At 37.9% G+C, this 144179-nt stretch overlaps 2 protein-coding genes and 1 non-coding gene across 10 annotated transcripts in view; 2 read left to right on the top strand and 1 right to left on the bottom strand.

Annotated features, from left to right (window-relative positions):
- Nucleotides 1–10379, top strand: part of MYB (MYB proto-oncogene, transcription factor) — a 29208-nt gene extending 18829 nt beyond the window's left edge. For all 5 annotated transcript variants that reach the window (XM_035321603.1, XM_035321602.1, XM_035321606.1 and 2 more), the window contains one exon: nt 8927–10379. In XM_035321603.1, coding sequence (XP_035177494.1) covers nt 8927–9043 — 117 coding nt within the window. In that variant the 3' untranslated portion in view covers nt 9044–10379. The remainder of the gene's footprint in view (nt 1–8926) is intronic.
- A 25686-nt stretch (nt 10380–36065) lies between these two features.
- Nucleotides 36066–127993, bottom strand: AHI1 (Abelson helper integration site 1). 4 transcript variants are annotated; one of them, XM_035321598.1, is made up of 28 exons: nt 127886–127993; nt 126584–126677; nt 125668–125739; nt 125150–125232; nt 125090–125114; nt 124670–124791; nt 118073–118683; nt 117369–117526; nt 116168–116381; nt 114879–115071; nt 113367–113462; nt 111580–111765; nt 110856–111011; nt 108873–109005; nt 107807–107930; nt 105443–105672; nt 103870–103973; nt 103169–103287; nt 100058–100188; nt 98983–99123; nt 96376–96578; nt 80273–80390; nt 61546–61604; nt 56278–56343; nt 53810–53972; nt 52279–52379; nt 41147–41226; nt 36066–37119 (listed from the first exon to the last, which is right to left on the bottom strand). In XM_035321598.1, exons 3-28 carry the CDS (start codon nt 125675–125677, stop codon nt 36891–36893), a joined length of 3855 nt encoding a protein of 1284 aa, XP_035177489.1. In that variant the 5' UTR covers nt 125678–125739; nt 126584–126677; nt 127886–127993; the 3' UTR covers nt 36066–36890. The 4 variants fall into 4 exon arrangements, with proteins under 4 accessions (XP_035177489.1, XP_035177490.1, XP_035177491.1 ...); XM_035321599.1 differs by having other exon boundaries at nt 52279–52376; nt 127886–127977; XM_035321600.1 differs by having other exon boundaries at nt 110856–110975; nt 127886–127977.
- Nucleotides 70302–70372, top strand: TRNAG-GCC. The gene has a single exon. It is a non-coding gene; the product is annotated as a tRNA-Gly (tRNA).
- Nucleotides 127994–144179: the final 16186 nt, after the last annotated feature.

Below are 144179 nucleotides of genomic sequence, written 5' to 3'. Positions count from 1 at the left end.
GTCTTGTTTAACCTACTCTTCTAACTCATGCTGATTTTGGCCAGGAAGTTTATACAAATAAGGTTGTGGGCTATTCTGTATCCCCTTCTTTAGTCCTTGGTCAGGAAAAACCTTTAGTTTTGCATGTGAAAAGTCAGGTATTCACATTGTTTGGATCAAGAGGACTTTTCCTTAGGTAGAACTGAGTTAAGAAGGATTTCCCAACTCATCTCAGTGTTTAAAAAGTGTGGAACTGAAAGAAAAAGCAGTTGTAAAAAGTCCCCAAATGAATACTTAGTTGCAGCTTCTTTGTGTACCAGTATGAAGGTAAAATTGTTCTACTTGCCAATGAAGAAACACTGAGTATTTCAACTGAAATGTAACCTAAACAAAAAAAAAAAATGAGGTTAGAGGCATATGTGTCTGCAGCATAGACAGGTTTTTCAGAATTAAGTACAGTCATTTCAGGACAATGCTGTATTGGGTGTCCACCGCTGCACAGTCTTAGTGCCACAGCTATGAGGGGGAATCTTCTTCCCCAGCAAAGCTTGCTTTGCCCCAAGAGGGGAATTTGGTGTCATACAGCACCAAAAAGAGCTGTGGTCTGGATCTGATTCATGTCAGAACGGGTGCACTGCTGCTGTGTCCCCATGCTTCTCCCCATCTATGACAGGGCAGCCATGTGCCTATCTTGAGGACAAGCCTGTCTAAAGGGTGCAAAGGTGCAAAGCAATTGAAAATGCTGGTATTTGCGCTTCATTTTTGACTTGTAGCATTTTGTACGTGATCAGATTTTAGCGTGTTACTGTTTTATGCTTTCCAGCTTTTTGCTGTGTTGCCCATGTATGTGTTGCCCATTCACACGCACATGCATGGATGCACACACACTGAAGTAAATCCATTGATTCCATGCAGGTAGAAATGAAACACCAGGGAACTCATCAGGGTGAAATTTAATTGTGTCTGCATATGTTTACATTGCCGCTGTTAATACTTTGGGACTGATCCAACAATTCTTACTGAGGCAAATTCTCATTGACTTCAGTCCAAGTACGAATTATAGCACTCTTTCCACGCTGGGATGTGTGCACGGAGAGGGAAGAGAGAAAGAGCACTACACTTTTTTTTTTTTTTTTTTTTTTTTTCCCCAACAGTCCTTTAATACACTTTGTTCCTAAAATTCTATTTTGTTTTAAATTTCAACTTACCAAAGAGGGAAGTAGTACGTTTACCAGGCTGCAACATTTTTCATTGCCTTAGTAACTTGCACTGCATTTACTTGAAGAAAAAGATTCTTAGCTCACCAAAGTGTTTGATTACTTACAAACGTTCAAAGCAAGCTCTTAAAGATACTTTTGATTGCATTTTGAATGCACAACTGATCATGCACAACTTGGTAAATGATAGCTGATGACCGTATCAGTTGGCATGAAGTGATTCACCATCACTTGAGAGGAACAGCGTGTGACATCATTTGGCAGGCGAGGGCAGGATGTAACGGCACAGGGAATGTGGCAGTATCAGTATTACTTGCCAGAACTAGGGGAGAAAATGTCCTTAAACCCAAGGAGTGCAGGCTTCATCCTCATTTGATCCCCTCTGTGTAAAATGCTGGGTGTAAAATCATCTGTGTTAGAACCTTTCTAGTAAGGTGTGAAGATTCAGCCTGCATTTCTGTCCTGCAGGGCAAATCTTATGGTTTGCATTGGATATTCTCTTTCTGGCAGGAACAGATGTCTTGCCATCCCCATGTGTTGCCTAAGCATGGAATTAGTCTTACACTGCATTGCATGGTTCCCAAATATTTTTGCTTTATATTGGTGGACTTAGTTATAACCAGTGTTCTATATTTTTTCACTCATACCACGTTCAGTTTCAGTGCAGGGAGATCTTGGCCTCACTAGGAATTTTTTCAAGGGTCAAGATGTTGGGGTAGCATATGAGGCAGACTGGTGATCTATGCAGAGCATTTGCTTGAATTGCACCAAATAAGTGGTTACATAAAAACTATGTTTCTGGCTGTTCCTGCCTAAAAGTTATGTTTTATTTCTCATTATGTTCTGTAGCCAGTCAAACAAGTAGAAGTACATAATTCAAACTATCCTAACATAGACATTTTAACAGTTAGAAAAGTAGGCTAAATTGTAGGCCATCCACCTAACCCTGCAGGCTATCAAAAGACACCATGAAATGGAGCCTTTTAAGAAAATAGCGCTGCTTTGATATCTTCTTCCCCCAGTAACAAAGGAAACAACACAAGGTAAAAGCCCTGCAAGCTAAAGAGAATGTTCTTAAACCCATAGCTCCTGTCACTTTCCATTTTTTAACCACAGACTGACACGTTTCAGCTCGAATTTCCTGACTTTCAGCGGTTTATGTAACCCTTTTCTTTAAAGAGTAAGTTTAAAGGATTTTAAAACAGTTACTTGCATTAACATTTTCAAGAGTGTGAGCTGTCATTAGCCTTAATTTACTCCATTTAAAAAGCAAGTTGTGGAATTTCATTTGCAGCTAGTTGGAAGACAAAGCTTATAGGCGAGGCAGCAGGCTCTCCTGCAGCAGCAGACCTCAAGAGGAGCCTTTCTCTGGCTTTCCTCCATGCTTCTTTCAGGCAAGAAGATCTCAAAGTCTCATACTCTGCTTTGTTTAATCTAGGGAAAGGGGAAAACATGCTGTGTTCAAGTCCTGGGAGTTTCAAGATTTACATAGCAAAGAAAAGTAGCTGTGAAGTTCTCCCGCACCAACGTTATCTGTTCTCTCCTGATCTGTACAGGAGCTGTGCTTTGCGCAGGTGAGGAAAGCAAAGAGAGGTTGGAAGGTACAGGTCAGTCACTGCAGGTTTTCTTCCCAGAGCAGCAGAATTTAGGCTGTGAACAGTTCAGGAGTTGTAGCTGCCCCGAGCAGGTGATGGTCTCTCAGCTTTCAGAAGCTGCGGAGCAGTTGCAGAAAAGGGAAGGCTTGGCAGTCAGCCATTTGCAGCAATGTGTTCTCATCTGTGAATAAAAATAAAATTATTTAAGGTCCAAACTAGAAAGGTACCGAAGGTCCTAATGTGAGTTGCAGGTGCTCAAACCATTTCCATCTCTCCCCCATTAGTCTTACTTAAAGCTCATACTTCTCAAACAGGAGTTTTGTCTGAGTGAGGGCTTCAGGGTTAAGCTCTTAAAAGCACCATCAAATAGCTCTGCCTAGCACTGGTATCAGGCTTTTAATAAAAGATGAAGAGTTTGGCTGTTTTTTTCTTGCACATGTAGCAAGCTGTATTTCTGAACAACTGCAGAAACCACAGAGTTTGGGGAAAGGCTGTCCCACACCCCAGAGAGAAACTAGCAGAAATAGTGCTCTGCCTTAGGAAATGGAGTGGAGTAGGAGAGTTCTTAGCTGGTCTTTGCTGTCCGCTTGCGATCAGAAGAGCTTCCCTTGTTCCTGCATTATTACAGAGTAGAAAACCAAACTGTTATACATTATATCCATCACATCCTGCTAGGAAAATCCTTTGTTTAGAGCACTGGCATTGATTGTTTCAGCACTTAGGAAGGAATACTGCGTTTCTGTTGTAAGCCTTCTTCTCTGTGGCATGTTCTGCAGATTTGGCTAACATGACACAAACGTACATAACACCAGCAACTTTGCTGGAGTTGCTGAAGACATCTGTCAGCGCACCGGGGATTTAAAATCTGTCTTTTAAAATAGTTCTTTTTAAAAAAATAGTTCTTTGCACTCGTACAGCACTTCCAGCAGTTGGCGAGCTCTGCAGGGCACTGCTTCAGCAGCGTTTGGTTTTGCTCTGCCCTCGCAGGCAAGGTGTCGTGATGCAGGAACTCTCTTACAGCGCATGAAGAGGCGGGCTCGAGTGCAGAGAGTTCGAAGAGCACCTTTCCAGAGGCTTTTCTTTCCTTACTCTTGTCTGTTTTCTCTAGATGGTCCAAGTTTTTATTTAAAGTGCTTTAACTGGATATCCCAGTTACAGCTCTGACAGCTTGTTTACTGTTCACATCTGCCCAAGGGCAGTTGAAGGCACATTACAGGATAAGTGAGGTAGTCCTGCTGCCAGGAGAAGGATGTGCTGGTAGGATTACTGAGGTTAAAAAAAAAAAAAAAAAAAAAAGAACTGGGGAGAACAACATAGCTGGACCTGTACCATGGGTCCGTAATTTTATGCTATGGGAACTCACAGTAGCATACCTTCTTCTTCCCTTACTCCCAGTTTAAACTTTAAAAACTGCTGTGCATGGAAGAGAAAAATGCAGCTATGGAAATACTGGCAGACAAGGCTTAAATTGTTTTAATTAACAGCAAAATTAAGAGTAGTGTCCTGCTCTTTGAGCCAATAGAAAACATATATGGAATGAATCATACTGCGGAAATCCCTTTCTTTCCCCACTGGCTAGGGATTTAGGTGCCAAAAGGAACACCTCACTCTTAGACGGCTGAATTTAAGTGGAATGAATCCCCTGAACTGATGAAAACATGCACATCAGTTTCAGTGGGTTTGGGGTCAGGCCTTTTGGCTTCTAATTACAAAGCTTCTGCATTTCCATCCATTGATCTTCAGAGCTGGACCTTTAAAAGTGATAGGGGAGATAAAATGAGCTTTCTCCAAAAGGAGTGTTTTAACTCTGTTTCTGTGCTGTTTTCCTGCAAGCCCCTAGCTTTTTGCCCAATTCTCTTCTCTTCTGATGAGTCTGGGAAGCGCTGCTGTCTGCAGGGCACTGACGCTTTCTGGTAGCAGAGCCCTGTCGATACTCGCTGAGACACTAACATGGAAGGAGACAACGTGTTTCTCAGCCTCCAGTTTTGCTTCTCCTTTTTACTCGGTGATCCCTAAGCTGCGGGTGTTCAGCCCCGGAACCTGGGTCGTGAGACCCAGCGCTCCCTGCCAAGAGTGGAAGCAGCGTTTCTCGCGTTCAGATGACTTTCACACATGCCTCTGGCGCTGCGCTGCAGGGCTGGCAAGGCAAAGGCATTGTGCTTTGTTATGTGCTTGCTGCTCAGAGCCAAGACTTCACACAGAATATGTTTATTAAAAATGCCTACTGTAAATGTTGCGTGAGTTCCCCGGGATAAAATTGAAAATTCTCAGTAAGTAGGCTGCTTTAGTAAATACACCACTTTGGGTCAAATTCTGCATTCGCAGTCTTCAGTGAGACTGGAAAGTTAGTTTTTTTTATATATTGCCCTAGGAGGAAAAAAAAAATGTAATGTATTTCTGGGAAAATAATACCAAGGTTGAAATTCAGTGAGGCAGACTGTCCCACACTGTCTCTGCAGCAGAATTTTGTGCAGGCAGGAGCTGGGGATCGGACTGATCCTCCCATCACTTCCCTTGCCAGCTGCACCCTGATTCCCCAGGGTGCTGGGACACCCTGGGAGAGGGCAAGGGGTTACAGCCCATGCGGCTTCTGCTTCTCTTCTGACATCAGGCTAAACGAAGACCAGGCTTTAGGTGGAATGAGTGACATGTAGCAGCCTGCTGAGATGTTGGAGATATCAGGATACTGATTTTTTTTTTCTTTCTTTTCTAAACACATGGCTGTTAATACAAAGAGCTCAGTGTAGATACTAACAATTAAGCCTATTTTATGAAATTGGGACACTACTTGCCTGAAGTTACTTCCAATCCTTAAAAATTGGGCTTTTCCTGATATGTTTTCAGTTATTTAGGGGACTGCTGATCTAACTTTTTTAGACCAGTGCTTTGAAGCTTTGGAAGATCACAGGGAAACATTGGCTGGACACGTATTTCTGTCCTTTAAAATGATGGATATTTTGGAACCACCAACTGCTTTTGAGGTGCACAGACCAAATGTGACTTCTTCAAAGTAAGACTGATGGCATTGCACCAGCCATTAGCTTGATACCTGATGCAAATGTCTCTGAGATAATATGGGGAAGTGTGTAAGTCCCACGGAGGAGCTATAGGAGGTTGCAGGTTCCTAGCTGATGTAGGCACCTTTGTAAAAGCTACGCTGGAAGCTGTTTAAGCAAAACATAAGAGAAACTGTGGCATGTCCTATGCGTGTCTGCAGCACACAAAAAGTGTGTCACACCTGGTTTTGGCTGTGGTGTGTACCCGAGGCTGAGCCACAGCACAAAGTATACAGCCCACTCAGGCTGAACAACACCAGAAAGAAGTGTATCATGTTTGTTCACTTCACAGAGGTGGCTTTCCCACAAAAAGCTGCCGAAACTAATGATTTGAGGTCAGACCTTGTTCTCCTTCACACGGAGAAATCCTACTGAAACTCAGCAGGAGTTTTGCCTGCAAAAAGATGTCAGAAGCAGAGGCAACATTTGAAACATGTCTACAGAGAAGAGAAAGCCATGTCTGGGGAATCACAGAGGATTAGCTTGCTTATCCTCATCTTGGTCATGCTTGTTCATTGGTTTTGTCCTTTTTGAGCCTGCCAGCCCTCCAGAACAGGGAACCTCCATCCCTGTGTCTGTACCAGTGCCATGATTAGGGCATGTAATGAAATTTATCTACATTTTGTATGTTGCACAGCCTTTTGACTATACATATGCCCCAGATAACACTGTTTACAGTCTGAAGAGCATTCTTTGAGAGCATAGTTTAAGGATCCTCTTGCACAGCTAGCAACTAGAAGGAGCATCATAAAGAGCCATGGGCTTGTCAGGACACTTCTGCTCTTAGCAGACAGTTTACAGTCCACTAATTATGCTACACCCAGTGTCCTAGTTATTGAGAGGGCTTTGGCCATCTTGTTGAGTGATGTAGATCTTCAAATGCAAAGATGATCCTGTTGAAAGCAGACAAAAACAGATTTGTCTCCTGATTTGTCTTTGTTAGTGGATCTTGGGGCTTAGACCTTCTTAACCTTGAAGAGTAGTTTGACCCCCTTGCTGGCAGGCAACCTTCAGCTGAGGACAGCCGTGTGCTGTTTTGGAATGCAGGGCGTTCATGCAACTGCTTCTATATAACAATCTAGTTTTTATTTAGGTCTTAATGAATACCTCAATGTGAAAAACAGATAGACCGAGTAAGTGGAAGAGTTCAAGAAATAAAACAAAACGTGTGTATAAGTGTGTATGTTATACTGGTAAATTCCAGGAGCTTTGAAATTTCTTTACTGTTTATAGCTCAAGGCAATGAGAAACATCTCGCATGTGTAGTGAGTAAATAAACACACTGCACACAGCCTTCTGTGCAGATATGTTTATCTCACTTTAACATTATACTAAATGGTGTCTCTAACCTCCATAAATACCACAAGAAGTAAAATGGCTTACTCGATAATTAAAATGCTGTTTCTGCCAAGGGTCCCCCCACGTCTCTTCTCTTTTGCCAGAGGAGCTCTACTAATGGGCACGTGCTAATCGCTGCGCACAGGTGAAAGCTGCTTTGAGCGTGGGCCTGTTTGTTAGCTGTGGTCAGGCCATCGGGATCATTGGGGTGGTTCAGGGAGTGCAGAGGCATTGCAGCTGCATCGCTAGAATGAGGGCTCAGCAGTCATTTTTCTGTGGTTACTGCACCAAGCATAACTGAAGGTTTTAACCTGCCTGTGCCCTGTTGACTGTAAAGTCCACCTGCAAATAAAGTGTCTGTTTAGACCTTTAATGGAGAGGAAAGATGAAAGGTGAGCCTGTGAATGTGGACTTGTAGAGAAGAAACACGCCGAAGTGACATGCGTAGTGGATGAGGGAAAGGCTGTGGATGTGGTCTACCTTGATTTCAGTAAGGCATTTGACACTGTTCCCCACAGCATTCTCCTCAGGAAAGTGGCTGCTCATGGCTTGGACTGGCGCACACTTCGTTGGGTTAAAAACTGGCTGGATAGCCAGACCCAGAGAATTGTGGTGAATGGAGTTAAATCCACTTGGAGGGCAGACAGTGGTGGCGTCCCCCAGGGCTCAGTACTGGGGCCAGTTCTCTTTAACATCTTTATCGATGATCTGGACGAGGGGATCGAGTGCACCCTCAGTAAGTTTGCAGATGACACCAAGTTAGGTGCGTGTGTCGATCTGCTCGAGGATAGGAAGGCTCTGCAGGAGGATCTGGATAGGCTGGACCGATGGGCCGAGGCCAACGGTATGAAGTTCAACAAGGCCAAGTGCCGGGTCCTGCACCTGGGGCACAACAACCCCAAACAGAGCTACAGGCTGGGAGATGAGAGGTTAGAAAGCTTCCTGTCAGAGAAGGACCTGGGAGTATTGGTTGATAGTCGGCTGAATATGAGCCAGCAGTGTGCTCAGGCAGCCAAGAAGGCCAACAGCATCCTGGCTTGCATAAGAAACAGTGTGGCCAGCAGGTCCAGGGAAGTGATTGTCCCCCTGTACTCGGCTCTGGTGAGGCCGCACCTCGAGTACTGCGTTCAGTTTTGGGCCCCTCGCTACGAGAAGGACATGGAGGTGCTCAAGCGAGTCCAGAGAAGGGCTACGAAGCTGGTGAAGGGTCTGGAGAACAAGTCTTACGAGGAGTGGCTGAGGGAGCTGGGACTGTTTAGCCTGGAGAAAAGGAGGCTCAGGCTTCTTTACTGAAGGGGTTGTTTGCACTGGAATAGGCTGCCCAGGGAAGTGGTTGAGTCACCATCCCTGGAGGTCTTTAAAAGACGTTTAGATGTAGAGCTTAGGGATATGGTTTAGTGGAGGACTTAGTGTTAGGTCAGAGGTTGGACTCGGTGATCTTGGAGGTCTCTTCCAACCTAGACAATTCTGTGGTTCTGTGATTCTGTGAAACCCAGTGGGAACTTGGAAGGTTTTGAATCTTGGCTCTGCTGGTTGGTCTGGTCTGCCCGCCCCTCAGGTCGCAAGCTGGGAAGCAAGGACAACATGTTTTTGGCTCTTGTGTTGAGGCTTCACTTTCTGTGGAGATAACACAACATCCCCCTGTAGATTCACGCAACTCTTAATGGAAAGTTTGCAACTCGAGAGACTCAATTCACATGATGTTCACTCCAAATCTTCTCACTGTTTCCTTCCAACTCAGCATCTGAACAATGCTTGGGAGTCAGCGTCCTGCGGGAAGATTGAGGACCAGATGGCCCTGACCGACCAGGCGCGCAAGTACATGGCCGCGTTCCCAACCCGGACTCTGGTGATGTGAAAGGGCCGACGGACTTCTCCGGAGAAGCATTATGGTTGTCAAACACTCCACGTTCGCTGGGAAGTCCCTGTTCCTCTGCGTGAAGACTTTCATTGAATGGGAGACAAGCCTATCTTTGTTGTGGTACAACAGTTGGGAGCAGCACGAAGTGCATTTAGTCACTGAGCATATATATTCTTGTTGGATTTCACCCAACTTAAGAGGATTTTTTTTTTTTTTGAGTAAGTGATACTTGCCTAAATTATTAGGTACTAAGTTTTAATCAGTAATTAATGATCTTAAGTGCAGACTTACAATACAGGTAATTTTTTTTTGTACTTTCTGAGATCAAGCAGAACGAATGCACCAGTATTGTTATTTCAGTGATGTGCTATCCAGGGGTGGGGTTTTGTTTGTTTCTTTTTTATTTTTTTTTATAATAAAGAGCAGGTACTCAAACAGATTTATTTTAAATCACTGAACAAAATGCATTGGTGTAAAATACCGAGTGAAAAGCATTACTACACATGCTAGTCTGTGCAAAGGAAGAAAACTGATCCAAGATCCTGAATGCTCAGACATCCATGCCTCTTGAAATACTCTTTCATCCTGTTTATGGTTCTAGACCATTATACATTGTGTGTTTCTGTTGGGGGGGGTTAATTAGCTTGCTTTAAAAAAATATTACTGTATGAAACATAGATTTATGAGAAAAATTATATTTTTATTCAGTAATTTAATTTTGTAAATGCCAAATGAATACTGTGTTTTGCTGCTACAGACCTTAGTGTGTAGACATGCTGCTAGTGTAAAAGGAGCAGTAGAGCTTTATATGGAAAGAAAACAGATGTTGATGTTAGCTAATTGACTATGCACTAGCATTTCAGACCTTTTTATTTTAATTTTTTTTTTACATCATTTATATTTTTCCCTTTTTTTTTTATAAGCAATATTTTTGAACACTGTTCCTGGGAGATTTTTTTGTCTGGATGTGTTGTTTTGTTTCTCATTGGTTTATAACAGCATGCATTGCACCTTCATATGTTTGGGAGAACACTGTCTTGTTCATGTTGTCTGTTTTGTTCCATGTCTAGCTAATTGTTCCCTAACTTGGGTCTTGTGTACTGAATCAGGTTCTTAGAAATACATGGTTCTTTCTACTGCCATACCAAACCTTTATCGATATGGCAAAACACTGATTTTATTTTATTTTTTTTTTTATTTTTTATTTTTTTTTAATAACAGCCTTTGACTTTGCTGCCTTAATAGCATTTGGTGCAGCTTCATCTGCACTTAATTTTTTATACGACAATGTACTGCCTTGTAGATAAATAAAGTGTGTTCTTTTTTACTTAAACCCGCATGGTCTCCTAATCTTGTTTGTCTTTAATGTTTTGGCAGTGTTGTTACAGGCAACAATCAAGCCACAAAGGTTTTTTTCCAGCACACTTAGATAAGTGAGGAAGAGAGTTTTGCACACCATAGGTAGCCTCAACATCCTCAATTCTCATTGATTGTTAACGAAGTTGAAGGAGCACAGCACAAAACAGTAGTTGGCAGGTTGTGGGCTCAAGGTGCATCTGTAGGGACACCAAGGTCCAGGTCAGCTTCAGCTGGTAGGAGGGTAACTGCAGCTTGTGTGCAAAACTGCTGTTCTACCAAAATACTGGCTAATCTGTTTCTTCATTTAAGACCATTAAGATCAAGAATCAACTGAATAAGAGTGAAATATTCTGAAGTTCCAATACTGTGGAATAAACTTTTTCACACCTGTCTTTCTTAAGAAACTAGAACTGAGAATATACTCTGAAACCCCACTGCATTATGCTCCACAGCAAGTTACTGGGCAGACCTGAGGACATTCAGCTCCAAAAAATCTAGAAAATATAATAAATTGGCTTCTTAAAATATTAAAAAGAAAGAAGGACACAACTTGCAAGGAAGAATTTTCATTTTATTTGGGAGCCTGAAAATGCATCCTTTGCTGAAGTTTCTGCAAGTGCTACAAAGTCATTCCTGAGAGCAGACTACAGCTCTGTGAAGGAATCAACTGCTGTCAGTCCCAAAAGCTCTCTGAAGGCTGCTGGTGAGGGCTTGGGCACATCAAAGCCCCATGGCTGCTTAGGGGAGAGCTGTCCCAGTTGGGACATGTAGGAGTATTCTTTGTGGCTCTGCTGCTGCCGTGCTCGTTCAGAGCATCCCAGGGAGCATCACACTAATTTTAGAAAGGGGAACCTGAGCTTTCCTGGATCGGGAGGTTGGCAGGAGGAGTAGATGGAGAGAAGAAGGATCAGTTTCCAAGCCTATGTAGTGGGGGGACCCAGGGAGAAGCAACCCCTAGGTAGTTTAGGAGCAGTTACTGCAGGCAGGCCCCCAGAGCAGGGTATGGATTACAGAGGAGAGGAAGTCTGCGGGAGAGCTTGCATTCATGAAGGTTGTGGGCTTAAGCCATAGAAACGCTTGTGCAAGATGCACAAGGGGACTGCAGGGCTTCATGGGGTGCAACTTGGGAAGAGGGAAAGGTCTGTCTTTGAGGCATGCCACAGCTTAAGCAACGTGTTGCAGCTTAAAGGAAAAAAAAAAAAAAAGGAAAAAGAAAAAAAAAAACACCAAGCTTACAACAGGTCTTAGGTCTTAGAGGCAGAGCTCTTGCTTTGTGAGGCTCCAGCTCTAACTGCACTAGGCATGACATAGTTCAAACAGGTCATTGTCCAGCACCCTTTGCTGAGCAGTGCCAGGAAGCATGGAGGTTCACTCTGCAGGTGCCCAACGTGAGGATTTTATTCTTCCTATGCCTTCAGCTGATTTAAAACACATTTTTAACATGCAAAGTCATTGCAATAATTTCCTTGTTCATGGGCACATTTACCCCTAATATGGAGGAAAATGTTTCGTTTTCTCCTCTCTCATTTCACTGAAAAATGTAAACCACTTGCTAGATTAAGGGTGATTTGCATATGATTCTGCATGCATGTGGCACTCAGCATGAGCAAAGGAAAAGGCTTTATTTGAATGCTGTAGCCCCGGAACCTGATTATTTTTCCTCCACCAATACTCAGTAAATTTCCTTTGCAACAAAAGTGCCACCTCCTACATGTATTTCTCACACAAGTATCCCACAATGTGACTGTGTTCTGTTTACAGTCAAAATACACATCTTTCTTTCAGAGGTCCAAGAGGTGTCCTATGTATCTGTTAAAGTCGGTCTTGAGTATTGACAGGCAGGTAAGATTTATCCTGAGTCAGGTCCCTGTAAAAGGTCTTGGTGATAGTTATTTGGCCTTGCAGTGGCCCTTTGTGCAGGTGTAAAGCCATCCCAGACTCATTTAAAGCTAGAGTAACCTACCAAAACGAAGGGAAAACAGGTTCAGTCAAGTTCTCATTTAATGGAGGGTAGATATTTAGCTCAAATTCCTATTAACCTTTCTCTTCACTGTAATTATAACTTAATAACCTTGTAAGTGGGAATTCTTTTGATTTCTGAAAAGAATGTAAATTATCATTTCAGCATGTGCCATTAATTAAAAATGAAGAGGCAAAGGAGCCAGGGCAAAAATGAAGGAAAATACCAGACTGTGAGGTGTTTCCCAGCTAGACTATATAATTTTCTAGCTTTCCTCAGCACATTATTCCTCAGTAAAATATACTCTATGCAGAGTCCCAGGAGTTCAAGTCCCACAGGTCCTACCTATGTGAAAACTATCAGCCTAAACTGAAAAAGTGCCAGAGCTTGGAATATTTGGAAAAACAAACAAACAAACAAAAAAAACAACACTACAGCTTGAATGAATGAGACAGACATTGTCATTAGCAGCCAAAACAACAAGTCTGCTGAGGGTAAAGCACAGAGTGCAGCACTGAATATTCTGTAGCAGAGAGTGATCTTCAAAAAAAAGCCAGAAAAAGTTTTTTGTTGTTGTTTTGTTTTGTTGTTTGTTTTTGTTTGTTTTGTTTTTTTCTCAGTATTTGCAATCTTGATCCTCATCCACACCAGCTAAGTCAATGGCCACCAATACTCCCTCAAGCCTACACAGCCAGTCAGAGTTATAGGGTTATATATGTTGATGATATATGCTATCATCATAGTCTTCACTTCCGCTTACTCCTGCCACATTCAATTGCTTTTCTGCCTTAGACCTGATTTGGGACAGGGATGATGACAAAGGACAGAAAGAAAATCTGTTAATAGAAATTTGTTTAAAAAACCCTATCCCCCAAAGTGGAAAAGAGAATATTAAAGTACTTCAGTCTGGGAAAGAAGGAATGATTCTGAGGCACTGTTCTGCATCTTACTTGTTTCCTTTTTCCCTGGCTTGGGTGGAGTCAGTCAATAGCCCAGATGCTGCTCAGGCTCAGCTGGGTGACATTTTGCCTGAGCAGCCAAGGAAAGACAATGGGCACATCTTCCAGTTACTGGGATAATGTCTTGGTTCAAACAGAAGCTGCTGTTCCTGACCAAATGTGCTTGTTCCCTTCTTTTGATTCTTTTCTTTGAACTTGACTTGGATATTTCAGACATTTTCACTGAAGACCCCTGGTACCATTGTAAACTCGTCTATGATTTCTTTGCTCTTAGTGACTCATGCAGGTGAGATAATGAAGACAAATCATAAAGGTCCAAATTCTGCCTTCAGACGTGCTTGCAAGCTGGCACTGGATATACAGCTCATTGTTAAAGGCTGCAAAATGCAGCCACTCCACCATTATTTTTCCATAAATTATTTGTGATAATTCTTCTTTTCACAATCCTTCGTGACACCTAACATTTCTAGAAGGCATCTTTCCAATCCACTTGAGTATCATAACAACTGCTGATGTTATTTTATTTTTTAATGAGTGTCTGCTTCTCAGGCTGCATGGATTCTCATTTATGGGCTTGTTTGACTTACACCTGAGGAAATTTCATTCCATGGGGGAAGAGCTTTCCCTACCTGACCAAGTTACTGCTCATCACTACAGATGCAACAGGCACTCTTCACACACATCTGTCAGAGAAGTGTTCACCAACAGCGAAGAAGAAAGTTTCAGGAAGCTCTCCCCAAGCAGGTTTCTACCCTAACCATCGAGACCACCTCTGTATCTCCCAGTTCCTGCCAGCCCAGCTGCGAGCCCGCCGTGGCTGTCCCGATAAAGTCAGCGATGTGAGAGTCTTGAAAGGGTGCATGCAGGTGTGCTTTCCTGCAAGCCCTATCTCTGGTCGCTGCCTCTAATGTTTCATTAACACTCTCTCATCAGTGTGCATCAATATAGGAGTTATCTGAACTTGGAGGGAGGCTGTAGCTGTTTAAGCAATGGGTTTTCAGCATCTGGGTTCCTATTAGCTCTAGGCAGAGACCTCAGAGGCACCAGCTCAGCCTTCCTGTGCAGATAAAGGTGCATACTGTGCTGCTTGCATCTGCTACCTGTGGGGAGATGGAAACCTTCACAGGATTTTCAGCTTGTACCTGACCAACCAGTGCTCACCGCACATCACAATAAAATAGAGAAATGGCCATGGTTTGCTTCAGTCAGAGGCCTAAAAAATAGCAAAAAATAGCTGATTTCCATGACCTCAGTGATTTGAAGCCCATACTTTGTGTGGGTGGAAAATATGGATTACTCCCCCTCACAGCTGACAGGCCCCAGACACCTCTCACTCAGGACAGGCCCCACATGCTTAGGCCTATAGTTCTGGTACCCCCAGGGTAAGGGTTTGACCTCGCTGGACAGCAAGCTCAGGTTATAACTCCAGTACCACCTTCTGGTCAAGCGCCATCCGTGCACCACGGCCTTTCACTGGGGTGACTTTGCCTCTCATGGTAGGATCTGGCTCGTCACCTTCTCAGAAGGGCCCAGGACAGGGACGATGCCTCCCGCAGCCCAGTGAAGGTCCTGTGGTGGTTCCCCATGGGGAGACGTCCCGAGTTAACACTGATTAAGGCACGCCCTTAGCTTTTTCTGATCAAAGAAGTTAGAGTAATCCTTTCTTCACCAACCTCTGATTTGTGGCCACATCCTCTAACAGAAAACACATAACAAACGCCATTCATATGGCGATAAGCTACAGAGCCAACGTGACAGTCAGCCTGCCATCACCGCTCTAAAAAACATCTATTTCTAGCTTGGATTTTCATTGCACCTGTGGCACAGCTAGTTCGGATCTCACAACAAGCCCCCCAGTTACAAGGGAGGAGTGAGCCTGACACACACCTGCCCCACAATTTTGCCACAGGCATCATAAAGCAGCAAACTCACTTACATGATGATTAAAATAAGCTGCCAGATTTTTTTTTCCTATTGTTAAGTTGTCACTTCTAAGGCTTGCTACACGGTCTGACATACAAAAAAATAGCTGTTACCATCCTCTCTGGCACTGGATCAATGGAACAACCAGTTTTTTATATGACAGCTTGAATGGATAGAGTGTGAAATTTAAATGATACCTCGGTTTGCCTTCCTAACTGTCAGAGGGGTACAAGTTCTTCTTCCTTCCTCTTTAACACCAGTAACTTACTTTTTTTTTTTTCTTTTTTTTTTTTTTTTTTTCTCTGAAGGATTTTCAATAGCAGAAATTGGTCTATTGTTTAAGGACAGGAAGTTTTCCAGAAGGCCTTAAGAGCCCGTGGGCTCTTAAAGCTGATAATGAAGGTGTTATAACTTCAGCCTTGCTATGCCCAAGCAGGTTTTTACACCCTAATCCAAACTTTCCACTAGATCTGAGGTTTGGGAAAACAGGAAAGCCTGGTGGGTACACATATAGGTTTGGTATTACTAGTTTACTATTTGCTGTGCATGTAAGTTGGCAAAGGGCAGGTTGCCCTAGTTCTGTAGCAATGCTCCAGAAAGGTATTACAGTGATCCAGATGTTATGAGAAGCTGCATGTCAGAAAACAATGCAACAAAACATTTTGTCCTTGCATATGCTAAGCCCCTGAATCTCCTGAGGAAGTTTTCATTCAGATGAGAAGTGCTGCAAGTCAGCAAAGGAGAAGCATTGACTTGCCCCAGGAGGTGATCTTTTTCTGTTGTTAAGTGCATGAAAGTAAATTATCTCTCTATATATGCAGTTACTTATCCAACTAAAAACTGTAAAGATGTTTTACTGAGGAGTCCCAAATCATTACTGGCAGCTTGAACGTATCGTAGGTCTTATATCATGTGCTTTGGTAATGGAGACTCTTGGCCACCAGAACAGAAATCGCAGAGGATAGAATTCAGACAAACATCAGACTCATAAAAAGAGAAAACGATCCAAACAAGAGGTTGCTGTGAGAACATCTTCTGCGATGAGAACTGAAACTGCAAGTCACTGGTTTTCATTGAAAGCAATGCAACCAAGAGTCTGAAATCAGTCATGTCCCCCAACTGATGAGTCGTCTGAAATCTGCCACCTTCCAGAATATATGGATCTTGAGATCTTGCTTATTTGTGATCACAGATTTCTGTAAAAAGGTATTTCTTGTTTAAAAACAAATAAAAATAAAGATTCCAGGGGAAAAAAAATGGCTGAAGTTGTCAAAGACATTTGCTTTCACCCAGTGAATAATAGATTTTTTTTTTTTTTAATTTATGTTGCAAGTAATTTCACACAAGTCTATTTACAGAGGTTTGTCCAGATACACTGCAGCTTAGAGTGGACCATGTTTAATTTCGCAATCATGTTTTAACCTAGTTCATGCATGCTTGATGCAAGCATTTCAACTAGAGTCAATGGGAGTAATCATGTGAATAACACATGAAGGATTCGGCCTGAAAATCCCTACTACCATCATTTGTGGGTCAAGGTTGGTCTGCTTGAGGAAAAGCACAATGCAGTGACAACAGTGAATGGCCTTTACATGGTCCATTTCCGAGATATACAATGATACCACTAAACCACCAGGACTGTAGGCACATAATGAAAAGTGACAATGCAGTCATTTGTGAAGGATATAAGACAGCCACAGTAGTTAGGGCAACATTTGCATAATCACATTAACTTTAAGGACCTACTTTAAAACTGACCTAACAATGGTTGTCATTGTTTAAAGCCACAGCTGTCCATGCTGATCTGACAATATGCTTGGCCAACTTGTGTTGCAGCCATCTTCTTCAGGAGGATTGAGAAAGTTTGACTGAAAAAAATCATGGGCTCCAGGACATCATGTGAACGCTTGGCCTCCCATCATGGTTCCGGTATCTGGGAATTGAAGGGTTTCAAAAGTGTACTTTTTTCAAGCTGTTGTGTTTTCATTGGGACTGACATAATATATTGACATGGCTTTCCTTGTTTTTCAGTGTTGATCATACAAGTTGTGTGATAAAACACATGCAGACTAGCTGGTAACTGCTAAGAGTATTACAAAACATGGATGGTCTAAGCCTTGGTTATTTGAGGCATGTGTGAGTTACAGCTAAGATCTGAAAAGGTTTTACTCACGGCATGACGTTTCAGCCACATGGTCCCTGTACACATAGGAAAGAGTGTACTATTTCTGTCTTCATATGTACCTTGCACAGTCATTTTCCCCTGCAAAATTGCTGATATTTAACCAAAGATGTATCTGGGAAGGGTTCAGAAGAAAAATATTTACTTAAATCATCAATACATTTCACACTAGCTGGCCACATGCAAAGTTCTGATGAAAAAGCAGATTCTTACTACCTAAGATTTCTTTTCTTTGTTCTCATTAGAAAGGCAGCCTTGGTCCACCTTGAAAAACATGTTTATTTTAAGTATTTTCAGGATTCTCAGTCAAGCAAGGTGGTACTGGATTAGCTGCAGGGAACTTCAAGTTTCAGTTAGAGTGTGTCTTTTTGAATAATGCTAACCACAGGTAAAAGAATGACTAGAACACACACTCTAGACTGGAAAACAAATAAAGAGAAATGTCGAAGAAAAAAAAATGTTGTAGCAGAAACGGTTCAGCCCTTTCTGAGAATGAGGTTGAGGAAAACTAGTTTTTCCTTGCCCTGTTATGCCTAGTTAGCATAGCCCAGCATAAGCTCATGAACTTTAACTGACTTTTTGTTTTGCATTGCATATATCTGTGATTAAAAATCCATTTAGACTCCACACTCTCACTTGGTTTTAGACCATGATACCAAGTTGAAATTATTTTTATATCATTTAAAAGGGAGAAGCTCTCCTGCCTCCACACTCTAGATCTAGGACTTGAAATTTTACAAGGGCATATTGTTTGTGATTCCCATTCCCATGCAGATCCACACAAATTTGAACAAGTCATGACCTCTGAAGATTTAATTTGGCACACGAGTGGCAGAGGCTCTCTACAGCTTGACAGCTTACCTCCTTGCAGAGCCCCTAGGCAACGCACACCAGCCATTGGAGGCTGCAGCTGGCCATCTGTGACCGTGCTCCTCGCCCTCTGGGGCTGCTGCAGCATCACACAGCAGCTCAGCTCAACTCAGCTCAGCTCAGCTCAGCTCCTGCTGTCTCCCAAGTGGTCTCCTGCTGCCCCTCACTGAGGCTAACGGGAAAGGATGTTACCTGACACAAGTGCAGAGGGATATAGAACAAAGTAGGTACAAAGACAAGTTGGAAGCAATGGGAACTACTGGCTAGGATCCACATGTAAATGTGTGTATGAGTGTGTGCACGCACATAAATGTGACTGTGTAATGAAGATTAGTATTATCATGCACACAGAGAAAAGTGGGGAGTGAGAGGAGGGTGAATTAATTGCACAGAGAACCTCAGTTCTGACTCCCCTAACTTTGAAGTACCACACTCCCAAGCCTTAATGGTCTTTTAATTTATACTTTAAATGATAATTTTTGTTTTGATTATTCAAAAGTGGGCAACATTTTACACTAACACTTTACATTCAAGCAAAGAAAAGTAATTGAAAAGATGCAAATGCCTATAATGAAAAGATATGCAGAATGCACTTCTGTGTTAAGCACAGGTAAAGTGAATAAGCATATTAATATAGGCAAAGCTTCATTAACCACAGTGTGATTTAAATTTTAGGCACTTAGTACATTATGAGGATCAGCATTCTTTCCTCATACTCATATCTGAACATATTAAGTCTACTGGAATAGTTCAATATCATTACGTGAGAACTGCAGATACAGCAAAGATAGGGATGAAATCTATGAAACTTCTTCAGAAACACCTATACCATTTCAGCACTTTTATCCTGTTTCAATACTTCAGAAAAAAAAAATACTTTGGGTCTGAAAGAAAATACAGATTTATATCATTTAGACTCACAAACATTCATTTTCCCACACCAAGAAAAGCCTCAGAGGTGAATACGGCTGAAAAAGAAAATGCAATGGTTGTGCAGTACTCTCTTCTGACAGTCAAAATCAGCCTTTGGCAGGTTAAATGATGTAACTTCTTCATTTGATCTTATTTTAGGTGTCCCCTATAGCAGTCCCCTTATCTTAAGTTAATATCAGGATTCATTATGTAATTTTTACTTTTGGAAATCAGAAGTGTGCTACTTATACAGTCCCATGGATTTGGTTATTACCAAATGCAGTTCTATTGCAATGAGTTAACCATATATGTAATTACACAAAAAGTCTTGCATATGTTCATGCAAATCAAATAACCGAGATCAAGGACTGAATAGATATTTTTCAATGTGACAAGAATGACGTGAATAGCCCTGGGATTTCTGTCCAGTGACACTCTTAGTATTTCATAAGAAAGACTAAAATGTGCAGAGCACATAGGTATGAAGAACTTGGGAATCCATCAACATGCTGAGTAAGTGGAGTGCCGAACACCCTCCCATCATTAGATACATCTGGCACCACATGTCTATCAAGAATATTTATGCATTCACAAGACAAAACACAAGGAAACGGATGCCATTCCAGCACAGCGTCACATACAAACCCATACAACAGGGTTAAAACCTGCCTTAAAACAAAACTTTACTAAGTGAAAGGCTAACAAAAAAAACAGCATAGCTTTTAACTCAGACCTTCTCCGCTAACTTGGTTCGTTCAAAGTTTGTACATCCAAAGAGGAAGTTCTCTTCAGAAAATCACACTTGCCTTTCAGGCTAGGTCCATTTGAGGCAAAAACCTTTTCATTTGTATAAGTGATCTGCATTCACGTAGCTCAGTTATTACTATTTCCTAACAGATTAGAGTATTTCAGGTTTAGGCTTCACCAATTTTACACAGACTATGCCATTTCCACAAAATCTGTGTGTGCATTTGGAGAGCAATTTGAAATGATATCAAGTAAGAGCTCACAACAACATAAAATCACCTATTTACAAATAGCACCTATTGGAAAATAGTACAGACAATAAATGTCACAGTAAATTCAACCTGTCTGTAAGATGAGAAATAACTAATGCATCTGCACATAATATGAGGCATAGCAATAGCATTGTAACTGCTTTATGTAATTCCCCTAACAAAAGAGATATAATGAGTCATTTATCTTAATGGCATCAATATTCTGCCAAACATAAGATAACACTGAAGAGTGTGGATAGAAAGTTCGGAAACCCATTCAGATACGATGCAACATAGGATCATGTAAGTGCTCATCAGCTATCATGAAATATGACTCATTTACAACACAGTAAGACAAGGTTTATAGGGAGAGCAATATTTTTTATTAGACTACTTGATACAGCTTCTTAGACCAATAGTTGAACCAATGCAAATATACCACAGACTTTGTTTTTCTCTGTAGCAGGTAGCAGAATCTCATCTATGTCCTTAAACAACCACAGCTACAAAAGCATTCATAAATTACATGAGACACATGGGACAAAGTGGTGTCCCATGACTACATGTGAAACTAGCATTGCAAATTGAGTATTGACCAGACCCTCCTACACAAAGTTAAATGTGTCATTAACACCACAGGTGAGAAAGTCCAAATATCATCGAACACATAGGAGCGCGCTGCATAATAAACCTGATAAGATCCTTGGTTCAACTATTATTACATCTTGCCTTGCACAGCAGATGGTGGTGCCTGCTGTGGTTCAGACAGGTGAGATCCATCTACAAACCAGCTCAGTACGCAGGGTACTACAGGTCTTGACATGTGAGATTTTCTTAATCTTTCTTGATACCAAATGTTATTCTGTAGCCACCTACCCATGCTATGTACATAAAAATACACTGCTTAAAGAAAGATGAGCATGAGAAGGTCATGGTCAGCTCAAAACGAAATTAAAAAATAAAAATAACAACAAACCAACTAGAGCCCTCACATGTTTCATTGCAATACGCATGTGGGTTATTTTCAGCTGCTGTAACTTGCTGATCTCCATGTAGCAACTTCTGTATTTTTTTCCTCTTTTTAAGGCACTTTGAAGGCATAGGGCTATGCAGCAGTGATGTAAAACAGCTATCTTAGAAAACAACCTACATTAAACATCTGTTTGTATCATTCAATAACAAAGGCAAAAAATCAGATGGCTTTTGTTTCTAATTGTATTTCCAAAGCCCACACAAACAGTACATAGCTCTCTTTCCATTGGTTATCTTTTCCCTTGCTAAAGGCCCTTTCATAGAAACATAGCAAGTCTTACACTTTCCTCACATAAATACCTCCACTCTTAATATGGCTGTTAAATTATTGTTTATTTCTATCTCAAGAGCAGTTAAAATATCAAGGAAAGTATGACACAATGTAACACAACCCCAGAAAATTCCCATTGTGCCAAGCAGAATTTGCTGTTACCAGATTTATTTAAGAGCATTGTAGTCAGGAGAATAGATCCAGCATCTACAAAGGGTCTGTGTGTTGTCTGCCACTCCACTACTGGTGAAGAAGGTACCTTCACGGGCAGGTGGGACTATTTTCATCCTACACCAGCACATTCTGACATAAACCTATAGGGTCTCTGTGAGAACTTCTTTTGTGAGTACACATCAAGCCGTACAGTTAGTTCCCCCATGCAATCCTTTGCCTTGCATTGGATTAATAAAATACAACAGCACTTCTGTCAAGGAAATGCACTAATGATATGGCATGGCATGTATTATAAAGTGGCTGCTTGTCCCTTCTGCATAACGTTGCTCAGTTAGGGATTCCTTTTGGGATTGTGTCTTTTAAAACAAAGAAAGGGAAGGAAGGGAAGGGAAGGAAAGGGAAGGGAAGGGAAAAATGAAAAGAAAAATGAAAAGGAAATAAAGAGTAAAAAGAAAAAATAAAAAGAAAAGGAATAAGAAAAGAGGGAGGGAAAATTCTCAAGCTATTTCTTCTGAGTTGAGAACTCCACTCAGTGCCTAGGCACACACAGCCTGCTGCCTGTTGTGTGCTTTGCCATGCATGCTATGTGGCAATGCAATAACTTTGATCCCTGGGGAGGTGAAGCGGAAGTTGGTCTTCACCATTACATTTTTTTATAGATAGCAAAGTCCATCCTTCCACCTGCATCCAAAGCACTGAGGCAGCTGGCAGAACAAAGCGCTAGAGAAAAATAGTTGACCAGAATCTATCTGAAATTGCCAGCATACAGGTGCAGTCTTGTTTTTCATCTCAGTCGCAGCAGTCCCTAGTGACTGTCAATGTTTTACTGAGTCTAATTAACCCTTTTTTGCCTAGGGGGAACCTACTTAAAAGCCAACACCAAAACAAAACAAAACAAACAAACAAAAAAAGAAACACACCACCCAAGCTTAAAATTATATGAGTAAAGAAAGTATATCTAGTCCAAAACAGTGCCACAAACTGAAAGGTTGCTTGCTACAAGGGTGAAAAAGAAACAGCCAATGTATGAGGAAAACTTTGCATCTTGGGATTGCCGAGGCTGTTCCAAGCACCAGCATGTTGCTTCTCACACCTGAATGAGGTGGTAAAGATAAACAGAGAAATCACCCACAGCTGAAGCACAGCCAATGCTTGAGTGTAAAGGAGGAGTTGTTAGAAAGGAATAGTAAAACTAAACAATAAACTTGTTAAAGTACTGTAGACAGGAAGTCAGGAAATGTAAACAACTGAGACTAAAGATAAGAATTTGAGGATGAAGAATTCCCAAAGCTCTAGCTTGGCTGAGACGTCAATATTAAACATTCCTTTGGATCTTCAAAAAGAAGTGTCCAAGGAGCTTTCCAGTCTTTAACCTTCTTGCTCAGAGAAGCCAGGAGAAATACAAATGGTCTGTGAAAAAGATGGGGCCATTCCTTGTGATGCAGTTTCTTGTGCTCCTTCTCAGCCCGGTTGTTCAGATCCTAAACTATGGGCTTCCATTACTCCCCCAGGGAGATTATTCCACAATCCCAATGTTAGGATTTTTCCATTTACCTAAGTAAATTTTTCCATTTACCTAAGTATAGCCTAAGTGATGCTTCTCATTTTCATCTCATTCCTGCTACTTATAACTCCCCCCCAAAACAAAATGTCCATCATTACTTTTTACAAGTTTCAAATATGTACCTCATTTTCATTCACTGAAATATTTTCACTCATTTCACTCCTGGTGATGCCCAAACTCTGGTTTGAGTCCCTCCAGCCTTCCCCTGCAGCCACAAGGAGGAGAGGTTCTCGCCTCCTGCCACCATCACCTTCCACCACAGTGCAGCCATCTTGGCATGGACTAGTCTATTTTTCTTCTTCTAATCACAAGGTGACCATGTCTGACTTCACTACCAGAGAACTTTTTCCCTTGTGGAAAGCATATTTGGTCCAGGTAACTTTTTCCCCCAACACGAGTTTTTCCACTTCAGGGTTATTTATGACCCAATCACACCTTTGATTTGTCACAAATAGAAATAAACTGACAGCTTTCCATCCACCACTAAAAAAATAGCTGAGCTAGATGACAACAGAAAGGCCAAACAGGTTAGCAGCCACTGGGCTTACTTTCACCTTCTTCCTTTGGTATGACCACATTAGCAGGAGAGGCAGGATATGTAGGAAAAATAAGGGAGACGTTCGCTGCTTTGCTCTGTTTTTTCACCAAGCTTTCGTGATTTCTGTGCCTCAGTTTCCAGGGTGGAAATTACAGAAGAGTGCTCTGCAGCTGGTCTCCAGCTGTGACAAAACCCAAACTCAGACCTGCCACAGTCTCTGTAGTTGTAAATAAGGCTGTTTTGGTAAACAGAGTAATGCATAGGGCTGGGACTAAAAGGACAAAGCCTGGAAGGCAGGGCTGTGATGCAATTGCTTGGCCACCTTTGGCTGGACCGCACTCAGATGTTTGCTGCTGTGCCCATTGTGCCTTCCACGCCCCTTGCTTTGAAGGGTGCCATGCACAGACTCAGTGAAAGGAAAATCATTTTCCTTGCCAAAAACACTTCAACAGCAAGTGTTGGACATTGTATTGGTGACAAAAATAGAAAATACACTTGGAAGGCATCTCAAGAGGTCACTATGTTCATCCTCATGCTGATAGGCAGCGTGAAGCCTAAGAGACATTTCTACAATAGATTTGTTTAACCTCCTCTTACCTGTCCTCAGTGGTGGAGATGCTACAAGTTTCTTCAGGCTTCTTTGTTCTTAACAATCAAGTGTTTTATTCTGAAAGTCTTACCTGAATCTTCCTTGCTGCAGTTTAAGCCCATTCCTTCTTTTTCAACTGGCAAAACCTGTAGAGAATAGTTTCTTATTTTCTTCTTTGCAGCAATGTTAACAGAATTAACAAATAATCATACTCTAATGCAATGGAGCACGATTTGGAAATATTAGTCTTTGGGAGCCTTCAGCTGAAATACCATGCAGCTGAGTAACGCAGTGTGACAGGATGTGTTCCCTGTCTGCAAAGGGCTCCCAAGTCCAGGGCTCAGGACCTGGCTGGATTCAGTGTTAGGCTGAAATTCCTCAGCAAGTGGAATTCTGAGCTCGCAGAACGACTTCCTCCCATTCATAAATCATATCACTTTGCATATATTTGAATGGTCAAACCTCTATTTAGTCCCTGGAATGATTTGTTCTTTCATTAATGGAGACTAGATGAAAGCCCCAGATAACAGCTCATAGTGATTGAACATGAAGCACAACTCCTTTATTGTACAGGATCTGCAGCCCAAGCACCATGGCAATAATCTAATGATGCCAAAACTTGGATGCCCTTCAAATGCTTTGGAACAATAGGTGCTGTCAGCATGACCTACACGAGGTACCAGCAACTCAGCAGCTGGAGCCTGAGCTTACCTGTTCCCTCTTTCCTTGTGGTGGGTGAGTGCAGCACCTCTGGGGGCACCCCGAAGGCTGGCCGAGCACCAGCATCATGCAGACCCAGTGCACTTGTGCTCCTTGTTCTTACCCAGACCCCCTAAAACCCGTCTGCCATTGGCACCACAGCTAAAACTCATGCAGAGGTGAATCAGCTCCTTACAGAGCAGTTATGTCAAGCAGCTCCCACTGGCTTCAGTGGGACTTACCCGGCAATGAAGCATGTAAATATTTACGCTTTCAGAACTTCCACATTTTAAAGTCAACCCAAGGATCAGCGAGGGTAAGGGCTGTGGGGTGGAAGTTAATACCTAAAGCTGCTCCACTTTATAGTAGATGGTGGAGGAACCTTTTCAGGGCCACGTGCCACACACTACAGACAATAAGTCGATTGAGTGCGTTCAGCTGTGCATCAGGCCCTGTAGAAGAAATGCCCGCTTCCATTGCTTGCCACCAAACCCCAAGTTATTTAAATGGCTTGTGGGATTACTCAACACAAATGCTATAAAGTCCATATGTACTCTGTTTAACATAAAATTAAATATGTTCAGCTGGAGTGAATACATTTTACTTGCAGGCAAAATGTGATTTCTCAGCCTAATGCTCTGAGTAAATTTGGTGCTTTCAGGGTGTTTGTGGGAATTGGAAAGGGTGGGGAAAATAACCCAACCTAAACATGGTGTAGTTAATTTCCTGACTATTATTTCCCTCTTTTCCGCTAAATGGTTGCATTCACTGACTACATTATTTCCTGAATAGAAATAGTGTTAATTCTGAGCTGTGGAGAAAGATTCCTCCATTGAGAAAAAAAGTGAGATCATTACAGACCACTCACTGACTGAAATCACAAAAGAAGAAAAATGGACTTGAAAAAAGGCCCAGTTCTATAACAATGAAACATTTCCAATTGGACTGTGGTATTTATTTTAGTTTAAATGTATTGCTCCGTGAATTATTGAACTGAAGGTGCATAGGTCGGAACCCACCAGGAATCCCCTCCTTTCCTATCGTAGTAGGCTGCTTATATTCCAAAAGCCTAAGTGGTTGCAGCCCATATCAGTCCAGTTTCAACCTAAAGATACTCACACTCCTTAATGAGGGTGTGCTTACCATTGGGATGAACACCGGAATTGCAGCATGACCCTCTGATCTTTTGATGCTGCATTATTATTTCACATATTGTAAAACACACACTGTCTCCTCACTTGTTAACGTATTTGTGTTTTGTTACCAGATCAGCGCACCATCCTGTATGCTAGGCATGCATTCCTGTTTGTGGGGGACAGCAACTTGTGTCCTTTCCTTGCCAGCTTATCCACCATTTATCTTCTCTGTTTTGATGGTAATTATCACTTAAGAATGCAAGAAACCTGAGGGGAAAAGAACCTCTCTTTCCTTGCCATGGAACATACTTCAAGGCTTTGAGTTTTTCTGGCCAGACTCCCACCCCAGATTTTTGGAGCTCCAGTAGGGTTTGCTCTACAGTCTCTGATAGCTGCCAGGGGAGAGTGTGTTGTCGTAAGTAACACTCGCCAAGTACAGCTGAACAATCCTATATTACAAAGACAGGCTTTTCCCAGAGCTTTTCCATCTCATGTCTGCTATTGCCAGCCCCCCACATAAGATCAATACAATTGCCTATCCAAGCTGTAAGACTGAAAACCATGAGTTTACAAAAGTATGTTAAAAAAACCTCAAAGCTTAGTCCCATCATAAGTATGGACTCTTTGCCAACTACTTACTGAGTCATACAGGTGTGTGACAGATGAACCTGTGAGATTCTGCTAGACAAGGGCCTGAGGACTGTACGTTGTCAAGGCATCCTTACACAGATTAGCTCTCAGGCTGCCTCCAGGAGAAATGTTAGTATCTTCAGCTAAAGGCAGGGAAATTGAGGTTGAGGTTCAATTTACCCAAGGCCATGCCATAAATCATGGGAACAGCACAATTAAAACTGAATAGCCATGGGCTCATGAGTTCTGTAGAGAGATTCAGGGTCAGGATTTTTGCTCCAGTTAGAGATTTATGACAGAGGAGGTAATGAATAAAACTCGTTCACAGTCATTTTTTCTCAAAGAGCAGTTAAGCACCAGCACTGATCTAGTGGGTCTTACAGATGGTATTTTAGAGGACAAAAAAGGCAACTAATAATAGTACATGTAACACAGAGATGAAAGGAAATATATGACCATCTAATTTAATTGTTCCCAGAAACACTTCTTGCTCTGTCATACCACTGTCAGATAAAACTAATCTAGTCCACAAAAGAGAAATAATAATAGCCATGTTATGTAAAAAAAATAAAATGAAATCACATAGACATAGATCATACCAAACAGAGGGCTGCCTAACTTGTTGCTTTCTATAAAAACCTACACACATTTAAGCACCACTGTCATGCTCCCCACTGCTGGGCCCAATTTGTCTACAGGTTTCAGTATGTGTTGCCCCAAACTAGAGCAAAGTATTCCTGCTGATGTTTCACCAGCATAACTTGGAAAGAAAAAAGCATCTGATCTTACACATCTTATCCTTGCTAATATCAACACCCAGATGGCTTTTTTTTTTCTTTTTTTTTTCTTTTTTTTTTTTTTTTTTAAAAAAAAAAGACATAGCGTATTGTTGATTCACTTTGTTTGAGCCTACTGCCCCTAACATTTTTTTGTAATAAAACCAAAATACATTTCATATATTTACCTTTGGTTCCTTCTTCCTGTACTCTGCACAGACCTTACTGACTGTTATTTTAGTGATTTGCATCATTTGTTCCATTTTCCAAAATCATTTTTAATTATGATCACGCCCTACAGACAGCTTGCAAACTCCTGGTGTCACGCACAAGTTTTATAAATACTACTGCATCATCCAACTCATTAATGGAAATAGTGAATAGAAGTGACAGAGAACTGACCTCAGGGACCTCCCTTGCAATATCTCCCTGGTATGATAACTAAACTTGGGTAAGTCTTTTTTGAATACAGCTTTTCTTTTTTAATTAGTTATGCATCAACTCCTCATGATAGTTTCATCTAGACCATATTTCTCTTCTTTGTTTACTAAAAATATCATATGAGACAGCATCAAAAATCTTACCAAAATCAAAAATTTTCAGTCTTATTCTCTTAGATTAGTTATGTTACTGAAAAAGCAAAATCATTAGAGTATGTGGTGCCAGTGTTTTTCATACAAAGATTTTTCCTAAAAATGGCCTTTAAATAAGCACAGAAGTTCTCTCTGAAAAACTTTCAATACCTTTAACATTGTTAACATTACAGTGACACTGTAATTACTATTTTTTAAAAAATTACAGCAGAATCGCTGCTGATATTTTTATTAAATACTGATAAAACATAAGTTAGGATAATAAAATAGGTCATTGAATATTTAGACAACAGTTAAAGATTAATCTAAGTTAAAATATTATGAAAAAAGTCATGAAAACAGATGCAAATTAAATCCAACAAAATGGAAACAAATAATCATTTCAACGTCTTCTGTGAAACCGTTTGCTTGGTTTTCAGGTAGCACTAAGATCCCAACACCTTTAAACTCAGTTTGGCCAAGTACTTTTTACTCTACAGCAGATACTTCAGCATGTTAGGACACAGGCAGTAAAAACCAGTTCCATTCACACCTTTCCAGTCAAAGAAAATTACAAGGATAGAGGCAAACACCAGCCAACCAACCTAAACAAGAAACCCTGAGCTTCAAAAAGGCCGGTACAAAATAAGGCAGCTCTATCAATATTTGCCCACATTTTCCCAGGAGTAAAAAAGTTCTTTGAGCTACACGAGGCAGGAGCGCTTGAAGAAGTGAGTCACCCCGCGGCTGGATGGCGGGGTGTCCGTCAGAGGGCTGCGCCGTGCTCCGTGCCCGGGCGGCTGGCACGCTGCCACCCCTCCCGTTTCTCCATTTCAGCTGGAATGTTTCAGAGGAGGCGGCAGGCCAGCAGGGAGCAGAGAGCGGCTGCGAGGGAGAATGGGAGCAGCACCGCGAATCCCATGTCCTGCCCGGAGACCTTCATCTCGCATCAAGCCACCATGGAAGCTCCAAGTCAGAATGGAAGTCTGCAAGTGAGGTTAGCCACAGCTCAGTGGATGTTTCGGGTACAAATATATTCTTCAAATTTGGAATCTGTGTCAGCCCATTGTGAGGCCCTAAGAAAAGTCCTAACCTTGCCTGATTTTAGGTTTAGGAACAGATAGCAATGCTCCAGAAAAAGATACCAAGAGTTCAAACAAATTAGGAACAGGTTTCCTGGATGGTACAGAGATAAGTTTCCAATATGCATTACCAAACATTCAAAAATGGAACAAAAAAAAATAAATAAAAAAAATCAAACATTCACAGATGTTATGGAGCTACTCTCAGCATGGGAACCTGGCAGAGTTCAGATGACTCAGTGAAGCAACCTCAGCCTACAAAAAGACTAAATCTTGGCAGTGTCTGACCTGTGCGTCAACCCCAGTGTGCTACACCACTTACTCTTTCCTCTCCATGCAAAACTCGTTCCCGGAATTAGCAACCTGGGCTAAACATTAGGTTTATTATGTGTGGTGGCAGGCCCAGTCTAAAAGCACATATTGGTTAGGCTGAAAGGGATTTTAGTTTTACAGCATTTTCCTCCAAAGCTCACAGCTTTTCATAGCCTAGGAGGAATTTTCATTGTTAGTGGTATGACCATCAGCATTACTGGTCCTGTATTGCACCCTATTTTACTGGTGTGAAAATATACCACTGAATGAATGCTAAGTATTGTTGTTCACCCCCCACTCCCTCCCAAAAAAAGCTCTCCCAATAAACCAAACCGAATCAAGCTGTTGCTTGACAGTCCAAACCAATCTGGTGGGTGTTGGGAGGTGGATCTCAGCAACAGGTAGAGCAGGAGGCAGGAAACCTTAGACTATTTCTGCATGGGTCTCTGCCCTTCATCACAGCATTTGACCAACAATTAGAACCCCAGAACTATCAGAATTATTTTTCCCCCTCTTGAATTCAGGCTGTTCACAGACCTAATTTCGGGCACCAAGTCTGTATCTCTTGGCACACAAACCTGATGTCAAAAAACTGCCTCGAGTGATTCTCAGCAAACACCAGGTGCTCAAGTTTCCAAATGTGTCCTGAAAACTTATCCTATTTTGTTGCCAAAGAGTACAAAGAGCTAAATTCCAGCAGTGATGAACAAGTGAGGCACGTTAGGGTCCCAGGCAGGAGTTTCCTCCAGCAAACAGTGCCTGCACAGCAGGGCAGTGGAGGGCGACGTGCAAGCTCCACACCTTCCGCCAGCTTTTACAAGTCAATGCTGCGTCATCAAGGAAAGCCACCCCAAAATATTTATTGTCCCAGAGTATTCTTCCTCCGTTAACTGAAAGACATTTTTAGTCTGTAACCTGGGCTCGATCAGTGCAGGCCATGCTGCTGGTTCAACAGGAGGGGTGGTGGGAGCCCTGCCGGTGCCCTTGGCCACAATGCAGAGCGCATTGACTGCCCCTTCTGCCCTTTTCCTGATGTCACTTTCTCATTATGACATTATACCAAACCACAGTAGGGATTAACCACCCCCCTATAAGCTTATTATAGGCTTATGCAGGCTGTTAAGAGCTTGGCTTTACATGGCTTTCCTTTTAATGAGTCCGGGGATGATGTCACTCCGACAGCCATGACTGCATATCCCCATTAAGCACTAAAATTAATGCAGAACATAAAACTGAGTTGCTTTATACAGTGTCCATACAAAGGTGTCAAAAACCCTGATGAAATGCAGAGAAAAAAAAATGGCTGATGATGCAACGGCAAAATAAAAACTTCGAAGTGGAACTAAAAGAACACTTCCAGTCTATGAAAAATAACCACTGCCAAGTGAGTAACACGTGGCGATGACAACAATTGCATTTACTACGCCTTTACTAGTGCATTTACTCTCACCTGCAGCAGCGGATAAACCGACAAAGGCTTAATTTGTGCACATTAAAACAAGAAGTGCAAGCAAGGAAGCAAAACAACCTATTCTACTTACCAAAATTTAGGAAGGGAGAAAGAGGAATTTTCTTCTAATTATACAGATGTGCAGTGCATGGAGGACCTATTCGAATCACCGCAAGAAAGAAAATTTGATTTGTGAGGAATCTGTACTAATTCTCTTCTCAGCTCAGAGGATTTCATTGTTACCTTCTTACTATTATTAAACAAAACTGAATGTCTTCAGCATGGGCAGAGAAAGAACGATAAGGAGCGATCGAAAAATAGTTAAACCAGCACTGAGTGTTTCAGCTCCAACTCTGAATTTCATCACCAGAAAACATGGCAAGGGCCTGCACTGACTCACGAAGTGTGTGAAAAAGAGGTTCCTTAGCTGAACATGCCCACAGAACATCATTAACTGCCTTTCTGACTCCCAGAAGAGTAGGATCTAAGCCAATATATTCTGCAATGATTTCCTTTCCAGCTAGTACCTCTGCCTGCACTGACTCTGCCATGGGCACTCCATGGTGTTAGTGAATGTGGCTCTGGGAAATATTTCTAAATTCAGAAAAATCATGGTAATATGGTGTGCTCTGATGCTTTTTTATTATTATTTTTATTTCTTATTTTCCTTTCCAGCTATACCTGCATTTTATGTGACTACAGGGTTTTCAAACAGCTATATCATAACAGTCTGTCGCAAGTGTATTGGGTGTTTCAGTTTGCCAGACCTGTCATAATAAATTAATTACAGGATGTTGCAGAAATGGCTCAGTTCCAGCAGCATCTTGCACAGTTTAATATAGCCCTATTTCCCCATTTCGATGTATTTGTGGTTAGATAAATCCTCAGAAAATTTACAGCTGCTACACACTAGTTTATTATACTCCCTGCCTGTGCAGGCGATATAAGTGCAACAAGAATTTGATGTCTTCTCAGTGCATAGATTTTACTGATACTGCTTTACCGGTGTGGAAACATTTTTTTCCGCTAAAAGTGGCATCTGCAGTTTCTTCTGAGTATTAGACAGACCTTGTAAATTGTTCGCCACAACCAAACACAGTGCAAATTCATTGGCCTGACAAAGTCCTCACACACGCACACACACACACACACACCAAAGCCATCAAACAGATGGCTGGCGTTTTAGATGGAAACTCCATAGTAGAGCTATTTTCATTTATGAGTACAAGCTATTCTTGCAGTCATCCAAGTTAGTGTATGTTCATTGACAAACTACAGCCATGATGCGGCTACTGAAAGCCTTGCCAGCTTGGCTGGAACTTTGAGAAGAGGGGTTTATTTACCCTGACCAGCTTGCAGGACTGGAACTCTCAACATCTGTGTCACCGCTGGAGAACAGACCATCCTGAAGGGGAAGGCAGCAACCAACCAGCACAGAACAGACAGCATGAAGGATAAAACACTGTGAGTAAGGCACATCTATACATACAAAAAAAGATCATATATTTAATGTTCAAACCAGCAGCTCGATGTTTGGTGCGAAAATCTCATTGCTGCTCATATGCTAAAGCAGATCGAGTCTGGAGGGGAATGGATCAAGGCAGAGGTGTGCACTGCAACAGACAACAACTAGAAAGGTGCCCTCTGAAGACCTGTGCCCGAAGCAGAATTAGGGAACCGAAGCCTCAGCTACCCCAACAGCATGAGTTGGGGTATGAGCCAGATACATGGAGCTTTCTGGACTGCAGCTCGGAGATATGACAGTGCCAAGTTATGAATTGCTGGGAAGCCACAGGAGAATATTCTTCAAGGGTTCTAAGAGTCCACTCAAAAAGCTCCTGTAAATAGCACAACATTTACATGCATTAAAAGGTGAAGTGGTTAAATATCTTAATTTCTAAAGTCCAAAAAACATGACTGAAGCCACCAAAGCTCTGCTATAACACGCCTTCCCACTATCTTCTGTTCCTTCTTCTAAAGTTCCAATTTCTAATTGCCACACTCTTGCAAGTCTCCCCCACACAGTAGTTTTCTTCTTAAGTTGGTTATTTCCCTCTCTCAGACCTCTGCTTGTTTCTATTCCCTACATGCAGCAGTTTTGCTCCTAATGCACATATTTATACTTCAAGCAGTAAAAGTCCTTGAACTGATGCAATATGTTTTTATAAGTGCAGGTGTACATCCAGAAATTAGTTTGTCCAAAACATTCTGGGCAGCCATTGGACAGAATGCTAAGGAAAAACACCTCAGTACAAGCCTGTACATGAACCTTTCCAGCCTGCCTTTACTATTTAGAAAATACTCCTATCTCCTCCCACATCCACAAAATAGGCTGTACTGCACACATACTAATTTCATATGTGCTAGAAAAGGATCATTAAAACCCCCCACCACTCTTTGTGTTTACCAAACAAGTGTTTTTGCTTTAGTCTGCTCCCGCCTTAAATGAAGTATTTCCTATTCACCTTAGTAATTAGAGCAGAAGGATGTAATGAATGAAGTGCCTCATTATCAAGTTTGTATCCACAGTCTCTGCAGAATGGCTACCATGCCGGCTATTTTTCATAGCTGTCTGCTTTCGCTTGTAACGGGCCATTGTTAACCCTAAATGATCCTGACATTCAATTCTCTGTCAGACAATTGGGTCCAGCCGGCAGATTTAGTTCACTAGTCAACAGAGACTTTCAGTTGTCATGTTCCTCTGTGTTCTCATTAGCCCTTGTTTGACTGCGATCCATCCCCTACTGCCTTCTGAATTAAGTGATGCTACAAATACCATTATTGTGTTTTATGATGTCTGTTCCTCAAATTATTTTAAGGAAAAAAATAAATGCATTCTGATGGCTACCGGGAAACACAGGAAAAACGTGCCATTCCTTCTTTCCTATTTTCTTAATTTATACATCCATTCTCCACAGTACCTCTGACCAATTACAAAAATGTAATAGGAGCTGTATGTAGTAACCACACACACACAAAATCTAAAAACGCCAGAACAATGAAAGACCTACTGTGCTGTTATCACCAGGCAGTTATAAATATCTAATATTTACCCTTTTTTAAACCAGTTTTTATCTGTGTTGTTCTAGCAATGAACTAGTATTACCCTGTAAAAATTCCTCAGACAGATGTTTATAATTCTGGTACTTGAAGTCATGGTTTAGGGAGCAATTTTGCAGGGCACTCATGTTTTAGGGTACTTAATGTAGTTCTTCAGCTTTAAAAATAAAATAAAAATAAAAAATAAAAAATCAGGAGGTAATCTGAATCCTTCTTGAATTCTTTTCTTCTTCCAAATACTTGTACAGTTTTCAGCAAATGCACACAATGTTCATTTTGAAGTGATCTGAAAAATATGTAGGTTGCATTGACATAGAAACAAGAAGAATTATATGAAGTTAAATTTCAAAACTTTTTCTAAACAACCTAATCCAAACTGTTCATGTTTTATTCCTTAAAAGGAAAAAAAAAATGCTTTTTAAAAAGAAAAAAAATGAAAATGCCAACAGCAACATCTGAAGAATGACGAGTCTCTCAAGTAAGAAAAACTGTTTTTACAATGAACGTATTAGCCATATTTCTGAACAAAAGGTAAAAACTTTAATTTCTAGTGTGCCCTGTTAATAATTTGTTGAGAAGTGATAATAGTCTGAAGGTTCTAACTTAAATACTGAAAGAACACTTCAACTTTTTTTAATTGCAGGTCCTTATTTTTGTTCATTTTCTGGTAAATGAATGCAGAAAGCGCTAATACCGCAGTGATCTGGTATAAAGCAATAGAAAAATCCAGCCAACCATGTGGTAGGGAGGAAAAAACATTATAAAAACAAAACAAAAGATATTGCAATTACAAGAAAACATTATGAAAAGTTTATTTTCAACTCCCTGCATTTTCATGTTTGGCTCTTATCTGATTTCTTCTGCTTAATTGTTATTTGGAACTGTGCCTTGGAAGACACTACTGCTGCCTCTCCTCTCAATTTGGAAAGTGTGGCAGAGCAGCTCTATTCAGCTTCAGAGCAGTGAACATAATTGGAGCCCTAGTTCGCAAGCATGAAAGGAGGTGCTGTGCCTTTGATTAGAACTACCATCTCTCTGTGGTGTTTATCTGAAGTGTTATTTCTGTCTTCAGCATCCACCATGCCAAATTAACATTTTACAATGCCTTCCAATGAGCTCCCAGATCTTGGCTACCGCTCAGCTCTCCCTGACGTGGAGCCTGATGTCACACTCTGCCCTTCTTTTAAGTGCGACCCTGGACATTTTAAAGAAACCTACGATGTTGAGATTTTTCTCTTTTCTAAAATCTTTAAATCCCCTATGTCACGCAGAATTATGAATTTGAATATATTGCAAAAGCAGAGGCATAAGGAGCTAGGAGCCTTGCTGGAAGCAGGCAGTCCCTGGACTTAGATGATCTTATAAAACCTGTGACTAGGAAAGAGATGTTCACAATGTTCCGGTACACACACGTTCCATTTAGGAGAGAACTCCCTACACATGCACTAGGCAAAGCAGAGCTGGGATTGCTACCAAAGAACCATTACCAGCGAGGCCAAAAAGAGCATTTGCTGCTCCTTTTTACTCAAGAGAAACAGGTTTACAGATTTGTCTGGTTTAACATGTGCAGGGAAGGTATTAGAATATATAGCAACTAGTGTTCTGCATCTGGGTGCATTTCACACATCAGTGCCCAACATTGTTATTTTCACTTCTTTTTTTAATGGAATCAAGTGCCCTGTCTACTAAATAAGGGCTTTCTAATTTTATGTTATTTATTGCTTCAGAGGGGGAGGAGGAAGAATTTCCTAGCAGAGTAAAAATAAACTGGACATCATCAGCCAGAAAAAATACCAGCACTAACTAATAGAAAGTGTTTCATTTAATATAAAACATAAATTATTTAGAATTGCAGATAATTAGTGAAGTTATTAGTAAAAGTTCACAACATAATACTCAAGCAAAAAAAAAAAAAAAAGATTAATGATACATACAGCTGGATAAAGACTACAAGAAAAAGTATAACAAAATACAGTTTGATAATGAAATATTTCGTTCAGAAGAAAGAACACATATTTGGCAAGACTGCTGCCAAAGCAGCCAGGAACTCTGACAAAATTGCAATACACCTTTATTATACGCATAAAAATCTCATTTGAAAATATAAGTACCTGGAATTTGCAACACTTATTTGGATTGGAAAGCATGAACAGTCCCACTGAAGTCTGACTTGCTGCATACGTAGTTACTCAACAATTTGCATAAGTGCTGCACAATGTAGTCCAAGTGAATATTTCATGTCAGAAAAAAAAATAAAATTAAAAGTTCATGTTTTCAGGTACATTGTAATGTCAGCATTCCTTTGGAACTTCACCATTCTGAACACTGTTCTATTTTAAATACAAAAAAATAAATAAAATGCTAATTCAAGAACTTTTGTTGTGGTTGGGCTTGTTTTGTTCTAGATCACCCTTTTGGACTCAATTCTCTGCTCACAATAGACTTATCTGCAGTCCACAGAAATGCCTGCTTAGCCTGACTGAGGATATAACCAGATGGTTAACGTCGTACTTGTGAGTGGGATTCTCACAAAATATAAAAGTGCATTTCAGATTTTACCAGTCCAGGGAGGAGCTGGACATTCAAGTTCTGTTAATTTCAAGGAACCCTGATCAAAATTACTTTGAACAGGCTTACACCACGGTTAAGTCACAACTGCCACCATTTTGTGTATTTTAGTTCTTTGTTGTTGTTGTTTTTCTTGTCAATCTTAGAAGCAAGGTTGAAATTGCATCATTCAAATACATTTCTGTGTGTATATTGAATGTCGTATCGGTATTTGGAATTAAATTATGACTATACGTCATAGCATTCAGGCTCAAAGGCAGTATTTGTCTTTCCACTTGTGCTCAAGTTCGAGCCTCTCGCCGCCCTTTTCTTCTTCTTCAATTCCACCCCGTGGGCTGTAGGTTCATTTTCAACACCATTAGCTGTAACTGATGATACAGGAGAATCGACACCCATTAAGTTGGGCTGATTTTCTGTCTCGTTCTTCTGTATCCTTTTCTTCTTTTTCTTTACACCTCTAGGGGAAAGTGGATATAAAAAGAGTAAAAGAAACACAAAGTTAGCTCAAATTTAGAGCTTTTTCCACACACAGCTGATGCATTAGAGCAATTGTCTGTCTGTCCCCCTTGAGTACAATGCTCAAACAGCTACAAAAACTACAATTCCACTGCAGAACAAAGACAGAAAACACACGAGGACAAAATGAGACCACTCTATTAGTCTGCTTTTCAACATGTCATAGCATTGCTTTAAAAAGAACCACTCATGATATCAAAAATCAGCAAGTCTTGTTCAACAATCAACACATCATTAAAAAATACAAATTACCAGTCTCCTCCAATCATAAAAGCCATTGCACTTTTATTCTTTTCTAAGCTCAAACACCAAAATACTTGCAATTTAAGAGAAATTAATGTTTTATTTATTTAACCATTGTTTGGGAGGCAGGCAGGCAAAGTGCAAAAGGTTAGTTTTCTGATTTGAACTTACCTAAACTATGGTATGTTCATAGAAGTAGTGATTTTTCATAGAAGTAGTGATTTTTATGTCTATTCGTGCTTCTCAGACTTTGTACAGTGACAAAAGAACAAAGGCAAGCTCCTGTATTTTTACCAGTTAGTGCCTCAAACAAGGGAACCAGGCTGGTCTTGCAGATGTTGCCAGGGACTATGCAGATGTTACACCACTTCTATCATGCATCCTCATTCTTGACAGAAGCTGTAACTTTATATATACAATACTAATTTAAATGTAATCTCTCAAGGGCAGGTACTGTCTTTGTTTAAAATTTGTATTGTACATAGCATAAACTGATCTTTCTTTGTGACCAGAACTATTAATGTTGGTTGCTGCTGAAATATGTAAACAAGCAGAGGAATCAAGACTGGTGTAGTTTCCCAAAAAAACACTACTGTAAGACCATTACTAATGGTGATAGTGTGGTAATGTAATAATTTTTATAGATTAAAATGTTTACATATTGGCCTTCCTAATGGAATTAATACTATCTGCCTGTAAGTTTTATTTATTTATTTAAAGCTAAACTGCTTATTCATGAAAATGTGAATTGCTGCAGCTCTAATACCAGAACATCCTGAGGGAAAAGGTTCAGGACGTTAAGAGCCTCTGCATTAGGATTCCTAGGACAAGCTGAAAAGTACTGCCACCCAAGGAAGCCAGAGGCCAGAATCATAATTAACCAGCAAGTAAAATTTTCTACTGAACTGTGTTCAGCTGGGTTTGATGTGTAATCATTGTAAATTTATGGAGAGAGCACTACCTTGCGCAGCTCAAGAAAACTGTAAAATGGGAATATATCTAGGGAGATAAAAGTCTGTGCTGAAAGATGGTATCTAATCATTAATATTCAAAGGGTGAGGCTGCCATGCAGATTTTCAGCATAAATTTAATCTACTCAAATTTTGAGAAGAGGTATTCACCTTATTATTATTAGTACATCAAATCAGATGCAGTAAGGTAACTAATCTTGAGATACTTGGATAAAAACCTTAGTTAACATCTATTATATAGACATTTCTGTTTCTTCTAGAGTCTGCAGAAGACAGGTTAACTGCTTGGCTAAGATAAAAATCAGCTGCCATCTTGGATAATTATTTTTGTGTTGAAAATAATTGAAATAAAAAATAAATTGAATTGAAATAAATAAATTGAATAAATCGTTGAAATTTATTTTCATGTTGAAAAATGGTATTTTCCACCTCGAAATTCTGAAAGATAGGTATTCCATCAGAACTTGACCTTCAGTTTCTTTTGCAGCAGGTACTGTGGTCATAATGAATAGCGTTCTCTATTAGGCAAACCATCAAACAACCACTTGGAAGCTCAAAGAATGATACAGTGAATTGGGGAGGTGCAAAGTGTCACTTTTCCATAGAGAAACTGCATACTTGATAATCACAACTGAACTGATTGCTACAAAGTTTAGTTACTGATCAGTTCCTTTTATGTATTAGCATGTGACATGGATGTTAAGTACATTTTCACAGAAAACAAGAGGACAATGAAAACTTTTAAATCAAATATTTAATTACAGATTGGACTGGATCTCAAATCACATTGAAATCACTTTTAGATGCTACAATGGAAAACTTTTCCAGTTAGAATCTTAATGCTTGCCTGTGTCATTTTCTAGGTATTTCAACAAACCAGCTGCAGTGAACAAGAAAACTACAGTTCTGTCACAGCCCCTGTGGGTCATGGTTTCAGGTAAAGGGAAGTGACAGTTTGAATGAAAAATATGCAGCCATGTTTCTGAGATGTTTTACTATCTGATGTGTACTACATGGATAACCTCTAAACAGAAACATGTCTTTCAAAGTGCTGGCAAAGAGAAGAATATCATCTTCTTGTCCAGCTATTAAAACATAGCAAGAACTTAAGACTCTTCTGAAAAACAAACAAAAACAAACAAACAAACAAACAACAACAAAAAAAAAACATGGTGTTTGCAGTCATTGCTATAATAAAAAACAACTGATTTACATTTCATTGTGTTCTAGTTCATGGAAAAGCTTGCAGACTTTCAAGGCTGCAAATATATAACAAAGCCTAGAACGTATTGTATTTTACTTCACTTTGACCAGACAGCACCGTAGTACTGAAACTTGTACTGTTCTTCTCCCTTTCACACTAGCTCTCCCCTTATAAGGTATGGCATCAAACACTATCTCATGGCATCATTCACTCTTCCTCACCAACAATCAGGTATAAATGGCTCAGTGCCTTAAGAGTTTGTGAAAGAGGCTCTGAAACATTGCTCTTCATCCAGACGAAAGAGCAATGACATGAAGCACGACTTCAGATTGCCATCTCCGTAACATTCCTGCACCAAAGGTTCAGGAGGAGGAAGTACATTCCAGTGACAAAGGAATGCAGGCAGCTTCCCTCAACTTTTTGAAATGCAACTGAGGAAGTTTGGGCTCTATTTCTTCAGCGTGACCCTTCAGCCTGACCTCTTCTCAGGGTAGACTTAGTTTCCATTAAAATGAGTATTTCACATTTGACATGACTTGAAATTCTTGAATTTGATTTAATAATTTGTGATTCCACATTTTAAACCTGTGGTCCCCTATTCCTCACTGGTTGCCTGGGAAAAAGCACTTAAATTGTTTGCTGAAGTTCTACTAACACTGTTCAGTCATCAAATTTTTGATAATGGCTTCTGACAGACTGTATCAACTGTCACAGTAACTGTGCTTTTAAGGCATTTCCTTCCTTAAGTCCTATCAGAATAGTCATGCTCAAAATTCAGCCCTGAATTATATCAACTTATTACCAACTTATAGTTTTACAGTCCCTTTCTCATCAAACATGAGTGTTGAACTTTCCACTCACAATTTATATTCAAATTTAGATACAGATGGAGAGGTAATAAATAAATAAATAAATAGGATTTACAGAAGGTAAAATTAGATATGTAACTGCATCTGCAATGTTGAGGAAGGGTTAGGGAACCAGTCTGGAAAATAATCAGTGAAATAACTTCACTTAGATGACAGATACCTAAAGTGGTAGATAAAATACCTCAAGAAGTATTTTCAGATGTATTTTTCCAGGTACAAATGATTGCAATAGCTAAATAGATTGTAGCATCTCCTGTTCAAAATGTTGAGATCTTATCTGCTTACAGCACACAACAAATGCACACAATTTTTAAGAAATGCAAGTGTCACAATCAAAGATAGTAGCTTGCACCTTCTCAGTACGTGATCTTTTCCAATTTCTAATACTTTTTTGAAGGTGTAAAAATATTTTTAATTTGTATCAATACAGTCTAATACATAACAAAGGAAAGCCACACGACAATCCCGTGTCCCTTAGTTTTTATTCTGATGTACATTATGGTATATGTTTTTGTTTGTATATGCACATAGAAATAAATTATTTCCTTCACATTTTAAGTGTGAAGCACTCTTTTTGAATAAGTATCCTAAAGTTACCTTCTTGTTTTGCTTGCTAAGACAGTTTCCTAACCGTAGTTACAGATGTAACACTGCAAATCATTTCAAATATTTCTTGCTTACTGTGTTGCAGGTGAGTCTCTATCTGTGTCATGCCCTGAGATACATTTTAGGTCCCCCATCTTACTAATGACTGGTGACATCTGTAAAAGAAAAAAAAAGCAGGAAGGTAGAAAGAAGAAAGACAACAGAGCCAACACATGTACATTGAAAACCCACCAGCTTCCTGAATAAGGAGAGAATATACCTCGTTTGAAAAATAATGTCTATCAGCCATAAAATGTTAACTCCTATGTGGTTACAAACAAGGAAACAGTAGCCTGGTTTAAAAAAAAAAAAAAAGCTACTTGCAAATAGAAGACAGTTCAGGTATGTGTAGAAACAAGAAGTTATGAATCTGCTAAGCTTAAAATACAAACAGTCTGTGAAGAGTAAGTTACTTCTACTACTGGAGAATGCTAGAAAGCCATCTCATTGCCTAGTTTTAACAAGAGATCCCTAGCCTTTTTTTTTTTAAAACAAAAACAAACAAACAAACAAACAAACAACAACAAAAAAAACCACTCCAGGTTACTTTACTACTTGGGACTCAACAACAACAAAAAAAATGTAACTATCTCTCTGTAAACACTCTTCTAATTCCATCAGGAAGACATTGTGTACCTTTTAGATTTTTTTTCAGTTAGTATGAGACCTGAGATTATTGTCTTCAGGGACACCGTATTTTCTCTACCTTCTTCCACCCAGACCATTCACAAATGTCTTATATAAACCATGCAGCTTAATTTTCATGGAGATTCATTTTCATGGAATTCATTTTCATGGAATTCATGGATTCATTTTCATTTTCATGGAAATTCATTTCAAAATTTGCTCTTTTGGAACAGGGCATACACACACATCCAGCCATGGACATCAGGCCTCCAGAGCACCACAAACAACAAGAACTGTGGAAAGCAGGACAGCCACGCAATGCTATTGGTGAAAAACTGTTGTGGACTTCAGGTTGACAGGATTGCTACATTCTGTAAGTGTCTCGTATGGTATGCATGAAAGAAAAACAGGAGTTATATCCAGGCAGCTGCTGTGACAGTAGCAACTGGTCCCTACAAAGAAACTGGAGAAAAAGTGTCATGTAGTAGTGCCCTAGGCCAGAGAAAGGAGGGAAAGGTTAGATCCAGTACTTTCCAAAAAGTAGTATTTTTCAGGGACTAAAGAGAAGAATGGACTTGAAACTAACTTGGCCCATGCTTATGATTTTTTAGTTCAGCTTCAGATTCATAGCCCGCCTAAAGCAAAACCTACCACATTGTTTCTGAATTTCTCGGATGGCCCTGGTGTTAAAAAGATCAGCCCATTCAATTCTGCCAAGCACAGATGTACTCATCTGCTTGTAAGTAAGATGTTTAGTGTTCTGATATCAGCTTGAATTGCTCCAGGAAAGACCTGGTTATTGACATTACTGCATTGGAAAGGCTAGGTAAAATATGAGCAGTAGTAGGAAGGGAGTGCCATTCAGCAACTCTAGAGTGCCTGACAACAATACAGCATCTAAATAAGTAGCCACAAAGTCAACAACAATTTTTCTGAAGTAACTGGAAAAAAAAGACAGTTCTTGATACTTCACTCTGCCAACTGTTTATTTCATTTTGTGTAACCTCATATGCAAGGTATCACTCTAGTGATAGTCCCTCTACATAGAATGGAAACAGAAAACAATGGGTTGCTTCACAACCTTTTTTTTTTTTTTTTTAATTAAATTAAGCATTTGTTCCAGTATGTTGAAACAGAGTGAAAATACCCTGTTTTCAGACACTAAATTTATCCATCACAGATTTCAAAGCCCTAATAAAAAACACTTAAAATTCCCCTGCCAAGTGCTATTGTCCAATTTTAATTCTGGGTAAAGCGAGGCACAGATTAAAATCGTCTTGACACATAAATAAAGACTATACTAGAACCAGAACTTATTATTTCCAAAACCTCAGTTTTAGGTCTTGAAGAGTTTAATTACTTTCTTAAACTCAAAATGGAATTAATTAAAAAAAATAAATCTAGTCAACACAAGTAGTTCAATGAAATTTGAACTTTTTTTGTCTTGGTCCTGCTCCCTAGCATTATTTTGTTAGTTTAATATTATTTTACTGCTGAGTTAGAAGAAACAGGATCAAGCTCCCATTGACTTACTGAATTCATATAAAGCACACTGCCCACAACAACCATGTGCAAACATTAGTCATTAGAATTAGTCTGCTGAAATAACATAGTTTGCTAGATTAATTTAGACAAAATCAGCATACTAAAATGTACGAATGTAGCATTGGCTGGGCTAGGAAAAAAATCTGTTTCACAGACAAAATTCTTGTTAATACAGCAATAACTTTAGACTAAGTCAATGGTACAATTAAATGCAAAAGGAAGAAATAGAATGCCATTCATATGAAAACACAAGTGGCTGATGTAAAGGGAATGACTCTGAAATAACTAATACTTTCTGCATCATTCGTAACCTTGTAGCTCCTTGCCATATACAATAAGGCACTCCCTTTATTTGCAGTCAGAACCATTTTTTTCTCTGAAAATCCTACATGAACAATGCACTGAACTAGTTTTTTTTTTAAATGTTCCTTTTTAAAGCAAATATACCAATTTCTATATTGTACTAATACTATAATTAAATATGGATCTTTCCAAAGCCCCTTCTGATAGAATTCCCTTAAATGACACTCCAGAAGACTGACATCTCTTACAGTTTTAAATACTTTCAAATACCAAAACACAGAAAATTATGCTTGTTTTACAGTCAGGAGGTTAAAATACCTACTAAATTAAGCTTCTTAACTGAAAGTTCCTATGATCTGTTTTAAAAACTACTTGTTACGTGGTCTTTTATATATTCAAGCACAGCATTTCAGTACAGGTACCAAGGAAAGAAGAGCACACAATTAGACTACCTTGGAAAAGCTGTGTTCAGCTGGCACGGTAATTAATGAGAATTCCTAGGGTACGTAGGGACAGACTCCCAATTCTCCAGAATACTGTTTGAATATGATAGCTTTCTTACCTCATTCCTACAAACTTTCAAGCACGTAATGAGGCAGGAACTGCACAGATACAAGATCTTTTTGAAGCACATCTCACTGCCACTACCTTCTGTTCTTCCCTATCCCACTTATCTTTGCATCCTTCTTAGCCCAGTCCTCGACCTACATTTCCCATGCCAGTGATGTAAGCAAGCAGTAACAGTACTGAAGGAATAAGTGGGGTGGGAGCAGATGCAAGAAGGCAGCACATTAACTAGATGGTGCAACAAGAGGATGAAAGCAGCAGGAGGAGCACAGTGAATGAGGCAGTGGAGGGTAGCGGGGCAGGCAAGAGGTATGCAACTAATGAGGCCATGGTAACACTTGCGTATGGAGAACGCACCACGGGCACACTGATCTAAGGAGCAGGCAACAGAAGTCTAGAGTATGGAGGGCTGAGGAGACTGCTTATCTCCTTTCCCCATTTCTAAACCTCTTTGACCTCTTATTTTGCATGGGCAGACCTCACAGGAAGCTCTGAACACCTCTCCACTATTGTCAGTGTGTCAGTACTAAGATTCAGCAAACCCTGCGTTTGGTGTTAGCTAGTAAGTTCATCCACAGTGCAGAGCTTAAACATTCAAACCAAATTACTAGGGCTGTGTTTGTTGTAAACAAAAAATACAGTAAATGTGTCAGATAATTAATATTCATATCTTGAACTTTTCTGTTCACAAGAACAAATACTGAGCACAGTACAACATATGAGCTCCTTGTGCAGTGCCAGTGGTGTTCTTCTATTTTGCTGCCTTGTTCTAATTCTCCACCCTTTGAAAAATACAGCACACCAGAAAGGCAGGAGACCATTAGTTCATCCTGAAGTTTCTTTTGCTTTGTTTACTACCACAAAACAAAAATTGTAATAAAGCCTGACGTTACTGTATTACTTTCCTTTTCTAGAGGTCGATGATTTTACACAAGAAGTGACCAAGACAAAAATAATAATTAAAGGCTAAGTATACAAAAACACTTCAGTTCCTGATCCCTGTTGCAGAATATACAGAAGTAACTTAAGCAATAAACGCTCCCTGTGCATTCATGGAAAGAATCAGATTCATCAGAACACATTTCATAGGAAAACCTGAAGCAGAGAGCATCTAAAGGAATGATCAAGGACAAAGTCTCATCCTAACTCTAGATTTTTTTGCAGTACTTTCCTCTAGGCTGTGTAGAGTTGTTTCTATAACCGAGATCTGGAGAGGTAATCTGACAGGTTAAGAGGCAGATGGACAGGATGGAGTGGTGCAGGCAGTCTGAATTGATTTTCTTCCTCTATTTAGGTGATACAAGCCATGAAAGTAAATGCTCTTGCTCTATAGCCTACTCTGTACAAGTAAACTTTCCCAGAGAAGCTGTTTCTACAGAACCTCATCTAATTAAAGATTCATTGGATCACAGACAACAAGAACAAACATGCCTGCCTCTTTAGTCTTTAGGACATCAAACTCTTTTTGTATTAAGTCTGTATTTTGTTTTCTATTACAGTCCATGGATGAGATGATTTATACCAATAATATATATATATATATCAAGTTCTCTAATATTAAGTACCAGCCTATCTAAATCAGATCACCATATTGTCACCCCTATATCTAAAATTATTACCTCAGTTACAAGTATCCAGCAGAACTGAAGCTCTCTGTACATCACAGACATTGAAATGAATTTGTGTCTTTCCCTTGAAGAACAGCTAAACAACTGAAGTGCTCAGGTCTATGCTAACATTCACTAGCTTCCGCATCTAGGAATGCTAGAGCCACAGGCACAGAGGACTTCGCCTCGTCCAGTCTTTGATACCGGGTAATTACGGGCCTGCTCACAGCTAGGAAAGACCTACAGGAACTCTAGTGGATGAAAATCATAATTTTAAGTGTCACAGCTGAGTACTGACAAATACCATATCTCTGAAATCAAATCACTGGACAACTGTTTGAGAGACAGCAAAATAAAGAGGAGGAAGAGTGGAGACAAGATGCTTCAGACTGAAGCACTATGGTTCAGAACAGGTGTTTTCAGTCTTGAAGCCTTGGCCTCTGGGAACTCATCTGTGGTTACAGCTTTGCATTAAAATTTGCATAAAAATAGTTCAATCCTCATCAGAAAGAGGCTATGTGGACCCGAGGAGAAAACAATGGGGAAGAGAGAAGTTAGCTTTCTTTTGAGAGCTATCTTAACAATATAAATGTCGCTCAGTAGTATTTTTGGTTCTGCTTCGTCAGTTCAGTGTCTCAGCCTGATTCTTCCTATCTTTAAATAGAACCACTGTGACTTACAGCAAATGTCATATCTTTGACTTTTTTCCCAGTAGATACTATTTATTAAACAAATAACTTTTCTTTCAGTAACTCAAATAACACTACAGACACAGGCACAAACATCTATGAGACAGAACTCATGGGAAACACAGAGGTGGTTTTGGACCTGAAAAAGAAAGAGCTACCAGCTTACAAATGAAGCAGCAAAACACATGCTTAACACTATTCAATCTGAATAGTACAGACTCCATTTTAAAGGGAAAATAGAGTATCTAAAAATAACAAACTACAGAACTAAAAAGATGAAATATGTTAAGGTCAGATTTTGCTTGAGGAAAATAGTCTATTCCTAGTAAATGGTACCGTAGTAAATTTCTGTCAGAAGAAAGGTTTTTTCTAGAACAATCAAAACAGTTACCAGGATTTCCAAAGTTGCATCTATTTTATAATGCCTATTCAATGATTGCTGAGGAAGACCACACAGCAACTTTCCAGACCGATTCTAAAAATGCATGGTATCTTTCAGCCCAGAAGGTGTCAATGCCTTTAGAAGAAGAGATCTGTAATCACATTATGCAAGAACGAAGCCCAGAATTATCAGCTTCACCATTCTAATTCAACTAAATATCAGAGGTTAGTAGGTCTGCAACCTCTCTGAATCTTCAAAATAAACACACATCTGATGTGTGGAAGTCTTCAGCTCTATTGATTGAAAAAAAAATTCTACCATGCTAATTTTTATAAATGTTTCTCATAAATTCTCAGATCTTTCTTTTCCCTCCTTTTCCTAACAGTTGATCAGTCACAATTTCCCAGTAACCTGAAGAAAGGCACAATTAAAGAAGAAAACAGAATCAGAACAAACTACAAAATTAACATTTTTGATGAAATTAGCAAAGTTTCTAGCTAGTATTTTTGGAGATGTTGTTGAGTAAATTTGCTATGCCTTTTAATTTTTAGTTATAATTAATAAATTGTGAGCCCACAAAAACAACCACATTGACAGAGCTCAAGCCCAGAGGAAAAGCCTCAATAGCTTGGCAGGTTATTTTACAGATGCTAGGCTGTCTTTTAACCTACTCTGGGGAAAGAAGAGTGAGAACATGAATTATTTATGTGAACACAGTGATAATCTCAAAATTTGTTTAAATATACATAGCATCATATTTTTATGATCTCTAGTTAGATTATCCAAACCATGTAATAACAATGTACTTATAGGAAGTAAACAATTTCTCTTCATGCTTATGATGATTATTTTATACTTTGACTTAATGTTTTGAAGATAAATATACTAGGAAGAATATTTTCTTATGATTTTAATGGATATTTTAAATTACTGCTTTGTTTTGTCCATCACTCCTTCCCACTATTTCCACATAACCCAACTGAAATACTTAACATTCAGAATCTTTTTAGAGGCATTTGAAATAGGAAATGGTAGGCCACCCTAAATTATAAAACCCATCCACAAGACTTTTAGACCGCAGTACATTTCTGGGGGAAAAAAAAAGGTACTGTACTGAATTTGAAATGTCTCAGACTTGCCAAAATTTTATAAAACCCCAAATTATGATTTCTAGCACAAACCTATCTGATTTCTGTCTTCTGCATTCAGCTTAAGGAACCTGAAAACAGCAGATTTACTGGACCAGCCAGATGATAGGTCTGTCCCCATTACTTGGGATTCTTCAACAGCATAGTGAGAGCTTCACTCCATGAAATTTCTATTGGCAGTTTAAATGTATGTTGTAATTAAACATGATTATGACCTAATTTTGTGGCTCAGGAGTTAAGTAACTCATAAGGCAGGAAAATGAGGTTTGCATAAAATTATTATGTTATGAATGCAAAGCTGATGGTAGAAATCATTTTGAAAGCTCTTTGAACTACAGCAAAATGGCCTGTATTTGCAAAGATTAATATTGGACCCTAAGTATTACACACTCTTCAAATGTTAATGATTCCATTTAATTCATTCATCGTAATTTCAGATGCTTAGCTAGATAGTTAGGTACTTATAATATCTGCAGTTGAAAAACTATTTTTAATAAGATTATCTGGTATTGTCAGTGATTCAAACTACCATATTCTTCATCTGCATTTCAGACGCCCTTTTTAGGCTAGTATGGTAGCAAAATCTCATGAGGAGCTGATATGATAATTTCCACAGTAATCATATTTTTGCAGTCTTAATATTTAAATATTCCTTAAAAAAATACATAAAGAACAAGAGATGTATCAAACCTGGATATATCTAAGTATTTGGGAAAGTATGCTTGTGGAAAAAAAAAGGCAAAAAGGGAGCACAACAACAAAAAATATCGGTTATATTTTCTAGTCTGTTTTAACAACTTAAGCAACAACTTAATTATTTAATACAGTTTTTGGATTTTCAAAGAAAACATGTTTCCTTTTCTGTCGAGATAAAAATCATAGGGTATTACAGAAAAATGATTTTTCATATTTCTCATGTAAGAGAAATTGGCATTTCCTTTAAGCTCTACTAATAATAATAAAAAAAAAAAACTGAAAGGAATAGGAAGAAAAGTTGCTGTGTCACTGCTGCAACACAGGAACTGCCATAACTGATCAGACCCCCAGTGGTCCTCTGAGCAGTTTTGTCTCAGAAGTATCTGGTATTGCCTAAAGTCAAAGCACTGTAGAACTTTCCTTCACTATGACAAACAGCTCAGTGACATTTTTTTCTTCTATGCAGCACTCAGCAGTTTTTGTAAAACCATTGCACTTGAAGGCATCTCATGCTTTCCAGAGAGATTTAATTCATTTGCAGTAACTTCAGCTCAGTATCTTTTTGGTGAATTACACAGCGTATATGCAAGTATGCTAAATACTTGTGTAACCTAAAAAAACAAACAAACAAACAAAAATAACTAAAAACAGCAGCCAGATTTGTTTTTCCTACTCATTTAGATGCTTTTGGGATCTCAGCCGTTACAGCAGCCTTAAACTTTTCATTAAAAAAAATAATCCCCGAATGTCTAAGTTTTAATAGTGTCTTGTAGTAGCTAATTCACCAGATTAACTAAGCATGGCATAAACAAAAAATTCCATCTCTAAATGCTAGATGTGTTCCATTTCAGCTTAATGTTCCCTGTTCTTGTTTAACAACAGGAGAGAGGGGAAAAGAGATTGCATCCAATTCACCTCTCTACACCACGTATTATGGTGTACTCTCTTCTTCATTGCTCATTCTTTGATAGTATCTTACTTGTAACCATTATACCAATCTCTTACACCATTTTTTCCAGCACTTGAAAATGTTTCATGACTTCTCAACCCCTGGTGATTTTGTGGTGTTGATCAGTGCTACACAAGATGAAAGGCAGCAGATCTGCCTGCTTTTGGACTATTATTGTATACTTTATGCATTATACCATTTGAGTATCTGCATGGACTGTATGTGCGTTGCTACAAAATTCAAACTTACGGTTAAAGACATGGAAAATTTAATTTGAAGTGCCAGCAGAATCATAGTAAAGAAAATTTTGATGAAATATTACTAAAACTGTTACTGGAAGAGCTACTAGTAATATAAAAATGATTGTTACAATAATATGTCAACCACAGACACTTGACAAAATCTAGGACTAATCAAAAATTACTTCTAAAGTTGAATAATAAATATTGGTTGTAACTGACAAATGTGAGTTAGCGTGCACAAAAATTGTTTTGATCTAGTTAAACTAAATTTCTACTAAACTAGAACAGAAAAAAAGGGTAGGACAAAAATGATCAAGTCTTAATGACAGTAACTACCTCAGCTCTTCTCCTGTTTCTAATCTGGGTATGTGTGAAACAGGGTGAGTATAACAACATACTCCCTTTGTGATACCTTTCTTGCCTCCAGCAACATAGATAACAGATAAAAGAAATCCTCCTGCTTTCTAGTAATGAAGTTATTTTTCCTGAATTTGTTCCACTTTGTCTTTAGAAGAAATTATGTATCTGAAAGTAATGCACCCTTGCCTTTCTGGGACAATGATATTTGGCTTTTAGTTTTTCAGCCACAAAGTAGTAACAGATTCTTCAGATTAATTACTACTACTCTATGTGGTGATTAATTTCATTTTTAAAGTATAGTTAGAAACATAACACTCATAACATTCAATTTACAGCAGCTGTCTTCAACAAGACGGTTGGCTTCAACAAGACTGCCAAGTGAGTAATCTGTACTAAATAATTTAATAAATGTTACCTCCCTATTCACATATATAAAAACAAAGTTACACAAAGTAGGTTAAGAGAAGTGGCTTTGAGTGTTTTAACCTTCAACATTACAATATATTACATAGCAAAGATACACCATCTGATAAAAGAAAAAAAAAGTAACCAAGCCACTCTGCATACTTTGAGTCCTGTAAGTATTAAATTCAATTTTAGAGAAGTGTATAGAAAAAGTCAAATCACTTGAAAGGAATCTGAACAAAAATTTCCTTTAAGTTAGTTATGTTGGTAGTATTTGACTAAATGAGTAGCTGTTGAAAGCATACTTAAGAGGGCTACATACATTTTGGAATAAAAAATAATTCTTAAATTCTAACAGTTACTGAACTCATTTCTATTACTACTTTGCTGTTTTACAGTGTAAGACAATCGTAATCTTTATTTCACAGAAGGGGAACATAAGCTACACAGCAAGTTAGTAAGTTTCTGATTCTCTGTCTAGAGAAGTGAAAATTGTTCGGCCTGCTTTGAACAGCGCAGTATCTTAAAAGATTTGGTAAAAAATTACCACCTTAATATTTTTTTCCATCATGTACATTTTCTCTAACATTACTAAAAACTAGCTACTATTCCTTTGCTGTTTTGTGTGTTCCAACTTCTAACTAAAATCACAAAAATAGGAATGTTTCTGCATGGAATACAACATGGGACATGTAAACAACGACAATGCTGCAAGCCAAAATCTGTATACTATGGGAGTGGAGAGACTTTATATCTGATCAAGACAAGAGCTTTAACAGTTGGTAAAAACTCTTATTTATTTTTGTTGGTAAAAACACTTACTTAAAATGTACTTTAGGGATAAAAATAACTAACCAATGAGACAACCCCTAAAAGTACTATTTCAGTAGTACCTTAAATATTACTGCAGAAACCAATTACACCTGGAATTAAGAAAAAGTGATGAAGTCAGAAAAAACAATATACTGTTCTGTTTAAGGTTTCTTGGTACTTCTTTCCTTTATTCCTTCAAACTATAAAGTCTCCTCCTGAGCAACCTACAGGATAAGAGCAGTCATTCATATCAGAGGATCATCATCAGCTTTTAAATAGAAAGATCCATTGACAAATAAGTAGGTTTGCATGCAGGATATCGCACGGTCTGGTAATGAGGCTTTATGATCATACTGGGTATCTTAATTAGGGAAGTACTACACGGACTGGAAAATGCTTGAGAGAAAACTTCACAGCTTTTGTTCTTTTAGCAACCTGATAGATATGGAAATCTTGTAGCAGAAAATTTGAAAATTCTGTGGGCAGTACATATTCCAAGAATGACAACCAGGTGCCAGAAAATATGTCAACTTTTGACAAATCGTTGTTGTTCCTTAGTTACTTCTATCTAGTAACTCTTAGACACTTCTATCAACCTTGGATTCAATGGCAGACTAGGTACTCATTATAGTGGTTCAAGAATAGGTAGAATATTTAATTGACACAAGAAATGAACATTAGCCATCTGCTGAGAAAAAAAAATCTGCTGTACTGGAATGAGGTCTATGCATCAGATTTTTTATTTTTTATTTTTCCAAAAAGAAAGGAAAATTAATGCAGTCCACCTGGCATACAAAGGATGTACTCTACCACTAACTTTCTTCTCAGTTATTACCTTTTGTATTGTTGGAGAAGCTTCCTTTGCTTCTGTGGGTCCTTCAGGCAGAAGAGGAGCAGAATCTGATACTAATCCTGAAGGCTGTTCTTCATATTCTTCTGAAAGCAGGATTCATATTTCATCATTGTGAGAGCCATGGAAAAATTATAGAAGTATCTATTTGATATGAACAACTATGACATTATGATCTAACCAAAAATGGGATGTGAACTAATACTAGTCAAAAATGTTTGAAACTAAACTTGCTTGAATTGATCAAAGTTTGCCCATTAACTTTATGCTTAGATTTAAATTTGTAGGTAATAAAATAAAAACAATCAAACATTTACATGACTAGGAACAATGGCTATAGCGACAGAAATAAAATTCATATTTCTTTTGATTCATTATTAATATGGTCAACAACTGAAACAAATTATAAACTTCCCTCTGCTCCCAGGTTGGCCAACTACCTCAAAATACATTTGTTAAAACTTCCTCAAGAGCAACAGGACATTATTGAAGATTCTCCCTAGAGACTGCTCTCTGGCTTATTTTGCAAGGAAGAGAGCAAGGAGAAAATGCATAGGATGTGTGAGGGGAGGACAAAAGGGAAGGACAGCAGTTCAACTAATTTTAAATAGCATCATCTAGTAAGCACAGTAGTATGTCCAAGTTTTTTAAGGAATGGGCAGAAATATTAGAGTTCAGTTGGAAGACAGTGGGAGGAACTAGAAAATGGGGGGAAAACATCTTGAGAAATGTTGGGTTAAAAGATTTCTAAACACCAGTATAACTGATAGCTAGATAGTTTAGGAAAGCAAATGTATTTCCTGTAGCATGCGACCACACAATATATACATAAATTGAATACTAGCAACTGGCAGAATACTGGGCATCTTTACGTCAGTTGACTCAGTCAGATGCCTTCCTATATTATTTTTTCAGTTACGTTTAGTTTTTGCTGTATTAGTTGAGTCAAAACCATTTTAACAATGAGGGCCTGGTACCAAGTTCAATGCTGACATAAGATTTAACCATCACTGCTCTTTTATAGCTTCATAACAAAATCTACCTACTTTGGAACAGAGCAATCTGCGTTAGAGTTGGGGGGGGGATTTATTTTTATTTTTATTTTTTTTATTTTTTTTTACAAATGATAACCAGTTAAAACTAAGCAATATTGCCTATAAAAGCCTAAGATGCCAGCAAAATGCTAAGATGTGTCCTACAACATTGGCAAGGCAGGGCATGAACCAGGTGGCTATATGTAAGAAAGAATGAGGAATCAATCCAGTTAGCTGATAATCAAGCCAGTACTATATTGACAATTAAACTTTCCAGCTTATACCTTTTAAAGTCAGGTATGCCAACTTGCTAAGTGGTTAGCTAACTTTATACAATTTCTGCATCACAATAAGTCATCATTATGCCATCTGCATGCTACATAAATTCATCTATTCAGAATAATAAGCAGTACAGCATAGTAAAATCTTGGACCATCAGTTAAACCCACATTGGTATACCAGGAAGACGGCAGTAAACTTACTTTCACCAGCCACATAATTAGCTGGAAAATAGCCTTGCTGTCCATTTGCTAGGCTGCCAAACCACCAGTTATCATTATCTTTGTATAACACTTGGATAATGTCACTGCGATGGATGGTTAGCTCATCTGATCGATGCGCTGTGTAGTCATAAAGAGCCACTACCTAAAAGAGAGATAAGAGCACCACAGCTTTATCACAACCATGCCACAGAGAAAAAAGCGCAACATTCACTTCCTCTTGCAGAAAAGCAGCTGAAACCAAAGCTGCACTTTGGTAAAAGCTGAGGCTGTCTCAAGTTTTGCTAATGGGATCAGGGGTGGTGGGAAAGCAGCAGGAGAGGCAAGATAAAGGACTGTGGGATTGTAGAAATGGTTAAGAACATTCAATTCACTAAGATTAGCTTCAAAACAGCAGCTGTTAGTTTTATAAGCAATTTACTTTGTGAAGCAAAAGGAAAAAAAACACTTCATACATTCACTTTCTCAGAATTGTTACACCACCTTCAGATCCCACTTTGTGCGCATGAAGCATATGTGTTCAAACAAATACTTCACCAGAGCTACAGTTTTACCAGAAGGAAAATTTTAGTGGAAAAATGTCATTGCAAAGTTTTGCTTTGATCGGTTCCTTTTTTTTTTTTTTCTGCTTGTTTAGAAATAAGGATTTGCATATACAATTTTAAAAATATCTGCAAAAATAGGTATATATTCCATTTCATATAACAAAGCCATTTGCCACTGAAAAACACAATACTTTTCAGGATAAAAGTGGTAACAGCGGTCAACATCATGCACACTACATATAATACATTACCAGAAGTCTGCTTTCTACTCTGAATGTGAAGATATCAAGTATAATTTCTTATTTATTTCCCGTTCTATGAACAAAAATCTGCCCTGACAAATTTAGAGTCAGAAAAAAATGAAGCCAACTGAAAGAATAAGGGAATTGCTCACTTCCCCCATTATAAGTGGAAACCAAAATTATGACTTATTTTACACAAAGAACATTATTTCCCTACATATAATCCTCACCTCAGATCTCCCTACGAAATCATAAATAGACAGGTCAGAAACAGAGATTATTAGGGAGTAATAGAAAGCATAGGGGATTAAAGACAGCAAAGTCATTATGAAAATAGGGGTTTGGAGTAAACTTTCTTTTATTACCTATGAATGCATTTAAATCCTAAAACTGCTGATCTGTACAGTGCTTTTCATATTTGTATTTCTATTTTCAGTATGATCACCCACAAGTTATGGGTGTAAAAACATAACCAATGTCTTTTGTATGACATTGTATGAAAATACATGCATATCACTGATGAAACACTTAGGAATGGGAAAAGATGAAAATGTTTCTGCCATTGAAAGCTGAATTGGTAATTTGTGAGCTGGTCAGCATCAAAGCATTAATACCAGCTTAGCTGTCAGTAGACAGGAAATAGATCTAAATGTGTGTACAGTAATCATGAGTTTACATAAAGGAGATAAACAATGACCATCCTTTGTCATAATTCTCCTCCCTGCATTAACAAAACTAATACAACTACAGGTGACGTTGACAGTATAGAAATATGAACTACAAAATAGAACAGAACCAAATTAAAACATGCTACAGAGCGCCCATACAGAAGCAGTGCAGAACTAGAAGCTTAAATGATCATGTCCATCCAGTAAGGGGTGCTGTAACAGTGGCCACTTCAGCTCAATGGCAAAGGTTTCCGCAGTGATAGTACTATGGTAGTGATAGTACTATGAAAGGTTACTTAAGGTAAAAGGAATTTAGCACTAATTACCTAGCAGAACGAAACCCAATGAAAGGCAGAGTAATAAATACTTCTTTTTGCTGTGCCTTTCTGCAAGGCAGTTTTAGTGTAGATGTTTTGTTGTTTGGAAGAAATGAAAAAAATTCAGTAACATGGAAACACTGCCAGCACACAGTTCAAACCAATCAAGCAAGCCCCGCAATCTGTCTCCCGGAAATAAAAAAGTTAAATACCAATGTGTCCTGTACCATAACTGGTTTAGCAAGCCTGACAATTTAAAAGAAGTGTGGAAATTGCTGTTATATTCTCTGGAGACAAATGATCAGAAAATGAGCATGAGGGGGATACAGGAAATGCATCTCAGGACCAAAGAATAATGTAAAAGCCTCACAATTATGCCCAAAGCAATGGAATTTCTTCTGATGTGATATTCAGATGTGTTAAATGCTGTCTGGGTCCAAATCAAGCAAAAAAAAAAAAAAGTTAAAATCTATATTCATCAACATTTTACAAAATTATTTTTCAGGGGTGATATTAAAACAGCAGTAACATGGGTAATGGTGGTTATGAACATGTTGATAAGGATAATCTAGGGTGGCAAAGAAAATCATTGGGATCATGCTAAAAAAGAAGTTTTCAAAAGCACAGATACTGTGCAACAGGTAATAGAGATAATGCAAAAAATTACATAATACTTACTGTCTCTTGCCTGAGCGGGCAACTGCTTCCTCCTCTTTCCCCCAGTGCAGCTAGGCAGTCATCATTCTAGAAGAAGAAATGATTTGATAACTTTAACATCAAGGATTTTAATAAACTAGAATTTTAAGTATTTTCCATATTTGTCACATCTGCTGCTGCAGAAAAAAAATACAATAAAAATACTTTTTTAAAAAAGAAAAAAGCAGAAGTGATGTTGAGCAACCATGAGTAATATCAACTATATAGATGGTTAGAATATATTCACTAAGTTTTTCAAGTATGTACACTCTGCTAAAGACAACATGTGGGAGGACAGGATTGATGATTACACAGCCTAAGCTTGTCTGCACTGAAAAGAATTCAGTAGATGTTTAAGAAATTGTTGCAGTTAACTTCACCTCTGAACTGGTATGCAAAAGATGTCACTTTCACGTAATGGAGAATTTCAGGTTGGTCTTAATAACCAATACTTTCACATTCAGTTCTACTTGCTCCATCTTTGACGCTTACTCTTCAGACTTCCAATGAAGTCACAGGAATACCATATATAAAATGTAATAATTAGGATGTGCCAGTAGCTACAAGATTTGATTTCTGTCAAAAAACAGAGCCTTTCATTTGTGAGATATAAAACAGAAATACAGTGAAAATTAGCAGAAGAGAAATCAGAACAATGGAAGAGATTGAACTTCTTTGCTGGTTGCTTAAATTAACTTTTTTCAATGGCCTATTTTCACAACGTGGAAACCAGTTTCCCCTAGATTTTGCATGCATCAAAGGATACCAACTACACCATGGAATAGAAATATTACACAGCAATTAAAATATTTTAGAAGAATCAAATGTGAATATTGTGGAGTAAGCAACATTTCCAGCTATAACAGATTGTGCCATGTTATAAACACCATTGATATTTGAGAATTTCTATCCAATATACTTCTTTTTCATATTTTAGAGACTATTTAAATGTCTTCTGAATTAACTTTTTTTTTTAAAAAAAAAGTACTTAAATCATATTGCTCCCTTTATTATATCTTTATATTAGGATGATTCAAGAAACATCATTATTGCAACCCTCAGCAGAATAAATGGCATTCTGTAGGGCAGATTCTTGCCCTTGCATGTTGCTTTCTTAACTTAGCTATGCTTTTCCCATACAAGAAAGAAATCCCTTACACTCCTGCAAACCAAGGTTTCATCTTGCCTCCAGATTGTTTAGGCAGCGTCACAGTAGTTACATACACACACAATGCATACTGATGAACGCAGTACAAAAGTGAACAGTTGCACTCAGTTCTTATAATTTACCAGAACATCTAAGCCTACCACCTAGAGTTCTGAATAATTGTGTGTATACACAGAAGACAAAACCAAAACAAAACAAAAAAGACCCAGCAAAACAATAACAAAAAAAACAAACCCACCTGATTTAATAAGCAAATTTTGAACAAAGAATAGTGGAAGCACAGTTCAGAGTAAGAGGTTTGATCAATAGTCTACCGGTAGCTAGCATTGCCTTCCACATTTCAGCTAATTCTCATTTTTCGTTCTCAAGGTTAAGAGAACTGTGCAGGCAATGTGCTTAGCCTGTGGGATGGGAGTGCCTCCTGTTGCTCAAAAATGATTCATCAGAATTATTAGCAGTATTATTTAGGTATCTAGCTCAGGTACTCACATTGCCCCATTTATTGTGTCTCAATCTCTCTTTTTTTTTTTTTTAATAAAGTATTTATGTGCTCTCAAACACTCGATGTAAGAAGACCTCGAAGGGAGCAAGTTGTTTGGAAATAAGCTAAAATCCATGAGTCATCCTGAGACTATGCTGAATGTCCTCAGATACTGCGTTAAACTTTTAAGGCAACAACAATCCAGAGAATTTCTTCTTAAAGAGGTACATGAAACACAGCATAGGCTGCCTGTACATCCCCCTTCCAGTCCCTGTGGCAGCTGAAACATGAATTGGGGAATTGCCTGTGGTTGCTTACCACAAGCGTGCTAACCCTGTACAGTACCAGAGCCGGCTCTGCCACGCCATGTGATTTATCAAACATCCCAACTACCAGTTACTCTGGTAGTAAACCACCCAGCAAAAACAACTGGCCTTTCAGTCTAAAAACATCGATTTTTTTAATGCCATATCAAAAGATTAAGCCACATTTTCAGGATTACAAAAAAGCAACAGGTGTACTGAAGTGTATAAATACATTGTTCTTAATGTAATATTAATGTCTTCTTTTTTAATGCAAGATGGAAGCCAGTTAATCCTCTTCTTGCATCCAAACAGACATGGGGTTTATAGTTATGCTCCAAGGAGCTGGTCTTACTGTGAAGCAAACCATCTGTGAGAAAACGGAATAAAACGCTTGCTGAAAAAGCCCACCATGTCACATGGATTTGGCTCAGACAAAACTGTGAGGAGCTTTTAGCATAAGGAACATCCTCAGATGAAGACAAATGGATCCAGCAGTTGATTTAGAGCTCCACATCATGGAGCATTACATTGGTTATCCACAACAGGCCCACTTAAAGCTTTGGTTTTACTAACAAAAATGAACAAAAAATGTTTTAATAACTAATAATAGAGCACTGCAGGTAAAAGTGACCTGGTAAGTAAATTGCTGTATCAAGTGTCACTGATTGCTAGTAATAGCACTAATTAAAATATTTACGGCTTCTTCTTAACTGGGCAGTTTCAGTGATTGTGGTAACAGAGGTTTTGCTTTTATATTCAGGTGGCCAACAAGATTTGGGTATCAGAGAGCATTCACGACCTTAAGAGAAGCAACACCAGGTAAGAAGTGATACATTTTTTACCGCCTTTTCTGAAAAAAAATCAGCAGTTCATTTCCAGCACTGAACAAATATACTTCAAGTACCATGAATATCTGCCCTTTTCCTATCAGAGGGAGAGACTCGGTGACACAAAGAAGGACAAACATCTCTTTCCTCAATGCTGCACAATGACACAGCTTCTCTCTAGCTCCCTTTACCTCTCTCTGCCAGAGAGAAAGAGAAACTGGAAGCATGACTTGTGCAGACACTCCAGCAAGGACACAGGGAATGCATGTTACAGCTTCCCTTTTCTGGTCAACAGATCTGTGCCTTGGTGCTTAACACCTGAGGTTCCGAGACTGAAGTTTTTTTTGTTGGTGGTGGCTTTGCTTTTGCTTGTTTTTAAGGATAAAATATTAGAAATGAACGTACAATACTGGAAAAAAAAAAAAAAACACAACAACAACAAAAAACATGACTGGCTTAAAAATGTGATAACAGTGAAAGCATTTTTAAAATTTATGGAATCTGAGCTTCTATAGTTTCTCTGTTGTTTTCATTTTTCCTTATGAAGCCAAGTATTAGAAATTTACTTAATCCTCTCCTTCCCTAAGAACATCATGTAATCTCTTTACCCCAAGAACTGAAGTTTTAAACGAAACACAAAATAAGCTGAGAGTTAACATAAAGTAATCTAATATTGCTAGCACTATCATATCTTTGTTCTTGCTCTCTGGTCCAATTAATTGTCAACACATGCTGAGCTCAGGACACTTAACTGCACAAAGTTAGTCTACAGGAAACCAAAGTACAAGGACAGTATTAACAGCTAAATTAAAATGATTCTAAAAGCATTAGCTGCTAAGAATAATGTACTCTTCTTTGGTCTTAATTAATCTGTCTGCTATCATGAAACTAGTGTAAAGGTACTTCCTTAGGCTTCAGATGACTACAATCCTTATTTGATTACAGCCTTTCAATATTTAATGAGCATGGGAATCTATAATCTGCCTAGAGGAAATAAAACAAAAAACAAAAAAACAATAACCTGTGCCAGGCTGCACTTTATTGAAACCTACAATGTACAAACAGAAAACAGAAATGCAAACACAGCTGCTGCGTAAAGCCCACAGGGATTTAAAAAAATGAAAGAAAAAAGACAGGAAAGAAAATAAAAGAAGGGAAAAAAATCAATTCAGATGTACGTGGAATACCGTGGCTTCTAAAATTATTCAAAACCTTTTTAACTGTTTTGTCATTTGTTACTATTTTCCTTTCTTGATATGAACAGCTCAATTTACCTGCACTAGCAACATATACATATTTCAGCATATTATTATTTATATACCAGAGAATGTAAGAAAAAATATTAAAAACCTTAATCTAACACTCAGGAAAAAATATTTAGTATATATCAAAACAGCTGATTGTATAAATGCTTATAAAGCTTTCTGTGACAGAGAATACTAAGATACTCATTGAATAATTTATCATTTTTCCTAAAAATTAGACACCGATGATTTACAAGCCAAAAATGTGTAAACAGAACCAATTAGCCAGAAAAAGAAACAGCAATGGAAAATTGAACTTTCAAAAATTTTTGGTGAATCCTATGCATCTTACATGCCTACTGTTAACAGATTCTATTCAGTGATGCAGGTCCAATAAAAAAGAACCAACCCCAAACTTCAAACTGTGGAACAGCTATAAACATTCCATGTTGATTTATGTCATTTTTTAACATTTCTATGAAAAACTGCCATTACTATACAATTGACACAGAACGTTAAATACTGACAATTCTGTACATGGGGGCGCGGAGGACTAACATCTCCCATACAAGAGGCCCAGCCTCCAAGAGCCCCCCACACTTTCAATGTCCAGACCACCACTCACTCTTCCATCATCTGCTGAGTCCCTCCATGCTTAATCCAGATTTATCAAGTGTATAGTTGGAATTAATGGCATTTACAGATCCTGCTGGGTTTTTATTACAGTGATCAGGAAACAAGAAATATAATAAAGGAAAAAATAACATTACTGTATGTTTCCAATCAATACTTACATATAAGCAATTAAATTAACAGAGGATAGCTGTGATGTCACTTGTTACAGAAAGATGAAATATGAGTAAACAGTAAAAACAGGATTACATTTCTAGATACTGTCCCATTTTTCTCCCTCTATCAAAGCCCATATTCTTAATAAGAATCAATAATACTGGACTGTGATTTTGGCTTATTCACTTCTAGACAACAAAATGTAAAACTTGAAAAAAAAATAAAGCTTTAATTTGCAGATATCTGATCTCTCTACCAGCTAGCAGTGGCAGAACATTATTTGCCCTTGCAGACAATTTGCTTGAAGATACTTCTTTTTGTGAATAAAGACAGGATAAAAAAAAAAAAAAAAACTCTCTACAATAAGAACTTGTGAATAATGACATTTTATAGTTAAACATCAATTTAAAAAAAATGCAAAGATAGAATTCCTTACCTTCTGTATTCTACCCAATAGTGTTCCGCTAAGAGGATTTCCTACTGGGCTGAAACACCCTGTGAAAAGAAAAGGCTGTGAATTTTTTGCTTGTTATCCTTTTCCACCGAATAAACCATTTTATTTTAAAATCATTATGTTAGCAGGATATGTTTGACAAAATTCTAATGAAAAGCAGCAGCATCTTTCAGTCGCAACTATGCATCCTTCAGTCAGGAACAGTTGGAGGGTTTATTTAACTAACAGACCTGACACAAGGTTAACTAATCCAATATTTCCATTCAAATGATTTGGAGAAATAGCTCAAGCTATGTCCACATGCCACCTCGTGCTCAGAGCTGACACTATTATCTAGCCTGTATTGCTTTTCTCTTCATTGAATTTCCAAGTAATGCATACAAAGTTTTCCAACAGAAACGATCACAAAAACTCTCAAAGGAATTACTTCCTTATTTTATCTGAAAGAATAACTATGCCTATTCAGTAGTTCCCTTTGATCATCTATCACAACACATCTTGCTGTTTATTTTATTCATTCTCAACATAGCGCATTTGAACAAGTACTCGTAAATTCTTTTCTTTCCAAACTATTATGTTAACTACTAAGCCCAGGAAAATCCTTTCATCACTTATGGATTTATCTTTTTGTTGTTGGTCTCCTCAGCTCTATACTTAAGAAAACATCTTAAAAAGATACAAAAATCTGAAAATTGTTGAACGCGACAATGAAAAATGCTACTGCTTCGCTGGAGAATGGTTTTTATTTTCTCAAGTATGGTGATGCCAGACAACACAGAGTTAAGCTCACTGGATTTTCTCTGTGAGACACTAGATTTGAAACAAGCTTTGTTTTCAAACACGAATGAGTTCTGAAAACTCATTTTCATTTTACCACTCCAAAAGCCTACTCTTAAGGAGCCCTCTATATGAATAAATAGGATTTTTGAGATTCAGATTCCCATGTACTGGCACAGCTCCATAGGGAAGCTTGCACAATTCCACCTACAGTTTACTTTCTAAAGCCCAGTGGTTTAGACTTTCACAGGAGATTTACTCATAGATGTTTAATCATTAAGATATTTAGATATTTCTAAATATAATAAAAGATGCAAGATCAAACAATCATAATTAAGCCATGCTCCTGCAGATCATTTGTATGTCAATATTTTTTTTACTTGTGAGAAATCCTAGATAAGTACAATAATTAATATTTAAATCTAGCACATGAACTAAAAAATATGATCTTAATCATTTCAAAAAAGTTTGCATAAATTCTGAAATTCTTCAGTTTGAAAAGCTCGCTTTGAATTTTATTTCATTAGTTTCCACTCTTTGTGGAAGAGGAAAAGAGAATAGAAATTGTGTTCTGAATTCAACTGACACTCAAAGATGGTAGACCTGAAGCTTACATTTCTTCAAGTAAGTTATTTGCCAAAACATTTGTTCAGCACTAACACCAAATATCAGTGTTCCTACTAACGTTGCTATCTTTGTAGTCATACATAGATACAGTTGGCTATGCTATTGCATACAGGTGTCATATCAGCTATTTGATTAAAAACAATTCAAACTCAAGACCAGTAAAATGTCTGCATGATAAAAAAAATATTTTTCCCTTTACATAATTGTAGTGTCTATGGCAGTTCACACAAATTCCTTCTAAGGTAAGAGCTGTAAAAAAACATATGATGAAATCAATTACGTATTTGAAAAAAAATAATCTAAGCTTAATAAAAGAATGCCTTTAAAAAAAAACAAAACAAAACAAAACAAAAAACAAAAAACCACCAATTACTTTCTTGCTCTCCTGTGGCAAAAGTTGTATTACCTCTGAGTACTTCAGGACTGTATGTATGTATGTGAGTACTCCTGTGGGTCTCTATATGCAGCTGCTTGTCAAGAGAAGACTTAATTGGGGGAATATCAGTCTAACCATAAAACCTGAATAAAAGCAGTGCAGACCTGTTCTGCTGCAAACACATGAAGGAGACAGATTTGTAACTCAAAGAATTAAGGAGCACTGTACTGAATCCTAGCATCTAGCACTGGTTGTGACTTAGTATTTTCTGTCAGCAGAGCCTTCTTTCAAAGCAGGCAGGGAATTCCTATTACTTTGCTTGAGGTGAAAATGCTGACCAGAGCACAGCACACTCGGTTTCAAGTGTTCTGTGCTCCACAGAGCCAATTCTATTTGTTCATATTGATCATGATCTGGTTACCTCTGACTGTTCTTTAGTGTTACTCTTAGTTGTTTTCAGCTATCAGGCATTATTAGCCTTCACATTGATGACACTGACATTTAAAAACCACAGTTGAAACCTCCCTCATTCACAAAACAAGGTCCATTCAGCAAGCAAGGGAATCCATCCCTTCTTTCTCAAACGATGCAGTAGATTTTTAAAGCAATGCTACACAGTTATTGGCTTGACAAGGTTCCATGCTTGACGAAGCATGTAAATGACACCGAGCAGGTGTGACTAACAGCCTCAGCAGTGCTTGCTTCCATTCTCTCTGATCCAGGCTGGGCAAACTTTTCAACTACTGTACTGAGGTACTGAAATTGAGGTCAGGATTGCAGAAGGACATTTCATCCAAAAATGTTTACAGAACACCATGACTTGTGGGGGCTTTTACATAGCCTGATAAAGGTAATTAAATCTCCTGTAAGGACAAACCTAAAAAAACAAAACAAAACAAAACAACATTCCCCCAGGTTATTTTGAACTGCCTTATCTTAATGATGCTTCAGAATCACTACTAGGGAAGCATTTCTATTGACTCAGAGGATTTATTTGAACTTTCCAACAATCATCTCTCTTAACAGCTTCTGATGACACCTTCTACGCCCTGCACATATCGAGAAGCTAGTCTTTCCTGTGAAAGTATTAACATTTGAATTACTGTATTTCCTATTACTCTGCACTGATTCTTCAGAGGTCTCCTTCATAAGGAATTTTATATGGGAAGAATAAATAATTTCTAGGAGAACCTACTGTGTTCAAATGTGATGTTAGATGTCTCAAAATAATAGGTGCTATTGCTTTTTCTCATATGACCAGAATTTCCCCATTGACACAATTTAACAGCAGGACAGCTTTTATTATTTCGTGAGTCCAAGCATGCACTGAGTTTATGTAAATGACGACCACATTGATATCTTCTGAGAAACAGGATAGCTGGCTGACTTGATGGGGAGTCTCAAATTGTTTTAATTTCCTGTACAATTTGAAAAGTGAACTGCAAGTGCATCATTTGTCCCCTGCCCATTTCTGGCAATATATTCTCTGCCAGTATCATTGCAACTAAACAGAAAAGATAGAAACCAGGTATACGTCCTCCTATCCAAAAAAAGATGTCCCCATTACCAGGTTCCCGGTTTTATTGTGTGCTTTCCCTGGAAGGAAAATATTACCCCTTGCTCTAGATAAGCGCATTGCATGAACCAATAAAATTTCAAATAGTTGGGCTGAAATACACGGAAGCAGATGAGTTCAGTTCCACATACAGAAATTTAAATGAGGAATTAGCTTCTATTTCACAACAATGATAACAACAGTGCCCCCAAAATAGCACTAGCAATTAATTGAGAACACTTCCTATTAAACAGCAGCATCTTTAGTTATTGCATTTGTTCTAAAGTAATAGCAAGAGAGCCAGGACAGGGACAAAATGTCCTTCTAGGTAGTCACCTGATTACACTATTATCATATTGGAGCACCTACGACCACCTAATATGAAGTGTTTATGTGAAAAAATCCTCTTTTAACAGAGGCTGAGACAATTCTTGTTTGATTTTTTTTTTAATTACCTTTCAAAAGAGTAGTTTTTCTCCCTTCATGAAATTCTCTTGATAAACTAATTCTGTAAATCAATAAAAGTATTTTTGCATCATAAATCTCTGGTAATTCCAATCTCATGGAATCTACAGTTAGTGAAATCACCCAAAGGTTTAGCATGGAAAGTCCTCAGAAAATCAATGAACAATACCACTGAACAAGTAAAGAACTAGGAAACAGAAATAAGGTAATATTCCAGCTTATTTCTGTGATGAACCCCTCTAAAGCATACAGAGAAAAAAAGAAATCTTATTTATTCCAGTTCCACATTATTAATTTTGTCTTTAAAAAGAAGAAAAAGAAAAAAGCCCTGAAAGACATGAAAATAAATTATGCTTCTAAGAAATAGTATTTTTTATTGCAGACATACATCTTGTAATTTATATTGTGGCCTCTTTCAACATAGCATGGTTAAAATATACCCAAATAAACAACAAACACCTCAAAAAAAAAAGGCATCTGAGATATAAGATGAACGTGTGTATCAGCTCATCCCCTTATCCAATCACCTTTTGTGGCTTTACAACTATTTCTAGTAAACAATTATGTTTTCAGCAGAGTCACTTAATCAAAAGTATGAATTTTGCGACAAGATCTTTTAGTACGCAGTGTAATCTTTAATTCAGGTTTCAAGAAAAAGGTTTCTATTTGTTTTTAAAATGAAAGTTTTCAGAGCGGTATAACGCAGTTATTTCTGGGACTTTATTTTCCAAGCTAGGTATTGTATAAGAGGAAAAAAGACCATTTTGTAATGATATAAATACATATTAAACTTTCCTCAAAGGCTTTATCCGCACAACAATTATGCTTTAACAGATCAAACAGAATTCATTAAATAAAAGAATTTTTTATATATTGGATAAGAAACTGTTTTCCTTTACTTAAGCACAAGATCACAAATACTTTCAAAACCCACCACAAACATTTTCAGATGCAGTTCACATAAAACTAAAGGATGTATTCATTGAACACACGCGTACCTTTTCATTTTACCAGCAAAACAGATGTTATTACTAACATCTAACACTGTAGGTGAGCACTCACTTCAAATTCTGTTACAAAGTACTTAGTCTAGCTCCTATGATTCTCAATGTATTCTAGACTGAATGGCAAATAGCTAGGACCAAAATGTATGACATTTGTTTAAACAGAGTTTAATCTGTATCGTTGCTTTTAAAACTACTTTAAAACTCATTCAGCTGAAGCTGTAAAGCATTAAAACCTCTTTCAAAAGCTGTTCCTTACTCTGAATTACTGTTTTTATCAGTCTTTCTGAAATATTGTTTTATTTTTAACTAGTCTGAGGCCAAGGGAAATGGTTATTTCTCTTCAGAGCCTGTATCTTCCACACCACTTAAAATGTATATTCTCAAAACAGACTGTTCTGACATGCTATTTAAGTGTACATGCAAAGTGCTGTGATGGCATCACTATTGAATGCAGCCTTCTGCAAACACCCACATGGCTCTTGCAATATATTCCGCAGACTCACAGAACTCTACCCCCGTTGTTACTAGCCTCTCCTCATCTTTTCCCCACTTATGTTTTCCTTCAGAGCAATCAATTCATCACCTCAATTCAGGGATCAATTTCTAAATGCGGTTCCAATTTGTTACCTACATCTATCCACTTAAAAACAAAGCACAAAGGACAAATAAAGTCCCTCTGTTTATTGTCTTACTTTCTACAACATAAATATATAAACTTCATTTATTTTACCTGTTAGATCTGAGAACTGTTTTCATTTTATATACTTAAAAAATGAGAGAGAGAGAAACTACAGCTTTACAGCTGCCAGATGTCACTGCTCCAGTTAGTGTAGAGACTGATCTAGGTGGCAGTGACAAAAAAAAAAAAAATCAATTAAGAGCTGTCCTGACAGGTGGGGAAAGGCATAACATCTTTTTGTTTCCTTTCCCCATCCCCATTAATTCTATGAATGCTCACAAACCAACAAAAGACACAAAACGTAGAAACATATGTCAATAGATCAGACTGAATGACACTCAAAATACTACACTATACAGAAAAATCTGCCCAGGAGGATATAAGCTTTCCACCAGAAAGTATGTAATATTTATCTTTTTACCAATTGTTTACTAAATGCTGGTCTTAAAAACAGTTATCCAGAAAAATAACTTCAGAGAGTTACACAATTCAGTACCATGCAATTCCACACATACTGCTGCTGCTTCTTCCACACCACCAAGTGATTTTCCAGCAGATGTGCCAACTCCAGGTATTAGGAAGAAGTTGGCTTCTCATACCAAGAGTTGGTCACCTTCTTCCTCACCTGAGCAAGACAAATGGTCTAATGTGCTTAAACACAGTAACTTTCCTATCCAAGGACTGATACAGTTATCTATGGCTACTGCATCTGGTTGTCTCTGATTCCCCAGCCCAAATGACCAAGTACACCCTTGCAGCAGAGCTAAGTGAATGCTACCAGTGGAATGGAGCAAGGCTTGAATTCACACCTGTAGATCCACAAAGAGATATCTTCACTGCAACACCAACTAATTCCAATCCTCATATAAGAGATCCCAGAATCAGACAGCACCAACATGAAAAACACTGCGCTTCTGGCAGCGCCACATCCCACAATATAATTACATCTACCGTCAGCCAAAGGAATGCACAGAGATACTCGTGCAAGGTTAGCCATCATTTTAATTCCTGGTTCAAGATGTACATGGATACAAACATGAATGTGCTCTGCATCTTAGAATAATCCTCCAGAAGGAACCATAGAGACAGTCTGTCACTGACTTTGAGAACAATAGTTTTTCCATACACATACATTCATCCTGTACTTTAGCATAATGAACAGGCCGAATTTGGCCCCTATTTACAAAAGATATAATGAAGTAAAAGCTATTGCATCACAAAAACAATAAAAAAATCTAACTTTTTAATTAGAGATTAAAATCAAATACATTTAGCAGCCTACACACCCACCTAATTATTTCTGAGTAATCTTATCAAATCATCATCTCACATTTTTCTTGCAAATGTTAAGTTTCTACAGTACCATATATAAACAATGCAAGTAGTAGCACGTGTCCCGAGCATTCTTTTGAAGTAAAGAACATATATTGAATCCATGCTAATCAGGAACGTGCTAATTTATAACAACCTTACATCATAATGGCATTAGATACAATTGAAAAATGAACAGGGGTTATAGTACCCGGTTGTTTCTTTCTACAGTGTAGAGAACGGAAAGTGACTGTACAGCAAACATCAATAAGCCTCTATAGATAACATCAGTATTCTGAAATCAGATTGGCAATATTATTTACAAGTTCTAGATAGCAGATAAAAAAGATGCAAGGAAAATGCAGACTGTGACACATACTTTGTATTAATAAGGGTTATTTTTCTTCTAGTGCTGCAGATAGCCTGAGAAAGTAATTACTATTTTTGCTAAGCTCATCAGAACTATTTAAAAAAGACAAAAAAAATCAAATTGAAAAAGAAACTTGTTTTGTATTATATTAAATAGAGCTTGTGATGTTACCCTGTGGAAAAGCACATCCAAGGAATAGAGCAACTGCAGCACCTACACTTGTGGATGCACATCACTGAAGAAATAACCTTCACTTTTGATTTTGGTAGCATTTTTGCTTCTGTTGTGCTATATTAATTTACTCTCCTGGAATGAGAGGAAATAGCAGGATATATGCTTATCTTTTTCCTAAAACATGTTATGATAGTCATGAGCCAACCACATTTGACTAGAGATTAAAAAAAAATCTTTAATGAAAATTAAGTAAGCAAGAAAAATAAAAGTTATTTACTTTGCGTGGTTCCTCTCACAACTGAAATTCAGCAATGATCAGTTAATTATATCACACATGCTTCTTTTCTAATATCATCAGTTAAAATAACTTCTGACTATGGCTCATACTGCATCTCCAATAATTCCAAATCCATATAAAAGCAGCAACTACTAAGTTTTCATATTCATCAGTAAGAAAAAATACATTATTGAGGTCTGAATATTCAAGGACAGGAAACTCTTCTGCATACTTTACTACAAAAGTATCCCATTTTTGTACATAATGCACTGTGAAAGGTATCTGGGTTTCTTTAAAACTGACTTAGCACTGCTAACTGATACACAAACATTTGTTCCTTTGGAAGGACCAAACCACCATGGAAAACACAAAAACACTGTCTACTGGTGTTTGAAAAGTTTGGAACTCTGAAAGCATATACTTTAAGCTTTTTCACATAAAAGAACATAGCTGTTAGATCTTCCTAGATCGTTTTTGCACATTTGCACGTGCCAAGTTATCAGCTCAAGCACTGGTGCTACAGACAACTCCAGACACACCTTGATCTCTTTACAGAATTCTTGGAACTTACCCTGAAAAGGATTTATTTTGGTATGAAAAGCTGATTTACAGAAAGATCCTTAATTCAAACCACAATTTCAATCGCTGAAGATCCTTTATGTATATGAGTAGATAAAAATGATAGAACTGTCCCTTATGCCCCTCAGCACAAGGAAAACAACTTTCTGATAAAGTACTGCTGTCAAGGTACACATAATGTGGTATATTGTAGGCATGCATTGTAGGTATGCACTGCACTTCAGATTCTCCAAGAGCTGCACAAATGTGTCTTCTCCTGTTAGTTCTGTTTCTTATACAAAAGCAGTGAAATCTGAAGCAACAACAGTTAGGCTGTAGAATCTTTTAAGACTGAGTGGATAAACACAAAAGGTGAAAAGCTACCACAAACTTATCTATATGTAGCCTAAAACACAGGTTCTGAATTGATTTCTAGCATGAAAAATTCCAAGAACTTGGTGTGACTTGGAGTTCTTAAGAGATAAAAACTAAGCTGGTTTTAGTTTACATCTGGTTCACAATAGGAATTCTTCCAATAGCAACCTGCATCATCAAAAAGTTAGCATTGGTGGTTCAGTGGTAGAATTCTCGCCTGCCACGCGGGAGGCCCGGGTTCAATTCCCGGCCAATGCAAAGTTCTTTTGCCCAGGTAGGTGGTGGAGTCACCATCCCTGTAGGTGTTCAAGGAAAGGTTGCATTTGGTGCTTAGGGATGTGGTTTAGTGGGTGACATTGGTAGTAGGGGGATGGTTGGACCAGATGATCTTGAAGGTCTTTTCCAATCTTAATGATTCTATGGATAGATTCTCTTGAACAAATAGAGGTGACTGACCTCACTGCTCAAGACATCCTTAAACAAAAAACTTCAAGGGCAAGACCATAGTATTATTATTATTATTATGGTGAACTCTGCTTAAATGTGCTTATCCAAAATGAAAATTCAAAGATGCAAATAGTGGCAAAACACAGCCTATTTTCTCTCTTCACCTGCAAAATAACAGAAAATATGACACCTTACGAAGTGAACCTAAGCAGTTACAGTCCTTGCCAGAAAAAGGAAAAAAGAAAAAGAAAATAGGGGAATTGCTTCTTATGCTCTACTGGTGGACAGGGACAAAGAGAAGCTTGGTAAAAGAATTCTCTAAACATCTGCTCATAGTCAACTTATCACACCAAAAGATGTTCAATATACATTAAGTAACCTACAATTTTCTGTTTTATTCTTTGGCACATTAGCTGCAGCAGTCTGTTTTCTTCGGCTAGTCAGGCTCTACATGGATTCTGGAGAGACCCGTATCAATATATGTATCACTGCAACAGACCTCAACAAATCTAGAAGAAATAAAAAGCAATGCTAGTAGAGTCAGTTGAAGGAGAGACAGTGACCCTCTTTTCAAAACAGGAGATCTGGACAGGATAGGGAATGGGGATGCCATATGCTACAACCAGCCTCCAGATGAGATACGCAATGTTTCAAATACTGTTACACAACCTGAATATGAGTCTTCTGCAGAAGGATTGCCTTGCATGTTGGAGCTAGGCCTGAGGTCTACTCAGGAAACACTAAATTGTTTGTTTGAGAAAGAAGGTAAGAAATGAACCTGTGCAATCTGTTCTTTTACTTGAGTATGCCTTAAGATTGCAGAAAACTCCCAAATGAAGAAGTGATATGCAGAGTTTTAAGAGTTTCTACCACCTCAGTTGAGTCAACAAGCGAATGAGTCACGGTTCCTTAAAACTTCCAGTGAGCAAGAGAGCAAGCTAAAAGCGAGCAGGCAGGCCCTGCTGAAACTCTGGATCAAAGTGGCATGTTGAGACCAGCTCTGTTAAGTATTACCAGTCACAAAGCTGTGTGACAACACCAATGGGCAATGTGTAAGTTATGCACCCACAGACTCTTCTGATTATCTGTACATTTTATTAATGCTTTCCTAACCACCATCTCCTATGATCACTTTCTACAGAACCAACGTAATCAGAACTAACCTACTATGAGCTACCTTGGTACCACAGTTGATGAATAAGTTGCAGACTGTAGTACGGTCCACAGATTCCCTAAGTTAATTTAAAAGGCATTACTTTAAAAAGACAAATTGTGAGGGAAGATGACTCTCACTGAACTTGGTGCTTCAACAACTTGAGTAAAAGAAGTTACACCTGAATCCATCAAAGTTCATTTCTTTCATGCAGATACAACTACAAAACTAGCAAAGCATATTTAGAAAAGTTGAAGAAGTATGTATGCAAAGAATCAAAAATGTATCTTAAAAATAAGGCAATTCTTAAGTGTACTTGTTTTTTGCTCGCTTGCCAAAACACTGAATGAAATCAAAGGATCTTGGCACCCTCGGGGAGAAAAGGGAGATGCCTCCCTCCTGTACACCATGGCTGCCACAAGGTCCTTTGCACAGTCCTTGCAGCTGCTCTGGAAATGACTGGAACAGAAGGACTAGAGCAATACATGTAAGGACAAATTTTGCTCACCTTATTCCTGCATGCTTATTGCTACACAGAAAGCATCCTTGCTGATCTGAACGTTCTTCTGGACAGAGAGTTGATGTTTTACTGCACAGCCCTTCGACATAAGAAGTGTTTCCACCTCTAAAAACAGCTAGAATTCCACTTAAGCATGCATTTTGTTAATATTTACTGTCTTGCATTTCCATAGCTCAAAAAAATACAGACAAGCTCAGACTGAAAACAGTTAACGTGAGGTCTCTACTTAGGAATTAATTAGATTTGGTTGATTTAGGATCCACATAATTGAGAAAGTAAGGGCACACTCAGGCCAAATCACTTTTGGCAGAGTCTTTCCACAGTACTACGTCACACCCTGATTTTGCAATCTATACCCACTACTGCCAAACAGAGAGTAATGCTTCATTTAATCCACACCCTTGTATAATTTGGCTGAAAGTACTTCCTTTACCCTGAAGGCACAGCAGTAATTACTCTAACATACACCAATTTCAAGTAAATATAAATGGTGTTCTTCTGATAAAGTTTTTGGAATCTTCAAAGATTACTGTTATTGTGCTCTGTATTTAGTGTAATTTTTAGAAAAATATTTTAATTAACTTGCCTAGAAGAAACATGAAAAAGAACACATAATAAAGGAACATATGTATCTTTGATCTCAGTATAAACAATTCTTGCAAGTTTAACTAGAAAATACAAACTCTTCTGACATTTATAACATCTTATCAATCAGATAGAGGAAACTGGATAACCAACCTTTTAAAATTGAAGAACTAGATTGTCATTAATGTTAATGGTTTTGTCTCTATGTCTTTGCTATTCTGTTGGAACATTTTTGTGGTTAGATGTATCTATTTATACATCTTTTGTTTTCAAATTAAAAAATCATTTTTACTATTCATTTTATAAATGTAAACACTCAGCTCTTCTACCTTAAAATAAGGTCCTGTATTTGTGCCTTGGGCCAAAACTCTGACATTGGCAACTGATACTGTCAGCAAAGCATGGGGGGGCTGCAGAGCTCTGTGGAAGTTCCTTCCCCGCCACAATTTCCTGAGCAGCCTGTGAGCTATGGTGAAGGCATGGCTGTGTCCTGGTACTATTTATTTTTGTTTACTGCCAAAGTCAGCTACAAAGTAAGGCCAAGTATCCTTAAATTGCTCTAGTGACTGAGCAGAAGGAATAAAATCTAGGAAGTATGTGCAAAGGTTGGCTGCAGGTGACAACCGAGTCTTCATAACCAATTTTCACTGAAGAAACTAAGACACAATATTCAAGTATCTAGCCTTCAAAATGCAAAATAGCAAAATAGCTTTTAAATGAAAAAGAGAGGCATAAGAAGAGTCTTGTGATAGATATGTCTGTTATTTAAAGAAGGAAATTAACTTTGACAAAATATTTTAGGTTAAATCTTTCAGTTCTTTTAGTCCTCTATGAGAAAATAATTAAAAAAATAATAAAAATATTTTCTTACTCTGCTCTCTTAACTATTGTCCCTAAGGGAAAGGCTAGAGATAAGAATACATTAAACAGAATGACCATTTTCCCCAGGGGAGTTCCCATTCAAATTAACACACAGACGTATACAATGAACATTTTAGACCTAATGTTTTGCTTTTGAAAAAATATTTTTACCTGGCTTCACTGTAGATACGTCAGCTGACACTTGCTGTAGATCCAGTTTGTGTGTTTAGCTTGCACCTTGTCTCTATCCAGTTCTCTTGTACTCGTTTGAGAACAAATAAATTCTAGCAGCTGGATCCCATCATCATAGAATCGTTAGAGAATGGTTCGAGTTGGAAAGGACGTTAAAGACCATCCAGTTCTAACCCCGCTGCCATGGGCTGGGACACCTCCCACTAGACCAGGTTGCTCAAAGCCCCATCCAGCCTGGCCTTGAATGCTTCCAGGGGCACCTACAACTTCTCTTGGCAACCTGTACCAATGCCTCACCACCCTCTAAGTAAAAAAATTCCTCCTTATATCTAATCTAAACCTAAACCTATCCCCCCCCCCCTTTTTTTTTTTTTAGCTTAAAGCCATTACCCCTTGTCCTATAACTACATGCCTTTGTAAGAAGTCCCTCTCCAGCTTTCCTGTAGGCACCCTTTATGTGCTTGAAGGCTGCTATAAGGTCTCCACAAAGCCTTTTCTTCTCCAGGCTGAACAATCCCAATTCTCGCAGCCTGTCTTCACAGCAGAGGTGCTCCAGCCCTCTGATCATCCCCATGGCCCTGCTCTGGACTCACTCCAACAGATCCATGTCTTTCTTACATTGGGGGCCCAAGAGATGAATGCAGTAGTCCAGGTAGGGTGTCACAAGAGCAGAACAGAGAGAATCACCTCCCTATACCTGTCGGTCATGTTTCTTTTGATGCAGCACAGGATACTGTTGGCTTTCTGTGCTGCAAGTGCACCTTGCAGCCTAGAAATGCTCATGTTGAGCTATTCATCAACCAACAGACCCAGGTCCTTCTCATCAGGGTTACTCTCAATCCATTCTCCATCTAGCCTGTGTTTGTGCTTGGAATTGCCCTGACCCAGGCTCAGGACCCTGCATTTGGTCTTTTTGAACTTCATTGGGTTTGCACAGGCCCACCTCTCAAGCCTGTCAAGGTCCCTCTGGATGGCATCCCTTCCCTCCAGTGTGCCAACCATGTGACACAGATTGGTGTCGTCAGCAGACTTGTTGAGGGTGAACTCAATCCCACTGTTCATGCCACTGGCAAAGATGTTAAACAGCACCAGTCCCGATACTGACCCCTGAGGAACATCACTCATCACTAGTCTCCATTTGGAGACCATTAACTGCAACTCTTTGAGTGCGACCACCCAGACAATTCCTTATCCACTGACTGGTCCATCCGTCAGACCCACGTCTCTCCAATTTAGAGACAAGGGCAGTCATGTGGGACAGTGTCAAATGGTTTACACAGGTCCAGGTTGATGATGTCAGTTGCCCTTCCATTATCCACCAACAGTGTAGCCCTGTCATAGAAGGCCACCAAATTTGTCAGGCATGATTTGCCCTTAGTGGAGCCATGTTGGCTGTCACCAATCACCTCCTTACTTTCTATGTGCCTTCGCACAATTTCCAGAAGGATCTGCTTCATGATCCTTCCAGGCACAGAGGTGAGACTGACTGGCTTGTAGTCCTTCCTTTTTTTTTTCCCTTTTTAAAAATATGGGTTGTTTCCCCTTTTCTAGTCAGTGGAAATTTCAGACTGCAATGACTTCTCTAATAGGATGAACAGTGGCTTAGCAACTTCATCCACCAGTTCCCACAGGACCCACAGATGCATCACATCAGGTTCCATGGACTTGTGCACTAGCACACTAGGGTACACATGAGGATGTATCTTCCAATAAAATTTCTGCAGCATCTCTGCAAAAATGTGAATTTTGTTACTTGATGTACCCTTTTTTACCTGCTTCTAAAAAAAAAAAAAAAAAAAAAAAAAAAAAAAAAAAAAAACATGAGAAGTATTTTAAGAGCATTTGGATAATGCATAAATATTTTTTGTTAACTGGTGTACAAACTTATTTTACGGACTGGTTGAGACAGAAAAGGTATGTTTTGAATAGGCTATCAAATATAATTGAGGGCCTAAATGCAAAGTCAATTTTGCTAACATCTTCAGAGAGCAAGAAAGACTTCTTTGAAGCTTTTGCTTTATGCAGGTGGAAAACACCTTTGACTGTCAGTTGTGTTAATAGAGAGAAAATTTCTAATTGTTCTCAACCCTGCCAAAGCATTATGTTTTTTGGTTTTGAGACTTTAAGATACAAGAACCATCATGCTTCTAGAACATAACATAATTGATTTTTAAAAGCAAGTTTAATTAACTAGTTTTATTGAAGTCAAAATTTTACTCAAAAGATCTATGTAATATCTATAGTTGAATTTCAATCTCCCACATAGTTAACAACTAGGGCCACTGCTAATTACAATTACTTATAGCCTAAAATTACCTTAGAAAACATACCCTGAACATAGTGGGAGTTACTGAAGAGTCACTGCTGAACAAAGCCTAAAAATGCATTTAATTTCTTTCATGGAATGCCACAGATCTGCAAAACCATGCCTTTGAGTGCAGGAAGGTGATTTCTCTGTGCAAAGATGTTTAAAATCTTAAGGAGGGAAGGAAACGAACAACAAAAAAAAAGGGAGATTTTAATATCAATCAGTAAATGGATAATTGAAAGCTGGAGCTTTTGCTACTTCCTTATTAAGAAAATATCAACGAGATAATGGCTTATCCTGTAAGAAGGTACAAGGATGAACACATAAGGAAAAGGCAGGAATTGCAGTAGCACACTGTAGTGCTGCAGAGTAGCATTACAAGGTAAGTATAATAAAATTAGCACTGAAGCATGAGTATAAGCAGAGCTATACAGCACAAGGAGTGTAAAATCTCAATTGCAGATACCAAAGATTTTTAGTCTTTGGTAGAAAAGATTTTTTTTTAATGGAGTAGGTGACAGCTTTGTCAAGAGTGTACAGGTAAGAATTTTGAGGCCTTGAAGAAGGATGTTTTGGGGGTACCTGCTAGAGACTGCCTGATCAAGAAGAGCAATCAAATAAAGCTTTCTTTATACAGCAGGAACGATCACAATCATAGATCCTGCTTTTCACAGAAAATTTTAACCATCTTTATATCACCTTAAGAGACAAAAACATAGGCTACAAGCAATTCAGACTTCTTGAAAAACACCTGAGAGACTATGTGGTCATTGGTCACAGCCAACATGAGCCAACTGTATCTTGGGGTGCATCAGGCATGGCATTGCTAGCCAGTCAAGGGAAGAGATTGTCCCTCTCTTCTCTGGTGCTGCCTCACCTCAAGTGCTGTGTACAGTTTTAGATGCCAGGGTATAAGAACATAAAACCACTAGAAGGTGCCCAAAGGAGGGCTATGAAGGTGGCGAAGGGTCTAGAGGGCAAGATATATGAAGAGCTGCTGAAGTCACTTCAGCAGCCCAGAGCACAGCAGGCTGAGGGGAGGCCTCATGGCGGCCTGTAGCTCCCTCAGAAGGGGAGCAGAGGGGCAGGCGCTGAGCTCTGCTCTCTGGGGACAGCGACAGGACCCGAGGGAACGGCATGGAGCTGGGACAGGGGAGGGTCAGGCTGGGGGTTAGGGAAAGGTTCTGCACCCAGAGGGTGGTCGGGCACTGGGACAGGCTCCCCTGGGGAGTAGTCACGGAACCAATCAGAGTTTAACAAGTGTTTGCACAACACTCTCAGACACCTGGTCTGAATTTTTGGGAGGTCCTGTGTGGAACCAAAGCTGGATTTGGTGATCCCTGTGGGTGCCCTCCAACTTGGAATATTCTGATTCTGTAAATGTGCTGGCGACAACTTTTTGATACAGATGCTGGACAGGCTAAGGTGGGCTGCATCTCTGACCCTGATAACAATTAATAAAGCAGAACTGACTGGAGACGAAGGCAGTCCTACCTCAGTGACCATGAGATAACTGATCTTGGGGAAGTGAGGAAGGCAAGAAGCAGAACAAAACAAGAACTATAGGCTTCATGAAAGCCTACATACAGTGAAAGTGTGCACTTGAATTAAAGCTAAAATATCCTACATGTTTGAAAGGGCGCAGAACCCATCTGTTAAATAAGCATGCATGTTTAAAGACACAGTACTGAATGTTACTTTTGTTTGAAATCCTATGAAATAATTTACAAGTATTTCTACAAATATATCTGGATACAGTAAGATTTAAAACTCAGGAAAGATTTGCAGTGTTACTGCTATCACTAATAAATCACAAAAGTAGATCCTCAGTCCTTCCACTATTTCTACCTATTGGAAGATCTGTCATGTTAAAAGAAGAAAGTGCTGCATGCATCCAGGCCACTACACTGTCCATATCACAAGACATCAACTACAATGTTAATTTTGTAGAGCAAGAACAGTTACACAGTTAAAAAGATTGCTAGTAGGATTACACGCTACCTTTATAGAGTTCACTGTAATTAAAATTCCGCATTTTGCTTTGAAAAGCATTAGATACACAGCAAAAAGTTGATAGGGGAGCATGAGAAGGAAGACAGTAACTGCCTACGTAGCACTCAGTAAAATGTAACCATCCACTGGACAAAAATGAAGGATCCTTGTATTAGAGGCAGTTAATGATGATGTATTATTTTATGATACAAAAAACATATACAGTGTGTAAACAAAACCAACATATGAAAAGTTTTGTGCTTCCAGCAGACTCCAAACATCAAACATGAGTAGATCTGTTTTAGTACAGATTATATAGAAATTATAATATGTTACATATATATATATATATTATAGTTTTTATATTCAAAACTAAAACTTTTATATCAAAACTAAAACTAAACTGACAATTAACAGCTACAAGCAAAGAGCACCTATCTTCACACTTAAGAAATGGAGAAAGATGAACTAAATCAGTAAAGCTTTCTCGTATATTTCAATAAAAACAATTCTATCACAGCAGCAGAACTTCAAGGACACCAAAATGACAAAAAATCATTTAGGATTTGTTAACATTTTCTTACAGGAAATTTATTTCAGTTGTGCTCCACAAGACTTTTCAAGGTCTTTTTTCCTTAGGAATATTAATTTTCTCACTGTTTTCACTGACTGGTGAAAGACCACTAAAATTTACCTTTTTTTTATTTTATTTTTTTTTATTTTTTATTTTTTTTACCTCACTATACTTCTCTTCCATAATTAATACCCTATATCTGAGGATTGTGTTAAGGTACTTATCAGTTTTGGAAACAACTATTCTGGAAGCATGCATAAACATCTAGAGCACATATCTATGTTTGATCATGCTATTTAAGAAGTTGCCATCAACACATTTATCTGTGCTTCTGCAAGCTTCAAGACACTGGCTTGAGCAATATTACACACGAAGTTGTCAAATGGATATAATGTTAATGTCCTTCAAATGGCTAGTCCACTTATTTTAACCTCTTATTCTATTCTATTTAAAACATGTAGAAAATAGAACACGTATTCTCTTTCTGTAAGATTTTCATACGCTGGAAACAATAATATCTATTTCACAGCAGATGCTTATTATGCTTATTACAGATTTTTTCTTAAGGTAGAAAAACAGAAATGCACAAGTTCATTGGTAGCTGACCATTTGTGCTGTGGCTGAGAGTGATTGTGAAACTAGTGGTCAATGAAACTAGTGGTCAATCTAGTGGTCCATGCTAAGTCATGGTCATTCTTAAAAAAATACAAAATGTAATCATAACATGATTTGCAAATAAAATTATGTTCCATTATGAGGTAATTCTGTATAATTAGAGACTATTCCTTTCTGTACTATCAACATTTTAAATCTCTATTATCTGTTTCTAGTTCACTATATATTCCCTTCTTCCCCTAGACTTCTTTTTACTCTTCTGAAGGATACAAAACAAAAAAAATAAACACTTGGAAACTAAGGTTCCAATTTCCTGTCTTCATAGGTTACCCAAAAAGAAAAAAGCACATGGAATTATCCATTTTGTTGTTAAACATTATGATTAGCAATGCAACAAGATATTATCAAAGTAATTACATATCACAAAAACGTGGAGGTTGATCGCTTACCCTTTTTCTCAAAATCTTTGAACACAATGCTTTAGGAAAAATTAAATATAAATTCTGTAAACAGACTACTGAGCACTAGTGCTCCTAAGTAAAATGCTTTTCTTATTATTGTTTTCCTCTATTAATACATACTCTTTTAAAATATGATTTCATTTTTTTGCAGTGTCTGTGTTCAAGATACTTCAAAACAAAATGTTAAATTGCAAAAAATTGGCAATCACATACTGTTCTGGGAACTTACAGCATTAATAAGTGTACATATAAAAGAAAATGAACATTATGAAGGAACAAATATCAGTATGGGTCAGTATCACACTTCACTTTATTATAAACAATATCACAGAACAACCTGGCCACTCCCTGAAAGAGCTACAAAGCAAAGTTTATACAGACAGAAGAAAAATCCTAGCAGAAGTTATTACTCATTCGCTAGAGAGAGTGATCAAATAAAGAAAAACATACCACTTTTCGCTGTGAAAGCATACAGAGCATTCAGTGGAGCGCTCAGAGTGCTCGGCAGTCTTAGCTTGGAGTGTGGTGACAGTGATGATGGCGCAGGAAGCAAGAGATTTGAGCTTGCCTGTAATAGGAAAGACAAATCAGAAAATGAAGTGTAATTTCCTGGGTTACTTGCTGATGCAACAGTTAAGACAGAAATAATTACTTATTTCAAATAACTATTAAATTCTAGGAAAAAATTAAGACAAGTGAATGGAAAATAGCAATTCAGATGATCAGGTTTTTGTTGTTTTTCTTTTTAACATTTGTAGAGAGAGTTGTGGAAGAATTATTGACTGAGCTACAAACTGAACTGCATGTTTTTATATGGGCACAAACTCTCAACCAGTGAGAAGTGTAAAGAACTGCTTGAATTAGCATCTTGTTGCATCTTAGTATATAAAGATAAAATGTCATTTATATATGGTTATAAACTGTGATACATAAAATAACTTCCCATTTTTGAATACTCAACCCATGCTAAATCTAAGAAGAGATTACTCAATATTAGTCTGAGAGAAAGAAAATATAAAAATCTTAAACCAGTCCTAACTCCAGACTTATTTCTGCAAGCTAATACAGCACACTTAGTCCAAAACACGAGGCACTTTCTTTATGGAATCTATACAAAAAAATACCTGCAGTCATAATTTCCGTAATAACATAGATAATGTAGTTAAAATTTGATTTGCTGTGGAGTTTCTTGGCATACATGCATGCTTCTAGTACAAAGCATAAACATACCCCAAACTTTACTCTTGATATATTATCCCACAGAGCCCATACAAAATATATGAAATTATGAGTTTTTCACATAATGAAATCATAAATTTTACTATTTAGCTGTTTTCACTGTCTGCCTTTGGTAAAATGACCAAAAGGGAGGGAAAATAGACCTTAAATAAAAGATCTGTAAATTTATTCAAACAAAGTAGATATGCTATTTTTTTTTCTAGAGAGTTATTTACATAAAACATAACTTTTAACCCATTCAAAAATCAAGCCTCTTACACCATGTAGAACAATGTGCACAGTCGCTTAAACTAACTCAAAGCCTCCTCTCACTCCCTTGCATTTCAGCAAAGTTCAATCAGACCCTTAAACTTCACTTGGGGGCCAAAACATAACAATGACATTTTTCAAATTTTCAATTTACTGGCTTACTTTATTTAAAGAAACAAAGACAGCTAAAACAAAGAGAGGTTTCTTCCCAGAAATGATATAGTTTACATAAATATTATTTCTGTCATATAATGAATATTAAATAATTCACCAGGTTTCATTAAAGCAGAGTATTTGGGCATTGGCTGGTGTCCTGGGATGAAGGCAATACAGAACTAAAAATGTGTGTTGAGTAACCTGACTGTGGCATGGAGGGTATCTGCTATCACCTCCTCTTTATTACTCCACTAGACCTTCATCTTACTGTAAAGTCATCTACTGAAAGAAGCATATGTTAAAAACTGCCTTTTACTAGTGGAGTACTCTCTCGGCAACTACATGTGATTGTTATGACTTTATTCCCAAAGGGAACAGAAAGAAAAGGAAGATAAAATCAGATCAGCCAGGGAACATGATATAAAAGCTTTAAGGCATCTAGACTTTAGTGCCTTTGACTGAATGTTAATAAATACCAACTGTGAAATGTAAGCATGTAGGCAAGGCCTGGTTTTGTGAACAACAACAAAATTAATCTGCTTTTGGTACATTTACATATGGAAGCAACTAAGTTTCATTAATATAAAGTTTTCTGTGATACACACAAATACGGAAAGCCATTAACTTATGTGTTTACTCAAACACAGAAAAGTAATCTTGTTACGCAAACATGTTGAGCCCAGTTTCCTGGTGCTTCATCTCCTTTTATCGACTATTCGCTCTAGTGGGAGCCCTTCTGCAGGAAGACTGCAATTAGATCCCTCTGCATGCATTGGGTGCACGCTACTGGCTTTTTCCTCACAACCAATGACACAAATGCATGTTTCGCAATCAGGTATGCTCATGAAACGGTTTGGAATTCTCTTTCAAATTTGACAGCAAACAAATGGATTCCAACCCTACTAGGGAGTAAAGAGATGTTGAATGTATCCGAATGGAAATCTAAACACAGCAGAGCAAACTATTCAAAACTACCACTTACAGACACTGCTCTGGCACATTTTGGGGGGAAAAGGGGAGAGCAAAAAAACAGAAGAAACTTTTTTTTTTTTGATCATGATGCTCGAATGAAATGATGAGAGAGATATTTGCAAACAGAGTTTGTAAATATTCCTGTACAGTATTTAATTTGCTTCTTTATTTTCCTGCTGTTACCCAAATACTTTCATTAAACATGCCACACAGCATGCTTTGAAATCACGTGCACTAGACACATACATTAGAAGTAAATGTGCTCCTGAAGATTTAAGAAAGTCAGGCATTTAAAAATGCAGTCAGTTCTATCTTACAACTCTTCCTCTGCAATTCCTTAAAAGCAAGATAAAAACAAAATAAAAACAACCAAACAAAAACAACAAATCCACAACCCTCATGCTTTTATAAAAGAGAGATTTAAAAGACAGTGATAAATTTAAGAAGTCTGCCAAAAGGGATTAATTCCTCCCCTTAAGAGCAGGGAAGCTCAGTGCAGGTGAGCTACACAAGACTGCCCATCTGAAGTAAATGTAGAATCAGTTTTAAGACGTTTGTGCCACTATCTCCCAAGTACTACATAAATACCTTAAAAGGCCCAAGGGAAGGACAACAAAAACAACACACCACCACCACCATTATAGCAGAGGAAGGAACTATTCAGATATTAAATGAGGACTAATGATTCAACAGAATTGTTTCCAGGTAAAGTTCAGAGTTCTGTGAAGAGTAATTAATTTTCCTACAACAGGCATCAGGCTACCTACAGAATAGAGTGAAGCAATCTCTCTTTTTTTTTTTTTTTTTTTTTTGAAATTCATGCTGTGGGAAGGCATTGCTAAATACCTTTACAACAACGAGCAAAGTTGGCTAAGATAACCAACCATCAATCTAGTTATTTTTCACAACAGGCTTCGCTTGCTTCATGCAAAAACCACAGCTTTATCAAAGACACAGTTTACTATCCTGAATTGAGTAAAACTAAGTTATAACATTCATGTAGTTTTTGTAGCAATAAAAAGATATCTACATAAAAGATATCTACATATTTTTTGCCAAGTTTAAACAAACATGATTTGCATTTTCTTTTTTGTTAGGGCAGCTCTATGCAAATTATGCAAATATATGTTTTCAGTGGAACTAGTTTTCACATTAAAAGTGAACTGTATGAGACAAAAAAACAGAATACTGCAAGACTTGACAGGCTGACAACAACCATTTCTTTTTTTTTTTTTTTTCCCCCCTGAGAATGGAATTTTATGACCTTTGCAACCAATATAATCAACATTTCCATATATACTTGCAAGTCAAATCAAACTGGCTCTATACTGCCTCTTACTCTTTTAGTTTTAGTCTTCCCTTTTGAAACTTCAGGCCTCTAGGACACTGTTTTTAAAGACAATTTAAAAAATGTTACATTCCTTAAGATCATGGTTTAAATAAGAGTTAACCGAATCCGATACAAAACCAAAACAAATTATGTATTTTTCTCAGTGCTAGAAGAATATAAGTGATAATGTTTAAATAGTACAATACAACTTTAAAATTTCCAATGTAAGCATGAATCAAGTTTATATCTAGGTAAAAATGTATTTATTTCTATCACAATAGTTTTAGAAGGTATCCAGCAAAGGCTGGAATTTTGTTGTGGCAGGCATCTTGCAATCACTCAGACAAATCTATTCTGCTCATAAGTAGCTTCTAGTCTAAATGTGAAATACCAAAAATGTGAAATAAGTTATCATCCTCTTACACATAGGTAAAATTGAAACACACTGACTTTGTCAGAAGTAAGCTCGTTCCCCTGATATTCCCTGCAGTCTTCCTACTCTGATTATTCCGATCAGGAACTCATCTAGATTATAACAGTTCCCCTGTGATTTGTGTGGTTCCCCCCCCCCCCCCCCCCCCATAGAAGCCCAGAAATGATTAGGGCATAATTACAGGCTTACCACAAAAACATTTTATTTTATTTTAAGATTTATTTTTGTTAAGAATTAAACATTTGACTATTGCTTAAGCCACAAAGGAATCCAAATTCTTTGTACAAGGCACAAAACAGTTAAATATAGGTTACACTACATAGACTTACTCAGTCATGAAGCACTGAGGGCATGACCTTTCCTGGATTGGACAAAACTGGTATTTCAGCATAAGAACTTGCCTGGATATACAAGTTAGCAGAATTGGCCAATACCATCAGCAATATCAGTATAAACTAGGTTTGTTAGCTTAATAAAAGCCGTATGTAAACTGATGTAAACTATGGACTCTTCCAAGGCTGGTTTTGAATCTTGCTATCTAAGATAGTATGACCAGGAAAAAAATCTATGACTTTTCTTTACTAGTTAGAGGAAGAAAAAAAGGTACCATTTTCTTGGAAATGGAGATGGATTTAACTTGTGCCCCATTCAAAACGCACCCAAAGATTGTGTTACAATTTTATTTCTCTTCCTTCTAAGAAAAATAGACACCAGAAACTCTTCTGACTCACAGATGCTCAAATACATACAGAAACCTATTCCTCTGCATCTGGTGATAAAAAGACATTAGTACATAACTCTAAATACAGCATACAGTTTCAGGTAATCATGTAAATACTCAGACATTTGTAAGCCCCCTCCCCTTTTATTCACCTCAACTCAAGCATCTGGGTAGACTCTAGGCTTTCCCAACCATATATAAAATCCTTTGTTGGTAGATTTTTCTGATTTGTTTTTCCAAGATGATGTTCAAAAGGTGTATTTTCTGTGAAAACATCATTATCATTCCTATTATTCTAAATAACAAAAAAGTAACTTTCTATAAGCCAGCTTGAATTTCACTACATTGTTTTTAAAGCTATGTATTTTAAACAAAAAAAAGGTAATCTAATTTCTTAAATTGACAAGCCCTCATTTGCTTATTCCAGAGATTAATTGTAATGTAACCATAATGAAAGCAAAAAAAAAAAAGCAACCTGACAGATTTCTTCATAATACACCAGCACTTCTGAATGCAAATTTATAGTTATTTTAAACTATTTTGTTTGAATGAGAAACAAATTGCTTACTCCAGCTAAGAGAATATAAAATGAATTTGTGAAACTTTATTAAAAATCCTTTGAGGCTTATTCTTCTATAACTTTTTTTTTTTTTTTTTTTTTTTTCTCTTGATTTACAGTATCTGGGCTACAAGTAGTGCTCTTTCTCACCCAACATGTTGCAAGAAACTATCTCCACCCCCCCAAAAAAAAAACTAATAAAAAAAGAGACAACAATTAAGTGAATTGAATCAATGCATCTTTACGGTACTTTCTTGCATAAAGTGTCCTTGTTAACAAGAACTGCTTTCTCCACACCTTGGTGACAATAAGCCAGCTGGCACGAGCAGATATAATCTATTCTCTTTTACCAGTATGAGTGAGCCTAGCTTTCTTTGCTCTAAATATGATTTGAATATACATAACACTGCTCAGATACCCCCGTTTTCTTTGTTCAGCAGGGAGAAAACAAACAGTGACTAACTTTTCCTTAATACTGTACAAACATTCATGGCAAGAAAACTAAAGTGACAAAACTGGAAATAAAGGACCAATCAGCAAAATCCATGTAAAGAGATATAAACATATTGCTAATGCTAAATAAAAGCTTAGAGAGAGGAAAAAGCCCTCAATACAACTAACTAAGGTATTCAGGGAACTCAGGAGAAAACCACAATTCTGGTACGAGATCTTACTAGAGATCTCACTTTGGAAGAAGCTCACTTAAAGAAGCTCATTTAAAAAGAATTACTCATTTCTAAGGTAGCTACCCAGACAATGACATTTATTTAAAGGTAAAACACCTTGCTTTTAGCAATTTTCTTTTATTTACTGCATAAGTGTGGAAAGACTAGCAAGTACTGCAGAGTAACTAACTGGTAAATCCATACAAAGTAGTATGAAGACAGGGTATGTGTACCTACTCATCACATTCATGCCAAATTTCCTTTATTTACAAAATACAATCAATAGGTTCCTTTCTTTCACATCATCTGCCTGCATTATTTTGAATTTCATTTCATATTTACTAAAAAAGAATGCTTAGAAAAAGAAGTTTCTAAGAAAAGAATATTCTAACATAGGGAAATAATACAAATTTTAAGGATCTGGCCTGCTTTGTAACATTTTCACAGAAGAAAACTAGGGAAGAAAAGTTATGTTCAACTTCTCCTAACATGAGCAACATAGTCTAAAAGCAATTTATAATGGTGTCCAACTGTCTTAGAATTAAAACTGACAGATTTAATGAATTAGCAAGAAAAAATAATTCACAACAATTTCCAAAACCTCGTTTTATAATAAAATATTTCTTAAAGATATACAAAGGTAAATTATGGCAAAATAATCATTTGCTATTAAGTATTTACCTATGTAAATCCTCTAATAATACTTGAGTCATTTAATGTTAACACTTGCTTTGCTATCACAACCATTCCACAATATCTGCTTAACTAATGGGAAAAAGAAGTCTGTATCCAGTAACTAAGAATGTATAATGTTATAGTATTTCGGACCCCAAAATGGTTTTGCCATGCCTTATAAAATACATCTTTGTAAGTCTGCAGCTTGGAGTATCTACATTTAAAGTAATAACTGCAACAGAATTTCCTAGAACAAGAAAACATTTCTGAAAAGGAATATTGGGGGAGGGGGGAAGGGAAATAAAAAGAATATAGTGGTCTTCAGAAGCTCTTATTTCATTTAAGAGACCTTATTCCAGTGGAGTGTATTGTACAGGTTGTCAGAAAAATGATTACCTCTGCCTACATTACAGTATCATGTTTTTCATGAATATGATAATTAAACAACTATAACCCAGACCTACTATCATGCAGCTGGCCACACCGATATGACTTGAGTTTGCTATAAAAGTAATTTTGAGAAAAGTAACCTTGATAAACATTTTAAAATTCAACTAAACTTCAATGGATTTTTAAAATTATTTACTAATCTAATGAAAAGAATATTAGTAACTCTTCTGGAAAATTACCACACAACCCACTGGCAAGTAACATGAGAGTGCCACACATTTAACAGCATAAATTACATTTATATATACACACATGCACACACACATTATTCATGATTTTATGTATTTCTATCACAACTTCCCTCTCACTCATCTCTACCTGATCCCCTAGCAAAGCTGAGAAGCTTTAGTCAGTTTAGTCACTGCATGCAAACTCTTCCATACCTCTTGGCAATTGTTTTACTCTTGCTTGAGCTTCTGCTAGTTTTTCTATATTTTTACAGAAGGGGTATCCAGAACAAATTTAAGTATACAATACATGGCCTCACCCAAGATTTCTTAAGTAAAAACAAAAAAGCCTCCTCTCCATATTCACTTTGGAATAGGATAGATTTTTATATTTGTAATGTTTCCTAAAAAAAATAAAAAAACCAACCAACTATTCAGCCACAGTTTTACTTCTAATAAGAACGAAAACTGTTTTTTTTTTCCAACCATAGGATGCACAATAGGGGGGAAAAAATGGCTTCCTATCCATTTGCAAGTTCTCTTTGGGACAAACTTACAATAGTTCTATGAACTTACTGAGAGTAAAAAAGAGGTATTAAAAATACTGCATATTTCTTATACATATGATATATAAGATTACACAATGTCAGTAGTTCCTCTAACAACTTGTAGAAAAAGAAATATTGTAGTGCAGGCAAGATCAAGTCAAAAAGCTATTTCAGCCAGCACAGCCATTACGGTATCTCCCTATACTCGGCCAGATACATTCACATAACTGGCAATATGTTAAAATAAATCCTCAGTACTTACTATATTGCGACCTTCTGGTTTTCCATCTTCAGGTAGAAGTTAAGTTACTATAGAGTACTTCTCTTCCTGACCTACACTAAAACCCAGAAGTCAGGCACGGTATCTTGGAATCTTTCAAATATAGGACAACCTGGAAGGCAGATTCTGACAACGGCAGCATAAAAAGAGACACCATTTCAGCATCTGGCTCCAGGTCTCTGTTGCAGACAAAATGACAAGTTTCCAGCTTCTTCCACGTGATGGCTTAGATGGCATCAGTGTCATGTTTATGTACTTACTACAAAGTCTATATATCGTTTCTGAAAAGCAGTGGCTTTAAATTCTATAGATGAGTTCTGTTCTGCTTCTCAACTAAATTCTAAAAGGAGACCATCACAGAGAACTACATATCATAGGATTTGACATATACTGTATCAAAGTATCATATATGACAAGGTAGTCATACAGCTTAATGATCAACGTTCACTACATTCAGTGCAATCTGAGGTAGAACGCTTCTGGATGCTCTCCCAGAACCTACTCTCTTAATGAATTCTGGTGTAGTAATACACTTAAGGAACAAAAAACCCTAACAACTGTAGGTAGTTCTGTGTGTAGGGAAGAACTCTTCTACACTCTGCTCATGTAACATTATACTGAAAATGCTCTGAGTAACAGAATTTTGGTAATCACTTTGATAACCTTTTAATAACTTTTTGTTGTTGTTGTTTTAGAAATATGCCATGAAGAGGACTGGAAAAAGCTATGTATTTTTAATTAATTTATAATTATTCACATATTAAGAGATAAGGCAGCCAATATATAGTTTTTTTCTAGCAATCTGCAGAGCATAAATAGATGCTGTCCTTAAGTTTTTTTTTCCTCTTTCAAGTTATAGCATGAAAAGTTTTGACATTAAAAAAAATTAAAAAAAATCAGAATTTCACAGCTAGGATATAATACCTTTAAAAGAAGTCCTTCTTTCCATATCTACATAACATATATTACCCTCTTGCTTTGCAAAGTTATAAACGGGTATTTTGATTGCTAGATGGAAGTGAAATTAAGTACGTAAGTAGTAACACTGAAAGAAATACATTTGAGCTTTTTTAATGACTAGAGGTGGATTAAGTGTTTTCATATCAAAAAAACTTCTGTGAATAGAAACATACATTAGCATTAGTTCCCTGAGGCACAGATAAATAATAATTGCTGCCAAGATTCACTACAGTGCAATTTCCCTGTGAAGTAAAGAAGCCAGCTCCGCATTCTGGATTTATAAAGAAATTCATAGTTGCATTTCCAATTGAAGATGATACAGAAACATTTTTATCACACATGCTGTAATGTAACAAAACAATCTAGCTTTTGTGAATTCCTAAATCCTTGTAGTCCAATATTCAACTCTTGGTTCTAATTACATGTTTTCTGGGCTAACAAGAATGGTAATGGTGTAGAGGAGAAGGAAAAAAACTTCTATCATTCATTAAGGTTCATGTTTAGGTACTGAAGAAAAAAAACAACCAAAAACATTGATCCATATAGGGACCTAGAAAGGAGGCACTGTTCACAACACCAAAAACACAGCTCATACAGGATCAGAATTTTTTTCAATTTCTGTCTAGCTTAAACTGAATTTTCACATATTCGCAATACATCTCCAAATTGCAAACCTCCAAAGTCCGCATTTACAAGTTAATTTTATATCCATCAGTTACTGTTGTTATGCACTTACAGGTGTCACCCAGAGATCTCTGGGCTGGCACATCTGCTGTCTGGAAACTCCAACACCTCTGTCTCATAAGCATAACCCCAAGCCTGATCTCAGGCCAGGTTTACTGCCTACAAGATAGGCCACTAGCATGCTTTTTCCAACATGGTACTCCCTACATGTCTGCAACAAGGTGCTGGTGTGCAAACACAATCTGTAGACCAGTAAAAAGTTTGCACAGTTTCCAGTCCTACATAGCATCAAATACATACAAGATAACACCTGCGTTCACATTTGGATTCTCACATTCCAGCCCCATCATGCAGCAGCCTGCCAACACATGTATGGCTTCATAGACTCCTGTCTCCATTTTTGGCTGACTGAGCATCTTGTCCCCAGACACTCTGACGTACTCTCTCATGCTATCAGCTGAGATGCAGCTTTTATTACACTTACTCTAACATTTAGCAAAGCATTGATGGGAGCACACAATTTAATAAAGGCTCCAGCTAAAACCAACATTTACTTTTATACAAGTATCATTTCTCACATGAGAAAGAGAGCTGCACATGTGTATACGTATATACATCCAACGCTATAAATCCAGATTACAAGTTAGTAGATACTTTAAGTTTAAACGTTAACATAATATCAGGATTTATATAAATTCTACCATTCAGTCATGGATGTTATCAAGTCATGTAGAACAAAAGCCCAGAAAACTACATAAAAGCGCTGCTCATGGGTAAATAAGCATCATTTCATATTCAAATGTATAATTCTGCAAAGTTAAATGAATGATGATTACTAAATTGAAATAAGTCAAGAGAAATTAAAACTTTCTATATGGAACTATTATTGTAGATTAAAAAAAATAACTTATTTTTAAAATTAAAGAGGCTAATTGGAAAAAAATGAAAGATTAAACTATTTCTTAAAAACAGCAAACATATTTTGAAATAGTATTTGTGATGCAAGCTGCTAGTGTCTTCACAGACAAGTAACAATAAGAGAGCATGTCAAACATGCAACTTATCAACAGGCTGATTAAGGCCAAGTACTGTACTTGCAAAGCTTAGTAAAATCGATTCTGAAGTAAGTACTTTATTTAGTCCAGGAAGTAATGTTGATGGCAATAAACAAACATAATTATTTATTTGTCTGCAATTACTTCACAATTAACATTCATCCCAGATTTCCTAACAAAAATTGGCCTATCTACTTACATTGATAATCAGTCCATCAGTTTCTTAATCCACTGCAAATTTTAAACCTCCTCCAATCAATTTTCAGTCAAACTGAACACAGGAATAAAGGCCTCAGAAATACGATGTCCTTAAAGTTTGATTAAAGCAAATGGTAGACCAGAAAATAAAACCCCAAATAAGCCTACACATTAACAGGTTAGCAAAAGCTGGCAAAACCAAACATTATCAAATGCTATAAAATCCGCATAGGAAAGAGACAAATTAAAATCATAGGAAACCATGCTTCATGTGTTGTGCTACTCAAGGAACTACGTGGTTTACCTTGTTTCTTATACCAGTTTCATAATCCGAGTGGTGCTGTTGCACCACTGTCTAAAGACACCACCACAGTAGCTGTGCAGCTCTTGAAAAGCAACATCCATCAACCATTTCATTATTCTTGCTTAACTACTCCAAGTTGTGCAGAGTGGACTACTTTAACTAAACTGTAAGTGGAAGATCAATTACTAGAAACTGTAAAGCCATCTACTGCAATGACATAGCAAACCTCTCACAAAAATCCACGGAAAAAGACAGACGTTATGTTTATTTTGTGCTTGCAAGGCAGGGCAGAAGCATTAACTGTGATTCACTGAAAAGTCATACAAAATGTTCCCACCTATAGGAGAACTGGGCAGTCTTCTAATTCATGTGCATAGGTGCAAGGCATTACCCTTTCTAGGAATGTGAAACTAAGACTGCATCCACAGAAATATTTTTACCTTGAAGAAGTAGCACACCTTCTGAGTGTCTCCCAGAGTCATTCTCACCTACAGTGCACTGCTCTGCATTGCAGCGTGGCTCTGGTCTCCAGGAACAGGATTTGTCTTGCTTAGTATCTCTTTTCCCTCTTTACAAGTCCTACCTCCTGTTGACTCCCCGCATGCTAAGGCTATTCCCTCTTGTACTACTCTTTCCTAACTGCTGTTCCACCTAGCGGCAACATATTTCTTCAGTCACCCAGTGTGATGCTACCCAAGACCAGCAGGAAACAACACTACTCAACAAACCATGCTGAGCAGCTAGAGCTTCTCTGGCAGCAGGACAATCTTATGGTAGTGGTATTGGGAAACCGCTGATTTCATGACTGTCATTGAATACAACGGGACCAATGATGCTCAAAAGATGGAGGCTGTCTTTTGAAGACTTAGGCGGACAGCTAGCTGTTTGTGGCAGTACAACAGCTGTGCCCTCACCACAGAGGTTCTGTGTTTCTGTGGTGACCTCCCCACCTCTGCATTCTATTGAGCACAAAACGCTGCAGAAGCTACAGGTCTCGCCGCCTGCCATCAGCCACTGTCGGTGAACACTGATAGCACACTCCTAACCCTTCAGTCACGGACCTTTCTCTGCTGATAGCCTACAGAGCATCACAGTCAGTTTGGCTTTGGGGAGTAAAGGTCTTGCAGGAAGGGTGTGAGGTACAGAATCCCTTTTATTCCTTGTTTCAGTGGATAGTAGTACAGAGGTACTAGCTGTGGGCAACGTACCCCACAGGGAGGAGGGAAAAGGATGCTCTGGTACATCTGTCAGCATGACATGAGTCTACAGCACACATGGTGAACAGTGTCAGGTAAGAACATAGATAGATACTCCATTGAGTGGATGCTGGAAAAACAAAGCATGAGATAAGACATCACTGTGGGAGACACTGTATGCTCTCTTTTGTTTTCGTAACACCAACCTTCCCGCTACTCTCCCCATCCAAAGGTCAGCAGATCATAGGGCAGACCCTCATGGAGCACATGGCCAGTCATGGCATAAGGTAGCTTTCCAGTGTTGGGCACAGAGGTAACTCTGTTCAAAGCTCTATTTCATCTGTTTTCCACAGAAGCTAGAGCACCAGTATGCACCCCAGTACATCCAATATCTTGCAAAAAAAACCTACAACCTTGGGAAGCTGGGGCTAGGGAGGATGGGCACAGGTAACAAATCAGTGAATTGTGTTCTTATTCAAGTCAAGAACTTACAGGAGTGCTGGCCCAGAAAGCCATTCTACAGCAAGGACAGACAGATGGAGGGAAGGAAACAAACAAAACGAAACACTGGTTTAAGTTCTGCTTTTGACCAGGTAGAGCTTCCTGACCCAGCAGCCTAGAATTTCTGATAAGGCAGACAGGCACTGCACCCACATACAAGAAATGATCCTGTACCTCTCTGGAAAGGAGATCCCATTGATTCTCACATTTGATTGCTGAAATTGAGTATCACAAGTCCTGTCAATGAAAAGAAATCTCCACACAAGACCTCAGTGGTTCATAAAGCTCTGCAAGGAAGTTTTTGAAGTTTTTATAATCATCACCGCTCTGGGACAGACATCAGACTGAATATGGACTCTTTCAACTGCGATCCTGAACTGTTTGGAAATCCATACAGCCAAAAGGCTCAGATGACCTTTCCAACATCTCCATTATATGTGGTTCAAGGGTAGAGGTTTTGGAGGACGCTGTCCAAGACCTTGATCATGGTTCTGCTTATAGTGGACTTGCCCATCCCAAACTGGTCAGTCCTGAACAGTGGGAGTTTGGGGATACAAAACTTCAGTGTCTGAAAGTCATTCTCTTAAACACTGTTACAAAATCATAGAATGCTCTGGGTTGGAAAGGACCTTAAGGACCACCCAATTCCAACGCCAGGGCCACAGGTAGGGACACCTCCCCCCAGACCAGGTTGCTCAAAGCCCCATCCAGCCTGGCCTTGAGCACTTCCAGGGATGGGACATCCACAGCTTCTCTGTCCAGTGCCTCACCATCCTCAGAGTAAAGAAGTTCTTCCTTTTACCTAATCTATCTTCTTTTAGCTTAAAACCTTTACACCTTGTCCTATCAATACACTCCCTGACAAAGAGTCCCTTTCCAGCTTTCCTATAGAAAAGGAAGCTTTCCTGTGGGTACTGTAAGGCTGGTATAAGGTCTCCCTAAAGTCTTCACTTCTCCAGGCTGACACCATAGGCTTACGCCATCTCATCTAACTACAGAAACATTGTGCAAATTCTTGTCAAGAGGCCTCAGTGTACTCTACAATGACAAAAAATGAATGCCCACTGCTGCCATCCTATAGCCTAGGCATTACATGGTTCTGCTAAACCAGATTTGTCTCCCAGAACCCAGAATCCTTGGCTAATCAGGGACCAAGCAGTTGGAATAGTAAAAACTCACATAAATTTGTTATCCCAGTCTTCTTCTTTAAACAAAAAGACATCCAGAAGAGAAAGAATAATTTATTCTAGAACAAAAAAAATAGTCCCAGATACAAAAAATAGTCCCAGATACAAGGTTACATGCTCCATTCCCTCCATACTACGTGCATCTCTTTGGCTCATAATCAACTTCAAGGCACCAGGGCCTTTAATGTAAAAAACATTAAAAAAAAAAAAAAAAAAGCCTTCCTTCCTCATGTGAGCCACACATAATGGTACAGGCAGCAGCAACACCCTACCGGTTCACTCAGAGAGTGGTGAGGCACTCAAACAGGTTGCCCAGAGAAATTGTGGATGCCCCATCCCTGGAGGTGTTTAAGGCCAGGCTGGATGGAGCCTTGACCAACCTGATCTAGTGGATGGCATCCATGCCAATGGCAGGCGGGTTGGAACTAAACGATCTCTGAATTCCCTTTCAACCCAGGCCATTTTAAGATTCTACAATTATCCATGCAAGCTATAGTATGGTATTTTATAAAGGGGTCCACTAGCAGCTCACAGTCCAGAAGGCACAAGGTTGTGGGATAGCTTTTCTTTGGATAGTTTCAAAGTACAGGCATAATGGGAATGTAAGGAACCAGACTACATCTAAACCAAATTAAAAACCCCTAAAACTTGAGGAGAGTAGTTACAGTACCCTCAGCAATAAGTACTTTCACCCAATCACCTGCATCTTTTGTGCTTCACTAATTAATGAAGACAAAGCTGAAAGCTACATAAAATCAATATGCACTCAAAAAATACTTAAAATGAAAAATAACATGCAAAACCAAATACAGATCATGTTATTGTGAACAGCAATCATAACTGCACAGTTCTGGATTATTCTGCATTCTTGTCACAAGCAAAATAGTTTAAATTCTTAATTTAAAAACCTTTTGTAATTGTCAATAATTACTGATTCAAATACTGAGAAATAAGCAAGACAAACAGACAAAAAACACTCAGAAATACACTTCCTCCCTCTTTGACGGCCTCAACTTTACTCCAAACACCTCTCCTTTCCCCTTCCAAGTCTCTAGTCCCTTTGTTTTTGCTACTGCATTATACATCGTCCCTTTCGTAAAACAATGGGTGGTGCAGGAGACTGGGATTAGCACACAGTGGTTTCTTCTTTCGGACTCTCCTGGTTTCTTACTCTTTTCAGCTGCTTTAGTGTGAGTCCTCCATAGACTGAAGTCCCCCTCAGGGGCTGTATCTTCTCCAGCATGGATTCCTCCATGGGTTGCAGTTGCTTCAGAGGCATACCTCCTCCCGTCTTTTCCTTTGTGTGCCCTCACACATCTCCTCCCATGTTTCCTTTTGTGCCTTTTCCATTATCTTCCCCTCTATCTCCATTTGTATAGTTCTGTGTCTCCTCCATGTCTTCTCAAATCCTCCCCCCGTATGTCTCCTCATGTGATTCCCTTTGCCTCCCCTCCACTCTGGTGTCTCCTGTCCCTTGCAGACATATCCTTCCTTAAGTATGTTTTTGCAGAGGTACCATGTGCTCTTCTGATTATTTCCAGGTTCAGCGTGCAGTGGGTCAATACTGTCCTTTGCAGAGCTTGCTGGAAATGTCTGTGCCCAGCACAGGGCAGTTCATCTCCTGTCACACAGGCCATCCCTGCAGCCCCCCACTATGAAACTTCTGCCACTTCTGCCAAATACAATTCTAGAGGTGAATAAACAACTTCAACCACCTCTAACAACCTTCCTAAAGCTCAGCCATAATGATCATATTGATCCAGGGAGTAAATTGTACGAATGGCCATAGGCATTAACATTAAGCATTCCTTGTCATCAATGCTTGATAAACAAGAGTAACCAAGCTTTACATGATTAATCTCTTCTGAGGAGTTACTTATAGATGCATTAATATCACTGATATATATTCATTTCTGATGGGATTCAAAGACTACACAAGTATGTTTTGTTCCATGCACCATTCACAGAATATGAACTTTGCCTGAGGAAACTATATTCCTGGAAAGTAATGAAAGTTGACTTACCGTAACAGAATCAAGTTTTTGTTTCAGCTTTTGCATTCTCATTGATGTTCTTGCAACACTAACAAAATGATCTGCTGGAGACATCACTGAACTTTTTTGCATAGGAATTTCAGAAAAACTGCTAAAAATTTGTGGTCCTCTTGGTGCAGCTGAGGTAAGTGACGAGCTGAGATCTTTTACAAGTTCAGCTTCCTGTTGTGCAACTGTAGAAATAGCCAATATTTATATGTCAGGTGAAGCCTTACATTATCATGGGAGAAAAAATTTCACCAGCCATGTCCTCAGTAAAACACCATAACAATTTGTAAATAGTGCAATGCGGAAAACCTCAAAAAGAAATGAAGTTTTCCCCATAGTCCCCTATTTCTCCCTAAAGCCTCCTGATCACAATGGCTTCCCTTCTGTTATTTGTGTTCACTAGCCTCTCACACTGAGCTGGTATTATGGTATTGATGACAGAGAGGTGTTCTCCATGAAGAAATGGGGGAGGGGGGGGCGGAAGGGGAGGAAAGATTTTCAAAGGCTAGGAAGCATATAGCTTGCCATGAGTTCAAGTCAGCTATTTTACTGTGTGTATCTCTTCAAGGCTTTTTCAAACTAGTTCAAATGAGCTTATTATACTTGAGGAAAAATTCAGAAGCTGACAGACACGTATATGGGCATAGGAGTCATTCTTAGGAGGTAGCAGACTCTTCTAGAACAGGACACTTTCATTAAAATTATGCTCATTCATTTAAACACATCATTTGACTTTTGTCATTTTTATACTGAGATCTCAAGCCAACAAAGGTTAACAAAATTCTTCATGTAACTTCTGTCCAGGATATTTATAAAAGTTCTTGTGCATGTAAAACACCTACTGTTGGAGTCTGAAAAACTGTGTCAGTGACTAAAATTAGTATTACTATATGATTAACTCTTTCAATAGTAAAGCAGTAAGACTATCTTCTGAAAGCAAACTGAATGCTTTCAACCAAAAAAGGAACAAAAAGTTACTAACAGACAATATAGAAAATACCACAACCTATGCAAAATCTTACTGTCACCAGTGACTTAGTTAAACAGTCAGATGATACAAATAACTACCAGTGTGATATCAGTGTGATCTCTAAATATATACACATTAAACTACCTTATTAGCTTTTTAAAGACTGTCTACTAAACAGTCCATTTTTTTTTCAACTGACTAATTTTCCATTGTTCTCTAGAATGCAGATATCTTACTGGGTTGAAGTTCAGTACTGAATACTGATTGTAAAGTCATTCCACTTTATTTTCCTGTAAAAGTCAACCAGTTCAATAGACAAATAACCTGAGCTGTGAGATTTGATATGAGTAATCTCATTAGTACATGCTATTTAAAAAGTAAATGTATAGAGACAGGATTAGCTTTATAAACCTATGTTCACTGCAAATATAATTCAAACAGAAATCTGTAAAAGATATGCAAAAATTAATGCATAATTCGCATTAACATTATCTACTGTCAAGATGTAACATGACATCTGAAACGATGTGCTTAACTGAAACAATGACACTGCTAAAGCTAACCACAAAAACACAAAACCAGAGAAGACTGCAAAAGGCAGTCTGGATTTTGTTTTTGCAGATCACAAATCCAAAGCTAGCATTTCTCACCAAATTCTCTTTAACATGCAAATAACATGGAGAATAAACATATCTGCCACAGATACTTTACACCCATTAATAAGACAATCTACACACTCTCATATGAATTAATTTCTGTAGAGCTCTTCAACATTACTTTTTAACATAATCAACAAAAAATTCTGAGATTTTTTTTTTAAGCTATTCAATAATTTTCAGAAAGATAGTTTTTTTTTTATGCTATTCCAATAATTTTCAGAAAGATAGTTTTTTTTTTTTAAGCTATTCAATAATTTTCAGAAAGATAGTATTTTCTGGCTTCATAATCCACCCTGATTCTGAAATGAGGATTCTAAATATTTACATGATGCTTCATATATGCCATACAGGACTGACAGAATCACACAGAACACAGTAACACATCTAAAACTGAAGCAGCAAAGACCTCTAGTTATTGCCTAGTTCAACCACCCTGTTCAGAGTAAAGTACAGGCAGGTTTTCATAGAATGGTTTGGATTGGAAGGGACCTTAAAGACCACCTAATTCCAACCCTCCTGCCATTGGCAGGGACACATCCCACCAGACCAGCTTGCCCAAAGCCCCATCCAGCCCGGTGTTGAACACCTCCAGGGATGGGGCATCCACAGCTTCTCTGGGCAACCTATTCCAGCACCTCAGAACCCTCTGAGTGTAGAATTTCTTACTTATATCTAATCTAAATCTACTACCCTTTTTTAGTTTAAAGCCATCACTCCTTGTCCTCTCACTACACTCCCTGACAAAGAGTCCCTCTCCTGCTTTCTTGTAGGGCCCTTTTGGTACCGGATGGCTAGGCTGCAAATAAGGTGTCCCTGAAGCCTCTTGGTATCTCCCAGGATATAGATACATACTGTCACCAAATACGGTTTTCTTTTTCCTTCAAAAGCACAAACACTAGCAAATCACTTTTAAAAATAAAATATTTACAAGCATATGTATGAAGAGATTTTGTACTGTACCTTTATAATCATAAATATATACAAGTATGGGTTGGTTTTGACCAAAGGCACAAAATGAAACCATGTGTTCATGTGGATGAAAGGCAACATCACGAAGTGGAGATGTGAAGGAGAGTTCAGAATATATTGCCACCTGATCTCCTACAAAAGTGAAATATGGTTATTGGTACCATGGAAACTTATTTGATACAGCTGACTAACTGCAGTATTTTGTAAGGTGCCAAAGCACTGTAAGTCTTTGTTTAGCTTTCTGAAGTAGTCAATGATTCTGAAGCTATAAACTAATTCATTTTTATACTATTAAGATAAAGAGGTTCTCATCTTAAAAAGCTTAAGCACACAGCTTAACAACTTAAATGATATATTACTGTAGTATGGCAAATGCAAGTACTTCGCATATCACTGTTTGAGGTGTTTAAAGCCTGTATTACTGCAATGTAGTGACTGCCACTGTAAATATTCTTCGAGCATTTCCCTTATTGAAAAATATTACTTGGCATAAGACTTTTTTTTTTTTTAAAAAAAAGTTTTTATGTTATTCAAGAAGTTGGAAAACAGCTACCACTGTGTAGAAACAGGAAACCTCAGAGGGTGCATCAGGTTAGCTGAGTTGTGTTTTTCTGATAAGCAAGTTCTGGAAAGGTGGTGTTCCACAGTATTTGTTTGTGCTTGCGTTTCACCAGAGATAGCTATCTTAGTTGTGGATCTCAATTATTTAATATTGACAGTGGGAGTGAAAGTTGACCAAAACACAAAGATACACAGAAGAAAGTTGACTTAAAACACTGTTGTGCATTTTGTTTTAAGATGTTCATCTGCATATTGTGGAATTGCAGCTGAGTTTAAGGTGCTCCATTCCTGCTAAATACCACACATGCAACCTCTGCCTATTTATTTCCTCTAGAAGATTAGATCTTGAAAGTCAGTAACAGCTATTTAAAGAGTATAGTTAAGGCTTCAAGATTTAAGAACATCTAACTGAAGTTTTATTTCATACCAAAAGGGTGTTTCAATAAAGCTTAAAGAACCCTTTCCTCGCAATCTTGACACACTGAGTTAAAAAACATAAAATTACCTGTCTCTGGATTCCAAACATATGCCTTCCCATCTTCACTTCCAGAAAAAAGGAACGTGCCACATGGTGTTAAGGTGCTGTGAATCTTTTCTCTGTAATTTGTGGCACCTATGTATTTCTTTGTAGCCAAACTGAAGATAAAGAATAGTTTGTAAACATAGTAGATACTTCCACATTAGTAAACCCACTTCCTGCTGAGTGTAGTGTTTACCCTTCATTTTCCCTGTTTTTTTAATTAACCTGAAATTATAGATAATTTAGTAGTACGTCTTTGTCTTTCATTACAAAAAGCATATACTCAGATCTATAGAATGAATATAGCTATATCTATTTGAGTTTTCTTGATTCTGGGATTCAAAGAAAATGGGGGAATTAGCACTATTTATTCCAAGCTCCACCAATATTTTCATTATGTTTCCTGTGTTTGATTACATCCCAGTAGTGCTTGTATTTATCCAGCAGCTCTCTTTTCAGGCTAATGTCTCACTGGCTACAAAAACAGCAGTAGAATCAACAAATTTCAAACATCAACATTAATTACTATGAATAGTTTTAATACTGTTTTACTATTTAGGTATCCATCTTTTTCCAGTGAGACGCTGCTGGTCAGCATAGTTATAATGACCTACTAATTAACTACTGTTAACAAACTATTTAACATCATGTAACAGAGAATTTGCAAAAGGGTTTAAAAAAGCATAACCCAGCTTGTAAGAGGCCATCTCAAACATGAGGTAGAGCTGGGAAAGAGGTATAGAAGTCCAAAGTGGAGACTAATATATGAGTAATACTGTGATGCAGATTTTGAGGCAAGAACAGCAGTAGACTATGACAGCCCTCAAAGAATGAGGACATTAATATTTAAAACCTGTTACTGTAGAGACAATGGTCATATGCTGGGAAAAGCGTAATGCAATTAATATGACCAGATGGTAGAATTACTTTTAACAGTATTCTGGATAAATACACCTGAGATACAATTCTATTTGACAAGAAGGGGAAAAGTATACTATAATGACCACAGTGCAAGACCCATATTTGCCCAAACAAGAGGTTCGGGTGTGTGAACAGAAAGACAATCTCTCTGAGATGTCATGTGGAATAGCTCTGCAAAATGTGAAATTAACCTGCAGAAGAAACCCCAAGGTCTAAACCAAAACCCTGATCACATACCTGAGTGACAGGACAGTAACATAATCCAATAAGATCAAAAAAAAAAGTTTAAAGAGGACAGTTCAGAAAAACTATCTGTCAAAGTGAATTGTGTTGATCTGTGACCTCCACCCCCTCTTTTCTCATACTGGGAATGAACAGTTAATGATGACGTGTAAAATTATCACTACTGGGTATCTGACCCTGTGGTTTATTGATAGACTTAAGCCAATGTAACTTTGGGTTGTGGTCAAAGCGGCAGTCCTGCTGCTACTCTCTCCACCCTTATTTTCCCAGGCTCTCCCTCACTTCTCTAGTGTTTTGGCAGCTATCAGATGAGTTAGATCACATAGTTGATTAAAATGAAAATTAATCATTTGTTTTTTTGTAGGCTGATTTTTAGTCGGATCAGTTCATTGATCTGACTTAGCCTGCATCCAAAGATCTGTAGAGCTGATACAGAGAAAATGCCAGGAATACACAGCCAAAGGTGTGGGAGACGGGGAGATGCTGTATCCTACTGATAAATTGACTTCAAATAATCATGCAATTGCATACCATGTTAACCCTTTCTAAGGGATTTAATATGCACATCCAATTTTCTTTCTTAAACTACAACTCTCTGCACTTTTCTGGAATGGTATTGATAGGAGATCATCACCAGCTTTAAATAAACTCTACAAGTTACCTCGGTTAATCTACTGATTTCATGCTTTCGTTACATGGATAGTTTAGCCTTCTAGCATGGTCAATATAATTTGTAACTGTAAATGATAAACTAAGAGAAACACTTTAAAACTGGAAAGTCTACAGCTAGCTCAAACACTCAATCCATTATTATTAAAGAGTGAGATTTCCAGGGGGTGGGGAGGGTACTTCCCTCAGGTAATCTCACGTAGAACACCAGAGACCTTTGATTTTCTGCATGGTGAGGGTCACCCTTTGGCTGCTTTCATGGAAAGGGAGCCCATTAAATTAAAGATGGAATAAATCATTTACAAAGAGCATTCATATCTGTAATGCGACTTTCTAGAAGAGAATGTTCAGGTGCATCTTATCAATATGTGCAACTGAAGAGAGTGAGACTCTTCTCAGTTTTGCATAGTTAAAGGATAAGAAGCAATGGGAGCCAACTGAAATACAGGATACTCCAAATAAACCTATGAAGAAGCTTCTTTTACTTTGAGGGTGAACAAACAATAGACCATATTGCTCACAGAAGTTGTGGAGTCTTCATCCTTGGAGACATTCAACTGGACAAAGCTCTGAGCAATCTACTCTCGCCATTTGATTAGAGGGGGAAGGACAAGACGCTCTCCAGAGGTTGCATTCAACCACAACAACTTGAGTGATTCTGTCAACCCCTTGTTTTCTACTGTAATTCATTATATTAAAGCATGATGTTCACAACTAGTAAAAGTAAGAAAATAAAAAATTGGGTAAAAATATTTTACCACTTGCTCAATATAACCATTATGTACATCATTGAATTATTCTGTACATATGATGATGATCTCCATTCCATTTTTATCATGGAAACACTCTTCCACAGTCCTTCTAATGTAAAACTAAAGCACAAATATATTAATGTTATAATTTCAAAGTATATATTAATGTTATAATTTCAAAGTTATTCTCAGGCCTAGATTTCATTTTTAAAAGTGAATGTAATCTTTAGGAGATTAGGGTGTTTTCTTTCATGCTGCCTTCAGCTCCCAAGTAATCCAGTAATTTTTAAATATTCTGTTCTAAAAGCTTACCCAACATCACACAAAAGGTATGCAACACAACAGTGTTTTGAAACCATTTCCTAACCCTAATATTGCTATCCTTAATTATTAGGACATCTATTCTTCTTCACAGCTATAATATATTTAGTAGCTTTATGGCACCTTATTTCCCTGCTAAATAAGTTTTAAAAACAAAGGGAAATATGCACTAATACCAAAAACTACTTACATTCTGAGATCCATAACTCTCAGGGTACTGTCTTTGGCATGTATTAATAAACGCCTTCCATTTGGATGCACCTCCAAATGATTTATTGGAGTTCCTCTAATATCATTTTCTTTTATTTCCTACAGAAAAAAGATGTTTTAAAACTCATGTTTGTAAACATTATTATTCATTTTTCTCTTGCATTACTCTTTTCGTGCTTTCTTCACTCTATTCAAGTACTGAAAATGTCTGTTCCTAGATTAAGGCACTGTATCCCAAGCAATCAGCTTTTCACAACCAAAAAAAAAAGATTCTATTGTGACTAAACTTCTGAAACACAGCTGATGACAGAAATGCTGATTGAACACTACACCTCAAAAGTATGAACAAAGTTGTTTTATAAAACCTGTGGTCTATTTTATTGTTGCCTCTAGAGTAAGTTCAATGAATTAGCATCTATCTGTTAATAACATTATTAAACCTCAAGCGTTTTCATGTTTTATACATATAAAAATAAAAATGGAAAGTAATTCAGAAGAGCTAAGTCAATGAAACATAGTATGTTCTATCAGCTGCTTCGTACTGTTAACAAGTTGTTTAAAGAAAATATACCTTTCCAGTTAAAAAAAAGTTAATGTATCAAAAAAATGAATTCAAATCAAATGACTGGATTTGGGCAGTTCACATAAATATTACATTGCTAGTTTAAGATATCTGTATACCTTATTAATTCTCCATTGTTGAAATAGGTGTTGAGAACTTCCTTTCACAGATGTATCCCAAACTATTATCAGTCCTGAACTATCTCCCGAGAACATGTGGAGCCCTGTTAAATAAAGGCTTCATATAAGAATACCATGCAAAAGAACAAATAAGGAAGAGGATTTATGAACAATAAACAACTTTTTCTATTATTTTTGTGAATAGGCAAACGCCAATGGTTCCCTCTCTTTTGCTATTATATACTCAGTGCAAATACATTGACATAGTATAATGGTGGACTTGGCAGTGGTAGGTTAAAGGTTAAACTAGATCATCTTAGAGGCCTTTTCCATCCTAAAGGATTCCATGATTCTTCTCAAACTTGCATGCTGAAAGCTGAAACCACAAATATGCATTTAGCAAATAAGTCAGACACAAGGATACTGAAAATGTTATTAAATGTATTCATTTTCTACTCATATTCCAGGGAGCCATCAAAAAGAACATTTATAGCTTAATGATCATCTACTGCTTACCTGTACATTCTCTGGATACGCCTTGAACTAATTCCAGTAGTTGTTCTTAAGCACAATTTTTATTTATTTATTTTTACAAAAATGTATCTTTCCTCTTCTTAGTACCTACTCCCATGAACATCTCCAAAAATAAAACACCACTACTAATGATGTCACTAATACCAGAAGTCAAATGCTTTCAAGTATCTTATTCATTCATCTATCTTCAACTCTTCCCATCATCCAGTAGTACGTCAGTACATCTCTCACACCCACTTTCAGCTATTAATCTACCCATTAACTTTCCTCCCATCTCTGTCCTTTTCTCTCACTTTTCAGCATTAGCAGAGACAGCGGAAAAGTTCATCACCTTCCCACTTCTTCAGTGTAGCATTAAAATTCTCACAATCAAATTATTGCTACCTTATTTTCCCCTATCTTTGTATTTAGTTGACAGCTTTGAACAATATAGAGGAGCTGTCTTCACTACTGTTCTGATCATGAAATCTTCTGAAGTGCTAGGATAGTTCTCTAGAAACTGGTTTCAAATACCTACTTCTGCTTTTAAATTACTGCATATTTCTTCCACTTACTTCTTTATCCCAACTTATTTTTTTCAAACTTACCTCACTACATTAGCTATTAGGCTTTCCACCTGCATCCTGATGCATTTGCATCCTCTGAATAGCAGCTTCTGTGCTCTATTTTCTGCTAATTTTTGCTGCAATGCATACAAAACATTAGCTAACAATAGCTAGCTACAGGAACAAAGCAAACTAAACTACTATAAAAATTTGCCCAGTCATGATTGCTAGATCACTGTGTATTTGTTTGTTTGTCTTTTCTATGCTTACCTTTCCTGATTACTCTCCAATGGTATCAGGGACTACACATCCCTTTGTGTGTGCCCAAAATAGTACCAAATAATGCACAGTACTGATATATTAATTGCTAACACATCTAAAATGATTCTATTATAGCATTTCATATTGCTGCTATGAAACGAAGCGCAAGTAACACTCAAACTGATCTTTGATTGAAACGAGTAATGTTTGAGGAAGTAATACTATGTATATACCTTCTGCATCAAAACAAAGCGTGTTGATGAAACTTTTGTGACCATCAAGCTCCTGTAGCAGTTGCCCATGGATTTCTTTCACATTTGCATTCCAGATTCTGATCACAGAGTCATAACATCCTGTCACCACCAAAGAGTCAGCAACTGGGTGGTACTTTGCAGTGTAAACAAATGAAGGATGAGGGAAAACTCTCACTGCAGATGCAGCCTGTGTTTCAATTTTCCACATTCTAAAAGGAAAGGATATCTACTGAATAAAGCAATCACAGACACGTATAATTAACGTATTTTGTGTTAGTGGTTCTAAAGGCAAACGCTTGCAAATACTTAACAGCATTTGTTTATCTTACTAATTTGTTCCACCTATATTTAATCCTTCAATATCATTTTCTCAAACAAGGTATGTTTATTACCTCACAAAGTACTCCGTCTACCAGGTAACTACATACTCATTTAATGGATATTTTGCACATTTTTGAATACATAAAGCAATGCATAGAATGGTTTGGTTTCTTTTTCTTTCAGGAATTATAAACATATTATTTTAGATGTTCTAGCATTAATGGGAAAAAAGTAGAATGACAAAAAAAAGCAACCAAAAAAAAAAAAAAAAAACATTCAGGACCACAAAATATAACTAGAACTCTAGAAAATTTTAAAAAAAACAACAATTACCTACCACACCATGATGATCATGATTCTCAAGGACATTTTCTTCACATAAACTCAGTTTTTAGTATGGCTTTATTTCCTATCCTTCACCACCCACAGCTGTAAGATCAAATCTTTCTTAGGATTTTTTTTTTGTGTGTGCACCTATATTAAGTCTTCTCCCAAGATGAGGTTAAAGAATGGAATATAGTACCTTGACCATAAAATACAGGTGGGTAGCATCTTCAGAAAGCACAGTTACAACAGTATTTAATTGTTTGACTGCTATCCCTGTCCTTTCAGGTTTTGTTTCTGGTGGCTGCTGAAGAATTCTAAGCTTACTCTGAGGTAAGTCCATTACAAAATTACAATCTTTAAGAGTACACCGTTTAACTTGCAACTTACCTTGCAAAGGTCACAAACCTATCTTTTAGAATGGCTTTACTCTAACAACAGAAAAGTTTATTTATTGCTCAGAAATAATGAGAGACTAAAGCCTGGGTATCCTCAGGAGCAGCACTGCCAATATGAAACACTATATAAAGAAGGATTCACCTAAGTTTTCAAACTTCCCTTTAAGGTGCCTTAGAACTCGGTCTGAGAGATGATCCAGGCAATAAATGGATATGACTTTACAATAACAGGGTATCTTTTGGTCCTCATCCTTTAATTCTACCATGTTTCTCAGGCCAAAAGTTCCCAACATGAAAGTAAAAAAGAAGAAACTCCTTTCCTAAACTGAGGCACTTTTAAGGAGCCTACAGCAACGGACAATAAATACAGGAAATAACTCATACAGTGACTATGTGTAGTACACAGAAAAGGAGGCAGATTACTAGTTTCATCATGCTGCCACAAATTCAAGAATTGAGGAACAGCTGGACTGTTTAAATATAAATGACTGAAATCGATATTTACTTTAATATCAAAAATTCTTTAATCTGCATCCAAACAAACAAAAAAAAGGAAAGAAAAAGATGGAACAAGTACTCAAATTATTCTCTTTATTCCTACATGGAAAAGGGGCAAGTGGGTGGGTTGGGAGGGGGCAAAAAGGCTCCACATATACAATGCATTGTTTAACAATTCTTCTGGCATTTTAATTATGCAACTCCCTGTAGCATTACCAAGTTGCACAACAGAGACAACAGATAGGAATCTGAAGAGCTTAAAAACCCAAAAAAAGGTCTATGAAAACCTATGAAGTTGCTTGTAGTAAAATTCTGCAGTGTCATAGCCACATTTTCAAGTTTTTTCTGTAGTTTTGAGAGTTTTGCTTTGAAACCTCAAACATACTACAATTTTAACGTTAACACTGCATTGAAGCACACTTTTTAATTGTTGAGGAAAATGTTTTCACCTTCAGACTTAGAAATAATATCAAATTATAATTATAGTAATTAAAATTGAAGTATTAAACTATATCTCCAAAAACTCAAAAGTTTATAAGTGCAACATGGCAAATGTAAATTTCCTGCCTCAAATTCAAATTTTCAAGCTTAATACTGCATTCTGAATATGACAATTCTCTAATAGAGTACTCCAATTATCTCAGTGCTTTCTTGAAATATAATGCCTTTTTTTTTTCCTGCTGTACATTTAGATACTACATTTTTTTGCAAAAGCTTTGCTCTCAAATTTATATACACAAAATTGCACCGCTCTCTCTCACATTTCTGAAGCTGTCTGCCAGAACATTTCTATCACACGTACCTGACAGTACCATCAGAGGATGCAGTAAGAAGGTATTGATTGTCCTTTGACCAACAAAGATCATACACAATGTTAAGGTGACCATAAAATTCTCTCAGGAACTGTCCAGAAGGAATTTCATACACTAATGGAAGTTCAAATAGGGAAATAAAATTTTTGTAAGTGTTTACAATCCATTATACACAGTTACTAATGCAAAGTTTAGTGTAGTCTCATGCTGAGTTTTTGCTAGCATCAGTCCATTCATTCTCTTTACCTTCTCATTTTTAGAAAACAGTATCAAATAGTTGTTAGGTATACATGGACAGCAAGCATATACTTCCATCTAGTGGCTTATGGATGTCACAAATGCCTTAATGCTTAAGAGATTGGTCCGGCCAGGTTTAAATTATTAGAACCACATTAGGATTATTATTATTATTTTAATTTCTGAAACTGTGATTGCAGATGACCAACATTAGATAAATATTAAGATAGAGATCATTTTCTGCAGATGTACAATAAAGGAATCTAGACTTACAGTTCCTGGCACTTAAACATTTACTTTGTACAATTAAAATACTACTCTCTGTAAATCTAAAAATTCTTATGCAGAGCAATACTACGCAGTTGATGCTTGTGAACAAGCAGCCCTAAGTGAGTAATAAGGAATATTTGTAGTTCCAGCTGAACTGGACTATGGAAGACCGCAGCCTCCAGTCTGGAGATGACAATTTTCCAGATGTGATGATAGATGAGAGGAAAAAAAAAAACAGGAGGTGAGGGTTCAAAAAGTTATTTCACTTAAAACCTTAGATAACATGTTCTTTATGTAAACTGATATAGTACTTCCATTAGGATTCTATGCAGAGATACTGTTATTTCATGTCATTGACTTATATATATATTACCATGTATGAAAAGCCAGTTCCAGCCCTATTAGCTCAGACAGATAATTACCTCAAGTCTTCAATGAATAGAAAATTTACAAGATACACTATAAAACAAAACCACTTAAAAAAATTTAAAAGGCACTTTTTCCTTTAATGCCAAACTAATTCGATTATAGGGAAAAAAATTAACTTACAAGCAATGGGGTATCCATTCCTTCCAGCACATGCTGCTGCCAGGGTTTTCCCATCATGCGAGAAACGAATACAGAAACAGCCCATATCTCCACCTCGCAGTGAAAACAGATGTTTGTTCGGTATGCGACAAGCCTAGCTTTTCAGGCAAGAAGTGGGATTACAGAGTTATAAATATCAACTAATCAATGCTTAAAAAAAAAAAAAAAAAACTCAACTATGTCATGCATAAGTCTTCAAAAGCTATTAATATCCAAAGTGAATTTAAAAGAAAAATGCAACCTTACAAAGAGACACAGTTTTGCAGCATAACTTAGATCAAGTTTACTTTGTGTGTTCATTTCTGCACATTATAACAGACACATAAAAAGTCCTTAAAACCCAAGAAAATCTAAAATTAACATTTCCTTCATTTTAAAATATGCTTAATCATGACTATCCTCAGTAATATAAGCTATGAAATTAGTAAGTCAAACTTGTTTAAGGAGTCTAAGCACAGCTTACACTAACTTAACAGTTATGGCATGAACTCGTAAGAGTAACTACAGGAACTCAAAAGTAACTACCAAATCACCCTCATCATTCCTCATCTGTATTTCAATTTTCCATTTTTTATTTTTATTTTTTCAGAGCCTAACTGGAGATGAAATTTCAAAAAATTATACAGGTAGTATAGCATCTCTTTCTCTCTTAAAATATTTCCTCAATTTTATCTATGGGCTTTTCCTCCAGAACTAAATTGAAAATTTAAGGGAAATTAAAATATCTAGAGAAGTTATATGAATATTTAACCTAAACTTGATTTTTAAGAGTAACAAATGTGTATGGACAGATTCCTAAGCATTTCAAACATACAAATAGATCTGGTTATTAAATAATTATATATTCACTCTTCACTTGAGAATAAAGGTGAACACATTTTTTAGAAACTAAACATGTGTTTTTATGCTTTTTAACCTCTCTAAAATAAATCATTACAATGTTTAATCTATTAATTTCAGCTTAGCACAAACTTCTTAGAGTTCACGAAGCTGCAATTCACATACAATTTATTTTGTAAGTAATTCATAATTATACGAAGCATTTTTAAAAATAACATCACCTATCAATCTATATCTCTGGAGACAGATACAAATATACTGTGATTCTTTAAAAGGCAATTTAGCTTTAAAGAGAAAAGAGTCATTTTAATGTATATAAAGGAAATAGTAATTTGGAATGATTATTATTTCTTTTAAAAGAAATATCTGCTTTAATATTCTTTGGAACAAAGACACGCAACATCATGATAATCTTACTGAAACTCTTTCACAAGACACCACATCATAAAAGAGATGATCACTGCTAATAAGGATTCTTCATTATGTATATGGACTGGTCTAAGAATAAAAGAGCTACCTTGTTTGGTTTTGGATGTCAAGCAAATATTCTTAGAATTATATTTCACTTGGTTTTGAATACACACTTATTTGCAGAATTGCAATTTTTCTGCAATTAACATTAACATAAATATGCGTTTTATGTATCCTGCTATTTGTAGTAAGAAAATTTGCATTGTAAAACAGACTTGACTATTCTTTACTATTATAATTAGCAAACATTATTGGGAAATAAAATGAAGTTCGGGTATATTTAAGTGTTCTCTTTGAAAGGACTTGTACAATTGAGCTGAAATCTAGAAACTGTCTTACTTCCACTACCTGAATAGCCCTACTTTTTCAGATCCTTGAAAATTCTGGAGATTAAGAACACTTGACTGTTCTAGGAAAAAAATGATTATATCAACCGTATTTGGTTAGATGCTATGCCTCCGCTACTATTTCTAAGAGTTCCTTGTGTTTTGTATTTTGTTTAGTAGTTTTCTTGTTATTGTTTTAATGTTTCAATGAATGACTTGCTTCATAACACATCATAAAAATAAAGCTATTAAAAGGTAGTAGAGCTTTAAACTATTTTTCTTCAGAAAGCAAAGAAAAATACTTCACCTGTCCAGGCAATCTTGTCCATTTAAGTTGCTCCTTTTTCTCCTCTGGAGAAGTGATTTCACATGTTTTTTTTGATCCCTCCCTCTGGAGCTCACACAGTGTTGCACTACTTTGTTCCTGCTGAACAGCCACCATAGAACGGAAAGAAGGAGCAACCTTAAGGCAAACAAATTAATTATCAGGAAAAATGTTTTAAAATGAACAGTGTGATATCGGAACAGATTAAAAAGTACTTTTAACTTTAAATGCATTATATTTTTACATCTGAAACATTAAGAGACTGGAAGAAGCCTCATACATGAACATCGAATAGCAAAAATTTAAAGCAATTCAGGGTTAAGTGACTTACTGTCCCTCTCACTTACAGAATTTACACACCTGCATAAGCCCCATGACTTAAAATAGTGTTTCTCCTAATGAGAAGGAATACCTGTTTTCCAGAACATGCCCTGAAAGTTTTCTGACTGTCAATGGCAGAATATGCCAAGTTGCACATGTGACAGAATGTCTATTTTTTAAAGATAGCTGTGAAGTGCTGAGTTTGGAACATGAATCTTAAGATGCAAAGTTCTTACTATAATTAGTTACGTACTAACCATTTTATATCCTACATATAAGTACAGCTTTTATATGCATGCATACTGATACATCATACATACACTCCAGTTAGTTACTAACTCCTACACAAGTTTGTGTATCGGTAAATATATTTAATTTAACTCACATGATCTGGAAGTTTTATGCCTCTTATGGTTACATATAAAGTTGATGGGTAACGATTTCTAGGACATCTTGCCCACCAGTCATAAACCTCAACAACATTTGAATGTGACCTGGTCTTTGGAGGTGGGTAATACAATTGCAGACGGAGTTTTCCGTCAACGTTTAGAATTCCATTTGCACCAACAAGCTGGGAGAGCAATTAGAAAGAGAAGAAGTGTTACATTAACACAAAATTAATAGAAGTCTTAGATTATTTCTAATATCGTAAACAACTACAGAATAAACCCTAAAATCCACTTCCCATCAGGGAAGTTTATTCCTAAAAGCTGTAATGAAATAAGCATGTATTAAATAACCCCTTCATCAAATCACTAAGATTAAAGCTTAGATGGCAGTCTAGTTCTTAAATATACTTCACGTGCACAGTGACAATATCCAGTAGGTGAGATGCCCTCTGCAGTCCCACTGACCTTTTTTTTTAAAAAAAAAAAAAAAATCACAAACACCACCACTTGCTAGAATCACCCAAATCTCAAATGACTGTAAATCCACAAAAAGCCTCTTCCTGCCTCCTCACCTATGTAAGTTTGAATGCTACAGCAAAGGGCATAGGTAAGGCTTTGACTCAGAGCAGACTTTCTTCTCATTCTGTCTCATTGACTCAGAGCAGAAGGTACATGAAAGCATTAACTCTTCCAGTTTCTGAGAGAAGAGTTCTCTTTATTGATTTAAATAGAGTTAAAAAATGAATTCCTATTACTGATTAAAAATCAGTACCTGCTGTTAGAACAAGTCAGAAATTAATGCTTGTGTTTTTCTTTATGTGTACCTACTGCCATTAACCTTGACCACTGTTTATCCAGACACTTCTACTTCGATTGATAGATGAAAGGATAGATGTAATAAAGAATAAGTAATGAAGATCAGGTCGTAATTTTATTTGTATTTATGAGCTTGAAATTCATCCATTTACTCAGAAGTAGGCTGTGTTGAATGCCCAGACGTACACCCAGACAGGCTACACCACACCCCTGATTTCTGCAGATTCATGTTGGGAAGTGTCGAAAAGAGAATCAGTACAGAATGACCTGGAGGTCCCTGTGCTTTCCCCGAGCTTGCAGTCCATTTATCCTCTCCTGTATGTCACATGCTGTGGACTGCTCAATGGCTGTCAAGATCTACCATCCAAAGGGGTAGGTCAAAATGTACAATCCTCAGGCAAGTTAGAGCGCATAATACCTTGTTAGCTCTCAGAAGTCCAAGTTGGCACACTCAAGTCTCTCTAAAGGAGAAAAAGGTACATGACGTGTGGGGTAAACTACCTATATCTCATTTCAGGATTTACATCTAAAAATGACAGGTATTTTATTATCAGGCTAGGGAGTCTTTCCAAAGACAAGAAAACTAAAAATGCAATTAAAATACAGCACAGCCGAGGTACATAAATCAGCAGATTTCTTTCCTTTAAAAAGACAATCTCATGAAAATTAAAAAAAAATAAAACTACTCTTGATAAATAAGCCAAATTCTTACATATCCTATACTTTTTTTGGAAAATAAATAAATAAATATTTTTTTCACTGACAAATGGATTCCTATGAATTTTATGTGGGGAAAGGAGAGGGAAAGGAGGGAACAGACAGGCAAGAAAAGATATGGTTTTCATCTCTGCTGTCTGGAAATATTCAGAAATGTTTCACCACTTCATAAAAAGCTGGTTTCTTTTAGTTAATTTAATTTTAAAAAATGTTTATAATTTTTGCTTCTTCCTTGAAATATTTACAATACCTTTAGAAATGCCCAACAGATTTTTCGGAAACCACATTCCTGAATTTGTGCATCAGAGTTGGCTCTCACTTCATCCATACTTAGAAAATCAAGGATCTGCAAGCATTAGTAGGAATATAAGTGTACTTCTTATTAATATATACTTAGTATTAATAGAAAATAATGCTGAAAATATGCTAGAGGTGATTCATTAAAGAGATTTCAATTTTAGGCAGGTACAAAAACAGTACTTCTTCCACACAAGTAGGCCATTAGAAGTAATAGAATCTTTTGCATTTGCCAGATGACTACACATGATGTATTTTAAAAAATAACATAAATCTGACCTTAAAAAAAATATTTTCTTACTTTCTGTCTCATTAGAAAATGAAAAAGTTCATGTGTAATTTTCGTAAATCCTATACAGTTCACAAATCATACATATAGATAATAAATCCTTCAGCCAAAACCAGCTGTGAATTAATCTAGCTGGAAATGGTTGGTCAAAAATGGTTAGGTCCTTTCCTAACTTCATCAGTTATGCCCACAAGATTCTTCATTTTTCTGGTCAGACCAGAATCTTCTCATATTTAGCAACTCCTGTAATTCTTCCAGTATATCATTCTATCTTGAAATTTTTACTTCAAAAACTGCATTGAAATCAAACAGCAGGCTTTCAGTGTAGTCATACTTTGTCTCTCCATTGTTAATGTAATTCCCATGAAGAACCTTTACACTGAACTGTATTTACTTTTGTGCTAAATAACCAGGGACTCTTAATTTTATAAACGTGTTCATTTATGAGCATCACAGAACACAAAGAAACATACAGTGATATTGTATATACAATGAATATGAAATATTTTTAAAAATGAAAAAAATATTTATTGCATTAACTTTTTCTACTTAATAGTGCAGAATTTCATATATATACATACATTATTTATAAGAAATACTTGAGCCGGAAATTATGTTGAATATATACTCCATTTTTTTTTCCTATAAACACAACCATATTGGGGGCTAAACTAATAATTACTTTATGAAGAATGAGGGAGAAGCATATGTCTAAAAAAATCAATGGAAAACAAGGCAACAGCTTGTTCATTGGTACAAGAGAAAAGAGGTGTTACTACAAGCAGACAGACTCCGTCTTAGAGTTTCTGATGCTTAAACTTTGTTTCGTATTTCAAGAACCTGGGAAATAAATTGATATCCTCTTTATATGTCATCCCTCCTAATCTAGAACAATCTTACAAATCTTTTCAAGTTCATGAGTTTCATGAGTTCATAAGAAAGCTTTCTTTCTTCCCCTTCCTGCTTACAAAACAGGTTTTTTTAGCTTATAAATAATAACATTAGCAATCACCACTACTGTTTTTTGATATCTCCACTTCATGCTGTATCTTGAAGCTTTGCTATTAATTCAGTATAACTGAAATAAGACATCTGAATAAGCCAAATTTATACCATTGAAGAAACACAAATGTAACAAAATCATAACAAGCAAAAATTTTAAATATTTAATCTTACCTCAAAAAACAGAATTACTCGAGGGCTTTCTTCAGTATTTTGAATAAAATAATTAAAGCGCTCATTAAATATTACTTGTTCCTCCCATTCTGGAACTGTTGATTTAAACCGTCTGAAGTCATATGGTTGCGTCATAATAGGAAGAACATGCTCTATTTGTTCTTCTTCATAGTAAGATGAAACTTTCCTCTCGCTGTTTGAAAATTTCCAAACAGTTATAATTGTTATAATGCCTTAAAAAAAATGAATCTCAAACAAAACAGTAATTTAAGTTAGTGAAAGCAAATACGAGATACCATTTATTTGATTTTAGAAAAAAAAAATAAGAATCTAAAGCCACACAAAGCTTAAGGCAATTGACAATGTATGTAGAAATGCAACAGGCTGAACTGCAAAACCCTAGCAATCAAATTACTATGACCAACTGTATTCCATAGACTCTTCCAGAATCACTATGCATAAGCAGGGTTGAAATATGCTTTTTGGGATACATATCTATAATGACAGTAGAAAGAGGCAACTGAAGTGATTAGAAATACAAAGAACTAAACTTCATTTCAGGATTTTAAAAGTCCTTTTATGAAAATGAAAATGCAAGTGCTACTTATGCTACATGAATTTTGCTTACTTATTCTAATCTTGGTTTCTATATATTTTTGAGATTTGCGAATTTTTCCTCTCTGGAAAGAATATAGAATAAACCATGCTGTAAATGCATGAACCTTGACAGCATTAGAAATAGTGCAGAGTGTTTAAAACTCAAAAAGAAAGGAATACCACCCAAACTTACAGTATGCGTATCTGCATTATCAGAGATGTAGAAGCTAACAAATGACCTTGCAAGCTTCATGCTCCAGGGTGGCCTCATTGCAGCTTTTCAGTACTTAAAGAGGACGTATCAAAATATGGGGTTTTACTCAATCAGATACTTTACTCGATCAGATAGTGACAGGACAAAGGGGGAGAATTTTAAACTAAAGAAGGGGAGATTTAGATGAGAGGTTAGGAGGAAATTCTTCACTCAGAATGGTGAGGCACTGGAACAGGTTGCCCAGAGAGGTTGTGGATGCCCCATCCCTGGAGGTGTTCAAGATCAGGTTGAATGAGGCCCTGGGCAACCTGATCTAGTGGGTGGCATCCCTGCCTCTGACAGTGGGCTTGCAACTACATGATTCCTTCCAATCCAAGCTATTCTATGGTTATTTCCATATTACATTTTCTAGGGATTAAAAAAAAAGTATTTATAACAATCACAGACAACAGATAGCTTATTAAAAAAAAAAAGCCACCTGTGATCCTTCTTGACATATAAGCCACTTCTTTGATCAACAATATGGATTTTAACCATAGGATGAGATACCAGGAGATCAGTTTTAAGTCGATCAGATCGATGGATGTAAACTCCCAAAACAAGATCATCATCAAAACCAAATTTAGACTGAAATGAAACTTCTGAATCCTTCATTTCCTCATCATTTTCTGCAGTAACTCCTGAGTTATCTTCTAGAAATAGTAACAAACAACAACACAACAACCAGAAGTTAGTATGTTCTGCTAGTGGCAGTTTAAATGAACAAAAATATTTTGTATTCCTTTAGCAATTAATGGTAAAGCAACAGTATTTCGTATGTTCTTTTTGTAATAGGTTAAAATAAAATCTTAAAATTTGAATGATTGAATGCATAGTACATATAAACTCATACAATCTATTCCTGTTAACAAACATGTTTATTTAAAGGCAGAGGTCTTTCTCTTAATTGACAGAAGTTCTTTGCCACAAGGACTTAAAATTCATGCAGTTCAGTATCCTGCTCTGGACTACAGCCTTTGGCTATGGCTTTTTTTAAAGAGAAAAAAAAGCGTGAATCTATCAAACATTGGCTAAAGAACATCCTGATTTAAAAGTTAAACTGCCATGCTTAATGGCAATATATCAAAAGACCCATTCCTCGTGAATTTCTGTAACGTCCCTTTTAAAAAAAGTCATTTCTTATTTTGGTCTCTGCAACATCTGAAGAAATGAGTTCTCCAATTCACTAGTATACATTGTGTGAAAAAGTATTTCTTATGTTTAAATTGAGCACCACATTAAAAGAGTGATGATACAGCCTTTACAATGTAAATAAGAAGTTAAATGAGAAGTGATGAAATAACAAAAAAGCAATTAGAATATGCACCTAAGTAATGAACTGTAAAGTTGGTAGATATATAAAATATTATTCTTAAAAGACACTTGTTAACTACTTCACAATTCTAAAGCTGTCTCCAGTAAAAGAATTCTCAAGATTTTGGTTAAATACATCACATTAACTTCCTTTAATTAAAGTATTAGAATTAGAAGCAAACAAACAAACAAAAAACTAAAACTTCAATAACTTCAACATCAGTCTCGGTCACTTTCATTAGTACTACAGGCAAAATATTTAAAAAACAAAACAAAACAGGGGCTTAGATAAAGCAGCACACCATTCTAACATTTTGCTGGTGTACCTTTTTTGGTTTTCTTTTTAACTTTCTTTGCTTTTGGTTTCTGTTTTTCCATGCTTTCCTCCAGGTTCTGTTCTTCTGATACAAATTGCCTTTCCAATGAATGATTTTCATTGCTATCTTCTGCTGGGTGATGCTGTAGCTCAGAAAGGGACATTGCACTGAAATGTAATGGATTACTGTCAGCAAGCGCATTCTATTGCAAATATGAATACAACTGTTTGTTAACATCATTAATCCACCTGAAACTTAACCTTCAGTTCTCTAACATATCATCTGTGGATCTTGAAAATACAACATTCTCCCCCCCACATCCCCGGGCTTCCTGGAATTCATCTTTCCTTTTTCCATTCCAAACACTTTCCTGTGTGTGTGTGCAGAACCATTCATTTGAATAAAGCTAAGTACATAGTTTTTTGCTAGGGCCATCACTCATTACTAAAAGAACATACTAAATGGTTAAGAGTGAGTTCCACATAAAACAGACATCAAATGATTTTTTTTAGAGTTATACAGAATCTAGAAATTTAATATTAATCTCATTATTATGAAACACTATTTAGTTAATTATTTCCATAAGAGAATTATCCATTTGTTCATCACTTAGGAAAAATGTACAGGCAAAAGCTCTCTGATAAACTATACTACGTGTGTACGAATTTTCAGCAAAGGTTTTCATATTGCTTTAAGGTAGTTTATCACAGTACCTTGTTTCAGCTTCACAAAAAACTGTGCTTTCTTTCTTCTTTTTCTTCTTTTTTCCCATTTCATCATTCAGTGCAACTTCATGGCTTTGAACAGTGGAGGTAAATTCAGACATCTGTTCTTTAAGTTTCATTCTTATTTTCTTTTTAATTGCATTTACCTCTTCCTCAGCCACATGCAGCTGATAGGCTTGAATTAGTTCTTCTTCCTCTTCTAAATCAGTTACATTTCTCACTTCAGTCAAGGAATTTTTAATCTTCCTATCACCTTCTTGATGAGGTACATCTGTTTGTGATTTACTTTTCGTTTTTTTCTTTGGAAAATCATTTATCTTTTTTTCAAAACTCTCCAGTTTAGCTTCATATAAATTTTCCTCCTCATTAAATTGTTCTTGTAACAGTGATTTCTTTTTCTTCTTGTTAGACTTCGGTTGCATGTTTGCCTCTCCACTAACAATATCATTATTTATCTTCTCTGCAATTGATGCTTTCTCTCTGAGTTTATTTTTTGTAAATCGGGGACTCTCTTCTTCAGGTTTATACGTGTTGTTTATAATTGCTTCATCATTCTCACTTTCTTTAGTTAGATCAATATTAGTTCTAAAGGTGTCAAGCTATAAAGGAAAAGAATATAAAACATACTTGTAATAAAAATTACATTCTAAGGATGAACATGTTACTTCGTTATTTTTTTAAGCAACATTACACAAAGCAAAATGAAATCAAGGATCTAATAGTTTTCTTTCTTAAAATTAAGAAGTGACAGATTGAAAGACAACAGATAATTTGCATTGAAAACAAACAACATTATGTTGGGCACTTCATCTTCAGTTTATTTTCACTATGTTTTTAAATGACTCTTATTTATATCCAGGAAAAAAGTCAGCAAGCCCACTCCATAAGTATATGTGAATGCTTTACACTGTGAAACACTTGAAGAAAACGTGTAGCATGAAAACATTTGTTTAAATGTTTAAGAATGTTTAAAATACAAGCTAGAGACAAGCTTTTTTGATAATGAAATTATATTAGAAAGTGCTAAAACTGAAAAACTGGTTCCAAAATCTTATTCCAAAAGTATACATAAAGATAAACAACAACAACAACAACAACAAAAAAACATTATTCTTAGTTAAATAAATAATTAATATAAAGACTAGCCTGGTAAAACTAGCAGAGATTAATCTCAGTTAATACATTTGTCTTAGTGCTCCTTCTGACCACTTTTAGTGTTTTTTAGAGAACAGGTAGTAAACTTTCCTTCCTCCTTCAGGTATCTTTTCTTGGTTTAGTAACCAGCATAACTACAAACAACGCAGCAGGTAACTTATGCCCAGTTCTGTAAGAAGCTCGACACACAGATCTATTCCTCAATGGAGCTTCTACAAAGTCACTCTGTCTTCTTAAATAAAAGTCTGGAGTTTCCATATGAAACATTACAAAAGGACTTTAAAACACAAAGAATGTGCATACATACACATAGAATGCATACATTCTTTTCTTTGCTGAGACCTTCCTCCCTCAATAAACATAGCCAGCTTCCGCTTCTAGCTAGGATTCTTCTCTCAGTTACAAAATCACATCTGTCTCAAACTGTCCCTTTCTAAAAATGTATGTGTAAAAGAATGTATGATCACCAAAATGTACAAGCTTAAGAAGAGAAGAAAATACTTGACATGGACAGAGTGAAGTTGCAGTGGCAAACACATTTTGGAGGATTGTGACTTTAAAATAATAGCCTGTGAGAATAATAATATTCCATGACTAGGAAGAGTATACTCATTATGCGAGTCAACTGCCTCCACCCTGTAGGGCCAGAATTACGTGAGCCTGCAAACCTTCATCACTATCTTGTTTTACTCACATCTGACATTCAAAGAGCTAGCATGGGGAGCAAGGAAAGTATAACCATTGACAAATGAGTAGGCAGAAGAAGAAAAAGTTGGAATTACATGAGTAAAAACACAGGAGGGAAAAATCACAGTTTATTAATTGTATAGCAAAATCATCAAATAAAAGCAGTGCTACAAAAAAAAGTTAAGTCTGAAACTAGAAAGTTGTAAAACACACTAACTAGAATTACTCACTCTACATATTAAACAACACTATCCTAATAAAATATAAAGAGACAACGGGCACAAACTGAAACATGGGAAGTTCCAGCTGAGTATGGGGAAACATTTTTTTACTGAGAGGGTGACAGAGCACTGGAACAGATTGCCCAGAGAGGTTGTGGAGTCTCCTTCTCTGGAGATATTCAAAACCTGCCTGAGTGCGATCCTGGGCAATGTGCCCAGGAGGCAAGGTGATCCTGCTCTGCAGGGGGTTGGACTAGATGATCTTCAGAGATCCCTTCCAACCTCAACCATTTGCTGATTTTGTGAAATGAGTAAGTGTCTAGAACCTAAATTAAGCATACGTATCAAATACATCAGAAAAATCAAAAGCCATTCACGTAACTTTTCAGTAGGTGTCTTTATTTTTAGCTCCCCACGTCTAAAAATAGTTCAAATTATCTCAACATGAAATCATGAAAAGGCCTGTCTTGTACTGTCAGCTTTTTTGCTTAAATAGACCACTAACATCTTTTTTATTCATAAGTCAATGATTTATGTGGAAGGACACATATAAATAACTTGAAATAGAGAATAAAGTAAGGGAAAGAAAATAGTATTTAAAGCAATGAGGTCTGCAAAAACTGAAAATAAATAAATAAACACTAATAGATTATCCACGTTCTCTTCTAATAGGCTTTAACTGCAGAGCATATGGAATCTAGGTTAAAACACACCAACAGTTAAGACATATCAGTGACCATAACTAAGGTTATGCTAATTTTTGATCATTAATGCCTTAAGCCCTGCACTGGGCTTACATGGCAAGGTTTTGGTAGCAGGAGGTCTCTGAAGGGGGGGGCTCTGCACAGGTGGGCTCTGTGAGCAGAGCCCAGTAGCTGCTCCATGTCAGATCAGAGCCAGCTCCAGCTGGCTCCAAAAGGGACCTGCTGGTGGCCAGAGCATAGCCAGGGAGCAATGCTGGGTGGACCTCTGGGAGAGCAGATTAAAGAACGGGAAAAAACTGCTGCACAACAGCAGCTAGGAGAGAGGAGTGAGAAAATGTGGGAGAACCTGCCCTACCTGCAGCCCCCCAGGTCAGTGCAGCAGGAGGGCAGGAGGTGCTCCAGACAGGCAGCAGCAGTTCCCCTGTGGCCTGTGGAGAGGCCCCTGGTGGAGCAGGCTGTCCCCCTGCAGCCCATGGGTCCCACACGGAGCAGATCTCCACGCTGCAGCCCATGGAGGAGCAGGTAGATGTGGCCTGGAGGAGGCTGCGGCCCATGGCGAGCCCCCGCAGGAGCAGGCCCCGGGCCGGAGCTGCAGCCCGTGGAGAGGAGCCCCCGCAGGAGCAGGGGTCTGGAGGGAGCTGCCACCCGTGGGGGACCCGTGCTGGAGCAGTTTGCTCCTGGGGGATGGACCCCGTGGTACGGAGCCGTGTGGGAGCAGTGCTTGAGGAGCTGCTGCCTGTGGGCAGCCCCCTCAGGCTCAGGTGGGGAAAGATGGCATCCCATGTGGGGACAGAGAGTAACCATGAAGGAGCAGCACAGACAAAGCGTTAGGGAGCCCCCATTTCCCTGTGCCTCTTGGTGGGTGGGAAGTAGGAGAGGGTGGAAGTTGTTTGTAGTTTGCTTTTGGTTCTCACTGTTCTAGTCTGTTATCAGTTAGCAATAAATTACATTAATCTCACAAGCTGAGTCTGTTTTGTCCATGGCAGTAATTCATCAATTAACTCCTTGTCCTCATCTGAAACCACAAGCTTTTTTTTTTCCTATTGTATTTTTCTCCCTGCCCTGTTGAGGAGGGGGAGTGAGAGAGCTGTGTGGTGATTGGCTACCTATTGGTGTTAAATCACAAGCATGTGAAGTGGAATTCTTTGAGAAACCCCAAACAATAACAAAAACTCATATCTCACCTGTTTGAGAGCTTCTAAAATAACTTTGGCATGCAAGAGTCATTTCCTAAAACAAACCTAGGTGTTGCAAAATCCTGCTTGAAATATTTACTAAAACCTGTTATATATTATGCCTACAAACAAAAACATTTTTCCACAAAAATACAGTACACAGTCACTTGATTATAGGAAATTTACTCTTCTACTCTTCAGAGAGAAAAAAAAAAACAAACCCATAATGAAGTAAAACGAAATCACAAACTGCAGCAAATTCCAGGAACATTAAGAGATACTGCAAGCAACACAAAGCTGTTTCAGGACTGTAGTTGAAACAGATCTTTCAGACACAGCCTATGTGATCCTAATTCAGGCCACGTTTTCTATGTATACCATTTAATTAAATAAAATAATTAAAACATGATTTGCATCAGATTAGGTCTTAGGCAGAGACATGGATACTGGTATAGATCCTCCATCTGAAATGAAGGACAAAAGAACTAAAAGCAATCACCTGTATGTAACACACTTGAACTGAGTTAGAAAAAACAGTTCAGCTGCAAAAGCTGAATGACAAAGCAGACTTTTCACATGCCATAGCCAACATCTCTATCTCCATTACTATCCCTTAATTCCTGTCAGTTGTGGCTTGGAACTCATCCTGCCCTCCTGTCATGGCCTTTCCCCTTCCAGTCATTCTGCTTCTCTTCTCTCCAGACAGTAGGCGCAGAGAGCATAGCAGACAAGAAGTCTCTTTACCCTCACTTCTGAGATTTAAAATCACAGCAGCCTCCTACAGTTCCAAACTCAGGTTTCAATGAAACAGTGGCCTATGACAGGAAAGGTCTTATTACCTCAAGGAAAGCAAGGTTCAGTAAGGACAAAAGCCAACAGCCTGGAACATTTCCATTGGAAACATGCTCTCAGCCATCACCTGTTTCTGATCAAACCTGAGAAACCATTTATGGCAATTATGTAACACAAAGTCAACCACTGCTGACAAATTCCATGTTAATTCAAGACACACAAAACACTACATAGGTAAGTTATATGAAGTTAACAAAACTGTAATAGAACCAAACAACCCCCTCCATCTCCTCTTCTATCACACACATTTATTACTTACTAAGAAGAGAAAGCTGAAGCTTTTACAGAAATTTCTACCAGAATGCAACCAGCATGGAAAATATCAACCTGACCTCTTACACCTTTGCCAGATATTAAGGGAATACTCAAAATGGTCTTTGCAATATTTCAGTACATGTTATTCTCAAGTTCTTAGTTCTTTAGTACTTAGGCTTAAGTTTACAGCTTCACCAAAACCAACAAAAGCCCAACAAAAGTTAGGCTTTCACACTGATACTAAAAATGCTTCTTAATTTGCTTGTGTACCATTAGCTTTTGCTTCTGTTCACCACCATTATACTTCAAGTGTTTCTAGCCAGCTCCAAAATAGTAGTATTTTACATGAGAATCTTCAGGAATTAAAACCAATTTTAAAACCAAAGTAAGCTTAGAATATTTGTGAGTAATTTATAGTTGCATTCTGTATGACAACTCTAAGTTTTATATAAAAGTATATTCAGAATACTTACATAATAAATACACATAGAAATTTTATATTTTAGAAAATACCATTTCTTTGTCTTAACTAAGTTATAAAAGAATGAACATTCACTTCTAACATGTGGTATGGATGCAATTGTAAGAAAAAAGATGGACAGCATGAAGGCCAACAGGAAAAAAATATAAAAAAAGAACATTTGCCTTTTAATCAATTTTCTTTCTTTTGAAATTCCAAACATTAGAAGTCAATAATTAGGATATATAGGACACAAACATTTATTTTTCTGCTCAAAAAAAAATTACAATATGAACCATAACTTAGAGGAATCTCACAGGTTCTTTTAATGGAAGATATGCCACAAACAAAGATGTAATCTAACCATAAAGACTGGTTGATAAAAGCACTCCTAACCTTCAAGTCACAAGCTAAGGCAAATATCTTAAAAACAGGTGGACAGTTTAATACCCACGCAATGATACACGTAAAGAAAGTTCAGCACATGTAGAAATATGCTGATAACAGCGATCAAAATGAAAATAGAACATTTCTAATGTTATTTAATATTGTTTCTAAATACTTATACCAGTAACTTTAGGGAATGTAATGAAGTTGTTGATTATCTAAACTCTCATTGAGTCTCAATTCACAGATGTATTATTACTCTCAAGACCAAATACTGTTATGGCCATGATCCTACAAGTCCATCATTCAAACTCCCACTGAAGTCAATACTGAATTTAAAAACCTTAAATCTTTTCTGAAAAAAATGGAATGGAAAAAAAGTATGACAGACTTTAAATGAGTCCATACCTGTGTACACATACCACTTACTCTTTACCAATGTTACACTCCAAATAATTTTCGCATACGTCTGAATTACAAGGATCAATTTATGGTATATAAACAATAAATGATAGCCACAACAAAACCAAAAGACACAGGCAGAAATACTCTTTATATTTAAATTATATATATATATATATATATATATATATATATATATATATATATATCCTTTCTACAATACATTTTTGTGGTCTTTTTCCACTAAGGAAGGCAACCAAACAAAGCTTTGCTGTATTCAAACTTACCACAATATTCTCTTGAGAGTGGAACTTCTTTTCCTTTGATTTCTTGTCGTCTGTTAGGCCAGCATGACGTCTGAAGATTTCCTCAAAGCGAACTTTGGTTTTTGCCTTTGCCTCACTTTCAACTGAAAAAAAAAGAAAATTGGATTATGATTCAATAATCACCATTGCTATAAGACTGCCTAATCGTGCTTTACAATTTCAGTAGAGAAGAATTATTTTAATTAGGAAAAAATTACCAAGAAATTTGCTTAGTATTCAATTAAGAATTTCCACTGACTAGAAACTTCAGGAGGATAACTCAGCAACATTGTACAAACATGCCACACTGCTACTTGTTGCTGAAACTAGCACTGTTTACTGTTTCATGAAGAAAGGAGATTTTTGAACAGCACACCCATCAAGATCAAGCAGCAAGCAAACCTTGGGTCAGCCAAAGCAGACGACAGATTATTCCCTTCATTGTTTATGAGCAGTAGCACACTGACAATGGAGATGACAAACTGTCCCCAGGACAAGGGGCAGCTCTGTGTTCTTACTGAGCCTGGAAGCCAAAAGAGCACCACCATGAGCAGATCTGCAAGAGGCAGGAGTGCCCATGGATTTGAAATCAGGTATAGCCCTGAGAGCCCCTGACTTTCATGATAGTGCTATCAGCAGCTTTTCAATCCTTGAAGCAGTAGGTTCTAGCCCCCCTGTCCCCCCACCTAAGTAACGCTTAACTTGCGGTGAAGGTATTAAAAATGCATTGTGTCACACCACTAAAAAAGGCTACTGAATCCTCAGCTATAGCACATTTGTCATTGTAACAAAAACATTTACAGAAGCCCCCAAATTTAAAACAAAAAATAATAACAAAAATAATACTTTGAAAATCAGCTGTAAGCATGGGCTCAAAATAGAAACAACACAGGATGAAAAATTTATGGACAGAAGGAACTCATATCATATAATTCTGACTATAAAATACACATTAGAAATGAAACACAAAGGGTTCTTACCTGCTGGCATTTTCAGTCCTCAGTTAAAAGCAGCTCAGCACACCAGCTGCTTCTTCCTGAGAATTCACCATTCTGTTTAAAATAATTAACAACTTTAATTAACATAACTGGTCCATAGACTTGAAGCTACAAATTGAATGCATGCTAATTAACATCAAGAATGAGTACAGGCCTTTTAGACAAATGGTCTAGAAAAAGTATTTATATATATAAGAAAGTATTTATCCAAATTATGACAAGTTCTCTCAGATCTCAGCTCAGAATTCTCAGCATATGAGATACTTAGTTACCTGAGAGCAAATAAAAATACTGCTGTGGCAATAAAAATAGGTATTTTTCTAGATAATAGCCAATATTTCAGTACTGCAGTTCTCCAATCTTAAAACAGAAACAATCAAACAGCAACACCACAAACACAAAAACAATAACAACTGTACAGTGTATGTAAATAATGAACCATGAAGCCATTTAGACTGCAGTTTTTCTAATCAGTTTCCTGTCTGATAGCATCATAAACGAAGTCGCATTTTAGCCAACTGATAGCCTACAATGAAAAGATTCATAGCTGCCAGCAAATCTAACTTTATTGCAAATCCCTAAATATTTACATTTACATAAAGCAGTTGTATTTTACATAAAGCAGACAAGCAATCACATGAAACTCATTTATTTAAAGAAAAAATGTTAGGCCCTCCCGGTTGTGAAGAAAAGCTTACAAATGTAATTCAAACCAAAGCTGGAAGGCAAATAAAACTATTACATGGCTTTATCTTTTCATCAAAAAAAAATCATAATGTTTCACAAAAAACTTTAATACAAAAAGCTGTTTTGTAAACAGTGGAACTAATGAAACCTAGCTTTCTATGAATATGTTATGTTCCCCTGAGCCTTCCATGCAGCACACTGCCATACCCACCTGCCCTTCCAACAGCACATCAGGCAGCAGCTCCAAGTCCTCGCTGCGGAACACCTTCTGTTAGACGTCACCGGACACCCAGACTACACCAGTCCTAGTAAATTAAGACATACCAGTAAATATTGTTAAATCAGCCTTGGCAGCACTTTGGCACAACCCATAGAGCACTCTTTCTACAACTCCTGCAATACGGTTTAGGAGTTAGTATGGATGATAAATTGTTATTAACAGGCAGTTTGCATGTGGACACTGATATGGAGCTAAGAAAGGTTGACAACACAAAAGCAGGCCATGCGTACCACTTGGCCTCAACACTACAAATCACTCCCAGGCAAATGTGTTTTACAAGTACACGCTTATGTGCGCCAGCGTCTGCACTACAGTACCCTCAGATCCCTCTCATTTCTCTTTCACAGTGTTATTTGCTTCCTCCTTGTCCCCCACAGGCTACAAACTCTCAGGTCATTTCATATTTCTTACTTACAGTAGTTTGGCCTGCCTGCTTGCAAAACCAAATTAAAAAAAAAAAAAAAAAGGCATAGCACAATGGTTGGTTTGGGATTAAAAAAGTGCTGCTTAGTCAGTTGCCAGGTGTCATTAGTTTATTTTGTGTACTAAGCAAAGCACTTATACTAAGTATCCAACAGCGCCTAAGGATGTTTGAAATTTACAAGGATGACCAGAAGTGACTTCACAGGAAATGCTTTGTTGTGTAATTTCATGCTTTCACCCACAGGGTAGGAATATTTTCCCTTACTAAAAAATGTTTTGACTGGTAAAGCAAGGCTTTACTGTCACAACTGAACAATAACTGTTAAAAATAACACAAATGCCTAATTCTTACAGGAAATGAAAAACAGAAAATATTACTGAAAGTACTACACTTGAAATCTAAAATGTTATACAAAAGGACCATTTTAAAAGTAATAGTCATTAACTGCTGCTTTTCAAGTAGTTGATTCACAATCAGCTAGCAAATATTTATAATTTGAAGGAGTTGAAAACCAAAGATAAAATACAGCACATTTAATCACTTTAATCATTCACAGTGAATGACAAGAACACGCAAGGTTCTGTTATGATCAGTTTAGTGACTTCAACCACCTCTCCAAAAAACTGATTATAAACAACAAATGAAATGATTAAGTGCTCTCAAGTTTAAAAAAAAAAAAAAAAAAAAAAAAGAGGTAATACATAACAAAACTGCACAACAACTAAAGCACATACCTGTTTCAACTATTGAAATAATTTTCTAGCCAAAGGATAAATGAACCATACCACAAAAACAAACAAACAACAAACCTGCAGCTGAATTAATTTTGAAGATCCTTTTGCTTATAATGGAACAAACACTTTTCCAAAGGCTTGGCTCATCTTATATGTACCAGTGTTCTCTGTAAAATGCATAGATTACCAAGTTCAGCAGTGACTGCATCATTTTCTATTTACCTCTATGTATTTGGTAAATAATCTATCCTCTTGCAACAATAAAAATAATAATGATAGTCCTTTTATTTCATACACACTTGCAGTTTAGAATTACGTGACATTTGACATGGTGCATTAAAGCAACTATTAGCCTTGTGTATATATAGATCATTAATCAACAGGGTAAGAACAAGAGTGTTTGCTCAGTATAATCTCACCTTAAAATAGGAGAGATTTAATCTTACATTGGAGTTCAGCAACCACAGCGCCCCAATCTGTATCAACTCAGCTATCGTCAAGATTAATCTGGCAAGATGCACTTTTGCCTGGCCATATTCGATCTTTTCCATGTTAGCTAACATAAAGCAATCCAGGAATGACAAAAACATGCATTTGGGAACAGTGGTATATTCCAGCCAACAGGCTGGCTTAACTTAACAGACTTAACTTGTTCTTCTCTAATATTTCACCTGTGCTTCTAAACAATTCTCCATCAAGTTTTGCTGTTTTCACAGTATTTTACAACAGAGTAAGTAGCTATGTTCCGCATCTGTACAACGGGCATTCTCAGTGTCCTAAGGCACGCCATGAGATGCACCATTCGGCAAAAAAAAGACTCCAGTTAATCACCATAATAATAACAGGACAATCCCAAAAGCAATGTACCTTCCAGTGAAGCAGAACATACATCATTTGTACGAACAGCGGGAACTGAGAAGCCCCCTACCCCACTTGGGCCACTCTGGAAGCTGAGCTGACAGAATATAACTGCGCACTTCAGGATTTCCATGAACTAAAAACATTTTTTTTTTTTTCTCTTGCAACGGGCAAGTGCCACCTAGCGTGGCTGGAAACCAGAGGAGTACCAGGCTTTGTTTACTTTTCGTCTTTTAGATAAAAATCAACCGTCTGGCAGCGGGACGCCTTGGATTTCAGAATCAGGCATTTTTTTGACGTGCCTTACAACATTTTTTTTTTAAGAATCGGGCATTTGCGCTGTCTTTAAAGGTACCGGTTACAACCACCACGTAAGCACCCAGCGGACGCACGGCGCCCGAGGCGCAGGCAGGGGCTGTGAGGCAGGGACCTCGCAGGCCGGGCACGGCGCTGGGCGCCGCCGCGCGCTGCCACCCGCCCCAGGCGGGTCCGGACGCAACGGCCGCCGGGGCGCTCCGCTCCCCCCGCCCCCCGCGCCCCGACTCACGTGCTGCTGCTGCCGCTAGTACCAGCAGTGGTGCGGCTGCTGCTGCGGCGGCGGCCGCCCCCGTCTCACCCGCCAATGGTCTCGCCCTCGCCCCCCCCACCGCAGCGCCACGCAGGTGGTTCGGCCGAAAACAATCCCAGCTGCCAAGGAAACGGGGCGCGTGCGCCCAGCGTCCCGCCCGCGGCGCATGCGCCGCGCGCGCCCCTCACGGCCCCGCTTACACAAGGCACCCGCGGGTGGTTTCCCGCCAAAAAGGCGCGCATGCGCGTTAAGCCGTGGCGGCGGAAGGGGGGTGGGGAAAGGCGTGCCCGCGCGCATGCGCAATGCCTCCCTCCCTGCGGGGGCGCTCCCCTTCGGCGGTGCCGGTCTTGTTTGCCCGCAGCAGGCTGAGGGGTGGCGGGGCCCGGGGAGGAGCTCCGAGGAGTGGCCGTTTTTTGGAATTTGCCCTTTTTTAAATTGAAAGTTTGGAAACAAAACTTGTGAAAAGCTTTAGTAACAAAAGCCGTTTACATCATCTACTTCAAAAATGTAAGAGGTAGCTCTGCTGAGCTCTGCCTGACGATGAAGGCTGCTCACAGAAGAACGACACACCTGGGTGACGCTCTTTGTTGAGCTCAGGAGGTTTTCTATGAGCCGTATGGTACAGACATCAGCTTTTGAAAATAGCAGTACAAATAGATGTTCTGAAGCTATGCAGATACTGCAGAAACTTTAATTTCCTGTCTTGATTATGTGGGTAACTTAGGCAATGGTTCGTTCTCCAGCAGTAAGAAACGATTCGTTGTTATTGTCAAGGAAGAACTGTTTGTTCATTTGCAATTTATTTAAAAAGTAAATAAATTGTTGATGTCCAAGTTGTTTCAAATACTGGGAGGGTCGCTTTTTAGACCCAGAAACGCATGTAGGTTTTGAATGAACGTGGCCATATCTGTTCAGAAGTGAAGTCAAGAAAAATGAGCGTTCAGCTGCCCATGTGCCATTGGTACAACCTAGAGGTGGGTTAATGCTTTGGATAAATACCATAGAATCATAGAGTCATTAAGGTTGGAAAAGACCTTCAACATCATCGAGTCCAACCATCACCGTGCTACCAATGTCTCCCACTAAACCAATGTCCCTAAGCACCAGTCCAACCTTACCATGGTAATGACATACAGTTCCCAAGAGCACTATGCCTAGAATTCTGTCAGAGAGTTAGACCTGTCAGAATACACATACTGAAATCATTTCATTGTTTCTCAAGTATTATGTCAGATGCTGTTTTCTTCTCCCACTAATTACATGCTCTGCCTGTCCTCAGATGCTTATGTGCACCTAACTGATTGGTAGGGGAAATGAGATACTAGTGGAAAAACAATAGCCTGTAAACAATTAAGTGCATTTTTCATGTTCCTAATTACTAATGTGCAGGAATCTTTGCAATACCAGGCTTCCTGCTGACAATGTATTGCAGTTTTCCTCATGGTTAAAGTTAAAATGCTGCAAACCCTACTGAATTAGAAGTCCAAATATGGAAGCTATGCTTTTTATATCTAGAGTTGTGAGAAACTGGTTCTTTGAAATTCTTTTTATTTTTTTTTTCCTAGCAACTGTTAGCTATATATGGTTATGCAAGTATGATGAGGTGAAAAAATGTTCATGCATGGCATCTGCAAATGTAACTTTATGTTTCTAGTAAGAAATGTTCACTTACAGAAACTTAATTGTCAGAGGAGCTAAGTTCAGTTGTAGTATACTGTAGTCCTTAAGCGAGTAGTTTTAGTGAACAGTGAAAGATTATGTTGAGATATTTAGAGAAAAATACATAAAGCTAACTAGAACTACTGAATCGTTAACAGTTTCATTTAAGGTCAGTCCCAAGTTTACAAGTATATTTTTGTTCCCCTCACTCTGTATTTTCATGCATTACTCTTAATATGATCATCTCTAAATACAAAGAATGAGAATTTGCGTGGGAATGTATGCAAAACATTTCCACCAAAAGATGCTTAGGGTTGTCGTCCATGACAATGTTCTGCATTTCTAAAGTAAATTTGGTGCCAGACATATGAGAATTTCAAATCTAGACTAGTCTGAGTAGAAAAGCGTTTATCTTCACTCAAATTTGCAAAGTCTGCAGTGTGTCAACTGGAGATACTTTACGCATTGTTCCTTCATATTTAGGAGTTTTCTGGGTGTAGCTATCACAGAATCACAGAATAGTCTAGGTTGGAAGAGACCTCCAAGATCACCGAGTCCAACCTCTGACCTAACGCTAACAAGTCAACCACTAAACCATATCCCTAAGCTCTACATCTAAACGTCTTTTAAAGACCTCCAGGGATGGTGACTCAACCACTTCCCTGGGCAGCCTATTCCAGTGACTAACAACCCGTTCAGTAAAGAAGTTCTTCCTAATATCCAAACTAAACCTCCCCTGGCGCAACTTAAGCCCATTCCCCCTCGTCCTGTCACCAGGCACGTGGGAGAATAGACCAACCCCCACCTCGCTACAGCCTCCTTTAAGGTACCTGTAGAGTGCAATAAGGTCACCCCTGAGCCTCCTCTTCTCCAGGCTCAACAGTCCCAGCTCCCTCAGCCGCTCCTCGTAAGACTTGTTCTCCAGACCCTTCACCAGCTTCGTAGCCCTTCTCTGGACTCTCTCGAGCACCTCCATGTCCTTCTTGTAGCGAGGGGCCCAAAACTGAACGCAGTACTTGAGGTGCGGCCTCACCAGAGCCGAGTACAGGGGGACAATCACTTCCCTGGCCCTGCTGGCCACACTGTTTCTTATACAAGCCAGGATGCTGCTGGCCTTCTTGGCTGCCTGAGCACACTGCTGGCTCATATTCAGCTGACTGTCAACCATCACTCCCAGGTCCTTCTCTGCCAGGCACCTTTCTAACCACTCATCTCCCAGCCTGTAGCGCTGTTTGGGGTTCTTGTGCCCCAGGTGCAGGACCCGGCACTTGGCCTTGTTGAACTTCATACCGTTGGCCTCGGCCCATCGGTCCAGCCTATCCAGATCCTCCTGCAGAGCCTTCCTACCCTCGAGCAGATCGACACATGCACCTAACTTGGTGTCGTCTGCAAACTTGCTGAGGGTGCACTCGATCCCCTCATCCAGATCATCGATGAAGATGTTAAAGAGGACTGGTCCCAGTACCGAGCCCTGGGGGTCTCCACTAGTGACCGGACTCCAACCAGATTTGACTCCATTCACCACAACTCTCTGGGCCTGGCCATCCAGCCAGCTCTTAACCCAACAAAGTGTACGCCAGTCCAAGCCATGAGCAGCCAGTTTCCTGAGGAGAATGCTGTGGGGTACGGTGTCAAATGCCTTACTGAAATCAAGGTAGACCACGTCCACAGCCTTTCCCTCATCCACTAAGCGTGTCACCTTGTCATAGAAGGAGATCAGGTTCGTCAAGCAGGACCTGCCCTTCATAAACCCATGCTGACTGGGCCTGATCGCCTGCTTGCCCTGCAACTGCCACATGATGACACCCAAGATAATCTGCTCCATGAGCTTCCCTGGCACTGATGTTAAACTAACCGGCCTATAGTTCCCCGGGTCTACCGTCTGGCCCTTCTTGTAGATGGGCGTCACGTTTGCTAGCCGCCAGTCAAGTGGGACCTCCCCCGATAGCCAGGACTGCCGATAAATGATGGAAAGCGGCTTGGCCAGCTCCTCCGCCAGTTCCCTCAGTACCCTTGGGTGGATCCCATCCGGCCCCATCGACTTGCGTACATCCAAATGCTGTAGCAGGTCACCAACCATTTCCTCATGGATTGTGGGGGCGACATTCTGCTCCCCATCCCCTTCCACCAGCTCAGGGTACTGGGCGTCCAGAGAACAACTGGTTTTGCTGCTAAAGACTGAGGCAAAGAAGGCATTAAGCACCTCAGCTTTTTCCTCATCTCTGATTACTAAGTTTCCTCCCACATCCAGTAGAGGGTGGAGATTCTCCTTAGTCCTCCTTTTGGTATTGATGTATTTATAAAAACATTTTTTGTTGTCCTTAACAGCAGTGGCCAGATTGAGCTCCAGATGAGCTATGATTGGGTTTAGGTTAGGGTTTATGTTTGCAGAAGCTATTGCTCCCGGGCTAAGGTAAGGCAAATCCCCAAAGGGACTGTGACCCATGAACAGCCCATGCCAGAGCAGTTACTTCCCTGCAGGGTTTGTGGCCTGTGGGTAAGCCTGTGGAGCAAGCACTTCCCTGAAGGGACTGCAGCCACTGGGGTACCCATGCCAACACAGATACACCTCTGAAGGGACTATGGGTAAGCCCATGCCACAGCAGGTAATTGCCTGAAGGGGCTGCAGCTGTGGGTGAGCCGACATTGGATCATGTACACCCCAAAAAGGACTACAGTCTGCAGAGGACCCACACTGGAGCATACTAAAAGAGTGAAAAGGAAGGAACAGCAGAGAGAAACCTTTATGTATTGGCCTCAAATCCCTGTACTGATCACTGCCTCATCGAAGGGACTGAGCATAACCTGTGGCAATAATGAGGAAAGAGGAGAGTGTAGTGGGCAAGTTTTGGTAGCAAGGGGCTGCAAGGGTGGCTTCTGAGAGAAGAATCCAGAAGTTGCCCCATGTTAGATAAGGGCCAGAATCTGATGCCTACAAAGGGACCCGCTGCTGGCCAGAGTAGAGTCAATAAGCGATGATGTTTGCGCCTCTGTGAGAACATATTTAAGAAAGGGAAAATATGCTACACAGCGGCTGGGAGAGCAAGGAATGAGAACCAGCCCTGCAGGCACCAAGGTAATTGCAGAGGAGGGCAGGAGGGGCTCCAGGCAGGCAGCAGCAGTTCCCCTGCGGCCTGTGGAGAGGCCCCTGGTGGAGCAGGCTGTCCCCCTGCAGCCCATGGGTCCCACACGGAGCAGATCTCCACGCTGCAGCCCGTGGAGGAGCCCACGGGGAGCAGGTGGATGTGGCCTGGAGGAGGCTGCGGCCCATGGAGAGCCCCCGCAGGAGCAGGCCCCGGGCCAGAGCTGCAGCCCATGGAGAGGAGCCCCCGCAGGAGCAGGGGTCTGGGGGGAGCTGCCGCCCGTGGGGGACCCGTGCTGGAGCAGTTTGCTCCTGGGGGATGGACCCCGTGGTACGGAGCTGTGTGGGAGCAGTGCTTGAGGAGCTGCTGCCTGTGGGCAGCCTCCCCAGTATCCCCCACACTGAAGCAGGGGCAGAGAGTGACCATGAAGGAGCGGCATAGGGAAAGTGCTATAGACTGACCGCAGCCCCCATTCCCCATTCCCCTGTGCTGCTTGAGGGGAGTAGGTGGAAGATGGTAGGTGGGGGAAAGGTGGTTTTAGTTTGCTTTCTTTGTTTCTCACTTCTCTATTTTGTTAGTAATAGGCAATAAACTTAATTAATCTCCCTAAGCTGAGTCTGTTTTGCCCATGACAATAATTGTTAAGTGATCTCCCTGTCCTATCTCCACCCTTGAGCCCTTTTCATCATATTTTCTCCCCTTTCCCTTTGAGGAGGGGGAGTGAGAGAGTGGTTGTGGTGGAGCTCGGCTGCCTACCTGAGTAAAACCACCACAGAGAGATGTTTGAGAGTGAAGATGAGCCTGGGAAAGGTGGAGGACAGATATTCTAAATGTTTGTCTGTTATTTCGTTTTGTTTTGTTTCCCAAGACATGAATCAGTCATTAAATATTTATGTTAATTGCCAAGAAATAAAGTTAAATTCCCCAAGTTGAGTCTGCTACCCTATTTGCACGTTATATCATGGGATTCTTGATGGCAGGGGAGAATGTTTACTTGTGTTCTTATCTGAACGGCTTCCCCAGGGACCTTCAATTATAGGAGAACATGCCTGTGGTAGGGATATTCCTCTGGTAAAAGGCTACACAAACTTAAGTCACTGAGAATCTGTAGGACTGAAAGGTAAACTAGGATGTATTACCAAGGTCAACGGAACATTCTGTCCCTTCACATTTGACAGTAACTACTGATTTATAGACTATTTTTGTAGACAGTACTAAGTAAAACACCCTGAAATCCATTTTTTTGGCCCGGAGGCCAACTGGCATGGCACTGCTTCCATAAAGACAAACTCTATTACCCACTATTGCCTGCTTGGAATAATCTGTGACTTTCACTAACCCCTGGCTAACCACAGTGTTGTTACGTGAGTGCTTCTTGGCACAGTTCAAAACTGCGTCAAGAACCATGCTATCTGGGCTGTTAATATAACAGATGTCAGACTCAGGCCCTGACCCCATTTAGTTTATTGGCATCCTTGTGTCTTTGGTACTGTCATGAAAGTTTCACTTTCTGCATGTAGAGCTCTTTGGGGAAGACTCATAGCTAATTAAAAGGGTGATGGAGTTCTCTTCACTCTATTAAAGCTTTTAGATCATGATTAAAGTTCTCCTAATAGTTGGAATGGAAAAAACTATACTATATATTTCTGGATTTGGCAAACCAACAGGCCTGTGGAAATTGAGACAGGTTGAAATGAAAAGTGATTAATCTTTTACGGTGAACACTGAAGGGTGCTGTCAGTCTTGAATTTATGCTTCCTGTAAAGATTAAGGTTTAGGTTAAATGAGAGCCTGAGTGGCTCAGAGGACTAAGGTGAGGATTGGTGCCTATCATGTAAAGTCCCTTCCAGGATATGCAGGGGTGTAATTCGTAGAATGGTAGCTGCTGGAGCTTTTGTCAGACAGATCTTCTTACAGCAAGACTGAAGAAAGATCTTTCTTTTCAAATCTGTTGAATAGTAAGATCGTGCAAAGCCCCAGGGCTTAGAAGAAAGCTGGGCCTGGCAGAATGATTGACATATGAAAGTTAGGAGTCTTGGTTATGCTTAATTCAAGAACAGTCATTTTTAATCTTTGACATTGAAGCCAGATTTGATGTTAAATATTTGGCTTGTCAGCAGTAAAAAATGGGCTACAGGGCCTTCTAAATAAACTGTCACCAGACATCAAGAAGTTTTCCTATTACTAGTACGAATTACATCTGTGAAAGACCCTAAGTATTTCTGCAGTCTGAGTGGTTCTGCAGTCTGCAGTCTTCTAAACAAAAAGCTGTTAAGACAGTTTTCCATGTTGGAAGAAAATGCCATCACACCTCTTCAGTTGACTTGTTTAGTCAGATTTTTTTTGGGAATAGGCAGAAAGAAACACTGCAGTTCTTAGTAACAGTGATAAAGAACAGATGTAGTGTATTCTGTGATAAAGCCAAGAGTATATGTTAATGTTAAATTTGGTACCTTCAACCTGGCATTGTTAGAAATCTCTATTCTGGCATTAAGAATATTCCAGATACAAATCTACTGTAAGCCAAGATTTGACATGCTGATCTAAATAAGGTTTTTTTCCATGTTTCCTCCAATGAAGTCCTGTATCTTGTAGTTCTTCCTATGTACTTCTCATAGTGCATAGCACGATCTGCTGATATTAAGTAGTTCTTAAGGTTACAAGTGACACTTACACCACAGCTCAGAATGTTGCAATGTGTTTTCCAAAGACAGGGTCACAAATATCCTTTTTCCATTTCCTGACAGTGAAATGTGTTTGGAAAACATTGCAAAGGCAATGAAAATCAGGAGCAACGTCTAAGAGATCCAGCCTGGGAAGTTCATCAGCCCAAAAGATCATGGGATGATTTTTGTCTGTACTTTGATGACCACACCAAAGAAAAGTACATATATTCCAAACAAAATGCGTCCTGCCCAAAAGCATACACATGTAAATAAATCTTGTTCTGCTGTACAGAGGAAAAGAAGACTCTTGAAAAACAAAGGCTGTATGGAATTTTATTCTTCAATGAACTGTAAAACCTGTGCTCACTTTATTCACCTTTTAGGTGAAGGGACTTGTATTTAGAGAGCTTCACATTACTTACCTTACATTTGCTGTGTGTGGGAAAATAGAAAGGAACATGCACAATGACGATGTATTGTAGTCTACAATAAAGTTTGCAGGTATCATGGGTATTCAGGAAATCTTGCAGCAATTCTAGGATGATATAGAATGGAGCAAGCTTCTTGTTAGAGCCTAACTCAAAAGAAAAAAAGGAAAAAAAAAAAAAAAAAAAGTAAAATTGGTCACATTCAGGGAAGAACCACTAGGTGTCACTTGAAGGTATAAAATAGAAACGGGATTTGGGTTGGGTAATTCACACAGCTCTAAAGATGCGGTGGTATTTTAGCACGTGTTGTTTAACTGATTAGTGGATTATTTTCTCTTGATAGTGAAATGTAAATTAGTTTCTATTATTGGGTATTCTGAGCAAACGATCTGACGGTTTCACATAAATTGAAGCTAGTGTAATTTACGGGGCAACTCATAGCAGAATTTTAATGATATTGATAAGAAAAAGAAATGTCACAAAAATGACTAATGTTAATTACCAACTTCTTTAATAAACTTAGAAACCAGTCGTGCAAGATGCTTAGTATTCTGAGCTCAGTGTATCTTATATGCCAAATTTCTTGTGCCTTGAAAGCAATTCATAAGGTCGTAACTATTTTGGAAATCTGATTTTCACTAAATATGCAGATACCGGCACACAAATGTCTGTACGTGCTTATTTGACAGTGTAAATGTCTATGGCCTTTTCTCAGAGCATCAGCTCTTTGAGGTGAAATGTTTTCATCTCAGTTTTGAAGATCTCCCAAAGCTCAGATTTCTGTAATGCAGGAGATTTATTTCACAGTTTACTACACTTTTTACTTGTAGATTGATAAAAGGAAATTCATATATAAATGTTCAGAGAAACATCTAAATAAATCTACTTTTGTCTATTTGAAGATGTCTTCAGTTTAGGAATATTTTAAATATTGTAAGAAAATCCAACCTCAATTGTCATATGAATAGAGAGACTTGGACCAAGGCTGAAACTAAAAGGTAGCATGGTCTTAGGATCTGGTATTAAAGGGAAATGTAAGATTTATTGTTATAACAGGAGGAAAAGAATGAAATAAACTCATTTTGTTTAGGAACCAGAAAACTAGGATTCAGAAGCCACATATTCAAATTGTCTTTCCAGAGAAGGAGGTCATGAGACTTCTGCAGCAAAATTTCGATACCAGTTTCAGTAGGGTTAAGGTTTCTCCAGCAATATCTCCTGAATTATAGCTAAATCTCTACTGATTTTGTTCACATCTTCAGAATAAGAATGTTTAGATAGCCCTGTCTTATATCAGGAACACTGTTTTATGTTCACATAAAGCTGCAGGTACCTTGCCAGAGGATGGCAGTATAACAGCATGTGTCATTAAATCTAATTTTTCCAAAGTATTTTGAAAACACTGGTCATTGGAGCTAAAATTTGCCTGCAACTAAGTGAAGCATTATTTCTTTTTAACTTTTCGATATGTCATTGTTCCCTTTGTATGGTTACTGCATCTTTGCACACATTTTAATTACATTGTTTTTTTTGGGGGGCTGTTTTTAGCCATACAATATGCTTTAATTAAGAATGATTATGAGAGCTTGGCTCTCCTGAATTTCCCTATTATCCCTATGATTAATAGTTTTCTATTTGTATACTACTTGTCACCATTCTTTTTGAGAAAAGTGATTTATTCTTTAAAATGTATTGCTTGATTTGTTTCATCTGATATCTTTTTCTTTTTTTTTTTTTTTTTTTAATTTTTATTTTAGTAAAACTGCCTTTGCTGCTGTTTTGCAAGACTTATTTATCAAAAACACTATTGTTGCCTGCACTTTCTGGCTTTTATATCAAATCCAGTAAAACTTTTCACCCTTTTGTTATGATAACAAAATTCTGAATTTACTGAAGTCTGAACTTCTACGAGACCTAGTCTACCCAGGCTCCAATGCTGTTGCCTGTTGCACATGGCCAATACACATGAAAGACCTGCTTTTGGTAGAGAGCAGGTGGGGCTTGATCATGTCTAAATAGCAGTCACAAGTGAGATTTCTTGCAGTGTCTTTTCAACTTAATCCAACTTCAGGAAAGATTGCATAGGTTTTGACTGGGTTTTACTTTGTTGTGCAGTGATCTGGGACCAAATCAGATGAGAAGTCTCGTAACTTTGTACTGAAATTCTGCATTCAGCCAAATGTGCAGTTTATTTCTGCAGTGATGGACTAGTAACTAGGTAACTTTGCCCTTATTATGGTGGTGCATTGATACTATGGTATAGTCAGATTTTGGTATCTGCACAGAAAAAGTGAAAACTTTACCTTTAATTTGTCTTTCTTAAAGACACCATTCTGTCCAAGTCATATATGAGGATAAAGATACTTTAGAAATCAGTCTAAGTTGACATTTCAAATTTATTTTGAATTAAAAGGATTTCAGAATGAAACTTGGTGAAGCAAATGACTAATTGAACATCCAAGTGGCTTGATGATAGACTGTAAAAAATGAACGCTTTTTTTTTTTTTTTTTTTCATGGAATATTCCTCCTTAAATAATGTGCAAAGCAATAACAGAAAATTATTGTAAAGATGCTTATAGTTTAAAAAAAATCAGTAAGTAATTCAGATACTCGACACAGACATGATCTAAACCTCTGTTCTCCCATTTCTGCATTTTCTGTTGAGCTAGAAACTAAGAACTGATTGAAGATGCTTTTCTATCTTTTCACTTTTCAGTGTTGACTAGGTCTACGTTGTTCTTTCCCCATCTCTAGAGATCTTTAAGAATCTGCCCTTGGCAGGCTTCTTTATATATCTTTATCCTGTTACAACTCATAATGAGTATATATTTTAGCCATTATCTATTTAGCTAATATGTACATATTAGCAATTCTGCATTTTTTACATCCCACTTATATGCCTATCTTTATTCTGTTAGCTCCTGAGCACAGGCATAACTTTATTTAAACTGAAGTTATTATCAAAAAGTTTTTTTTTTATTTTCCCTGTATCTGATTTCAATACACTTTTATTAACTCAGTTCCTAACTTTTGCTTCTAAATACAGAAATCTAGGAATTGCACTTGATCCTCTCTCTTCTCTCTCTTATCTTTCTACAAGCTTTTTATTTAGTTATTTATTTATTTTGTCTTTTATAATGCTGTTTGTGCTTAACATGGTATTGCCACCTCTTTCTGTGCTTGTGCCATTTTTTTCCTTGACTAATACAGCTTCTTCTGTTATAGTCTTTCTGTATCCTCTTTCTAATAAAATAGATAAACTGTTTCTTCTTGCTGCAAGAGGATAGTGGTAAGTCCTCTTATTCTTCAGGAAGTAGAATACCCATGTGTTTTGCCACTGGTTTCAAGTCTTGTAAAAGAAGGACGTAGGAGCCTGACCACATCGGAAGCAAAGCCATCACACACACATACACAGATCAAATGGAAAACCTACCTTGTATAAAACCAATGTAGCAGTATCCCTGTTCATTTGTTTCCTCCTGAAATATTTTTTTAGATATGTTTACTACTTGCATCTCCTTGGTGTTTTGATCGGCAAAATTTCTCACTATGCATTTTTACGATTTTGCAAACTCTGTTTCTTGCCCGCAGTCATTTTGTACTAACAGTCTTTTCCTAAGATTTTAGATACTCAGATTCTGCTTATCAGATACAGTAATTTTTCATCATTCTCCATTTCAGAATTATACCTCTGGTTTCAATCACTTTGCTTTTACATGTCTCTGGTCTCTTTATCATTTCTCTGACTTGGGCCTGCAGATCCCCATAGGATTAAAAGATTACTTTTGAACTACACCAACTCCCTGAAGATTTCACATAGTGCTTATTGAATTACCTTCTCTTGTCTAAATGGTTTTGATTTTCCATTTCCACAGTACAGCCCAATATTTCTCTGCATTATTAGATAAAGCCAAAAAACATTTCAGTCCTCATTCCTATGTAAGCTATATAAGTTCAGCTACTAGTGAATGGATATGAAATTGTTTTCATTACTCACTATGCTTTTGGTGTACTTTGTGTTACTATGCATTTTTCATGTCACATAGCTCTCACTTTTTGTTTGCGTTGTCTGAACTCGAATATTTTATGACTTGATAGAGCCTGTCTATCCCAGGCTAGTTCACTGAATTAGCTCTACTTCCTAGTTTTAGTTGCAATGACCAGTACTGATCAAATGAGTTGGGGAGAAAAGAGACTGATACTGGTCCAAACATTTTTTAAAGTGTGGTGCCTACATGAAATGCAATACTACAGCTAGTGTCTTAGTGTTGAAAATGCAAAATAACTGCTTTACAGGTCTTTTGGATCGTATTTATAAATGCTTTTTTCCAATGACATTGGTATTATTGACTCACTTACAACTCTTGATCCCTGCAGTTTTGGATCCTGTTCAGCAGAACTGCTAGTTAAACATTTGCCAAGCTGTATACATGCTTATTGTTTTGCATGCCGTCTTGCACATGTCCTTACTGAATTGCATTCTCTTTTTTCAGATTTATTTTCTCTTTGTCAAGATTACTTTGAATTATAGCACTCTTGTCTAAAATGCTTGAAGTTCCTCACAGACTGGTGTAACTGCCGGTTTAAAAATCTTCCTCTTTATTATACCATCCAGTTAATAGCTAGTACCTCAAACAGTATCAGACCCAGGGCAGACTCCTGCAAATCTCATTGATGCAGCCTTCCATGTTGACAGTGAATTAATGATAGCTACTTCTGAATTGTTTTTCAGCCATTGTTATACCATCCATATGCTTATTTTCTCAATGCTAGGTATCTTATGACATCCTTATGCAAGTCTTATGTGAGGCTACCCAAAATTTACAAGAGATGGACGTATGCCATCTGTAGTCTTTACCTAACACCCAAAGCTTTTCACCCTCTCACAGAAAGTTTTGTATGATCTGAAACAATTTATTTTCTACACAGCCATGATGGTTGTTACTTCAGTCATTTAGAGGGTTGACTATTCATTTCATTACTTTATTATTATTATTAGGAATTACTGCTAAACTTACTGTTATCTGATTTTTTCTGTATAACCTTTAATCTTTTCTCTGCTCTTCAATAGGTGCCATTATCCAGCTTTTGAAGTTCTTAGAGACAGTCCAGAGAAGGATTACAAAACCAGATTTGTAAAAATATTACAATGTAGGACTAATTCTCTTTATTAGAATGAAAAGTGAGGCGACTCAATTTAGGTGACTGTCTTGAGGTACTTAGGAACGGAAGGTGCATCTGAAAGGGAGAGAAACTAGGGGGCTATGACAGGTCATGGTCACTATGGAAAATTTGCCTCTGAAAATCCATTTGTTCATCCTTCTTGGATATTCTAGGGAGAAAATTGTAATTACATTATCTGCAGCACACTCTTAATACTTGCAACACAGCATCACCAGTTATTCCACTTCAGTTATTATGCCGATGATAGTTGACAGTGCCTGCAGAGTTCAGAATACAAAGATCAGTACTCAACAAAATATTATATTTTTTCCTCCAATCTGCCTGTGAAGTATCAGACTTAAGCATTACTAGACATCAGAATAGCTTTGAGGTGGAGCAGATTTTTTTTTTTTTTTTTTATTTTTTATTTTTTTTTTCCTGCTAAATCAGAGGTTTTGTTCCTTTTCTCAGGCTCATTAGTCCTTGTCTTTGGAGGTGGGAACATTTTCTCTCGCTTGTTTGGCAGATCTTTTTATTTTTTCAGTAGCTTCAGGTATGGTTTACTTGCTAATATTCATCTCAGCTTAGCCAGTGTCATAACTGTTGAGAGCCAAACCATTGTCTTTGCTTGGGTCATATAGCTTAATCTTCTAGGAACAGAAACATTTTACAAGAGTTCCAAACCCCCTGCCATGGGCAGGGACACTTACTGCTAGACCCTGTTGCTCAAAGCCCCATCCAGCCTGGCCGTGAACACTTCCAGGGATGGGGCATCCACAGCTGTGATATGAACACTTTCAGATAACAAGACCCATGTTAAAGGCAAATAATTTAGATTGACTTCTGCTGCTTCAAGTAAACTGAGAGACTTTCTTGTTTGTTTTAGAGAATTAGTTTTATATTTTCTGTCTTCTCTCTATTAAAAAAAAAAAAAAAAATGAATCAGTGCATACTTAAAATATCGCTATGTGTCTCAGCCAGAAAGTAGGACCAAGTTGTCCTCTGTGTACCATTGTTCCCATGAGCCACATAAGCAGTAGAAGTTTTTCATCACTCATGTTGCTCACAGGTGACATTTGCTTGTTTCAGGATTAAGTTTTTGATTAAAAGAAAAAAAAAATAAAGACTCGAGTAAATGCACTGCCTACTTTTTTAGTAACACAAAAAATATTGAGTAGTAAGTATTTTTTCTGGCACTGAGAATTACCTTCTTCTTATAGACTTTGTATGGTTACATATTAAGATCTTTTCACTTAAGACTAAAAATGTCTGTCTTATGCTTTTCAAGTTTTACTCAACTACAGTATAAGGCAATTTGATAACAAAGACATTGATATCTTGTATCCTTGTTTCAGACTGCTTTAATTGGTAATCTTGCATTTGGTCAGGCAGTTCTGAGGCTGTTGAGCTTGATGATTCAAGCTTCACACTGATAGAAGGCTAGACAGAGATAGCACTTTAGCCTAAAGTCATCTACACTGACAATTGTCATGATGCTTTCATGAATTAGTAGATATTAGCTGGAACTGTAGTTACAATTACAGTCTTCCAGGGCTGCTTGAAAGACCATACTTAGTTCCAGAAAGGGAGAAGTAGAAAGTCCAGCTGCTTGAGGGAATTCTGCCTTTTTTTTTTTTTTTTTTTTTTTTATCTTGTGACTGTCAGAGTAATTTTCTTCATCTTCCTTTATTTTGCATCTTTGTGTAGGAGTTGGAAGTGCTCTGAGCTGGTGGCTTAGAGAAAACAGATGAGTTCATTTTGTTCTTCTCAGTCTCATGGGACAAGTTCGGTTTGGAGGCCGGGGATCTGATAAATGCAGAATTGTGAACTCTCGTAGCAGAAGTTGAAGTTCTCTTCTTTGCTATGGTGACATGTTTCAACGGAGACTAGCTGTGATTCAGATGCACCTGATAAAAGCATACCATTATCTCCGTCATTTTCTC

This window comes from Oxyura jamaicensis, chromosome 3 (genome assembly GCF_011077185.1).
Source record: "Oxyura jamaicensis isolate SHBP4307 breed ruddy duck chromosome 3, BPBGC_Ojam_1.0, whole genome shotgun sequence".
Classification (NCBI taxonomy): Eukaryota; Metazoa; Chordata; class Aves; order Anseriformes; family Anatidae; genus Oxyura; species Oxyura jamaicensis.
The sequence above is the reverse complement of the archived record's forward strand: the minus strand, read 5'-3'. Positions and strand labels throughout refer to the sequence as shown.

Coding starts and splice junctions, on each gene's coding strand:
- AHI1 (XM_035321598.1), bottom strand. Junction 124,792..125,089: donor TCTGCTTTGGCTGACCCAAG/GTTTGCTTGCTG, acceptor TTTTTTTTTCAG/TTGAAAGTGAGGCAAAGGCA. Junction 107,931..108,872: donor GAATGGATACCCCATTGCTT/GTAAGTTAATTT, acceptor AACTTCCATTAG/TGTATGAAATTCCTTCTGGA.